General features: G+C 41.2%; 1 protein-coding gene across 7 annotated transcripts; it reads left to right on the top strand.

Annotated features, from left to right (window-relative positions):
* The first annotated feature begins 34,705 nt into the window (after positions 1–34,705).
* Positions 34,706–120,837, top strand: LRRC3B (leucine rich repeat containing 3B). Of its 7 annotated transcripts, none has more exons than XR_007405300.1 (3): positions 34,706–34,887; positions 100,525–100,666; positions 104,088–104,315. XR_007405300.1 is itself a non-coding variant. In XM_025461037.3 (3 exons), exon 3 carries the CDS (start codon positions 119,737–119,739, stop codon positions 120,514–120,516), a length of 780 nt encoding a protein of 259 aa, XP_025316822.1. In that variant the 5' UTR covers positions 34,709–34,887; positions 100,525–100,666; positions 119,573–119,736; the 3' UTR covers positions 120,517–120,837. The 7 variants fall into 7 exon arrangements, 6 of the variants coding, with proteins under 6 accessions (XP_025316821.1, XP_025316822.1, XP_048955914.1 ...); XM_025461037.3 differs by lacking the exon at positions 104,088–104,315 and adding an exon at positions 119,573–120,837 and having other exon boundaries at positions 34,709–34,887; XM_049099957.1 differs by lacking the exon at positions 104,088–104,315 and adding an exon at positions 119,573–120,837 and having other exon boundaries at positions 34,709–34,887; positions 100,525–100,719.
* The last annotated feature ends 23,342 nt before the right edge of the window (positions 120,838–144,179 follow it).

Below are 144,179 nucleotides of genomic sequence, written 5' to 3'. Positions count from 1 at the left end.
TGCTGGACCACTCCCAGGGAATGTGCGGTCCAATGGGGCTGAGTCCCCCATGGAAAGGAACGAGGTGATTGCAGTGTACTGCGGTAATTACAATGTTAGTAGTAGCTAATGTTCATTGAGTGCTTATTATGTGCCAGGCATTTTGCTTATATATGGGATCATGAGTATTCTCCACAATAATAGTACGACGAAGGAAGTACTATTAATGTCACCATTTTGCAGATGACAAAGGTGAGGCATTGAAATGACTTTCTCAAGACCACCAAACTGCAAACAGTACCTAGCCATGCCAGGGAGCAGGGGAGAGAGGTGCTTTTGGGGTTTGTGCTGTTGTTCAAGACATCTAAAGGTGGGCAGCCCGGGTGGCTCAGTGATTAAGCGCCTGCCTTCAGCCCAGGGCATGATCCTGGAGACCCAGGATCGAGCCTCATGTCAGACTCCCTGTGTGGAGCCTGCTTCTTCCTCTGCCTGTGTCTTTGTTTCTCTCTCTCTCTGTGTCTCTCATGAATAAATAAATAAAATCTTAAAAAAAAAAAGACATCTAAAGGTAAATTCACCTGGATGTCACCATCTCTAACATTTCCTAGGACACAGAAGGATGTGAAGGTGATTGGAGACCTTGCCTAAAACAGGAGCCAACAGTGTCCCAAAGTCTTCTCTCTTCTGGTTGTCCCCAGGAAGAAGCTCTGCTGTCCTTGCAGGGGACCTAACAGAGCAGGGCACAAAGTAGTGTTCAAGGGGACCCCTTTAGGGGTCCTCATGTTTCCCTCAGATTCTTAAATAAATAAATGTAGGCCTAAATCTTTGTGACCTTGGATTTAGCAATATATTCTTAGATATGATACTGAAAGCAGCAAAAAGAGAAACATAAATTGTGCTTCATCAAATTTAGAACTTTTGTTATGAAGAAAGTAATGAGACAACCTACCTATTTTTCATGCAGTCTAAAAGCTTGAAGCTTTAAAATAACAGTGGTTTTTCACACACATTATTTCACTTCTGTTCCCATCCACCCTGTGAGGGACACTTTCTTGACCCTATTTTATAGTTAAGAAAACTGAGGCGTAGGCAAGGTAAACTCTTTGTCCAAAGTCATGGGACAGCTCAGTGCCAAGATCTGGGGCATCAATCTGAACCGTTGGTTACAAAACCAGTGCTTCATTGTTTTGTTTTGTTTTGTTTTGTTTAAGTGATACCCTGGCTGCTCTCATAGTGAATAGGTCATAGTTTTATTGTTTGGGATTCACATTACCTCTGAAAGTGACAGGCTAGCTGCCTGGGGGTGATTTCTAGTCCAGAATGGTATAGAGAAAGAACAGATCATTAAAAACAAATCCCAGACTTGATACCTCCATGAACTCCAATTCAGAAACACATGGGCTGTCTGTGGAATGGTTGTGTCCAAACTGGCATCACCATGGGAATTGTCAGTATCGCCCAGAGGAGCCAGAGGGGATTCCTTCCTGGCCTAGCCAGGAAACCCCTCTGCTTCAGAATCCATCATTCTTGGGTCTAAGGTTCAGCTCCTCACAGGTTTCTCTTCTGCTGCTCATTTCACATCATCAAGTTCGGCCTAGACAGCTAGGTCCCTTGCAGTGTCTAGAGGTCAGGCCACCTATTCAGACAGCGATGCAGATCTGAGCATCAGCCATAGGCAAAAGGCTGTTGGAACAGAATGTCACCTGTGTGTGCTACATGGTAGGACACAGAGCCTCTCCCTCTATTCCCCTTTCCCACCGCCTCGCTCTAAAGAAGAGCTTGCATTTTTATTAGGTTGAAAGAACAAATGAACCTCCTTGAAAGTGACCCTAGGTAGCTTTGTGAAGCGCCACATTCCCATGTGTTAGCCACACTGACCTCCTCTCCATATCCCTGGGAAGTTCGTAACTCTCATGCCCTCATAACCTTTGCATTTCTTCATCTGGAATGACTTGTTCTACCTTTTTTACATGTAAAACACTACCCATTTTTGATAATCAAACCAAATACCCAATCTCTGGGGAAGTCCTCACCGTTTTCCCCTCTACTCTTCTCTGGATTTCTAGAACTCCTTGATTTTGATACCACATATCACAGAAGTTACAAGCATTTGCTTTAAATTCGTATAGATCTATGCTCACAACACAGTTCTTCCAATCGCTAATAATAACATCAGAGAACTTATTGATTGCTCTGAATATTTCCTCATTCATTTTAAAATGAGAGTAATAATACTAGTTTCCTCAGGAGGCTGGTTTGAAGCTAAACACGGAATGATACATATATAACATGATACCATAATGTAGACAAAATGCCGTAACCATTAATTTTATTTCTTTTGCTTCAAATAAGGGTTCTCACTCCACACATTGTAGAGCGGTTACTTGTATACAAGTCATACATTGATTGCAGGCTCAGTTTCCCCAATGGGTACGGTCTCTGGGCCTCCCAAAGGGAGAGAGTAGAGAAGGGGAGACAAAATGAGGACATGGAACTTAAAAGCAGCCCATCTTCTACCCCACAGAAAGCTGCTGGAGATGCAACCCAAGCACACTGGTTCCTCCACATTGTGGTCAATTTAGCCAGAGCATCCGTGAGGGTATCTGTACAAAAGTCCCAACCTCAAGGCCTCTAATACTGTGAAGATCTGAGATGCCTGGCTCTTGCCTCTGCTTCTTGCCCAAAAGTTTGCAATTCTGGCTTTTTCTGGTGGATAACCATATAGACTTCTCACCTCATCTCTTCAACCACTCTCAAAACCAGGATCTTGGCCTTTCTCTTTTGTGAGCCATGATTTTATTTCCTATGACCGAGGAATATCACTGGGAGGCATCCCGGTGGAAAATTTTTATTGCTGCCTCTCTCTGTAGACAGAAATAAGTAATACCTACATAGAGTGTGGGGCACTCTCAGTACTTATTTGTGTTTGGTACTCTTTTGAGCACTTCGCAGACATTAACTCATTTGTTTAATTCTCATAATGATCATGGGGAATAATCTCTCATAGTATCCCCATTTTGTGGATGAGGAAACAGGCATCCAGAGAGTCACTTACCTACAGTTCCACAGCTAGTAGGTGACATAACTGGGATCCAAAGCCCATGACTGTAACCTCTAAGCCACGTGCCTGGTGGACAGACAGATAGATGGAAAGTCAGTTATACAAGGCAGTTATGAATTCTATACATATTACACTGCATGCATTTAAAGAATGTTTTAAATTCTCTTTCTGACATTCAGTTCCAGTACCACTTCCTCGTAGAAACTTCGCCATTCTCTCTCCCAAACTGAATTGGGTGCCTTCTTTGTTCTTTCTTCCCTTATCGTTCCAGATCCACTGCAATCCTGACCCTCCAGGATCCTGTGGGCTCTGGTGAACAGAACACTTATTTTACTTATCTTTGCCACACCAGTGTCCCGCACAGTGTCTGACACCACAATATCTGGTTAGTGAATGAATAAGTGATTAAAGATATGTCTATCAAATCTATAGGAATCGATCAATGGCATACTACCTCTGGAAAACAGGGTCTGCACCCCATATATTTTAATATTCCCCCAAATGCTTAGTAGCCATCTCATAGTAAAGGCTACCTACATGTTAGTTGAAAGAGTGGTGAATAACTAACTCTTTTCTAGAACCCCCTGACAAAATCAACCCCTGCCTATGCCCTGAGTCTCTCTTGCCTGATGCTTTAGCCTCCACATGCTTCATCTGTGTAGCTTATTCATGTATAATAATGAAGGTGACACTCTACTATCTTAGAAATGCTCTCCACTCCAACTGCTATTTTTATAAGAGTCAAGTGCTGTTGTGGCTACAGATCTATGCAAGGAGCAGCAGGAGTTTATCATCTGTTGGTGCTGTGGAACATATCCAACATTTATGGCTCATTTCTCCCTGTCTCTCCCCATCAGGATTTCTTAGTTTCTGAGCTAGATTATATCCTGCCATGTTATGAGAAAAACAGCACTAAATCTGATGGGGAATCTGCGTCTAGAAAGACTGGAAAAGTAAACTCCATCCTCTCCTCACTTCACTTTCTGTTTCTCATCAAAAGATGAGTGTGTGCATGTCCTAAGAAGGTTTAACTATCCTCAACATATCTTGTCCAATGTTTTCAAGGCACTGGTAAAGGGTGCAAAAATAACACATTTTTATGTAGTCCTTCTCTTTCTCTTTTTTTCCTGGTCTCTATATTAAAAAGATGGCTGGAAAAGCCTTCCCCTATATTCTCCATGCTGATGTGTAGCTGGTAGGAAGACCGCAAGCCAAGGGGGCTGTTGAGTCCTTTTCAAGTGATAACATCAAATTCTGCTGGGCAATTCAGTCCAGCTTCCAAGGTGGCTCGCCAATGTCCCAATCCCCTGGAATATACACGCTTGTATCGTGCCTTTCACATTCTCCTGGGATTGGTCTCTGTGACCAGTAGCATTTTATGGGAAAAGCGATGACATGTCACTTCTGAGATTAGGTAATATATCTTCTAGGATGTGTATTTGGGTATCATTCTCTCTCAGGTCATTCACTCTGGGAAAGCCAGCTGTCATATTGTAAGCAGCCCTATGCGCAGGCCTACACGTGATGCTTCCCACCAACATCCATGGGAGCAAGTTTGGATCTTCCGATCCAGCGAAGCAATGGGATGACTGCAACCCCAGGCAGCATCTTGGCTGCAGCTTTAAGACAGACCTCAGGGCGGCCGTCCCTGCATGGAGCCTGCTTCTCCCTCTGCCTCTCTCTCTCTCTCTCTCTCTCTGTGTGTGTGTGTGTCTCTCTCTCTCTCTGTCTCTCATGAATAAATAAATAAAATCTTAAAAAAAAAAAGACAGACCTCAACCTGAACCATTCCTCTGAGATGCTCCCTGATTGACACTCAGAAGCTGAGTGAGATCACCAGTGTTTGTTATTTTAAGCTGCTAAATTTGGAAGTAATTTGTTATGCAGAAATAGTTAACTAGTATAGCTTTACAGTTAGATCTGGGAATTGAAATCAAACAGAGGAGGGCGGGCTTTGCCACTTTCTAGCTGTGTGACCTCTGTGGGTTCCTAACATCTCTGAGCCCCCAGTTTCTCATCTAAAAATCGGCAACTTCATTTCCTGCTTCCTACCTTATAGAGATATGATTAAATGGGAAAAAAAATCTTATTTAAAGAAACATCAAATATCAATTTTTTTATATAAAACATACATTTTATCTACATTTGGTGTGCAACTAGTTTCTAATGAAAGAGGTTAGAGGAAACATATTTACCAGTAAGAATCCAATGAGCAGGATGATAAGATGGGCGAGAGGCTGGTAAAAGTGTTGGATGTCTGGTGGTCCTGAAGGGGTCCCGTAGTCTGACTTATTTGCATATTGTTCATTAAATTTTATTTTAATTCCAGTAAAGATACAGTCAGTGTTATATTTGTTTCAGGTGATATATATATTGTATATATAGCAATTCAATAATTCTTTGCATTATTCAGTGCTCATCAAGATAAGTGTACTTTTAATCTCTTAATCCCCTTCACCTATTTCTCCTCCACCCCCCACCAACCGTTTGGTAGTTTGGTCTCTAAAGTTAAGAGTCTTTTTCTTGGTTTGCCTCCCTCACTCTCTTTTTTCTCCTTTCTCCTTGTTTTGTTCCTTAAATTCCACATGAGTGAGATTATAGGGTATTTGTCTCTCTGACGGATTTATGCCTTTTAGCATTATACCCTCTAGTTCCATCTATGTGTTTGCAAATTTGCATATTAATCTAAATCCCCAGAGAGATTTTGGTCTTGCCAGAAGGACCTGGGCATTTTTTGTATGATGGTTTATACCCTGGTGGGTTGTCCTGCACAGGTAGACTCGAACAATATTGCCTCTCCTTTAAGGATGTTGTATGATAAATTTTTAAAACTTGATATTCTCCTGCTACCTTAACTGATCCATAAACAGGCAATGAGCATTTTACCCCCGTGACCAGGCACACTAGTGTGATGAGGCTGGTGCCAATCACAAGTTTCTCTTTTTGTTCCTCCCTGGAGTGTGACCTACTGACATTCAAACACATCAATGAAATTCCTCACACTTTTGGCTTGTGCACTCCACTCTGACCCCCAGTAAAGGCACTGGCCCACCGTCCTCATTCTCTCTTGGCTCACCACCTACTTGGTGGAGCCTGTTCCCTGGGCCCTCCTCCCAGGTGGCCCCCTGCATGGCCTGCCATGCCTCTCTCTCTAGGACTTGTGAGTGTAACAGATCTCTTTCACTCTCATGCCCCTCCCGGCTGCTATTTTGTGTCTGCACTTGACTGATCATCAAAAAAACCCATTTTAAGTAACATGATTATTACTTTCAATGAGATGGTATATCCCCAGGAGAATTTCTATTAGATGAAGAAATGATTTCCCAATTTACAGATAGAAATACTGAAACCCAGAGCATTTACCGCCTTGCCAGAGGTCCTTGGCTAGACGTGCTTGGGATTAGAAGCTTATCTCTTGCTCTCCACCTCTGGGTCTCTTTATCTCTAAGCGGCAAGAACACATCCCAAAATGGGGCACCTGGATGGCTCAGTGGTTGAGCATCTGCTTTGGGCTCAGGTTGTGATCCCCGGGTCCTGGGATCGAGTCCTACATGGAGCTCCCCGCAGGGATCCTGCTTCTCCCTCTGCCTATGTGTCTGCCTCTATGTCTCTCATGAATAAATACATTAAAAAACAAAACAACAACAAAAAAAGAAAAGACAGAAAAAGCCACATCCCAGGGTAAATGAGACATGTTCAGTCCTTTCGTCTTGCTTCAGTGGAAGGAGTGGGACTATGAAGCTGAGCACAGCAACTGAAGCCTAACACCTGGTAAGTACGATTCAGGCTGAAGGTGTTGCCTGGGCCCAGCGCTCTGCTTCTTGTTCTCCGCAGGCCAATGCGGTGCTCCAGCCCCGACAAACACCCTACGTCTAACTGACGCTCAGGTGGTCCGAATGCACTCTTTGGCCAACCTGAGACCAGCTTGGTCACTCTGGGGTCGCTGCTGACCTCCTGGTGTTTCTGTGCCGTCGGGGACCCTCGGTAGCTCCGCGATGCCTAGGAGGCTGCTGAGCTTGCCCTGGTTCTCCAGCGCTGCGGCCGCTGCTGAGCGTCTGCCGTCAGAAGCAATTGGCTGGAACGCAGCTGGCATCCCTGTGCAGAAAGTGTGCAGGAGCCCCCACTTTTCAAAGTTTGCGACATGCCACTTTGCTTTTACAAAAGACCTATGCTAGTACCTGTTTTTGAAAGCCAAGAGAAATCCGGAAAGAGTTTTTTGCTTTTATGAAAAAAAAAAAGGCAAAAAGTGAAAATAGCATTCAGTATTTGTTTTGCAGCGAGAGAGGCAGCATACACCCTAAGTAGTGACAGTGCCCCCCGCCGGTTCCTTCCCTGGGAACTACATTCGGCATCCCAGCATCATCAGGCCAGCGTGGCTTTGTACTGTGTCTCTGAGCATCTGTGCTTTATCTCAATTGATCTTCTGCATCCATTAGCAAGATGTGTCCTAAGGTATCAGAAAAGCCCAAGAGGTTATTTTTGGAGGGGGTCTAGGAATGCTCAAAAACTTTTCCATATAAATTAATGGTAATTGCTTCACTTTATGCCATTTTGGCTTGTGAAAGGGTTCATAGGTCCCTTCTACTTTCTGATAACAAGGGGACCCTGTACTGGGCAGGACTTGCCAACTCTGCACTCACCCTCTGCATAGCGAATGTTCTCTTCTAATTAACAGCTCTAATGGGAGCTGGAGAGTCTGCAGAATTAGCAGGCTTTGCAGAGTGGTTCTCTTGAGCTGCCAGTTTCATGAAAGCTTTATGGGCTATTTTCTCAGGTTTCCTGAACTGGGATTCCAGATAAGAGAAACTATTAGATGGCAAGTAGCTTATGGCGATGATGAAAAAGTTTTCCTCAATTCCCCTAGGGTCCCTGATTGGGTGTGAAAATTGAACTGACACAGATCAATTAGCAAGAGAAAAGCATATTCCATTTCCTTGAATTTTTGCATGCACATGAGAAACTTCACAAGAGAATGTAGACCCAAAGAGGCCAGAGCAAGAAGCTTTATTATTTATTTATTTATTTATTTATTTATTTATTTACTTACTTACTTATTTACTTACTTATTTACTTTTTGAGGGAGGAGAAAGCATGAATGAGCAGGAGGGACAGAAGGAGACAGAGAGAGGGGGGCGGGGAAAGAGAGAGACCCTCAAGCAGAGTCTACACTGAGCACAGAACCCAACACAGGGCTCGATCTCAGGACCCTAAGATCATGACCTGAGTTGAAGCCAAGAGTCAGATGCTTAAGTGACGGTACCACTCAGGTGCCCCAAGCAGGAAGCTTTTTATACCTTTTTAGATAAGTAAAAAATAAATTTATAAAAAATAAACAAGACAGAGGCATTTGGGCCAGGGGTAGTAAATGGTGAAGAAATAACCAGGAAGATAAGAATGAGTTTAACAAGGTTTGTGTAGATTTCTCAGCCCTCAGTTCCCCATCTCTGGTGGTAAGGATGTCTCCCTCTCTCCAGATTCAGGTAGCGTACCTTTTACATGAGGGATTTATCTCCTGCTTACAGGTAAGAAGGGTGAAAATGTTTCACTCCTGTCATTTTTTAAAAAAAGAAAATCCTTCAGCTTCAGATATTTAATATGCCAAGCTGCCATATTTGGGGGTAACATGGCCTGAACCCCATAACTTACAAGAGCATCTAAGGTCACTTTTCTTTTTTCCCAACTGAAGCACACTCTGCTTCTTCTAAAGGATCATAATCATAGAGAGCAAGAGGTTGGTCTGGCCACCAGGGAATTACTTACCAAAGTGTGTTCCTTGGAACCCCAGAGTATCCTACTGCCTTGAGTTATTCCTCTGTGGTCTACACTCTCATTTCTCTAAGTCTTGACCTAGATGTAACCTTCTCAGAGAGATCTCTCCTAGCCACTATATCTAAAAGTGCAGTAATTCCCCCAATACTTCTACCTTTCCTTGCTTTCTTCTTCCCCTTAGGACTTACCACCCTCTAACAAACTAAGTATTTACCTACTTTGGTTGCACTAGGGTATGTGGCAAGAAATTGTTTTCCTTACCCTGTGTCCTCAGAGCCTACAAAATAGTGTGGCACTTCATATGTACTCCATAAATACTTATTAATAAGTATTTATTAAGTAAGTTAATATTGGCAGAATTAAAAGAAGAGACACACAATCCTGCTTTGCAATATTGTAGCGTCCCTAGTACATTACAGCATCTTAATATTTGCAAAGTTTTTCCTACCTTGCTCCGTGATAGTCCTCACCTTAGGTTGATATAGCCAGCACTATTATTATTCTCATTTGTTAAAAGTCAGGCTCAGAGTGGTGAAGCGATTTCCATAAATTCACAGTTAAGTACCATAGCTCTGACTTGCACCAGGCATCCCACTGCAATATGCTTTGGGTTTTCAGTCCTTTCTTCCTACTGATGTGGCTAGTGATTTAGGAGTGACTTAGAGAACAATTCTGAAAGACAAAAACCTTGATGTTTTCTTAAAGCACAAACCGTATTCTTTTTCCCCTTGCTTTGGAAGAACAGTACATTCATCAAATGCCAGCTGTTGGGCTAGGATCAAGGATCAGAAATATGTAAGAAAGCAAATTCTTGTTAAGCAATTTCACATTTTGGAAGACATCCAGGTGAAAGCATGAGGTAGCTTCAGGCTGCATGGTGGCTTGGGGGTTCCCTCCTATCATACCTCATTGTGTTTGTGTCTTTCTCGACCTCATTGGGTTTGTGTCTTTCTCGGCACAAGAGTATAGAGTGGAGTGAGGCAAAGCACCACTGGATGGGGCTCTAGATGACATGTCCAGGCTTGTTCCTTCAGAAAATCAAGTGGGAGGCTGAATGCATGCAAGGACCTCCAGGAGGAATTTTTTTTTTTTTTAAGATTTTATTTATTTATTCATGAGAGACATAGAGCAAGAGAGAGAGGCAGAGACACAGCAGAGGGAGAAGCAGGCTCCATGCAGGGAGCCCAACGTGGACTCGATCCCAGGTCTCCAGGATCACACCCTGGGCCGAAGGCGACGCCAAACCACTGAGCCACCCGGGCTGCCCGGATTTTTGTTAATTAGTAAGTAAAGTGCATTGGCTGCAGATGGACATGGGTTCTGATGTCAGCCTTCTCACTTGCCATCTGTGTGACTTTTGGTAAGTTGACTAACCTCTCTGAGCCTAGATTCCTTATTATGAAAAATGGCATGAATTCTTTTGGCAGGTTGCTGGACCTGATTCCTCTACTAACCAGTCATGTGACCTTGGGAAAGATAATCAATGTTTTATGCCTTGCTTTCCTCATTTATAAATGGAGAAAATATGAGTACCCAGGACATTATGGTCTTGTGAGAATGAAATGAGTTAATTTGTAGAAAACACTTAGAATAATGAATAATCGTCATTATTACTACATCCTGGCCTCCCCAGAAGCAGATCCCTTGGCAGGGCTTTGTCTGGGAGGTGGTCTCATGAGGTACTGTAGCGGGCCAGGAAGTGGGAGGAGGAAGGAAAGGAAGCTTTCAAAGTGCGTGTTAGTGGTCAAGTCACCGCCATGGGCTTGGAGACTCAGCCCTACAGGGATCTTGGGAAACAGGGTGAGACATGCCTGAAAGCTATGTCTCCTAAGAGGTGTGGGACTGGCTGCCATCCATCAAGGGTTGATGGCAATCATTCTGTCTCAGCTCTGAGTTGTCCAGATTGTAGCAGAGAGTGTTCTTGTAGCTGGGAAAGTCTAGCCTTGGTCAGCAGTGGAAGGAATTTGTGGTGAGTGGTCTCGCTGTGCAGGAGTGAGTATTGAGGGGGTAGACAGAGTGAATACAGGGCAAGTGTCAGGCAAAGAACCTGGCTCCTATTACGTTTTCAGCCAAAGCCTCCCTCTCTCCTTTCTTACAAGTTTTCTTTCTTTCTTTTTTTAAAAAAACTGCATTTTTAAAAAAGATTTTATTTACTTATTAATGAGAGATAGGCAGAGACACATGCAGAGAGAGAAGTGGGCTCCATGTAGGGAGCCCAACGTGGGACTCGATCCCGGGTCTCCAGGATCATGCCCTGGGCCAAAGGCAGGGACCAAACTGCTGAGCCACATGGAGATCCCTCTTACAAGCTTTCTTTGCCAGGTTCTACCTAGCTGTGCTGGGTGATTCCCTTGGAAGAAGTGAGAAGAACTTGAAGGCAAGCAGTTTATTTGGGAGGTGACATCAGAAAGCAAGATAGGACAGTGGGGAAGTGGGGCAGTCAGCAGAGAGTGAGTTCTCTACCCGGGTCCTGCTGTGGAAGACTGACCCTTCTGGAACTCTGGAGACAGTGCAGGGCACCTCAGAACCATCTCTGCACAGGGGCACAAATGCTGGGTGGTGTTTATCTGCTGAGCCCCTGTCAGGCACGATGTCTGCTTCTCTGCCCAGTGTGAGGAAGCAATATCGCCAGGATCCCTCTTTGTTGTCATACTTCGGTCCCTGGTTACTAATTATTATAGCTCTGGTTTACCCAGGTTAGGAATTAGAGGCTAATGAATTTTGTCAGCTCTTAGCCATGGATCTTCTGTTATTGCAGAAAGCAGTTTGAACAGGTTCTAAAATAGGACAGTGCCCTCAGGCCATACTATCAGAGACTTGTTTGCCTGACCCTGTCTGACTCAATCCTGACACCCGTGTAACCCAGACAGAGTATCCCCCAGGCTCTCGGGATGAACAACCTGTCCTCTGTTGGTCTCTCTATATGCTGTTGCAAGCAAACATCCATGAGGCAAGCCCATCTCATACACTAGAAGTCCAGTTGCTAATGTCAAACACATTTTCAGGAATGTTTTGGGGCTGAGTCTCACTGGAAGTGACTTTGGTGAGTGAACCCTGGGGCTGACATTTCTGGTGAGCTCAGTATAAAACTGGTGGAAGCAAGATATAGGGGCTGCTCTCTGGCTGGGGCACACTCACTGAGGTGGGAGTGAGTAGCTCATGAGGTCAGCGCAATACCATCACCCACTAGAAACTGATTATTGTGGGCTGGTCCTGACTCAGCAGGTTTGGAAAGAGCTAGGCATGACATCATCTTCTCAGCATTTACTCTTCTTTCTAAAAAGTCTAATAAATTAAATAATAATAATAATTCCTAATCCTAGATATTCCTTTTCTACCCCTGGACCTTGTGCTCAAGCTACTCCAGTTTAGAGGCAACCCACAAAGAGTCACAGCATATCCCCACCATTGGCCTATACCTTCCTCCACCTAGAATACCTTATCCCCAGAGAATGCTAAAGTTTGGTCTACTTCCCAATGGTGGAAATGAAGAAGAATGAGTGGACTTGAACTCTACTTCCAAGTAGACTGAGCAGTACTCACTGACCCTTCACTGCAATTTAGTCCATCAGTGAACCATGTTCTATCCCAACTCCTCCCACCTCATATACACTGCAGCCACAACAGAAGATCTTTCCTTTCTAAACCTTCCATCTTCCGCCCATACCCAACCCTGGATGGTTCCAAGTAGAGCATATCCCTCCTAACTCTCTCAAGACCCTACCCATCCTTCAGGACCAGTCAAATCCTCCTATCTTCTCCCCCAGAGCCCTCCCAAATCCTCCAACAAGAATTTCTTGTTGCCTGTATTCCCTTTGTACTCTATTTATAGTCATCATGACAATCTGCTTTAAATGGGAGATATTAATATGATATTTTTGTCAGCCTAGGTGATAACCTTCAACTGAGTATTTACACTGATGCTGCTTTGTATGCAGTAGGCACTAAATAATTATCATTTACTTTACACTTAATTCAAATAAATGACATGAAGGGTTAAAGTCGTTTTTCACCTGGGGAAACTCTCCCAGAATGATGCTATCCTCATGATGGAGATAATGATGCTGATAAAAGTGACATTAATGACCATATTAATGGTACTGATCAGGGACTCCTGGGTGGCTCAGTATTTGAGTGCCTGTCTTTGGCTCAGGTTGTGATCCCAGGATCCTGGAATCAAGTCCTGAATCTGGCTTCCTGCAGGAACCTGCTTCTCCCTCTCCCTATGTCTCTGCATCTTTCTCTGTGTCTCCCATGAATAAATAAATAAAATTAAAAATCTTAATGGTTGGGATCCCTGGGTGGCGCAGCGGTTTGGCGCCTGCCTTTGGCCCAGGGCGCGATCCTGGAGACCCGGGATCGAATCCCACGTTGGGCTCCCGGTGCATGGAGCCTGCTTCTCCCTCTGCCTGTGTCTCTGCCTCTCTCTCTCTCTCTCTCTGTGTGTGACTATCATAAATAAATAAAAAAAAAAAAAAAAAAATCTTAATGGTTTTGATCACAACTGTCATTCACTGAGTGTATGTAATAATAATAATAATAATAATAAATTAATAATAATATTCTGGACACTTTGCTAAGATTTTATACATTTCATCCTGACACCAGTCCTATGACACAAGATTTATTAGCATTCCCATTTTCTAGATGAGGAAACTGAGGGTAGAAAGGTTAAGTAAGTTACTTCAGATCATATAGATAGGGAAGCAAAGTTAGTACTTAAACTCAGTGCCCTTATTCTTAGAAACCCCTACTCCAAGAATGATCACTATGATGGTTACACAGATAGCAGGTACAGGGAAATGGGACTGGAAGCAAGAGAGAAAGGAAGAAAGAAAGAAAGAAAGAAAGAAAGAAAGAAAGAAAGAAAGAAAGAAAGAAAGAAAGAAAGAAAGAAAGAAAGAGAGAAAGAAAGAGAGAAAGAAAGAAGAGAGAGAAGAGAGAGAGAGAGAAAGGAAGGAAGGAAGGAAGGAAGGAAGGAAGGAAGGAAGGAAGGAAGGAAGGAAGGAAGGAAAGAGAAAGAAAGAAAAAGAAAGAAAGACTCTTGCAAGAGTGCTGGCTAGAGATGATAAGTGTTAACATGTTCTCAATGGAAAAGAGAGGATGAATTTGAGACACATTTTTAAGGTAACGTTGACAGCAGCTGATGACTAATTGAATGTAGCGAGTGAGACAGAAGTAGTTGAAGATCGTGTCAAAGATTTTGTTAAAGGAGGTTGGATAGTTGTTGATGGCATCAACAGACTATGTTCTCTGTAAAGACTTGGCGAAGAAAAATGGTTGGACATATTAAGGTCTGATGTGTTAGCATCAAGATGCCTGTGAGGCATCAGTCTTGCTATAACACTCATTTTGAAGCCTTGACTTTGTTCCAATGATAGTAATATATTAAGGAACAATTTGAGCATAACAAGAATTTTGTGTTTGCTCATGTGTGATTTCATCTCCAAGAAGCACTCTGTGAATGCAGAAAACTGTACCCAGCTGAACCAAGCCACACAGGAATACCAACCCTCCCTGCGCCGCCCCCTGCCCTCCACCTCACTCATCTACCAGGTACTCTGGGTTAAACCATATGTGTCCTGAGTCACACCTATCCGCATCGGGTGTTACAACTTTCTGAATAATCCCACAATCCTCTTTCTACCACTTTGCAATAACTACAAAGTATAGTGGTTCCAAAGTACCTTTTTACAGGCAAACCTCAGACATTTTTCAATATTACTTGTAGTATTTGTGTATTTCTTAACCATTTGACATATGTAAATTGTGACACAATTTTTAGTAAGTTCCTATCTTTTTCTGTGTCACTGAAGAAGTTTTTGTCAGCCCAGATCGAGACCACTACCTTCATTTTTTGGTTTGTAACTATAACATTATTGGAACAGAGCGATGTCAATTTCTTTATATACTGTCTATGGCTGCTTTTGAACCACAGTGGTAGAACTATCTGTGACTGAGACGCACCCCATGGCCCACACAGCCTAATCCATTTACTAGCCAGGCCTTTGAAGGAAAAGTCCGCTGGTGTCTGCCCTAGATCAAAAGGAACATGAAAGTCCAAATGAGGGTGTCTGACCAAGGTTAGGAGAGTAAAGTGAAGTTTTCTAATCCAAGATCAAGGTCAAGATCACAGATTCAAGATCAAGACATTTGTAGGAGGATGAAAAAAATCAGAGTTATCCATACAAGATCCACAGGAAACAAGCTAAATGTGGGGAAAAATATTTTTCCAAAAACGTGATATTAGATGTTTCAAAGAAAGCATCAATATATTCATCGTGGGAAAAATTGGACTTTCTTGGGGTTTTCCTAAATTTCATATTCTTTATCGTTTTAATTTGTTTTTTTTTTTAATTTTTATTTATTTATGACAGTCACACAGAGAGAGAGAGAGAGAGAGGCAGAGACACAGGCAGAGGGAGAAGCAGGCTCCATGCACTGGGAGCCCGACGTGGTATTCGATTCCGGGTCTCCAGGATCGCGCCCTGGGCCAAAGGCAGGCGCTAAACCACTGCGCCACCCAGGGATCACTCGTTTTAATTTGAATTGCATATGGCATGTGGCAGCAACTCTTCCTTGTTTAAGCCCTCTAACATCTTAATTTAAGGAAGAAGTGTGCCTTCGGGATGACTTCAGAGGTAGGTCAACAAAGAGTTGGCAACTTATTGTGGCTCTAGTTCCTGGTGTGTTCTCCTTCTCAAACTACCAACTGTCCTTGTAGATGCTGACCTGGCTCTTCTACTTTCCAACAGACTTCTTCAACATAAATTCCAGTGCCACTATTTTCTCTTCTTTTGGGGAAATTGCTTCACCCTTCTCTTCTACTTCTCATCTAAAAATTGAGTAGATATCCTAGTATCCATTGAAAAGATAATCCATATAAACTTATTAAAATAGTATCTGGTACACATTCAAGCATTCAGAAAAGGTTAGGTATTGTAAGTGTCTATTTAAATTTCCAACATACTCTCCCCAAAGAATTTTCAGTTAAAACTGAAAGAGGGCAAGTGGGAATGACATCTTTTCCAATTAGAAGGAATTAGGGTTTTTTTCTCTCTCAACCTTAGATCTTTGAAGTGCAACCGTATTTTGTGACCTAACTCATATAAAGTGATCCTTTCATTGCTCTTCTACCCATAAAAATCCAATAAACACTTTTAAAAGTATTTTAGTCCAGAAGGAAAGGAAGAGAGCTGTACACACAGTGGTTAATGTGTTGGATTCTGTGCCACACTGTTGTTTTTCATTGAAATTATTATAGCAGTCCCATAAGAGAGGTATTTTTCTCATTTCACATATGATTAAACCACAATTTAGAATAACTTTCTAAGAAATTTGCTTAAGACACATAAGAAATTTGCTTAAGTCTGTGGCCTTGCCATGATTCCATAGATTATCTTGAGTTTCTTTAGCTTTACCTATGGTTCCCAAGTGGGGGCAATTTTGCCCTAAGGAGATATTTGGCAATGTGAGGGGTAGAGATGGATCAGGGATACCACTGACATCCAATAGGTAAAGGACAGGATGTTCATAAACATCCTGAAAAGTACAGAAGAGCCTCAAATTATCTGTTCTAACATGTAAGTAGTGCTAGGATTGAGAACCCTGGACTAGATCATGCTGCTTCAGAGATATGTTTGTTTGTCTGTTTAAGGAAAACAAGTGAGTGGGGCTCCTTGAGTGGCTCTGTCAGTTAAGGGGTCTGCCTTTGACCCAGGTCATGCTCAGGGTCCTGGGATGGAGTCCTATGGCAGGTTTCCTGCTCAGCGGGGAGTCTGCTTTTCCCTCTCCCTCTACCCCCCCCCCCCCCCGCTCATGTGGCTCTCTCTCTCTCTCACAAATAAATAAATAATTTAAAAAAAGAAAAAAAAGTGAAAAGAAAATATATGCAAACAACATTTCTGAAGGACTTGCTGCAATGACTTCAGTTGACTATTACTCAAATTTGCTGATAAAATGAACTCCTTTTTCAAATTTTTAAGTTAGATGTTTTAATGTCTATATTCTTACCCTCATCCACTGTTCTCTGAGAATTATTAATATGGCTCTTTGTAAGATGTTTGGAATATTTCAAGGAGAAAAGGAGATATTTGTTATTCGGCATTGCAAATACCATGTCGGCATTGCCCTACATTAGCAGAGTTCCCTCAGAAGAAACTCAAGATGCCAGACATGAGTCTCAAAGCCACTATGAATAATGCTGTGCCAAGCAGTGATACTTAGAGAAAGTGCTTTGGGGTTTGTTTTTCTTTTTTAAACTGTGATTCATGTCTCTTTCGGACTCTAGCAGACATAAAGCAAATGCTGTTGGTGTCTCATCTAAATCCCCTTCACGGGATAGGAACACCCCACTTGCAGCCTCTGTGATTGTTGGCTACTCAGGGTGCACGGCTGTCCCCTGGGGGGTCATATCCCATCCTACTGAGCAGTCATAGGCCAAGACTGACTAACAAAGGGTTATAAAAAGTGGGTCTCCTTGCCCCATGGTACACTTCATATTCCAGATCTTCCCATGGAATTGGCTGAAAATTATATCCTTGCTTAGATTTCTTCCCTTAGTTTGTTCAGTTTCCTCTACTGTCCTCCTGAGAGGATCCCCCAGTAAATCACTTGCACAGAAATACCCACGGGGGCTCTGGGTCTATGGAACAGGACTCGAAAAACAGGGTGTCAATGATTTCAAATGGCAATGAATGTTACAGGTATTTCCTTCCCCAGGACAGCCTCTTCCTTGCTGTGCTACATCCCTATTGTTCTTTAGCCAGGAGGCTGAGGGAGGCACAGGGAGTTAGTCAGAGCTCAGAAAGATGATCAGGACGGAAGCTGATCAAAGGACTCTCTCTCCAGACTCCTCCTTTTCCCTGAGAGAAGCAGTTTGTTTCCTTGGCCTGAAACTAGGCTTCAGGGCAATCGCAGTTTTGCCAGACGCCTGGCTCCCAACAGAGTTAATGAGGAAGGCTTCTTCACTGTTCTTGTTGAATTTCTATGTTTACGATTGCCAGCACAAAATAACCCATGAAACTTTGCATCCCTTAAGAAGACTATCAATTATATCTTTTTTTTTTAATTTATTTTTTATTGGTGTTCAATTTACTAACATACAGAATAACCCCCAGTGCCCGTGACCCATTCACTCCCACCCCCCACCCTCCTCCCCTTCTACCACCCCTAGTTCCTTTCCCAGAGTTAGGAGTCTTTATGTTCTGTCTCCCTTTCTGATATTTCCCACACATTTCTTCTCCCTTCCCTTATATTCCCTTTCACTATTATTTATATTCCCCAAATGAATGAGAACATATAATGTTTGTCCTTCAATTATATCTTATGTGAATAGATCTTTCTCTATTCTTTTTTCTTCCGTGATTCCTGAAGTTCTTGAGAAATAGCTTGACTTATTTATACTCTCAGTCCACAAAGAGGGATTATGGTGACCAAATAATTAAAACAACAATTAAAATAGTTTCCTAAGTATAATTTTCCAAGCAAACGTTGGTGAATGCAGGGTTCTTTTTTTTCCCTAGTAATATCTGGTTTTTAAAAATATATACAGCTGTCAAATTAAAGGAAAATTGATGATGTTCTCTCACATATCCTTTGGAAATGTGATCACACATTTCCAAAGGATAATTTTCTAGTTAAGTAAAGACATAGATTCATTTATTCATTTCTCAGATATTGTCTATATTCTATGTGCCAGGTACTGTTCTCGGTACTGAAGATACAAAGATAAGCAAAACAGACAACCCCCCCCCCCCGCCCTCTAGGACCTCATTTTCTAAAGGAGAGACAGATAAGAAACAGAATACACTGAAAAATATATATTATATCATGGTGTCAGATATTGATAAATGAAAGGAAGAAACATTGATTAGAATAGAATCTCACCTTAATGAAGAGGATGCTAATTTAGATAAGATGGTGATGTAATGTTTCTCTGATCAGATGACAGTTTAGGTGAGACCAGAATGAAGTGAGAGAACAAGGCAACACATATTTGTAGCAGAGTTTTTGAGGCAGGGAGCAACTCGTCTTCCAATCCCTGAGAATGTACCATGCCTGGCAGTTTCAAGGGACACCAAGCACACAGGCTAGAGCAAAGAGAGCAAGCTGGAGAGCTAGGCAGACAGCGAGGCTACTGCATTGTATCACAAGTGTTAAACAGTCTGGGCAAGTCAGTTCTTCACAATCCTTCCTGTCACAGGACAATACGTTTGCTCTGCCCCCAGGTATTATTATGACAACCCAAAATTGGTCCTACTCATTTCCAACAGCAGGCTGGGATATGGAACTAATCCCACTGGAGACTAAGCTCTATGAAAAGAAGGAACATAGGGACGCCTGGGTGGCTCAGTGGTTGAGTGTCTGCCTTTTGGCTCTAGTCATGGTCCCAGTGCCCTGGGATTGAGTCCCACATTGGACTCCTGGCGGGGAGCCTCCTTCTCCCTCTGCCCGTGTCTCTGCCTCTCCCTGTGTCTCTTGTAAATATATAAATAAGATCTTGAAAAAACAAAAAGAAGAAGGGGCATGATCAGGGTCACTTTGGAAGGTCGCTGTGAGTGCCAAGTAGAAAACAGATTGAACAGGTGGAGAGTTGAAGAGAACCATGCAGAATGTTGCAGTGGTCCAGGAGAAAAAGAATGATGTCCAGGGCTGGGAAGCATCTGTGGATGTGGCCCAAAGCAGCTGTTTTGAGAATATTATTTGATAGAGGAGGAGCTAGCAGGATATGCTGGTTTGGGGAGTGAAATGAGCAAAAGAGAAGTGTTATGGAAAATCTCGAACAGTCATTACTCTTCTCATTTTGCTTATAAACAAGTATCAGATAATGTAGCTATCTTATCTTCTGGTCATTTTTGTGTTTGCACAAAATACATGCATGTGCGTGTATGCAAATATCATTTAAATAATACTTCTTAGCCTTATCACTACTATGCTGGGGAACTGTTTTGTACTCTATAGGCTCTTTAGCAGCATTCCTGGCCCAGACTACTAGGTGTAAGTAGTACCTTTTTCCTACTGTGACAACCAAAATGTATCCAGAAATTGTTCAGTGTCTCTTAGGGACAGCAAAATTACCACCAGTTAAGTACTACTGCTCTAAAAGGGGTAATGAAGCTGTGGTCCTAGTTCTGCCTCTAATTGAGTGACCTTGGGCAAGCCACTAACTGCTCAGGGCTCTACTTCTTGCTGTGCGTTTATCATAAGTATGAGTGAGATGTCTGTTAACCCAAATTGGAAACTCTATAAATTGGTTAACCAACTCTTTTCTGGGGAATTAACTTCCAGTGAATTTCAAATGAACAGTGTCTCAAAAAAATCTTATTAATATAAACATAAAATTAATTTTTCTCCTGGGAGTGAAAAAATGCCCCCAACAATTATAAGACTGATTTTCTCAATCTAGGCCATAATTTGAACAGGCAAAATTTGCTAATAAGCATTCCCAGATTCTGAAATAGCTTCTGCAATTTTCCTATTTGCAAAGTCAATTGAGGACTTAAAACCACAGCTGTCCATGTGTGATTTTCTGTGGGCCTTATTGGGCAATTTGGTCCAATAAAGTTTAGCTTTCAGTCGACAATATTGAATTATGGCCGGCACTGCTAGGGATTACTTTGCTATATCACGTCTGCTCCTTTACCCAATTAGAGCTGTCAATAAATAAATGAAATAGTTGAAACAGAAAAATTCAGTGAAACCTCTTCTAAATTATCTCGTATAACTTCCCTAAATTTTGGGAAACTATTTCCTCTAAATCAGTGTACAGTTTTCTTATCCACTCTACAATTTGAGATTGAGGAGTATTCATAGTCAAAAGGATGGCACTCATTTGAACAAACAGGCTGGGACAGGCTCACCTCTCCTCTTTAACCAGTGCAGAGTTGGGAGCAGATCCTGTCTCTTCACCCTACGTTTTGGGTTTTTCTTACCACACCTACAATGACTGCGGTTTTGCCAGATACTGAGGGAGCAGAAGAGCATGCAGTTATGCGCTGAGCTGTGCAAGTGTGTTTACAAAATCATGAATAAAACAGAAAGTCAAACCACGTTTTTATATATTTATGTATGTGTTGCAAAATGGCTCAAAGCTATTCTCATGTGTGTGTGTCCTCTCTTTGGATGACCTAGATGCAGGGTTTCCACTTTATGAAATCTATGGATACTTTTTATTAAATGAAAAAAGATAAATCAATTTTCTATATTTATCTCCACATTCTAGCTTCTCTAAGCTTGGCCACTGCCAGAGCCTTTTAAGGAAAGCAGAGTCAGCTGAATGAGCCTGCTTCTTTTTTGGCTTTTCCTTGAGTTCTGGATGGCCAGAAACTTCCTTCCTGGCCATATTCAGTGGTCAATAATTGCTGCTAAAAGATGGCTTAATTTGTAGCATTGATGACTTTAAATTCATCAGTGAATGGATAGAGTGGTCCCAACAGGGCCAGATATGATGACTTTTGAGCGGGGCAACCCTGAGATGACTTTCATTATTCCAGCGACAATAAGGCAAGTAAGCTTTGGAAGATGACAAAGATGTGGCCCACCATGAAGAAGACTCAAGATTTATTGAGCATTTTGCCTCCAAAGAGCTCTGTTGAGCAAGGCTTTGCCTGGAAAAATAGTTGAGTAAGAAAACAATACATTTATAGCTCAAGGCAGATCATGAGCATTCCTTTGAGTCTAGCATATCTACCTATTAGAGGTTCTCAAATTCTCATTGGCCAGAGGAATTATAAAAGAAATTATTACTCCTTTTATTCTTTCATTCAACAGATATTTGAATATTTGTTTTTGTGAAGCTTAATGCTGGACAGAAAGGGGAACAGGAAAGTCAGTAGGATGTAGGGCCTACTTTGAAGGAATTTGTGAAGTTTTATGGGTCAGATTGCCACAGATAGTTTTAACTGTACTACATATATGTAGCAAAATAAAATACATACCATGATAGAGGGGTGGGCAAATATGGTGGAATAACAGAAGAAAGTATAATTAATTCTAGTTATCAAGGCAGCTGTATGTAGTGAGTTTATTAAATAGGATACTTCAAAGGGAAAATAACAGAATACTCTTTTAAAAGTAGCCTAACCTGGTGATGAGGATCCTGTTAAAATGCAGATTCTGTTTCAGTTTTTCTGGGATAGTACCAAAGATTTTTCCATTTTAAAGTTCCAGTTTATGTTGATAGAGTTGGTCCACTGACCACCCTTTGAGTAGCAAGAACTTTTATTTTTAATTTTTAAAAAGATTTTATTTATTTATTCATGAGACACACACAGAGAGGCAGAGACATAGGCAGAGGGAGAAGCAGGCTCCATGCAAGGAGCCTGATGTGGGACATGATCACAGGATCCGGGGTTCACGACCTGAGCCAAGGCAGATGCTCAACCCCTGAGCCACCCAGGCGACCCAAGTAGCAAGAACTTTTAAAACAAGGCTTTGTAGTATTTCATATAAAAAAAGTTTGAAGGTAGGTGGTTTCAGGGTGGGTTTAAAAGCTCAAATGACATCAATAAGGAACCAGGTTCTTTCCATTCTTCCCTGATCCTCAACACAATGACTTCTGTCTTCATGTTTTTCTCTCATGGTCTCAAGATGGCTGCCACAGAATGAGGCATCACACATGGGCATGACAGGGTGCATGACCAGTAAAAGAAAGACACTGTTCCTCTTGTGATTCTTTTTACAAAGAGAAAAGCGTTTACTAAAAAAGTCCTGGCAGCAAGCTTCCCCTTGTTTTCTACCGGACTGCAAGTATGTCTGATGCCCACCCTTTACTGCAAATTCTGCTGAGAAAGTAGGTTTTCAGCTTCTAGAGTGAGGTATGGGCTCCACTGTAAGAATGGTGGGGAGAAGGATCATTTGGCTGGGCAGTCGACTGTATTTGTCACAGTGGGGCTGGGAATACCCCACTGAATTAGCACACAGAAAGGGAAATTGGAATCCATCATATAATGTGTCATGTAGATAACACTGGATGCCTTAATTTACCCCAGAATTGTCTTCCTCTGTCAGAACATGTCTCCCCATCTACCCTTCTGTTGTCTTGATTCTAAACACTGATGTTTCTCACCTTGATTATTGTCCTGGAGTCGTACATGCTCTCACTATCCCCACCCCTCTATTTATACCTCCCACCCATCTTGCATATAGCACTCAGACTCCTGGCCTGCAAATGTCACTGTGACATACCTGTTCAAAACTCTTCAGTGGTTCCTGATAAAATATTAATGCCATAATACAGTCTTCAAGTCTGATTATCATTTCCTATCTGTTACTTGCTTTGCTTCACCTGCCCCATTGAAAGTCAGTCTTCAATGCTAAGGAGAATAAGAGAATAATTTTGCTGGGAGTTATGATTAAATTCTATAGGCATAAAGTCATCTACTTAAGAATTCCTTTTAATATATCTACAGATCATGAGAAATGATTAAATTCTATAGGTATAAAGTCATCTACTTAAGAATTCCTTTTAATATCTCTTCAGATTATGAGAAATGATTATGGAGAGTTCCCTGTTTTGGAACATCTACATTTTCTGATACACTTCATATGCTAGATGCTTGATTACCATGGCCATCCCCAAATATGCCAGCAAGCTTTAATAGTGAGAACTCCAGGAGCCTTCCATTCACTGAGAGAGTGGGAGTCATTTGGAGTCAAAGTTCTTATTTCCTTAATAATACCCTTAGTTTGCTTTTCCTTCTATGATTTATTAAATTTTACCCAAGACTCAAGGACTTTCTGGCTTATTGACTTTTCGCTCTGCATGATTTATTATTATTAATATCTCTGCCTATCCTCTCATTATTTTTATCACTCTCTCAGATGTAAGTCATAGGCTGCTTACTTTCCCTTCCTGTCCTATATGTCCCCAAAAGCAAACATGGAGACTGTCATATCTTAAGTGCTTAGAAAATGCTCTTTTCATTCTCATCCTAAGACATTGAGTACCTCTCATCTGGTATGGTGCTAGGGAGTTGAAGATCCACTACGTGGCCTTTAGATGATCACACTTGAATTCACCCTGGAAATGCTATTTTTATTATAGCCATATTAAAAGTATATACATAGAACATTGGAAATGGGAAAGGAGTTGTCCTTAGTAAGTTAGGACAGGCAATTTGAGAGGATGTTGGTGAGAGACACCTAAAAGTTAAGGAGAAGCTGGAAGCAAGGGTTGAGATGCCAAGCAGTATCCCAGCAAGAGGCACAAGAGTGTGGTAAATTTGGGGGAACCATGAACAGCTAAGGTTGGCAGGACCCTAGAAGAGAAAATGCCAGAGGGTGAGGCTGGTGAAATTGGCAGGCAGATTATAGTGAGACATCAGAGCTTGAGTGATGAAGTTCAGGTCTGATTAAGAACCACTGAATTTTGAGCAAGGTGTGTGACTAACACTCTGGAAGGCCAGGGGATCACTCCCACTGCTGACCTGAGAGTGAAGAGAGGTTGGGAGCAGAGCTGAGGACAGGGAGTCCTTTTTGGAGGGTAGTACAGTATCCAGGTGAGAAATGATAGCGCTCTGAATCAAGACAACACTGGTGGGGGGAAGGGGTTTGATAGTGTGGTGTGGACTTTTAGAGAGAGATTTAGGGGATGCACTTAGTTCTATGTGGTGATGTGTAGGGAGGCTGAGGGTGAATATGTGGTAAGTAGAGAAGAATAGGACATTTATTTTCCTTCATTATGAAAAGCTCCTCCACTCCCCTTGCTGAAATTGTTGTTCCTCACATCCAGAGGTGTGTGCCAGATACATCCAACAACCTAAAAACGTCACTCGATCTCGACTCCTGGTAAATGCTAGTCAGCACCTCTCTCCCATATAACTCTTGAGGAATGGGGTGCTGTGGCTCAAAGAACTTTGGCCATGAGTGAATATTGCACTTTTCCTCTTGGGTATGATCTCTAATTTTATTGAACAACTGTCATTAGGCCACGCAGCATTGCCAACAACACACTGAAAATAGAATAAAGGCAATTACCTCAGCAAAGATTAACGCGGAAAGTAAAATTGCACTTATGTAATACTCCTTTTTCCAGGCTCTAAGACCTGCCTTCCATTGGTTTCTCTGTACCAGTTTTGGAACCGTAACAGAATGCCACCATCCCTGTCCATGTTGGAGGGATCCACTGCCTCCATAATGCCCTCTTCCTGTGTTCTCTAAATCTGTTCTCAGAGCAGACACCAGAACAGAGGGCTGCTCCCGGGGATGATTTCCCATCAAGATGCTGCAAACAGATGAGAGATAATATTAGCTAACAACATATCAGCACTCCTCTGGTGTTTGGCAACTACTTGTCAGTAAACTTCAGGAAAATGCTTGCGTTTTAGAGAATGTCAGTGCTAGGAGGAACTAAGAATTACAGAAGACAGGATTTAAGCCAATCCTCTCATTTTATAAAGGAGACACCGAAGGCTGGGGAATTAAATGGCTTGTCCCAGGCTTCCTTTGTCCCTTAAATTTAGAGAAGGGATTGCAGCCCCAGCCTCCACTCCAAACAAGGGCATTTCCCCTACGCCCTTGGCTTCTTACAATGAAACAGGGACCATAGGGAAAGCTTCCTTGTCAAATCTCTAACACCCCCAGTGGGTGGAGACAACTTGAATACAAAAGAAGAAAATCAACCCCATAATTAGATACAAAACTGACTCCAGACCAGCCAGCAGAAATATTGTGCTGGCTTCCATGAGTGCTACTGAAGGAGGCAAGGAAAGCCTGCCTCAGCAACTTGAGGCTTACATGTGGGTCTGATGGAATGATACCATTTCACGAAACACAAATAACAACAAAAATAGCTATGATGGGAGGCAAAAGAAACAAGAACCGCTAATTGCTAAGGAGGGCAACTTGGGCATCAATTGTTAGTGTCACCCAGCTTCTCCCCTGCCCACCCCTGCCCCAAATCTCTGGCATGGCAAACTGAGTTGGCTCATTATACATGTTATGTTGTAGTCATAAGAACGTGAACCTTTGACCACACTTTGTCAGCCCAAACCTCGTATCTGAAAAGTAATTGGGAGATTGGAGGATAAGGGAGATCTTGGGGGCATGGGGGTAGGAAATGGGATGCCTGAGATACATTGACGATTCTGCTTTATGCACCCAGGTCTTGATTTTAGTTAGAAAGAGAGAGAGGGGGACAGCTGGGTGGCTCAACGGTTGAGCTTAGGCCTTTGGCTCAGATTGTAATCACTGGGTCCTGGGATGGAGTCCCGCATCAGGTTTCCTGTAGGGAGCCTGCTTTTCCCTCTGCCTATGTCTCTGCCTCTCTCTGTGTCTCTCGCGAATAAATAAATAAAATATTTTTAAAAAGAGAGAGAGAGAGAGAGAGAGAGGTTATTTGCCAGATATAGTATTATACATGCTTTCTCGATTTATGAGATGAGTATTATAGTACGACGGAACACTCCCTTAAGGAAGGGAAGCTGAGTCAGAGAAGTTTTGAACCTTTCTAAGTTAGGACCTTCCCAAGTTTAGATCCAATTTTAAAAACTGTTTATTTTAAAATAGTTTTACATTTATAGAAGAGTTACCAAGATAGTACAAAGCATTCTCATATATATACCTTTAACCCATCCTCCCCTTATGTTAGTGTTTTGCATCATGGTGTGAACCTAACTTCGAAAGTTTCGTTGAGACATAATTCAAATACCAAATAATTCACCTATTTAAAGTGTACCTTTCGATGGCTCTTAGTATATTAAGAGATATGGGCAGCCATCAATCCGGCCAATTTTATTTATTTATTTATTTATTTATTTATTTTTAAGATTTTATTTATTTATTCATGAGAGAGAGTGAGAGAGAGCCTGATATGGGACTCTGTCCCGGGACTCCAGGATCAGGCCCTGGGCCGAAGGCAAGCGCTAAACCGCTGAGCCATCCAGGGATTCCCCCATCTGGCCAATTTTAGGACATTCTTACTACCTCAAAAAGAAACCCTGCACCGGTTCAGCTGTCTCCTCCTTTCCCCACTCCCCTCCACACACTCTAGCCCTAAGCAACCACTAATCCATGTTATGTCTCTGCAGAGCTCCTAGTCATTATCTATGAATGGAATCATGTGACATGCGATATTTTGTGACTGTATTCTTTTACTTACCGTCATGTTCTCAAGACCCATCTATGTTGTAGCATATATCAATATTTCATGCCTTTTAATGGCCAAATAATTATCCATTGCATGAATATAACCTATTTTGTCTGTCCATTCATCAATTGATGTTTATTTGGGTTGTTTCTACATGCTGGCTTTTATGAATCATGTGAATCTAATCTTGTTAGAATCAAAATGTCCACTACATTGCTGATTGGAGAGCATGATTTTTAGATCTGTAAGGACCTGGGGTGTGTCCTATACATTACTCCTGAATTAAACTGACTTATCCATCCAGTTACTAACTGAAGACCTTCCCATGAAGGCAAACCTTTAAGCCCATGGCAAAGGGTAGTCCAAATATGCATGTCCTATGAACTTGCCCTCCTGGAAATAGTTGAAGTAATAGTGATCAGTTTCTTTCAGACTCATCTGTCACGTAATTTGACCCTCTCCCTTCGGGATGAGGATGACGGGGCCAGAGAGATGACTTAGCTCTGGTTAGCCCAGAATCAGACCCTTGAGATAAAGGTGAGAGTTTGAATAGTTTATTTGGAAAGATTTGGGAGAGGTCTAAGGAAATGAGACACAGGAGGGGAGAAAATCAATAAAGGGTTTATTTTTGAGCCAATTAGTGTTTTGAGTAATTGGGGCACAATCCCACCAAGGACCTCTTGGAGACAGTGTAGAACATGCCATAGAGTCAAACAAATAGAGGAGTAGTGTATAGGGTATTTATCGGTCAATACCCTCCAGTCTTAGGGGTAAGAACTAAGTCCCCTAGGACAATTCCAGGGTTCCCCTTCAAGGGACCAGGCATAGAGTAGCAGGTGTTTGCAATAGGAAGTTGTAAGATTAGGAACGGTGATGCCAAAGGGATGCAGTGGAGCACCAATAGCTATCAGGGACTCCTAGTGTAATGAAGTTCCCTTATGGGAAGATAAGGGGATTAAGAGGGGAGCCTACATCTTGATAATGAGACTTTCTAAGGAGATATTGACTGGTGAGTACTGGAAGCAATGCTGTCAACCTGCACTCACTTGTCTGTAAAATAAGGATTAATTCTGTGTTCACTAAATCCTTGATAATGAGAGTTGGAATTATATATAAGGCAGCATTCAAGTCCAACCCTAGCCCCTTCTAGTTTATTGCTCCAGAAGAAATCTCCGCCCCGTATGTTAATACGTCAATGCGGTATATTAGAGAGAGCACGCATTTTGGAGACTGATGTCCTGAGTTCAAATCCTGACCTTCAACATATAAAGTCTGCATGCAAGCTGAACAAACTGTTTAACCTCAGAACAGGTTCTCTTAATCCATAGGCCTCCCCCAACTCCACTACAAGGTCTGGTAATAAACTAAATGACAAGTCTGATGACACTGAACACAGTAGTTGGTCAATTAAGTAGACATTTTTCATATCTCTACTAGGAGTAAGGAAGAGATGCAACAAATAAATGCATTAACTTGTTCAACAAATATTTATTAAACCCCTACTATGTACAGAATTCTATTGTATTCATGAGTGTACAGTTGTTAAGAATCCAAATTTCTACCCTCAGGAAGCCTACATTCTAGTAAATCATAAACACTGGGATCCTGCTTTTACATGTAAGATCCTATATTTATTATCTGGGAAAACAGGGTTCCATTTATATTATTCACTGAGCTTTTAACTTCTTAAAATATAAGCCTCATCTCAAAGTATTCCCAATTACTCTCTCTCCAACCTTTAATCAAACATATTCTGAGAAGCATTTCTCAAATCTTTCTTTGATGTTGCATTCATTGGAATTTTTTTGGTCCCAAGCGAAGGAAACTAAATTTGAACTAGTTTAAGTCAAAAAGGTGATTTCTTGAAAAGAGAGGATGAATTAAAGCAGGGAAAAGCAGAGACATACTGAACTTCCAAATGGCTGGACCTAGGGAAGTAGACCCTGCAAGAGAATCACTCTGCCTCTAACATCTTTCCCCTTGTGGCAGCTTTATTATTCACGCTGCAGTGTGGCCTTCTCCACATGGCAGATATCATGCCTGCTCATGGCTCTGATGGTTTACATCTTGTAGCTTTAGCCGTCAGAGAGATGAGCCCAGTCTTCCCAGTTTTCTTGTCCAAAATTCCAGGAAAAGACTAATAGTCCCAGCTGATAGGAATTCTCTACTGGATCACTCAGTTTTGTAGTTACATTTCCTACAGAAATTATACGGCCGGGGACTAAGAGTACAATCCTAGAATCTCATAACTACCTATCCTACATGTCAAGACATGGAACCTCTAGAAGGCTGATTGTCATATCATGGGTACCTTTCTAGCAGGAGGCATGTATAATAACAGCTCTGAAAGCTAGAGAAATGAACAAACAATAGAGCCAGAAGAGGCCACATCTTATTCAGTCCACACAAAGTGTCCATTAGTAGAAATGAGCCAACAATACATTACCTCTTGCAAATTTGTTGAGTGTATTCAAAACAAATACATTAAAGTGGATTATTCACCATTTATGTGTCAGGGAAGTAATAATAATGTCTTTATTGCACATATTAATGTTCTTGAGTGCTTCCAAAGTACTGTGGAACTTCAAAACATTTTCCAGTTTCAGAGAATTAATTAGCTCCCCTGTGGAGCAGCTCACGAGCAATATTGCCATTTTGGAGATAGAATGATTGAATTGGAAAGGCAAGGGGTGTTGAATTATTCATCTTTTCATAAGCATGTATATGCACCCACTCCTTGCATGGCTAGGCTGACAGGAGTGGGGGCATAAACTGGAATAAAATCTCTGCTCTCAAGGAACTTTAGTCTCCTACTATAAGTCTACTAGGAGAGGTGAACTTGTCAATAGCTAGACCAAATGTGAATTAACACAAGGTCCAGATAAGATGGATAAACATGAGAAGCTAGGGGAAGTTATAAGATGGAGCTAGAAAGAAAGTTAAATTGCAAAGGCCCATGAAAACCATCATAGGGAATTTGGTCTTTATTATGTGGAACCATCATTAAACTATATGCATATCTCCATAGGCACACACAGAAATTATTATGAATTTATAAATAGCTGTTGCTCCAATTCCTTTATTTTTATTAAACAATAAACCCATTTCTACCATTTCCCCCAACCCCACCTCTGACAACCACCAACCTGTTCAATGTATCTAAGAGTTTTTGTTTTTTTTCTTTTTTGTTTTCTTTCTCTAGATTCCATATAGAAGTGAAATCATACAATGTTTGTCTTTCTCTGTCTGGTGTATTTTACCTAGCATAATGCTCTCAAGGTCCATCTATGTTGTCACAAATGACAGGATTTCCTTCTTTTTTAAGGCTCAATAATATTCGTGTGTGTGTGTGTGTGTGTGTTTCTTTATCCATTCATCCATCAATAAGACACTTAGATTGTTTCCACGTCTTGCCTATCATAAATAACGCTGCACTGAACATGAGGGTATAGATATATTTTTGAGATAGTGATTTTGTTTCCTTTGGGTAAATACCGAGAAGTAAAATTGGTGGATCATACAAGAGTTCTATCTTTAATTTCCTGATTAATCTCTATATTGTTTCCCATTGTGGGTGCACTAATGCACATTCCAAATGATCTTAGTAAATGGAAGAAGAATGGATCTATTTACCTAAATAATCCAAAGGATGAGTTAGTTTCACTGGTTCACTTTGCCCAGTGAATTCTGGATTAATATTTATAATATTGTATGAAGACTAGAATGTTTGTACGATAAACAACACTTAACTGTTCAGGTTTTCATTATTCAGACAAGGTCTGATTCCTATCGGGGCTGTCTTTGTGAACCTAAAAGCCACGAAGCAAGAAAATCTATGAGAAACTATGGCGAAGTGCACATGGAGACACCATGTGGAAACTGAGGTCCTTGACTCTCAGCCCTTCTGAACACCGATAGCTAGCAGAGACTGCCAAGCATGTGAGTGAGTCTTTTGGGAAGTGAATCCTCTAGTTCTGAATCCAGTGGCCCTAAGCTGACACCAAGAGGGCCACAAGTGAGCTCTGTCCCTGAGCTTTGTCCAAATTCCAGATTCAGGCCAAGAAAAGATTGTTGATATTTTAAGCCAAGAAATTCTAGGGTAGTTTGTTATGAAGAATAGTTAACTGGAACATGTTCCACAAAGGATTCATGATATTAACATCCTCTTGCCTTGATCTCATGCATTTAAGGTACCCCAACTATTCAGATTTCAGAAAATCAACTCAGGGGCTCAGAGAGATGCATTTTCATTTCTCTAGAGAGTTTCAGATGGAGAATACAATTCAAAATTCAAGGGATTTCCTTAATATGCAAAATTACTGGAATATATTGATTTTAAAACAATGCTTACCCTATTTGTAAAGATAGCTAAACTGAAAACACGAGAAAATGATATTTTCCTTCACATTTCTGTAACACTTACGACACACACAATAAATTTTACAAAGCTCCACCTCTGGCCCAGAGGGGCCACTGCTGTAGATGTGAAGGTCATTGAATCCCATGGCCCTTCAATGCTAGGCTTCCTTCTTAATTAACTAATCGAGTTGCAAACATAGCTTCTGATACCTCCTCTCTTCTCTTCTTCTTCTTCTTCTTCTTTTTTTTTTTTTTTTTAATAGGCTGTCAAGACAAGTCAGGGGAAGCAACCAATCAGCTCCTGGTATTAAACAGCATATTTTGCTGAGCTGGATTTGACTCCTGGTTGCTACAAAACAAATCTAAGTTTATATCAGAGGTGACAAACTCCATGCTCTGTCATTTATCCTTTTTATAGCATGGGCGACACCAATGGTCAGCAAGTCTTGTTGATGATCATGTGAATCAACTACAGCAGAAAGCATCCAAGTCTAGAGTTTTCCTGTGTCAATAGTTAGAAATCATTCTTTTTAATTAAAAGAAACTAAATTAAAAACAAATTCTTCTGCTTTTGATTGCCCTATATTTTAAAAAAAAGATACTCACAATTCCTGTATTTACAGGGATAGCCATTATTAATACTAGAATGTATATAACTCTAGACATGAGCCTTAATATAGTCAGGTATTCACATTTATACACTTAGTGATTGCCAAGAGAAAAAGGCATTAAGATTTTACCATGAAGTAGGCACTGTACTGTTTCACAAATACTACTTCATTTAAAACACGCTATGAAGTAAATGATCCCAACCAATTACATAGTTGAGGAATTGGAAGTTCAAGTCTAAGATCACATAGCTATCAAGTAGAAATGTCTAGCTCCAAACCTGCATCTGTTGACTACAGATATTAATTTTTATTACTGTATCTCTCATCTTGTGCATCTGATTTTTTTTACATCTAAAATTGTAATTGTCATTGTTGAAATATTCACTTATTTACTTATAACCATGGTTTAATGTCTAACCAATATTCCATTTACAGAGTTCCAAAATATTCACCATTCCTATCTCATTAGACATTTCAATTTGGTTTTGTTTATTTTCGATTTTTTATGAGAATAAACAACATTGCAATGAATATCCTTGTAGATAAATCTTACCGTACATCCTTATTTATTCCTAATGATGAATTTCTAGGAGTACAGTGCCATGCAAAAATTTTGTGCTTTCAAGAGTAACATCATGTTTCCCTTCAGAAAAATTACGCCAAATTACATATCTTCCATCCATACGTACCTCTGTCTGGGTCCTAAAACTTCACTTAAAAAGCAAAACAAACCAAAACAAAACAAATAAACAAAACTTAAATCACAGAAAAACACAACTTTTCCAATCACCGTATCATCTCAGAGACAGAAGATACCTTAGCAGTCATTTTTCTAATGTCCTACACATTATGGACCTCTTTGATAGAGCGTCCCTGATCTAGGGTATCTGTCCTACAATGCTTAGAAAGTGGCACAGAAAATAAAGAACAATTTTAAATACCCCTAAACTTCACAGCACATTTTTCACCTCTCTGCAATGAAATGCTGTTCAAACTACTTTAAAATGTATCCACATGGAGAACCTCATTGGAATTGAGGAGACTTTGACAGGCTTTCAACATACTTAACACAGGTCATGAGATGATAAAGATTTTTTGGTCATTCTCCACCTGGAATGAGTTTGCTCTAGGCGTTGGCAGCTGAGTATGTATCTCTTGTTCTATGCAGTTGTCCAACAGCATGGTTTCCCTTGTTTCTGGGAACTCAGCAAGCAGAGGTAGGCTGGTCAGTGGGAGAAGAAAATTGTCTAGAAACACAAATGAATTACATCCTTTTACATTTCTAGGTCAAGGGGGCTGTGAGTAGAACTATATATGTGTCCTCCTCTGCCACAAACTTAAAATTCATCACACAAGTTCTTTTAATTCTGGAGACACTGAGATTTAGCTGTGTTTAAAGGAGAAAACAACCTGCAACTGGCTAAGCTTTCCTCGAGTACCCATTAGCTACAAAACAAGGCAGGATGTCGCAGTGGAATCCTAAAAGGGGGTTGGAGGGGTAGGAGGTAATACAGGTGAGTGAGTAAAGCAGCAGAAATCTATAAAAAAAAATCTCTAAATATGTGAACTCTGCAAGCAATTGGCAAGTATGATGGTGGCAGCAAAGAGAAAGGGAAAAGTAATTCTGCCTGGAGTGAGGGGTTAGGTAAAAAGAAGGTGGCATTTGTAGATGCTGGAAGGCTTGTTCATCTGACCCAAATTGCTTGTTTGTTTGTGTATTCAATTATCTAGTTAGGTGCGGGTCTGATGAATAATTTAAATCATGACATAAGAACTACTAAAAGCAGTAATTTGCTTTAATCTTGACAAACACACGCACACACACACACACACACACACATACTTTCTTAGGGTCTCTATACACCATACACTCCATTTTGGCTGTACATCCCAAGTTCTCCCTGCAATGGGAAGGCAAATCCGATTCTCCTAACACCTTCTGCTTTAGGAAACTGGGCTGGTTGGGGGTGGGGATCAGGGGCCCCCGACTCATCCCCCAAACTCTGGGCTTCAGGAACTGCAGGGGATCGTTCTGATATTCGATCAGGGGGGATACCTCACTTTATTCATCCTACCCCCAACAGCCTAGTAGTGCTTGGCACCCGACCGGCAATCATTCGTCGAGTAGATTTTAGGCATCGGCCTTTGCCCCCTTAGAGGACAGGCAACCCATCACCAGGTCACGCTTCCTCTGCCAGTTTTATTCAGCTCGGATCTCAGTAGTTAGAAAAACAGGAGAAAGAATGGGGCCGTAGCTTCCCGAGAGCGGAGCCGACCCCCGCGGGGCGGGGCGGGGCGGGGCGGGGCGCGGCGGGGGAGCTCGGAAGGCCGGCCGGGGAGGCGGCGGAGCCCGTGCTCCCGCCCCAGCTCCTCTCCCGCAGCAGCCGTGCCGCCCCCGCCCCCCCGGTCTCGGACCCTGCACGCGGGTGGCGAGGGGGCAGCGCGGGCGCGGCGGCGGCCGGGCTCCCAAGTCACGTTCGTTCGCTGCTGCTTTCCCATCCCCTGCCTCCTCGCCCCTCCTCCCCTCCTCCCTCACCCCAGCCGGCTCCGGAGGCGATTCCCCTCTAGTGACTGAGACGATCGCATCTGGGCGAGCGGCGCTTCGCCTCGCTCGCGTCTTTGTCTCCTCCTCCTCCTCCTCCTGCGAGGCTCTGGGGCCGCGCGCAGGGTCTGCAGCAGCCGCCGCAGCCGCCGGAGCCCAGCGGGGCTCTGCACGGCCGCCCGGGGCCGCACCCTCGCTCGGCGGAGGCGCCGGAGGACGCCGGCGAGCCCCGCGAGCCCCCGCGAGCCCCCGCGAGCCAGCCCCGCACCGCCCGCGTCCCGCGCTCCGCCGCCGCCGCGACCCGGCACGAGCCCTCCCGGCCGGGGCTTGGGGTGGGCGGCCCGGCCCGGCCAGCCGCGGGGTGGGGAGCGCGGCCGCCGCAGTTCTGGCAGCTGCACACCCCCAGGCAGACGCATCCAACGCCTCCTCCCTGCGCCAGGAGGATGGAGCAGCCGCCCCGGCCCGGGACTGGCGCAAGGTAAGGTGCAGCCGCCTGTTGCTTTTCGCAAAGCGCGGTGTCGTCCCTCTGCCCGGGTGCCTAGGCCGCCCCTTCCGTAACAAGTAGAGGGGAACTCCTATCACCCCAGGTCAGAGCCGTGCCCACACCCCCGGGCCCCTGGGCGCAGACCCTGGAAGAGACCTCTCCTGGCGAGTGGGAGTCGACCCCTCCGTTCGCGTGCAGCCGGCTGCCATGCAATAGTCTGCAAACTTTTGTGCCCCCCTCCCTGCGCGGTGCTCACCTCGTGCCGAGCAAGTTGCACGTCTAGTTCTCGCGTGCGCCCTTCCCCCAGTCTACCCCACTACCACCCCCTGACGTTTGCATCTGCCCATCTCTCTCTCGGGTGTTCTTGCCAGTCGACTTTTCCACTCCCTGCAGCTCCCGCTGGAGACGCGAGGCTTTGGGACCCAGCAATGCTTATCCTGCCCGTGGGGGTTGGAGAGGAGCGGAGAGAATGAAATAGGAGGGGTGGGAGGTGGGACGTTTTGGGGTGGGGAGGCTGCGGCTAGCCTTGGGGCTCTGTCTAGCACGGCGGGAGTCGGTCCATCCTTGCGAATGCCACCCCCAACTCGGTAATGAAACCCTTGGAGTGGCTTGCGGCTGTGTGCCGCGGGAACGGCAAGTGCAGATCCGGGTGGGTGAAGTAAGTCATTCGGGGAGGGAAATGTTGCTGGAGGGGTGGGGGAGGAAAGCGAGGGTCGGGGGTACACCTGGTTGAAAGGGTACCATTGGGCTCTGCTTTTAAAGTGGGCGAGGGGCCAACCCTGAGCCGTCACCTGACGAGGAGGAAAAGGGATTTGAGCCCCGGGGGCTCCGGCCCGGGTGTGTAAATACAGACGGGGGAGGGGCTGGGCACCTGGGGAGGCGCAGGGAGGCAGCATGGAGCCCAGGAATGCCAGCGCCCGAGGGGGACTGGGGAAGGCCGGCTTCTGGGTGCCTGGGATGGGGCGATCTTCCTTCCTCTCCAGGAGAAACAAACCTCCCGGCGAGATTCCGAATGCGTTAGCATCTTAGGCGGTGACTGAGTGGTCGCATCCTGGACCAGGGATGCCTTCCCTGGCTCTAAGAGGACCTTAGTCCCCTCTCTCGCCCGCACCCACTTATGCACCCTTCGATCTCCGCAGCCGGGTCCGTAGACCCACGCCCACCTTCCCTGCCGGGCGCTCGAGAATCAAAGAGGTCTGCACAGCCGCAGGGTGGGAAGGGGATTCCTGGCCCCCAGGGGAGGCGTGCGCTGGTAGGGGGGAGTCCCCAGCGCCCCGCGAGTAGGCAGGGGTTCGAACCGTTTGGAGGAGAGCACCGGGGCGGAGGCTGCCGCGGGAGCCACCTTCCTCCCCCACCCCCCGCCCCTCCGCCAATCGCACCTGGGCGGAGCGAGGGAGTGGGGGAGCCCCACGCTGCTCCCGCAGGCTCCAGGAGCGCAGAGCCGGCGGGCGTGCGGAGCAGGGCGAGGGGGTGTGGGCATCGGGTGAGGGGACACTTGGCTTCAAGGCCCGGGCCCCCTGGGCAGCGGTGGGTCTGTCCGCGTTCTGCCCCTAGATAGATCCTTCTGGTTGTTCCAGACGCTTTGCGGGAAGCGCAGGAAGGCGAGGAAGGCGAGGTTCTTTGCCCCTTTGCACCCCAGCAATCCGGAAGGCAAGACCGCCTGCGGGAGGGGGCCTAGACTGCTGTGGCAAAGAACGGGCGGCCCCCGGGCTCCGGCGTCCAGGTGGGGAGCACACGGGGCTACCGAAGGCCCGGAAGCACCTCTTTTAACCCTTCCCTCTCCGAAGAGGTGCACGCCCCTCTCCCAGCAGCGCCTTTGGCTGGGAGTCCGGTCCCGCTTCCCACTGGCCCACAGGAGAATTTGGAGGTTGCGTGGGTCTGGAGCTGTTTCAACCCCCTGGCCCTGCCTGCTCCGGCCTCCCACGTGCAGGCTTTTTGGGGCACAGCCGTCTCTGCGGGTTGCCCTGTATAAGTCTGCTGCTCCTCCGTAACCAGCTGGCAGAAAGCAGAGCTCAGCGCAGTCCCCTTTCCTGGGCCCCACGCCTGGGCCAGACCCTTGCGGAAGAGACCGTGGACTCTTCAGGGCCCCGGGGAGGAATCCTGAGGTCGGTCCCTCCCATCCTGGGGCACCCCTGGAGCAGCGAGCTCCCAGAGCCCCAAGGAGCGGGAACGGGGATTCCCTCAGCGCAGACTCCGGGTGCAGCTCCTGAGCACAAAGGCCACACCCTCACAGGCCAGGCGACGTGGGGATAGAGCGTGGGCTTCTGCCGAACTACCCGGACACCTGAGGTAGGATCCCAGAATTAAGTCCCTCACCCCGGGAAGAGTTAGCTTCCAACACCCTTGGGCCCATTTCCTTCTGGATGCTTATTACCTAGGTTTGTGCTCAGGCCACTTCCCTTTGCATGTAGAAACAGGTTGGAACATGTCCCTGGGGAACTCTTGAAGGAAGACTTCAAATCCACACCAGAGTTTCCCTCCCACCATTGCTGAGCTCTCGGGGGAAACAGGTAGTAATGACAATCAGCGCTAGTATTTATTGAACTCTTACTCTGTGCCAGGCAAGCACTCTTCTTGATATTTCGAGTGAACTGTTTTAGTTATACTCTTCACAACCACCTTGGACGACTAAGTTATTTTTTTCCCCATTTTATGGGTAAGAAAACTAAGCCATGGGGAAATGAAGTTATTGGCTCTTTGTCATCCAGCAGTAAGTGGTGAAGCTAGTTAGTTCTTGTGGGTGGAGAACACTGGGTGTGCTCCCTGCCCCCAGCCCTATTTGGCGCTAGAGACCTTTTGTCCACAAGAAAGTATGGGTGAGGGTGAGGTGAGGTGAGGTGAGCCCTTTACTCCAAATCCTAGAAACATACTATATACGTGCCAGTCCTTGCTATGGTCCTGGGAAACTGAAGGTGCATATCCCCCCTCTGAGAAGTCTGTTGAGGTGCATCTGGGTAGGATGAGATCTTGGTTTTGGAATTAAATTTAGGAAACTGGCTGCTGTCAATGGACTTCTTTTCTGGACCTTTTGGTAGACATTCCTTTTTTAAATATGAGGAGAAATGGCAAGGAGGGAATTCAAAGGTGAGCAGAGATTCTATAGTCACAAACTACACAAGCTGTATTTTGCAAATGAGTCCCTTCCTAGTGATTGAATCACAGAATATTAGAGCTAAAGGGATCTCAGCACTGGTCCCAATCCAGAGGCAGGGAAGATACTGGGCCATGCGCTCTAGGCTCAATGTGAGGTTCCTAGCATAGCTAGTACTAGAAGCACTGTCTTCTGACTCTTAGTCAAAAGAAAGTATGTTAGTGCATAAATAGATTATGTCGTCTGCTATTGTTTTACAGCCTCTTAAAATCAATTAGGGAAAAACTGTTTATCAAAAAACTTCAGTTTTTCATAAATGCCTCAATCGGCATAACTAGGAAAAGTATCCTATGACGGATAAATCAGCACAAATGTGCCTCACTTGCAAAAAATTGCAACCCAGTACTTATACACCTTCAGATCAACAAGATCTAACTAACCATGCAGACCTTTAGATGACTCTAAATAAAATTAAATGGGTTTTCAATCATTTTAGCGGTCTTTTTGTCAAGTTGAGTAGCTCTGTCTGGCTTCACCCCCAAGTATTCGGGAAGATAAGAGAAATCCTCTTGAATACAGTGAAATGATTTGATATTATTTCTTCTGGATTTCTGACCCTTGGGTCCAACCTAGCTGATGCAAATCTGAGGCAAAACAGTATATTTCCCGTCCACATACTTGGGACTTATGAAGGGGAAAATAGTTATTTGCCACTTTCTCACCCACTGATCCCCTATAACAAAGGGACCTTCTCCAGCAGGTTAGGGATTCCATATACCCCTAGGCATTCTTGTAGGACAGAATTCTGGTTTCTAAGAACATCCCATGTCTTTTATCTGAAGCTATAGTATCAGGATGTCCTGCCCCCAGAGACAAATCAAGAAAAAGTCAGCTGGAGTAAACAGAGAGGGGGACTGGGAAAAGCCTGTTTCTTAGAATCACATGAGGGGTAAGAATTATAGGCAGACAGATGGTAGAAACTTGGTGCCTTTTATGTTGCCTGGAGTAGGATTTCCATCCCTGATGTTGTGACAAGCCAGGACAGAAGCCCTCAGGCAGTAACTGGGGGTGGAGGAAGAAAAGATGAGGGTGGGGGAACAGTGCTATCAAGAACCTGGGGTAGGGATCCATGGAGGCTTGGCTGAGAAAGGGCTTAGGGGTGACAATGGAATGGCCATGGTTAGCCTACACTAAGAGATACTCTTCCCCCTTCCCTGCCTCCCCACCACCTCAGTTTGGCCATATGTGTTGGGTTGACTGATCTAAACCCCAGAGTCCCCAGTTATCTCAAGGGAAGCATTCACTTTCTAGAGAATTTATTAGAAATGAATATTGTTTTATGTAAGTCAGGAAAAAAAATACACAGTTACCCTAATCTTCAGGGAGAACTATGAAAAAATCAAATTATCCCAGAAGAGTAACCTTCTGAAGGTAAGGATGCTGGTTTAGTTAGATTATAGCAATGTGAGAGCAAAAAAAGATGTAACACTGAAATCAAGTATGACAAAATCCAAAAGAAAGAGTCTCTCCTTGAGGGACCACAGAAAGAAGAATCCTTTTTGATCTGGGCAGACATCCTGGTTCCCAACTCCTAGCTTTTCAGGGACAATGGGAGACTTACCTGGAGCCTCACCCTGTTTATGTGGTGGGCACGGTGGGCATCCTGTCTACCTATTTTGCTGTGGCTCCTAGGTGGTATAGTGTTAAAGGGCCCACACAGCATTTCTGCTGGGACAATTCTTTTTGCATGTATTTATCTTAAACCATATAAACTGATATCAGTTTGTTGGCAGAATAATGATTCCTGTTAAACAGCATGTTCTGGGGAAAAGGTTGTGAAAAAAATGAAGCCCTTTGTTCAGAATACAATGAGTAAACGCATTTATGCAATACATAGCATGAATTAAACTTCTCAGTTTGGGTTAGATATTTTGGTTAGAAAACAAAAACATAAGCAAGGACCAGAGCATCTGAACTTGACCTACTTTTAGTAGCAAGAGAAGCCACATAAGTTTCTGTGGAGTTTGAAGAAGGTTGGCAGGGGGAAAAAAAGAATCAATAGAACCTGAGAAGCTTTACTAACCTCACCAATTTTGTTTTAAATAAATATCTAATATCTTAATTTATGTTTAAATTTGAATACTCCATATGATCAATAATATTTAATATTTAATAATATTTAATTTAATATTTTAACTGCAGATTGTGACTTTGATGAGCTTTATTCTACAAGTGGCTGGGAACCATGATGGAAGCTCTTATAGTCTGACATACATATTAGTATATAATTATACATGTTACATAAAAAGCCAGTGAATTAATACCTTGCAACATGACCTATGAAATGGCCATTGTATGTGAGAATGAAGTCTGAGGTCTTCTCAAGAGCTAGCAGGCTTGGAATGCATTATTTTCTCAAAGGAGATGAATTTATCATAAAGGCTATATAATTCATTTAAAATAAACAAACGAACAAATATTGAAAAAGAACCACCCAGATCAGTGAGATTTATAAAATTTGTGGTTTCAATTTATCCTGAGTTCTCTGAGCTGATTTTTATGTTAACTATCCAATGCAAGTATCACTATACTTTCAGACAGCTTTTTTTTTTTTTTTAAAGACCTGTGCCTTTTCTTAGAAGTCAGAAACAAATACAAAAAAATAAAATATTGTGAGCCATGATCAGACACAGAATAATACCTGACAAGGCTAAGTTTGTTTTCAAATGCAGATTAGTTTCTTTGTTTCTCTCTCTTTTCTTTCACTCTTCCCTTTTTTCCTTTCTTCCTTTCTCTTGTAGGCCATTGATATAATTTTCAGTCTACATGTGAGTATTTAATACCTTGCTGGGAGAGTTGTCTATTTCAGGACAAATATTTCCCCTGGTGAGGGCAGAGAGGAGGTACAGTGCACTTGTATGTTTGTCCAAAGCTAAAGCACAAAGGTCAGGAAGTCACACCAGCTTTCCCTCTAGTGTAACCTTTCCGATTTAGAAAAAGCAATGCTGGTATAGGCCTGCTTACAGAGGGCTCACCTTGTTAGCAGTGACACAGCAGTATACTTTCCTTTTGCTACTTTGGGAATTTATGCACTGAGAAGAATCCTGGTCCAGTCCTCTGACCTTCCCTAGGCATCTCTGGACATCAGGGATTATCAAGCAGGAATGCTTTCTGTCCTCCTACAAATTATATTTTAAGCTTGGGTTGGCAAAGGTGGGTACCCTCCTACCATGGAATGTTTGTTATCATTGTTCAGGTGGTTAGTCTGTTTTTTGGTTACTTCTTAGAAACACGTCCTGTAGACAAAATTAATTCCCTTCCCTAATGCAAGGTATAGGGTTAAACCCTGGTGCCCAAAGCATCTATTGCAAAACCCAAGAAAGGACGATGACTGATAGCCACCCAGGTCAAGAGGGCTGAGAGAGAGGTAGTCGAGCTGCAGCAGAAGGAGGCGTAGGAGAGAGGGGGGGTAAAAGAGGCAGGCCAAGAGGGTAAACAGACCACCTGAAGGAAGAGAACCCAGCCATCAGTACAGAAAGATTAAATGAGATTGATAGCAAACCAGACCTGAAGGATAAGATTAAAAAGGCATAAAAATAAGAAGATAAAGTTAATGGAAGTGTTAAAGAGCTGAAGAAGTACACAAGGAAAAATAATACACCCAAATAATTCCTCAAGGTCTAGGTCAACACAAAGGCAGGCTAGCATCTCAGCCAGCGGGCATGCCTCATACTCACATCCCCCTGTTCCTTGTTAATGTGGCTCCTCAATCACCAGGCTGAGGGTGCTTCATCTCATTGATGCCTTACGGCTCTTTGGCAGTCTGCCAAGCTTAGGGCCCCCAGAATTATGTATTTAATGCTTAAAATGTAACACAGATGATTATAACACTACACGCATACACACACACACACACACCATTGTGACATACTAATGTACGTGTAACCCCAAGATCTATTGGTAGGACGGATGGATGGCTACCATCTCTCCTAAGTAGGGATCAGCAGCAATGCTGCTTTGAGATAACAGCTCCAGCTGTGTCCTGATAGGAGAATATCTGATTTATATCAGTGGCAAGATTGCTCGGACTGCTACTACATGTCAGGTTTGCAGCCTGCATTCATAATGGAATGAAATACTAAATGGCTGTTCAACGTTAGTAAACAAAGTTGTGGCTTTTTTTCCTATTGATAAATGCCCTAGGCGTCTGTGACCCCAAGGACCCTGAACCCATATACTTTAGTATCTGCAACTAACACTGCAGCTGTGCATTGGAACAGATGTGGGCAAATTGTAAGAGGGTCCTCCGAACTGCTTTTATCTCTCTGGGACCTCTCTCTCTGTCTCTCTCTCTCTCTGGACCAATTTTCACTTTTCTGGCCCAAGGAACTGGCTTTACCCCACCTATTCCTAGGGATTATGGTTGTAGAGATGGGTGGGCATCGGCAAATAAAGAAGACCTTTATTGGAAAGAGAGTCATATGTCAGGGGCATGGGCAGGCTATGGGATGCCTTTGTAAGAACTAGAAAATGGGCTTCCTTGGAGCAGCAGCAGCCTCTGGCTCCTGGCTAGATGAATACTGGCCTGTATTTCGGTCCGGATGGCTGCCTTGGCTACATGCCCTGTAGGTTTCAGGCTAGTTCACCTGAAGTAAGGTTGAATTATCAGACTACATTGCATTTCAGCCTGAAAGTTTTAAGTTCCTCCTCCAATGATTTTTTTCCTCCTAAAGTAGAGCTGCCACAATGGCTTTGAAAGTTTCACTTCCTTTCCCTACCCACTTCTGGTTTTCAGGAAATGGCTTTAGTGCAGGCAGGTGGATGGAGAGTCATGGGACAGGGTCCAGATCTGGAGAATTCTTAAGCTGAATAATAAGGCTGTGAGTGATAGAGAGGGGACTGTGGTCGTATAGGGTTTTCTAAATAGATGGTTCATATTGTCCTATGTTGTGAGGTGACAGGATGTCCCTGATCTTGGAGATCACCATGTTTCTGCTTGTTCTCTTTGGTGAAATAGAACCTGCTTAGTAGAAAAAGCTCTCCTAAGAAAACCTTTGACTTTTCAGCAGGGAGGCAGTATTTCAGAAAACATCCTTTTTATATGCAGGTAGAGTATTCTCCTGGGAACCAGGCAACCTCATTCTACTTCTAGCGTGGCCTTAACCAGCTTGGTATCTTTGGGCTGGGTAAGTTCACTGTCCTCTGCTCTATTTCCCCAGTAAACAGGAGGCTTTCTAGAGCTCCTACCAGCTCTGTGGTCCATAATGTCAAGGGTGCATCTGGCATTTGTTTTATTTACACTCCATATGATGACTTTCCTATTCAGGTGGTTCAAGCTCACTTATTTGCTTAGGCCTTCCACCCCTGACATACCCCAGAACCAGTACTGATAGGGAGGCACTCTACAGTCCCGGGGGTCTGCTGACACCCAGAGCACTTCCAGGAGCCCAGAATAAGGGGATGGTGGTGATTGTCAGGAGTAGTGGTAGAGGGAAGTATAGCAGCGTAAAAGGATAGAGTTGGAAAAGGGTAGAAGCATTGATAAGTTTCCTTGCAGCAATAACTGTCACTCAGGAAAGTTGTAGGAAAGATGAAGGAGGGTTCCTGAAGTTTTGAGTATGTGCCAATCTTTGTAACCATATGCTGTATCACTTCCTGCTAAAAACTTTCAAATTACCCCTTGTTGCATTGAGGAAGTTACTTCCTTAGTATGGTTTGAGAGCTCCCTCCTCACCTGGTCCTGCCTGTCTCTTCCTCAGTCACTTTCCTGGGCACATCCTGTGCCCTGGTGTGTTCTAGCTGAGGTGGTAATACTGGGTAGTACCGCCAATTGGTCACATTTCCTCTTTCCAGCTCTGCGTTCAATGATAGTGGTATCATGCTGGTAGCTAAAATTCCCTATGGTAGGACTACTGACACCAGAGCAACTCACAGACACTACAAAGCAGCGTTTTTCATCCCCAGGGAATCTGTTGTTAAAATTTACCAGCACATACCACTGCCCCTACCCCCACTCCACCAGCAGCCTTGCAGTTCCTGCCACAGAACATGCCATTGCCTATTCTTGACAGTTCACCTGACTGATTCTCCCTCCTTTCCCTCTCTCTTTCCTTTCTTCCATCTCTCCTTTCCTTCTGTCTTTCCACCCACCCATCTATCCGGAGGTAGCCAGACTTGGTTCTAATTCCCCTTCTGCAACTTCATAGCAGACCAAGAAAATTTCCTAACCTTTAACATGCCTCCATTTTCTCTATGGGAACTGTTGTGAGGGTTCAATGACTTTGTATGTATGAGGTGCTTGGAACAGTGTCTGGCACGTGATAAGTACTATTTAATTCTTTGTTTTTAGTATTGATCAAAACATTGTTCATTGCCTCCTGTGTGCCCAACACTGAATATGAACAAATGAAAACAGGTTTAATAAAATAAACATAAAATATTCTAGAGCCGGTTAGTTTTTCCAGGAATACCAAGAGCTGACTTCATGGAGCCAGGGGCATTCGAAATGAATCCTGAAAGATTGATCCCATACACCCACCAAACTGGCAAGACAGACTGAGGCATTGCAGAGGAAGGAAGTCACGTGAGCATGGGCACGGAAGGGAGAACAGCATGACCTGCTAGGATTTTGTGTAGCTGAGCATGAACCCATGGAGGGAGAAGGAGTCTTTGATCATGTTTGGGTTATAGGTGATCCACAGGGAATTGAGCTACAGTCTCCTCTTAGCTCTGTTCTTTTGCCTTTGTGTGAGGATGGATCTGAGCTTTGTTTGGTTTTCCCCCAAAAAAAAGTCAAGAATCCAGATTTTTTATGTGAAAGCTCCTGACGTTTAATGGTTGAACTAATTCAATTAAAAACAGAACAAAACAAAACACAGAACACATCCGCAGGCTCTACCCAGCCTCCTGCAGAAGAATGGAGATCTAGTTCCCAAGCTGGTATGAAGATGATAAAATCTGCACTTGGAATTCCTGATTTTGAATAGGGTTCTGTCATTAGCTGTGTGACCAAAGGTGAGAGTCCCTTCCACTCTCTGAGCCCCTGGTGCCTGCCAAATGGCTGTCATATTTCTTGTCCTATGTAACTTGCTGTGAGGAGCCTTTTGGACTATGGAAATAAAAGCCCCTGCAAAGAACCAGACCCGCATTAGACATATTCCCAGACCCTCTGTGCTGTGGCAAAGCCATACACAATTCGGTACAGCCCCAAGAGTGAGTCAAGTCACCCAAAGGTACCTGAATGTCCTTACCTGCCTTTTCAATTTTGACACTAGATGGGGGAAGAGAAATGTAGGAGTGTTTTATTCCCTTCGTTCTATGAAAAACGTGAGGGAGCTTGACATTCCATTTTGGAAGTGTGTATGTCAGAGATACAGCTAAAAGTTATTGATTGCTTCTGCATGGATTCCGGACCATGGGGAAAGGCGCGTTCCACCTCTGTGCTATGTGCTGGTTGTTTCTTTGAGGTAGCAGAGGCTTGTCTGGAAGGAAGTCAGCTGCACACAATTTTCATCAGAGGATTTCTGGAATTTCTTCTCATCGATCCCTGTCCATTCCAGGCTGGCTTTGAACAAGCTTTTAAGGAAATGATCAAACCTTGGAAGAGTCAAATCCTTTCCTGTTGAGGGATGGGGCTGAATGGATGTTGGCTTTCCCACAGCAGAGGAGCCAACATGCAGCTAGCCTACTTCCTCAGGCCTGGTTAGGAGTACTCTGTGAATGCAGCTTTTTGAAAGCCTCAGGCCTGGTATAATACATTGAATCTTGCTGTTATTCTGATTTTGTGTTATTTTTATTTGTTTTGCTGTGTTGGCTGATTGAACTTGATCATAAGATGCTTCGAAGAGGCAGGCAGGCTTTGAAGTAAGGACACCTGATTTTTAAAAGCATAACATTTCTGGATTTTGATTTCACTGTAGAGATTTTAATGATTTCTGCTTTAGATGCTGACCTGAGCCTCAAAACTTATTTTACTCTCCTCTAAACCCCAAACCACCTGGGTCCTCAGGACTGAGGTGTATGATGTTACTGTGGTTCTCACCCTCTGTTGGTGTCTGGGGTCCCTGCAGAGGCCAAATCACGGAGGAACCAAAGTCGTATTCTTCTGAGATGGATTTGAAACCATCTGATGGATTTGAAACCATCAACCATTTGAAACTTAGGGCTATTGAATCAACATTATAGGTGACACAGCACATTTGATATTAAAGCAGTATTGAAGCCCCGACCCCTAATGTGACTGTGCTTGGAGATAGGGGCTCTGGGAGGTAATTTGGTTTAGGTGAGGTCAGGAAGGTGGGCCCTTCATCATGGGATCAGTGCCCTTGTAAGAAGAGATCCCAGAGAGTTTGCCTCTTCTCTTTCCATCCACATCCCCTGAAGAATGGTCTCATAAGGATACAGCAAGAACAAGGCCATCTACAACCCAAGGAGAGATCTCTCACAAGATATTGGCCATGCTGGCACCTTGCCTGTGGTATTTTGTTACTGCAGCCCAAGATGCTTAATATGGGAGGTTACTATAGGTTAGTCTGGGCACCTAGCCACCTTGTGAAACATTTCTTTGAGCAAAGACGTGCCTGTGTTTATACCACTGTCTGTAATGTTCACCACCAGCCTGGCACATAGTAGGCATTCATTAACAACTTGTCAAATGAACGAACACTAATGAACAGACTGACAAAACATCCCATTTATAAACATTTGGAAAACAATTCACTTGAGTATTGGGGATTTTCTGCAGTCACGGTTTGAGATGAAGGAAAAATAAATTCTTTTAGAGTATACAGTGTGTGTGGGGCGTGTGTGTATGTATATACCAAGCTGTTAACAGCTTGCACTTTTTTACTAGCCCACCCCATGGAGACATAATGATAGTAAAATAAATACAGTCAGCATGCTTTCCTATTTACCCAGCATGCAAGCAAGTGACTATTTCCAAGCATTTGCAATTTCATCAGGGTCTCCTAGAACCATTCCCCATAAAGAGATGCGGAGTTGGGCTGCTGACCTACCAAAACCTAATTATCTGAAATTTAGTAAAATAAAAAAAAAGTCCTCTCTTTATAAGAAAGTCACAGAACCTCAATATTGAAAAGGATTTCTGATGTCCCTTTGGACTTCAGATTCCCCAATGGGCAAGTAGCCATGGAAGGATGTGATCTTCCTGACAAAATGGTGGCTTCAGGGTTCTTTCTTTCTTGTTCCTCTGAGAAATCCCTCAGGTACCGTGGGATGTTTGCTCCATAGCTTTTGCCATTTGAGAATGGAGAAGCTATTTCCTCAAGATGCTATTCATCTTTATTCATATCTGGGTGCAGATGAGTTCAGAATGTGTGGGTGTGGGATTTGAAGAGTGAAGTGCTTAGGTAACAGTTGGCGTGCCAGTTGTGTAATGAAGAAAATGTATTGACAATATTAAATTGTGGGCTGAATCTGGCTTTTGGTGTTAAAAAAAAGAGAACAAAATTTCCCCAAGTGACAGCATTGTTTTTATGCCAGGGGTGTTTCTAAATGTTGGGACAACAGCGTTGAGAAACATGGGTCTTCACTGAGTGTCGCTTTCTTCTGCCGTGCCTGATTTTAGCCTAGAAGCCCCACATAGCTTTCTTTGAAACTGGAAGGTGTTGCAGTGTTTCTAAATATACATTCATATTGTACTTAACTGAGGGAAATAGATTCAGTAATAACAGGCAAGATTTTAATTCACTTTGCATATTGCAGGTGGAAGAGCCAACCAATTTCTAGAAAAATTAATGGTAATTTATTGAGTCACTCACTAAGAAGTTACAGTTTGCTTCCCAATCTCCAAAACCTCTAACTCATCATCAACCTCTAGGTCTTTAACAGGTGAAAGTGTGCACTTTTGCTTCTTATTAAAAAGTCATGTTCTTTATCTTTTCTTGATGCCGATCACAGTAGAGTCTAATACAGAGAAATCTTTCTCCTTGGTTAAGGGTAGAGTTGAAGAGGTGACTGAACATGACTGTGACCAGTTAACATTTGTGCATTCCATCTGTAACAGATGTTTCTAGCAAATGCACATGGATGTTCAGGGTCCTGGCAATGCCTAGTTCAGGGGTTTTTAACCATTTTTCTCATTATATATCCTTTTGGAAGTCTGGTAAAACCTATGTGCTCTTTCTTACTTTCTAATGTAAAATTAACATTTTTAGTTTGTCTAGATTAAATCTAAAAATATTTTAAATATAAAAAATAAATAAGATTACCAAGAACCACCACCACAGCAAAAATACCCATGAAACGTGTGGATTCTCAGGGATTCTTGGAATCTCTGTCACACTGTATTTAGAGTATAATGCATGACCTATATCACTGCCTGATCTGTCATCAGTATTTAAAAAAAAACATTTCAAATAATACTCTTCAATAGTTAGCTTTACCATCAGATGTGTTTGAACTTGCCTGCTGTAGACTTGCAGCCCACACCTGTCAAATTTCAAAAGACAGTGCTAATTTATGGAGAATTAAACATTCTCATTTAGAATGTCCACTTTTGCAAAACTATAACAAATAATTTAAATGGTTGACTTCTATTTATCCGTGAAGAATAAATAAGTGTAGATAGGGACGGCCATTAAGTAACCCAGATATCTGGATCACTGGGTGAGAAGACGCACCTTTTCCCTATTGTGGCTGAATGACTACCAGGTGAGAAGTTGACCAATAATTGTCTCTCTCTATTAGGAATGGCTATGCTCAGGAGGAATTAACTATTATGACTTTAAAGTTGTGCCATGCAAGGATGTCTGGGTGGCTCAGTGGTTAAGTGTCTGCCTTCAGCTCAAGATGTGAGCCTGGGGTCCTGGGATAGAGTCACACATCGGGCTCTCTGTGGGGAGCCTGCTTCTCCCTCTGCCTATGTCTCTGACTCTCTATGTCTGTCATGAATAATAAATAAAATTTTAAAAATAAAGTTGTGATATGCACAAATGATATTTCAGGATTTCTGAACAATTGTATTGCCATATATATATAGCTGTGATTTTTATTGGTGTTGCCACAGATACTAATGGCAGTAGTGTAGTCTGTTGCTTGTCTATAAAATTGAAGAAAATAAAATCGAAGAAAATGCCAAATTTCAGTTGTTGATCAGTGGGGACAAAAAAAAGGCAGAAAAGACCTTCTACAGTTATGGATTCCCTGCTTTGTGGTCTTGGCTTCTCAGTGGGGACCGTGGACCCCAAGTCAAAAACCTCTGTCTCAAGGGGTGAGTCAATGCCTGATAACATGAAAAATAACCATGAAAGCAGTTTTCAGACAGAAAACCCACAGTAGGGGTTAGGAAAGAATATCACCACCTGGTAATTTATTTAACCAACATGCCAGAATTTGACATGGTTGGCTTAGTAACTAGTCTCTTTGGAGAGAGATGCTGTAGCCTTTATTCAGTAGAGTATTGGGTCTTCTTTGAGAGCCAGTGGCATAATGTGTATGGTCTCATTAGTGTGAATTATTAAACTGTTTAAGGGTGGGTCTGGAGTTTTGAAGTAAGCCAAAGTCACTTGAAGTAAGGCTGCTGAATGTAGAGGGTGATCGGGTATGTAAACACCAGACTGGCAGTTGAAAATTTGGAGGCTTCTTTTCAGAAGAGACTCATCATCTATTCTGGAAGCTGCTCCATCGTGGTAGAGGCAAGATAGGGATGAGATCTGGAAAAGATTGAATTTCCAAAATGATAGCATCCTAGGAATCAGCCTTCAGTCCCCAGGGTGACTAATTTATAGAGGAAAGCTCTTTTCCCTCTATAAAGTAATGTACCAAGATGGTTTCAAAATATTTAATGACAACATTCAATAGTCACATTCTGTACCATCTTGAATGGAACTGTGCTCTCCAATAGAAATATAATGCTAGCCACTTACAGAATTTAAAATTTTCCAGTAGCCACATTAAATGTGTAAAAAGAGAAAGGTGAAATTAAGTTTAATAATGTTTTTCACTTAACCCAGTATATCCAAGATTGCTATTTTAACTTGTGATTAAGTTAAAATTTATTGATTTTTTTTTCATTCCAAGCCTATGAAATCTAATGTGTATTTTATACAGCAAATTGCACTTTGGACACTGAATTTTCACCAGAAATCTGACCTATGTTCAGATTTCAAAAAACTGACAATTGAAAAAGCAGGTTCACATATCCATGTTGTTTCAAATACACTTAAATGTTTTCTAATAACTGGTGTATTGGGTTTTAAATTTAATCACAAATAAAATGAAAAATTTAGTTCCTCAATCATGGGAGCCACATTTCAGGTCCTCAGTAGCCACTGGTAACTAGTGATCACTGTATCCGGTTGTGTGAGTCTAGATTATATGGGGAAATAATGGGAGCAGGATCCATAGACACAGTGTGGACATTTAAACTCTTGGGAGATGCTCATCCTTCCAGTTTTTCTTACCTTTCTGTGTATAAAATAGTTATTTTGGTCTTTTAGTTAATCTAGTATTTTCCCCAAATCTCCCCATCTTCTCCTTAGAATCCATTTATATGACCCTCCAAAGGGCCTTTTCTTTTTTTTTTTTTTTTTTTTTTTCAAAGAGCCTTTCCTTATGAGTATTTACCATTTACATCCGAGAGAGCCATATGGTCTCTGCTTCATAGATGGGAGGTTTGGGGATGAGTGGAGATGATTGGATGAAGACAAGAAGCTAATACCCCCACTCCAGGTTCTTATAACAAAGCACTTAGCCACAGGAGCAAAGTTTCCTGACTCTTGCCCCCCCCCCCCCCCAATGCATCTCCAGTTCTGATTCTGAAGACTTGGGGTGGAGCTCGGGAAACTGCATTTTCATTATCTTCCTTGCTGTCCATACAATCCCCTCCCAGGTGATTCAGCCCAGCCTAATCTAGTAACTACTGCCCTGAGCACCCCTGCACTGTATTATTTTTGCTAGTGGTTCATAAAGTGTGTTTTGAGGACCCCCTTCATCAGAATAGCCTGTGTTTTGTTGAACTGAAGAGTTCTAAGCCCTGCCCCAAACCAGCAAAGTCAGAATAGCTGCATCTGTGGTGCTAAGAATCTGCAGTTTTAACAAGCTCCTTGACTAATTCTTGTGCCTAGTGACTTTAAAAGGCAGTGCTTTAGGGATCCCTGGGTGGCGCAGTGGTTTAGCGCCTGCCTTTGGCCCAGGGCGTGATCCTGGAGACAAAGGATCGAATCCCATGTCGGGCTCCCGGTGCATGGAGCCTGCTTCTCCCTCTGCCTATGTCTCTGCCTCTCTCTCTCTGTGTGACTATCATAAATAAAAAAAAATAGAAGGCAGTGCTTTATGCAGACACCTCCTCAATTTGGACATATGAGATTCTTTGATCCCACCTTTTCTCATTCATTCTTTTCCCCCATGTCTGATTTTTAGAACTCCACTGTCACATTTATCCCACCTCCCCTGTGTTCAGGTCATTTAACAAATATGCATTTGTTCCAGGGACTGGGGATGCAAAGATATAGATTGTGAGATTCTGTCTGAGAGCTGTGGACAGAAGAGGGAGAAACAGACCTGTGGAAGCCTGAGCTCATGAAGTGATGAGCTGCCCCTGAGGAACTGAAGTTGTAGATGAACCTTCTGGTTTGCCACCAACTAGCAGTGTGACCTTGGACAACCCACCCAGCATCTCTGGGCCTCAGTCTCCTTCGGGCAAACATAGAGGGATATGAAACATCAAGAATTCTGTGATCCAATATACATATCTTACAGGCCACAAAGAGTGATCTTCTGGAGGACACGTTGATTCCTCTCAGCAGTGTCAAGAGTTTGCCTGAGTAGCATTTTCCTGAGCCTGTTTTCAATCTTGCCTACTGAGGGCCTGGGAAATGAATAGAGAAGCAATCAATCTGGTGTCAGGGGACTGGAGATAGCAGCTGTGCCTCTCAGGCATTGCAGGTCTTGTCATTTGTTTGGAAGTTGTCCCTGGCTTGGCCCGACAACCGTGATACTTTTCTTGTTTCCTTAGTTCTTAAGAAGGCCTTTTATGCCAGCTCTGTCTACACGCATGCACGACACACACACAGCAGTATGACCATCTCTATTCAGTATTTCCCCAAGAAGCCCACTGTGGTATGGGAGATAGTTTTAGATGTGCATACATTTGTTTGGGGTATTTTTGTGTGCTTTGATAGGTATTAGAAAAATACAGTAAGCATAGCAAAACTCTTTTTATGGATGCTATTTCTTAGGATAATCGTTTAAATAAATCAATTGAATTGAAGTAAAAGATTGCATAAATGCTAACACAGACAGAACCTGGATTAACAGAATTCTTGAAGGTAGTATGTGATCGACTAGTATGTGGGCAGTGCTAACTTGATGGCGCTGATGAGACTTAACAAATTGAGGAGAGTCTCCTACCAGGTGAGACCTCAAACACGGAAGTGTTCTTATTCTTCACTGGTTTGGTATTTCAGCCTAAATATTATTCCTTGTGGGAACATTGATGTTGGTCATGTTAGGTACTTAGAATGAGAGACTTTAACCTGCAGGTAAATTAAAATGAAAGGAAATTCCGTAAAGCAGCTGGCCCAGTACTCTACAAAAATGTCAGTGTCATAAAGGGCCAAAAATAAACAAATAAACATGGCTGGGGGACCATTCTAGATTAAAGGAGACTCAACAAAGATGACCACAAAATATAATGCGTGATACTTGATTAGACCCTGGATCAAAAATAAGATGTTATAAAGGACATTTGGGGACATTTAAGGGATTTGAAACTAACTGCTTATTAGAAAACTGTAGAGTTATAAATTTTACATTTCCTGAGTGTGATAATTGCAGTATAGGCAGCTATTCTTGGTCTAAGGAGATTTATGCTGAAGTATTTAGGAATGAAATATATTAATGTCTGCAATTAACTCTCAAATAATTTAAGCCAAATATACATACTCAGTTGTTTACCTAATGCCCATATATACATATACATACATACATAGACATACACCACACACATGCCTGTGCATACACGTAGCCACGCATGCACACATTCACATATGTACAAGAAGAGGGGAAACAAATGTGACAGAATATTTATGTTTTAAAAAGATTTTTTTTATTTATTTGAGAGACAGAGAGAGAGCATGGAATGGGTGGAGGGAGAGGGAGGGAATCTGAAGCATACTCCCTTGCTGAGCATTGAACCTGTTGTGGGGTTCAGTCTCCCGACCCTGAGATCATGACCTAAGCTGAAATCAAGAGTCTGATGCTTAACCCACTGAACCACCCCAGTGCCCTGTGACAGCATATTTACAGCTGGTCAGACTACAGTGTTCACTGTGCAATTCTTGCACCTTTCTGGAGGCTTACACCTTAGAAATTTTCAAAATAAAAAGCTGCCAAAAAAGATTAGACTTGCTGAGGTAGAGAAATCTCAAGATGATGTACAATTTTCATTGTGCCGATCAAGAAGTGGGTGTTGGAGGGTTGGATAACATTTTTCCCGAGCTTCCTAAGGAGTGTGCCTACCTTGCTGTGGAGAACCAAAATCGCCCTGCAACTATTCCACTGCTAAGGTTCCCTCCACCAAGGAACCATAAGACATACAGTCAATCTCTCATCAGCAGACGGTTCATGATGACTGCATGGATTCTTGCTTGCATAAGCTTCGCTGTTACAGCTGATAAAACAGCACTCTTGGACACAGAATAGCCTCTGCTCCTGTAGAATGAGATTTTTGTGAAGTCAAAAGTCTTTCAGATAATGTTTCTTGAGTGCCTACTATGCTCCAGGCCTTGTTCCCAGGGGCTGGTGGAGAGTGGTTAAAATTCTGCTTCTCATGGATATCATGTTCTGGGATGGGTGGGGGGTAGCCAGGCGAGTAGTGCAAACAAATTGGGGGATTTCAAAAATTGTTTCATCTTATCAAGAAAAAGAAAATTATGAGAGTAACATGACAGGGAGTGATGAAGCCGGGTGAGGTAGAATGGTCGTGAAAGGCTTCTCTGAAGAGGTGGCCCATCATTGGGATCATGACAGGGAGTATTTTATGTCATACATCTGTGCCATTTATTCCTCATTCTTGCAGCCTCTGAGTTTGATGTTGAGGTCAAGGGTCTTCTGAAACCTGACTCTTCTTCTGGGTTGCCACAAGGTCAGTGTCTCTGGCTCTGGTCCCTGCCAAGTGGCCAGAATGAAGCCAACCCTTGCCTGTGCTCTTGCTTGTGGGTGTCCTCATTCCCTTATTGGTGAGTGCAGGTGTCCTCTGTACACTTTTCATCTGTATAGTGGGCTTTTTAAAAGGTTGACTCCAAAAGCCACAGAAAGCCCATCATCTGGTCATAGTGACACATGGTGATGAAAGTGACTTATTGTCCCCAAATAATCCTGCAGAGGAAGCCTTCCAGCCAGCAGTTTTCAATAATGCCACATTGGCACCCCTCTGAATTACTGTCTTCTTTTGCTAATTCAATATGACAGGTTTCTAAAGTAATTTGAGCACATGTAAAAGCAGTGTCAGAGAGAGTATTCAAACTTGCTTGAAGGAAGGTGGTGGAAAGAACTTACATTGCATTCTCCTTGAAACACTAATCAAGATCCATTTGGATTCATTTCCTAGAGGCATTAAATATGCTTAAGTTTTGTCTTTTCTTTTCCAGTCACCTTTTTAGTTTCATCTGATAACCATATTCTGTCTTCAGTGCTTGAATTTGCCTCAGAGTGTAGAGACAGTCAGCTGATTCTTTAGACCAGAGGCCGCCAAAGATAGGAAGTGAAGACAATATTCCTTTGCATTTAGAGAAATTGTAATGTTTAAAATTCCGGCCAAAATTATGCCCCTCGTTGGAAGTCACTCAGGACACAGGCCAGCAGGTAAAAAGGATCCTGTGTGGGATTCAGCATATCATTTTTCCTTCTCTTTCCCATTTCCACCTGGGTGAACCAAAGCTGGCCTTCCAGATGGCAGGGTGTGGGCCAGGCAGCATGGCATAGTATAAGACATACAGGATTTGGACTCCGAGAACCTGGTGTAAGCCCCAGCCCCCACCACTTATGACTGGGAACTTGGCTCAAAGCCTGGCCCATTGTAAACACTCAACAAATATGAGCCCCGTTTCCTCCTCCTCCCCTTCCTCCTCTTCTGCATGGTCATCTGCTTCCAAGTAGGGAGGCCCTTCCTACCTCTCCAACTCCAACCCATCTCTTACCATCCTTTCCAAAGCTCCCCTCATTTGAGCTGGCCTTTTTGCCATTTGTAGGACATGCTTCAAGGTTGCTGAACGGCACTTCCATCTGCTTGACATGCCCCTCCCTCAGACCACCCCATTGCTTGCTATTCACTTCTTTCAGTTCTCAGCTTGCGGAGTGTCACCCCTAAAAGCAGCCTCCTTGTTTCTAAGATATCACCCCAGGGGATTTTCTTCATGGCTTCTCGCACTATCTTATCTAGAAGATTCATTTGTGTTTGATGTTTATTGCCTGTGTCTCGCTCTGAGCCCTGAGCTCCATGGGAGCAGATGCCTTGACTGTTGTGGGCATAGCAGCACCTGGTACATACTGGTCACTCAGTATATAGTTACTGCATGAAAGTCAGTGAGGACTCCCTGAGAACTGGAGCAGCCTCACAGGGCTATTCTGAAGATCAGATGCTACAGGTTTCTGAGAATCCTTGAGAAATTTGACACCATGCACATAAACTTATTATTATTAAGCCTTCTCCACCTAATCCTTGAAGTACCCCTTCCACTGCCCCAGCTGGAAGTGTCCTTTTCATATTCTAACAGCCTTTCTGTAAAGATCTGGTGTTTGTGACATCGGCAAGAGTTTCACATGAAACCTAGAGGAATTCAAAGCAAGAGGGAAAAAAAAAATTCCTCCAGCTTGGAAATTGGTACTCAGTGAACAGTTTACAGGTGTAAGCTTCAATCCTTTAGAGTGCGCAGAGCGTGCAGCATTCAAACAATGGCCAGCAGCAGAGGGAGACAGTATTAAGAATTCAAGTTACAGCTTCCCTGGGCTGAGTTTAGCTTAAAGCAAATGGCATCATATGCCTGGTTTTGGGGAGGCAGGAAATAAATGCAGAGATTTCAGCTTGGAGGAAAGCTCAGTGGCGCCATGGCCCCTCTTTGTTCCTTGCATTCTTTTAAGACATCAGCCATCAGCGCAGTGATGAGGAGGACAGTGTTGATAATGAGCTGCAGAGTACATCTTGCCTGTGTATGGTATAAGGTTTTTTTTTTTTTTTTTTTTTTCCATCTATCTACCTTTGTGGAAAATTTTCAACCTTTACTATTTATAACCTTTTCAGGCTTCAATCAAGATGTAGTATGTTGGCTTTGAAAGAGCTTGATTTAAATTGTGGAAGGAAAGGAAGGGGCTTCAGAAATCTCAATCCATTATTCATGATGTTTAGAAAGATGGGTTTTTGAAAGTGTGAAAACCATCCTGATAGAGACTGAATCAGGAAGTGAACAATGTTGATTTCACAGCGAAATCCCCTCTCTCTGCCACTTTGTAGACACAATATACAGGGATGCTTGCCTTTTCCCCTCCCGACACTCTTTCCATTAAACATTCCATTAGGACATTAAAAGGGCTTCTTTAAGGTTTTTTTTTTTTTTTTTTTTTAAGATTTTTATTTACTTATTCATGAGAGTCAGAGAAGGAGGCAGAGACATAGGCAGAGGAAGAGGCAGGCTCTCTGTGAAGAGCCCGATGTGGGACTCGATCCCAGGACTCCACGATCACACCCTGAGCTGAAGGCAGACGTTCAACTGCTGAGTCACTCAGGCATCCCAAAAGGGCTTCTTTAAGTTTCAGTGGAAATTGAAATCTCCAGTTTAAGAAACTGAAACTAAATCTTGAATACTGTTGGGAAAAAAATACTTCACCTGTGCCTGTTCTCCCTGTTTCTCAAAGTGTGAGGATTTTGGTAAGCTAAGTCAGAATAGGAGATGGAATATCTAGTTTGTTTCCTCCTTTCCCTTCCCTTCCCCAGAAGATCAGAATCCTACCCTCACCTCCTAGGATGTGGGGTCTTATTCTCCCAAGAGAAACCCTCACCCAAATGCTCATATCAACTGGATACATATATCAAGGACTTTGATGCTTGATGAAAAATATTTCAATTATGTTATTTTTAATTTGAATGACTTGAAGAATGGACACAAAATTTGTAATATAGACCATGCCTTAAATCAGAAAACTATTTATAAGAAAGACCAATTATAACGACTGCCTAGAATCTCTTAAACTTGCATCTCTCCCTTAAAACAACTCACAAATGAGAGGGAGACATTTTTTTATTTGAAAAGCTGAAGATTTCTTGTAGGGAGCTTTATTTAAAGAGGAGAGGTGAATTAAGTAGCACAAGAGAAATCACAAATTAAGTGCAGCCCTGAAATAGACTCATTCGGAGGATTAATTTTGTTCTTCTTTTTTTTGTGTTTATAATTGAAGCCACTTATGTTTTCAAGAAAAGAATTAGAAATAGAAGGTAGATCTTAGATTTCTAAAGGGTTTCATATTGTATCATCTGACTTAGGGCCGGGCTGTCCTACATGGGGCCAACCACCAGACGTAATTTTATTAGAGTTTCATGCAAGTGGTTCTTTTGTTTGTTTGCTTATGTTTGAGGATGGGAAGCTTCTACTGGCTTTTGTGGAGAGACTAACATTTGAGCTCTCGCACTGAAAGAGAACCCTTCGCCCCTCTGACTTTTCTATATTGTTTCTTTGGGAATATAGCTCAGAATCTTTTGCTTGGAATACTATGTCAACAAAGATAAGGGAATTTGACCTATATCTTCACATTCCCCAAATTAAAATTTAATCCAAACTCTGAATTTTAATTTTGTGATGTTTGACCCTTTGTCTAATGTCATATATTACATTGTGTTTTTCTTTTTTTACATTGTGTTTGAAGGAGAATTTCCTTAAATTCTTTTATGACTTTACACCTGTATCCAAATTTGCTCCTACTCTATCCTCTTCCTTTATCTCAGTCCTTCATACTACTTCATATTACCACTAGATTCATTTTCCCAAAATGCCACTTTGATTTGGTTACCCCCTTGCTTAAAACATTTGGTGACTCGTGGGTGTCAATAAAGTCAAACTTCTTAACCTGTCTTTCACGGTTATGCATAGATAGCACCATTCTCTTTCCCTTAGTATGTGTTCCATGGTGCATCTTAGGGCTCATGTTGGACATGACTATTTAATACTGCATTTTCTACACCCCTGATATAGTCTCCACTGAAGATTTTCTTTCTCCTCTTCCTTTTATTCATCCAATGTCATTGCATCCTTTTTTTTTTTAAAGATTTTATGCTTTTATTTTAGATAGATAGATAGATGATAGATAGATAGATAGATAGATAGATAGATAGATAGATAGATAGATAGAGCAGAGGGGCAGAAGGGCAGGGAGAGGGACAGGCAGACATTGCACTGAGTGCGGGCGCAACGCAGGCTCGTTCTCAGGACCCTGAGACCATGACCTGAGTTGAAATCAAGAGTCAGACTCTCAACTCCCTGAGCTATCCAGGTGCCCCTCATTGCATCTTTTGACGCTTGGGTCAAACACTAAGGCAGATGTTTGCCTTGAGCATCTCTGATTAAAGTAATCCCTCCCTTTTAATAAGCTTCTATCTCTTGAATTGATTTGCTCTATGTTTTTTGCCTTTTATAAGCTGTGTCCAAGTTATGTCTTAAGTCCCAAGATCATGTCTTATAACTTTGTGGACCCCTATTCACTGCCTAGCTTGCCATCTTACACATTATAAATATTCAGTCTAGGGATGCCTGGGTGGCTCAGTGGTTGAGCATCTGCCTTTGGCTCAGGGATCAAGTCCCACATTGGGCTGCCTGTGGGGAGCCTGCTTCTTCCTCTGCCTGTGTCTTGGCCACTCTCTCTGTGTCTCTCATGAATAAATAAATAAAATCTTAAAATAAATAAATAAATATTCAGTCAATATCTGTTATTTACTCTGAAGAGTGAGATCATGCTCTTTCTCATTAACACAAAGGCTGGGTAGCTCCATTTCTATGGGCATCAAATAGGCTTTTCTGCTGAGCCTCAGCAACTGTAGCATGTCACTTTATTTCCAAGATACAGGCTGTTGTATTCCAGGGCCTGTACGGTTCATGAATGAAGAGTGTAAAACATATTTAGAAGGCCACACTTAGATCTGGAAGTGAGGAGAGAGGGGTCACTCAGCTCACCCCACCAGTGGCATGTCTAGGGTGGGACAGAGGGAGTGGCATACCCTGGGATCAGCCAATAAGCAGGTGCACAGAGGATTTAAAACTGTCATAAACCAACTGAGTGCAGGGTGCTTGGGTGGCTCAGTTGATTAAGTGTCTGCCTTGGTCTCAGGTCATGATCTCAGGGTCCTAGGATCCTGGCATAGAGCCTGGCATCAGGCTCTCTGCTCAGCAGGGAGTCTGCTTCTCCCTCTCCCTCTGCCCCTCCCTCCTGCTTGTGCTTAAGCTCTCTCTCTTACTCTGTCTCAAATAAATAAATAAAATCATTTAAAAAAACCCTACTGAGTGGTTTTGATTCTTATTATCACCAAACACTAGCACATCTAAACAACGTCAGTGATAAAATACTCTTTCTTCCCAAAAACACGTGTTCCTGTGCTTACTGTTCAATTTTAATAATATATGTAAAGTGCAAATTAGCATATTATTATTATTATCTTGTAAATGCTGAATTACTCATGGATGTTAATTTGGAGAAGTCCCCAGTATGCTGACTAGCACACATGGCCTCAGGTGTCCACTTAATAAAAATGACTTAACAGATCTGGGATCCTTCCCTTGCTTCAGGCACAGCTTGTGTCCCCAGCCCCTAGGGTATCATGTATTCTTGCATTTAAATAGTAGAATTGGAATTAGCAGTGGAGAAGAATGATCATAAAAGGAATAGATCTTGAGTTACATTAATTCTTTCATCCTATATGATCACTTGTGGTTTTTGTTTGTTGGTTTGTTTTTAGCATTTGGATACTCCAGAGTACATGATTTTGTTTGATCAGTGCATATTGAAGTGCATCTTTACGTGAAATAAATATATTTGTCCCATTTCATAATTATCCCTGAAAATCTTTTTTTCATGCAGAAAAGAAAGAGTACGATAAAAATGATTTAGTCCAAGAGTCCTATATACTGAGAATTCTTATATATGGATCTGTTTGTTTTACTGAAGAATAATTTTCTAGAAGTTCCCCATAGAAGGCTCCACTCAATGTCACCTTATTAGAGAAGCTTCCTCTGAGCAACCATTCGCAATATGAGTCATTCCCCTGCCCCAACTCTCTATCATTCTTACCCCAGATTGTTTTCCTCCATAGCACTCCTCACCCCTTGATACATTATATGTGAGCATATTATGTGGTGTGTGTGTGTGTGTGTGTGTGTGTCTACTCACTTATTTACCATTTGTCTTCTCTGCTACTCTCACTTTCCATAGGGCCAGGAAATTTGCTTTATTAACATTGTATCCTAGACATCAGTAAGATAGTCTGACATACAGTCAGTGCTCAGTAAATATTGGTTAAGTGAATGAATGAGCAAAGTGTCATCATACACCCCCACAGAGACCTTTTATTTATTTTCTTCTCCCTGGAATTCATCTGAGTGGGGAGAATGAGCAGACCTTCAAATGGGTTACAGAAATGCCTTTTTGCCTTTTGAAGTTGATGGAATTCTGCCCCCACCTTTTCTACCCATTGGTTCAACCTGTAGGTCTAACTCAGAAGGAAGTAGGTAAAAAAAAAAAAAAAAAAATACTGTAAATTTACTATAGATAGGCCCTTTAATATGTATTATCTCAATGAATTCTTATTAAAAAAAACTATTTTATAGGGGAGAAAATGATAATATCAGTGTGATCATTTGGACCTGCTCTGTCCCTGGGACAGAGGAGGAAGGAAGGCTGGGCCCTGTGAGGCAGAGCCCAACCGTCACAGGGTCCTTTCCATTTCTCACAATCTCTACTGCTTTGGCACCTGCTCCTGCCGGCATATGCTGCTGGGAAGTGTTAGATGTCACCGCACAGCTGTGAAGTGGGGTGGAAGACAGAAGCAGAAGGAGTAGCACAGAAGAGCTAGGGGACTAAATGCAGGGCTTCAGAGGGTTAGGAGAACAGCATCAGTTCAAATCCTGTGAGAATAAAAGAGATGGGCCTTGGGAGAAAGAATGTGTAGAAATATGTTAGTTCACAGAGTTAAGTGTGCACAAGGAGGATGGGCCAGTTCCCTATGTCCACATACTAAGAATACCGTCACAAAGAGACTATTATTTTCTGCTTCATTCTTTGAATTACCCACCCCTCAACCCCACTTTTTTTTTCCCAAACAATTCAAAAGAGATCTGAAGTCACCTTTTTAAGAAGTGCCTACTTTTTAATTTGAAACTTTAAATTCCTCTTAGAAAATACTGCCATAATAACGTTAGCACATTACTAAGGGAAGTAAACAAAGCACCTTCTGAAATTTCACCATTCTAAAAAATATTTTCAGTTTTTTTTTTCTGGGTTCTTCCCTTTCCAGTTCTTGTCTGTGTCCACATTTTTATTTTGGCATAAGCCTGTATCTGAAATGTGCTGGAATCTGTTTCTGGAGGGAGATGTGGTTTCCACTGTCACTAGTGCAGGACACGGCTGGGGTCAAGGAGGAGGTGAAAGGATGACAACCTCCCTGTAGATTCACACATAGAGAGGCCACCCCAAAACCAGAGGCTGAGCTTGTGAGATTAAAAAAAAAAAAATGAATGAGATGTCAGGGAATAGACCAAGGAAGAGAGAACAAAAATGCCTAAGCGGTGGGAAAAAAAAAAAAAAAAAAAAAAGAACAGATATAGGTAGGAAAGGGGAAAATGAGGTAAGAAGAAAATATTAGTGAGAATTAATGAAAGGAAAATGCCTTGCATCTCCCTGACATTCAGTTCAGTTGATCTGTGTTAGCCATAGCCTATTTCTGGGCAGTTTCTCCGTGAAATCTAGAATTCCTGTCATTTTTCTTCGGGCAGAGTAACAAAGACAGTGGCAAGACTGATTTGAAATATCCTCAACGATGGGCTTGGATATACATATGAATTCAGATGTTGCAGAAATTGGTCTGTCATTAATAATGTTTTAGGAGAAACTGACGTGCCATTTCTCAGTGATTTAAGCCTCTTGGAGGATGAGAGAGATGGAGTATAAAATAAAACATGTAAACTGTCAGAAAGAAGAACTGACAGAGAAGGAAGCAGACAGTGTCCTTTAAACAACAGTAAGATAACCTGAAGTCTAGCAGAGATTTTTGAGAACTCTTGATTCTGGGTATTTCAGACCCTTAAATCATGTATCTGATTACCACTCAGGGCCAGGTGTTAGATTTTCCTATGAATTATATTATAACTCACTTAAAGTCACTCTGAACTGTTTGTTTTTGAGAACAGATTATATCTGTGTACGTGTCATGAAACAGTTATGCATGGCCATACTGAAAGATACTGTATTGGAAACAACGGTTCATCTCACGGGTGCCATTTAGTTTAAGAGGCCAATTAGATCATGTGGATATGGGGGAAAAAGTTTGTAGTGTCCATACTTGGTGGCACCAGATGGCTATTTTTTCCACATCTAATTAAGAACCTAAAATAGCCTGCATGGTACATTTCCTAGATGCAGAAGCAGTCCACAGCCTGGCTGAATTGTGATGCCTTCCTATTCCTCGTGGTCTGTTTCTAATAACTTGCATAATAGTGTCATAGAATCAGACCAAAAATCCATCAGAAATGTAGGGGTCCTGGAATGAGACCAGGGTAGGCTCTAGCAAGCCCAGGCCCAGATCTGTTCAGGATGTTGAAATGGAAGCTTGCCATCCATCTGTACCAAGGTGGGCAAACATAAGAAGCTCACAGTCCAGCATCAGAGGCCTAGAGAAGATTTTAAGTATGTATAGCGATGGTTCTTAAACTTTACCATATGCCAGAATCTTCTGGAGAGCTTCTAAAATCCTCCAGGTTCTAAGCTATACTCTGCACACATTAAATCAGAATTTCTAAGGCTAGGGCTAAGCCACTAGTAGTTTATCTGCCCGTTGGTTCTGATACACAGCTATACAATAACAAATGCTGATAAGAAATGTGAATATACTCTAGATGTGCTTCCGAAGAAAGAGAAATAGCAAAGACTTCCCTGGTAGGGAGTAAGGAGGGTGTTCCAGACAGTGGGAACAGCATAAGCAAACACAGAGATAAGAAAGCCCGTAGTGGAAAAGTACAAAGTGGGTTTTTTGTTTTGTTTTGGGGGGGTGTTTGTTTGTTTGTTTGTTTTGCTTGGCTGTGGCCTGGAGGCACAAGGGAAGAGCAGGCGATAATATAACCTAGTATCATGATATGCTGTAAAGGGAGTTGGCTACCAGGCAGATGAAATCTTATGCGTAGTTTCCTAGGAAAAGGTAACCATTGGAGACAAATGGTTGTTTGTTTGTTTTCATTCATTTTTGGATGCTTTATTTTAGTCTCACCCCATACACGATACCCCACCCCCTGAGAACCACAAGCACTTTAAAGATACCATTTAAATGTTATGATAGCTCTTTGATGTTCGGGTCAGATAAAAGCATCCCATGTTACAGGCGTAATTCTTCAGGTCACATGTTTCTTAAACCATTGAGAAGTGGCATCTGGTTCACAAGACCTCCTATGGCTGGTAGAACTCATTTTTGTTGAAAAATGGGACCATTTGGTTATATTTTAACCTCCCATCAACTATGGAAAAAAAAAAAAGAGGAAAAGAAAACTCTTTCTTTTCTTTTTCAGTCTCCCTGGGCACCTTGTCTCATGCGTATTTGTCTGTGAACCTAATTCCTTCCTGATGAGAGCAGGGTCCTGGGACGGGGTGGGCGTGAGGGGCTGAGGCTGCAGCAGAAGTGAGGACATGGGGATAGATCTGAAGTTTTCATTTGCAACTTGGCTGAGCCAAGCGGTATGTGCACTGCCTTTGCCATCCAGGAAACCATTTTTAGAGAGAAAAGAAAACAACCATAACAACCAAACCTATTGTTTTTAGCCACTTAAAAAATTTGCTCCACATTCAATAAAGCTGGGAAAAAACACATTTTTCTTGGAAAAAGCAGCTGCCATTTCTTGCAGAATGCCTGCCTTCGAAGACGGGCTACTGCATCCTTGGCCTCCAGGGCCAGCAGAGCCAGTGCACTGTGGCCCATGAGCCAGGGTAGATGCAGCTTGCCTTCCAGCCACTGAGTTGCAGCTTTAAAAGAAATGAAAGGGTACACTTCAGGACTCATCTCCAAAAGGCTGCTTCCTAAAACTGCTAATTGTGCATGTTAAACAGAAACCAGAGGCTCCCAGCAGCCTCTCCAACTCCTATTTGCAGATGTTTTCTTCCGTTGTTTTTTAATGAACATAACATCGGTGTGTTCCAAGTGCCTACAGGAAAGCAGAAACCATAACCTTCCACATTTGAGGGCTTATGTTGCTTTTAAGTGGCATTTCCTAACTTTAGTCATTAGCTTACATCTACATGATTTTTGTGTATAATTTCCTACAATTTCTCTTTAAATGGACTTATTTTTTACTTAAATAGATATATAAAGAATATGTATCTATATGTATCTTTATCAATACAGTCTACAGCTCCCTTAATGGAAAGCTAGTAGCACTTTTCATATATAGAAGTTTAACCTTAGGAACCAATACTATACAAATAAAACAAAGGCACTTCTTGATAGATCCTCTCACCTGCTGATGATCCTAATTTGAGGCCTGGCTCTTTGTGGAAAAGGGAAGATTTGCAAGAGATATTAAAGACAGAACAGCACCAGGCAGGGCAATGGCCATGAGTCTGGAGAAGAGGGGATGGAAACGAGACAGCTCAGGGGCAGATGGACTCAGTCTTCAGCCAGTGGCCCTTGCTGGTTCTGCACGGGGGCAATGGGCGTTTTTGTCAGTGTTGCCCCAGAGAGTACACTCACTGTCTGCCATGTGTCAGCTTGAATGCTAAAATTCCTATAAGGGATATGGCTGAGAAACATGGTAAAAATCACAACAATGAATCTTTGAGGATTCCTTCAGATCTAATCATTGCCTTTAACTCTGCCTGCAGAAAAGGCAGTTCCCGATGGTTTGATAATCCCAAGAAGGATATACTTGCTGACAATGTAAATGAATTTAACTGGTAACATATAATGTAACTAGATATACTTGGATTTAGTGATTGTCATTTTTTTAAGATTTGTTTATTTGAGAGAGAGAGAGAGCACATGAGTGGAGAGAGACGCAGAAGGAGAGGGAGAGAGAAAACTCAAGCAGACTTCCTGAGCATAGAGCCCCATGAGAGGCTCAGTCCCACAACCCAGAGATCATGAATAAAGAGCCGGCTGCTTAACTGACTGAGCCACTCAGGACCCCATGATTGTCACTTTTAAAATTCAATACAAAATAAGAGAATAATGAGAATTTGGAATGCCATGGAATTAGAAAATAGCATACTGCATGGCTATAGTTTTATATGGGCACATTTTATTTTCATGAAGGATTGATTAGATTTGAAGCAATGGCAATGCTGTGGTGTCCACTGTGTGTCTGGGTTTTATATTCACTAAGCACAATGGTAAATGGAAGCTTTCCAAAGTAGTTTCAAAATTACTAGGCAAAGAAAGTAATGAGAGAAATAAGCCTGCAGTCATAGAGCAAACATTATGACCCTATCTTTTAAGCCAGTGACCAATGGAGAAGGAAATGTAATTCTTGCTAACCCTCTGGAGTTCTCTTAAAGCCTTTGAGAGGCATGATAATGTCCTTATCTTGAGTTACATGCTGCTTTGTTTATGTAGACTATTAGTAGAATCCAATCTAGAGCCTGCTACAATTGCATGACTAAGGCATTCTGCTGATAAATGGGTCTACTTGACAGGTTGACCTAGGATTATGAGTAAAACCCAGTAGTGCTGGAGACAAATATGCTTCTGTTCATTTCACTAACTCATCTGCCCTGTTTGCATCAGCAGCAACTACCTGTATCTTTTTAATTGTCTTAACTGTCCTTTGTAGCTGTGTCCTCTTTAGAATACCAAATGAAGCAGAGCTCATATCTCGGCTTTTCTATTACTAATTACCCATATCTCCTTCAGCTGTAATTCCAGTTGTGTTGTGGGGGCAGAAAAGCCCAGCAGTGTACATGCTAAATAATAATGCCTGCTGGTTACCAGGTATCTTTCATGTGCCAGGGTCTGTGCCAAGCATATCACTTAAATTCTAACATGGCATAAAATTCCCCATCACATTATTGTTGCTTATCATCACCCTTTGGTAGAAGAGGAAACCAAGAATCAGAAACTAAGGGACCAGCCAAGAGGTTGCATAGCTAATAAATGACAGAGCACGTCCCAGACTGAGGTTTATTCAGAGTTAACCTCATCTGCCTCTCTACACTGCCTCCAAATGGCGATGCTTATTTGCTCATCCCCCCATGTTATTTTGGCTCAATGATTTATGAGCATCCTGAACAATCACTGCAGGGAAGGTTTTGATCGTCTCTGTGAAACCGAGCAAAATTCACATTGCTGCTGCTCCTGCCCCAAATGAGCTGGCATGCAGGGAGGCTGGTTGTATATCATAGCCAAGATAATCTAACTGAACAAATTGACCCAAACATGTCATGACTCAACATAACAAAAGTTTTATTTCTTAATCACATGGTTGTCCACTTTGAAGTTGATGGTAAGGTGGGAGGGAAAGGTGACTTTGCTCCATGGAGTCATTCAGGGACCTCAGCTGACTACAACTCTGTTATCACCAGTACATGGCTTCCATGTTTGCCATTGTTCGCCATTCCAGCCAGCCAGGAGCAAAGAGGTTTAGAGGAGTGTGTGTGGGATACTTTGATAGATCAGGCCTTATGAAAGGAGTACATTCCTTGAACACCTACTATATTGGCCAGAATTCAGTCAATTGGCTACCCCTAATTACAGGAAAGACAGTGAATATAGTCAAGCCAGGTTTCCAAGAAGAGGAAATGAATTGCTGAGAATACTCACATCAAGGGAGCAGAGAAAAGATCCCCAGTCTAGGAATGCAAAGATTGGGTTTTCAGTCCTGATGATCCATTACTAAGAGCCACTTGACAAGTTTTTCATCTGAGAATCAGAATCAATCGCCCCTGCTGCTTTCCACTCCACAGGGTAATTTAAGATCAAAATTAGAGTGAAATAAGGTATGTGGGTATGCTTAGCACTTAGCATGGTATAGTAGACAAAGACCTAGATTGAGCTATAGAATCCAAGTTCACATTTTTTTTTTCTGCCAGTTTCTAGTGATGTAAGCATGACTCACTCATTTGAGCTCTCCGAGCTGTAGAGCCTTTTCTGTTAAGTTAGGAGGAAAAGCACCTCCTTATACCTTCTTTGTAGGATTCCAGAACATATACAAATCAGTAGCCTCTGTGAAAGAGTTTGAAGAACCCTTAAATGTCAAGGAGATAATTTAAGTGCTTAATGTTTTGTTTTTGATAACATTGGGGACTTCTGCTTTTAAGGGCCTATTACCTAGAGAGTGCTTTCTGAACCCCCTGCTCCATGCTTTGCCTTTTCCACCCTCCCTGAAGTAGAACATTTATGTGTAAAAATACTTTTTTCAAAAGACTGAAATAGATGCCCACTGTCAACACACATGAGTAATTGTAAGCTCCTGAGGGAACAGTGTGAATCACCTCCACATTTGAAATCCCCATCATCCAGGTATATAGTTTCCACCTAATTGGTGTTTACTGCATTACATTTAATTTTAAAATATACTTTCTGGCCAAAGACAGAATGACCAAAGGGCTGGTATAATAATAGTGAATGACTACCCTGAGATATAACGTGGACTCCGGCAGCTCTCATTTCTCTCTTTGAGAGTAGTTTATCCTAAGTGATCACATTCCCATGTTCTTATTTGCTAAATCAGTTCTTTGAATTGGTGGCATTAGTCATTTAAACAGACTCAGACTTTCTTTTCTACATCAAGTATCACCACAATTAGAGTGATTCATTAAGTTATTTTCCTTTTCCTCTTTTTTTTAATCATTTTTTTTTTCTTGTTGGAATCTCTTGAAACTTCTAAATTCTGGCCAAGGAGTGCATGACATTAGAGGTTGCTTTCTGAGCTGAGTTTCAGAGGGCTGTTTGGCCTGGGCCTTTCATTCATTCCTGGGCTCACCCGGCTATGCATCGACAAGCAGCGTGGCTCTTCTAACTGTGGAAGTGGGATAACTCACTCTTTTATTTTTCTGAGTTGTGGAGGTGAGGCCGCATCTGCTTTTTGAAGTTTTTTTTTTTTTTAATTTATTTTTTATTGGTGTTCAATTTACTAATAATTAATAACCCCCAGTGCCCGTCACCCATTCACTCCCACCCCCCGCCCTCCTCCCCTTCTACCACCCCTAGTTCGTTTCCCAGAGTTAGCAGTCTTTACGTTCTGTCTCCCTTTCTGATATTTCCCACACATTTCTTCTCCCTTCCCTTATATTCCCTTTCACTATTATTTATATTCCCCAAATGCTTTTTGAAGTTTTAATAAGTAAATAACAAGAGACAGTAGAGCAAATCAGGGACAGACTGGCTGTCTAGTTCTAGAATTGTTGCTGAGGTGGATCCTAGGACTATCAAATTCAGGCAAATTTTGACTTTGCCATTCCTTGAGTAGCCCCTCCAGTGAAAGAGAAAATTGCAAATGAAGTTCTTTTTTTTTTTTTTTTTTTTAAAGATTTTATTTATTCATGATAGTCACAGAGAGAGAGAGAGAGAGGCAGAGACACAGGCAGAGGGAGAAGCAGGCTCCATGCACCGGGAGCCCGACGTGGGATTCGATCCCGGGTCTCCAGGATCGCGCCCTGGGCCAAAGGCAGGCGCCAAACCGCTGCGCCACCCAGGGATCCCTTTTTTTTTTTTTTTTTAAACCAGAGAATGTCTATTTCGTGTCCAATAAGCACAGTTAAGCACAGTTAATGATATATCAAGATAATGAGTATTGGATATTGAAGATATTGAATTCACAGGTTTGAATTCGACATTTTTTTTGTATTTTTTTTTTATTGGAGTTCGTTTTGCCAGCATATAGCATAACACCCAGTGCTCATCCTGTCAATTGGAGGACAAACATATGGTCTCATTCATTTGAGGAATATAAAAAATAGTGAAAGGGAATAAAGGGGAAAGGAGAGAAAATGAGTGGCAAATGAAGTTCTTGCTGAGAGGTAGCCCTGGGCTTCTTAATCTTTCATGTGCATAAGAATTGCCTGAGAACATCTTAAAATGCAGAGTCTGATGCAGTGGATGTGAAGTGGGGCCTTTGGCATTTCTAACAAGGTCCCCAGGGCTGCTTCTGGTCCAGCTACCATTCTTTGAGGAGGAGAGTTGATGAGGCTGAAACCATTCTTACCAGGACTTTTTTTTTTTTTTTTTTTTGAGGAGGGCAGTGAATGAGAAGGAATAGACGTTTACTGAGCATTTTCACTGACTGGCTGTAAGCTAGGAGCATCACATAGCACCTCATTAATACTTAATACATACAGCTATTATTATCTGTATCTTAAACCACTGTCAAATTAAGTTATGATAATTCCAAAAGCAAACTCTAAGTTTCAGCTTTTTCAAAGTATGTTGTTCATGTAGCACATTTCATTAGCTCCGACAGAATGGTTATTTCCTCTGAATGTATTAAAATTTAAAGAGAATAATGGCCATTCATCAGAAATAGCAAGTGACAATGAGCTCTCCAAGGAATTTTTTGTTTCCAACACTCAATTTCTGGGAGTTGAAATTCGGGGTAATTAAGATGGCCAAACTGGTAGGTGCTGCAAGGCCTCATCCTTTGTACAAAATATTTTCAGATGATGTGGTCTTTGCGATAAGGAATAATAACCAGGCTGCAATTGTGAAAATGGATAAAAAGTTGCAATCAGGAGGAAAGTAGGATCTTTTATTTATTTACTCTTTTAAATCTACAATATTTTACAAAGTGCCTCTTCTGGGTCCAAATGAGTTTACATAATTCAGGCAGCTCCAGTTCTAAGATTGTGTCTACACTGGCAGTGAACAGGAAAATAACGGATCCCATTCCATCTGAGCGGTGATATGAGCATGACTACAACCAATTCCCCAACAAAAGAGATGGTGAACTATAAGGGCAGGGGTATATCAGGATCATAGAGAACTAAGGATCCGACTTGGGATAAGATACTAACTTGCTAATGATGTTGCATAGTATGTTGGGAATTTGGAGATATCCAGATATAAATATTGGAGACATAATTTCATGAATACATTCTTAGGTTTAAAAGGTGGCATTAGTCATTTAAACAGACTCAGACTTTCTTTTCTACATTGAGTATCACCACAATTAGAGTGATTCATTAAGTTATTTTCCTTTTCCTCTTTTTTTTAATCATTTTTTTTTCTTGTTGGAATCTCTTGAAACTTCTAAATTCTGGCCAAGGAGTGCATGACATTAGAGGTTGCTTTCTGAGCTGAGTTTCACAGAGGGCTGTTTGGCCTGGGCCTTTCATTCATTCCTGGGTTCACCCAGCTTTGCATCGACAAGCAGCGTGGCTCTTCTAACTGTGGAAGTGGGATGACTCACTCTTATTTTTCTGAGTTGTGGAGGTGAGGCCGCATCTGCTTTTTGAAGTTTTAATAAGTAAATAACAAGAGACAGTAGAGCAAATCAGGGACAGACTGGCTGTCTTTAGTTCTAGAACGGTTGCTGAGATAGATCCTAGGACTGACTATCAAATTCAGGCAAATCTTGACTTTCCCTGCCCACTAAACAGCTAGCAGAGTGCTATCATTAACACAGTTAACACAGTTAATGATAGCAACCATGAGAATGGTGCTTACAGGATTCCAGGTACTTTGCACATATTAACTCATTTTATCCTCACAACAATCCTGTCCTTGTCTCCACTTTATAGATAAGGAAACTGAGTCACAGAGAGATTAAGTATAGTCTCCAATTCAGCAGAGCTCAAATTTTGAATCTGAGCAGGTTGTCTGTCTCTCATCTTGCTTGTCTTGGGCTCACATATGGCAAGAACAGGGGGTTCAAGTTCAGACTCTGCCATTTGCATCTGTCCTTTGATAAGCCCTTTGGTTTCTCTCTGTCAATTTCATCATCTGTGAAATGGGCCTAATTATGTCCTTCAACTTCCCAGGATCGTTGGGAAGTTGAGATAAGATAATGCATTGAATTGTATAGATCATATAAGACAAATTCAAAGATTTGATGGCCAAATTCAATTACCATTGACATATTTTAAATACTAGTGTGTAAAGATGCAGCTTATGTTTCCTGAGTCTCTATTTTTATATTCTTGCTGCTTCCTCAGGAAGAACTAGTTTTGCCTGGACACTTAAACAGAAAACAACAACAACAAAAAATCTTTTTGCATTTGCTTTCTTTAGGTTTTCTGAAAATAGAATATTCTGCAGAGGCGAAAAACCAATAGAAACCCCATCAGCTGATTTCATTCATTCCTATTTTGTGAAGTATTATTCCCTGTAGGTTCATCTCTGAAGTGTCAGCCCATCTGGATTGCAATGATTCTCCAAGGCCTCTAGAGTTAAGCTCTTCATTTGGAAAGGTGTTCTGTGATGAAATCCATTTCACCATAGAATTTTGCACTCAGATTTAGTCCATGATTTTTCTTGTTGCCTTGTCTCGTGCCAGCATATTTCTCATTCTGCAAAAGCCATCACTTAGAGTTTTAATGTTCCAGCTGCACACATTTTTTTCTCCCTCTGAATTTTAGTAAGAGATAATGTAGGGCTCCCCTCATAATTGTATTACTACATCCCTCCTTTCCCCAAGAATTCAGGGGACTTGAGAATACAAATTCTCAGAAGGAGAGATCACAGGGCCTTTGCTTGTGTTGCTGGGGCCAGGATTTCTATGCCTCTGGTTCCTGCATGAGTGTGACGGAGGTGTCTCCTTATTATTAAAGTATAAAGATTACAATTAGAGATTAATTGTCTCTTTTTTTTTTTTTTTTTTTTGTCAGAAAGCCATGGAAGTCAAGCAAGTGAATTTTAAACCAGAATGTTATTCTATTTCATTTAATTTTGTTGGATCACAATGTGTTTCCTTTTTGGCAGCAGGTCATGATAAGTCTTTCAGAGTAAATGTTAGAATTAGATATGATTAGCTCTCTTAAATAAATTAGCAAATTTGAAACAGAACAAAGAAGGAGTGAATTTTATGTGTGCAAGGAGGTAACATTTTAAAGCTGATTTAATCAAGGGAGAGCCATCAGACAATGACATCATCATTTTCCTTTAACTGTAGCTTCTATGATAGGGTTCATTTAGATTTCTGAAGTGGACAGTAGTTCACTTAAGCTTAAGAAGCTTAAGAAGCTCCAGTAGTTAATACGTGTCTGTTCCCCAACATGGCTTGTCTTCTCTGGTATTGTTCTAGAACGAACATTGACAGAGAAAGATGGTCTGTGAGGACTACTGACTTCCAAGGTATCTAGGTGTCTATTTCTGGTGTTAAAAAATGCACACAAGATAGCATAGGTCAAAAATACAGACCTTGATGTCAGAGCACACTCAGTTTGGATCCTGCTCCTTTTTTTTTTTTTTTTTTTTTTTTTTCCATTTATTAGCTCCATCATGACCCTGAGTGAATGACTTGTCTTGCCTAAGCCTCTCCTTCATCCTTCTGTGGAATGATAATAGTTTCTACCTCAGGGGTATGGTGGTGACTTTACCAATGTGTTGTGTGGAAAGCCATATATTTCTTTAAAAAATAATAAAAACTGTCAAGATAAAAGTTAATTTTGAAATGAATTTATCTTTGGCTTGCTATTAATCAATGTGGACCATAATAGCTGCAATAATTTGTCTTAGACATTTGAACAATTTCAAAAATACTCTGAAAGAATTATGGACGCTTTTCAAACCAGTGCATAGAAATGCCCCCCCAGAAATGTGTGTATCCTTAAAGAGAAGCCTCCTCATTACACAACATGCACACATACACTCACACTAACATTGGCCTTTGTTTAGAAGGTCTCCTGAGAAGAGAATACAAATTGTTATAACTTCTAATTTGGAACCCAAGGATAATTCCTCTCAGAAGACCACATTTACTACCTGTAGAATCCATGGAAGTATGTACACTTCATCCAAAGCACATTATTATTATTTTTAATTCATTGTGTTAACAAATGCTTATTTAAAGTAAATTAGGAAAATAATAATAAATGGGAGGGTAAAGAAATGCCACTCAAAATCTCAATCCCCACACCCAAATTTTATTTTATTTTTTTAAAGATTTTATTTATTTATTAATGAAAGACAGAGAGAGAGAGATAGAGAGAGAGAGAGAGAGAGAAAGAGAGGCAGAGACAAAGGTAGAGGGAGAAGCAGGCTCCACGCAGGGGGCCTGATATTAGGACTCGATCCCGGGACTCTGGGATCACTCCCTGGGCTGAAGGCAGGAACTTTAACTGCTGAGCCACCCAAGTGTCCCCCCCGCCCACCCAAATTTTATTAATACTTTGGTGGTTTTTCTGATATTAGGTGTTTTGTTGTTGTTAGTTGGTGTCAAACTGTACAGGTCATTTTATATCCTCCCCTTTCATTATGTTTTTTAAAAAACATCATTAAGTGTCTTTACAAAGGTTGTTTTTTAAAGATTTTATTTATTTATCCATGAGAGACACACACACACACAGGCAGAGACACAGGCAGAGGGAGAAGCAGGCTCCATGCAGGGAGCCCGATGCGGGACTCCATCCTGGGATCCTGGGATCATGACCTGAGCCGGAGGCAGATGCTCAACCACTGAGCCCCCCAGGCGTCCCTATGAAGGTTATTTTAATGGCTACGTACCATCACCTTGAATGTATGTGCTGTCGATCGTCCAGCCACCATTGTAGGGTAAAGCACTTATGCTTTCCCAGTTCTTTGCTTTCATCCTGACACTGCAGCATTTGTGACAATGGTCATGTGCGTCCTGCACATGCCAGATCCGTCAAGTTATTAGAGTTGGAACCTGGTTCACACAGCTGCCATCGATCCCCCATGCTGTATCTCCTGATGTTCTTAGATTCCTCCAGCTCAAGATCAAAGCCCAAAGTCAGCCTCTGATGTTTCTGTGTCTTTTAAGGCTAGAAGGTCAGGAAAGTGCAGAAAGGTCTGGAATCGAGAGAGGTTGCTCATCTTGCTCAGACAACCATATTCTTGGGGTTACAGGTTGTGATCCCTGTGACCCCTCAGAAACTTTTAGTAATTTTCTGAGGATCCTGACACTCTTCTGAGAAATGCTGCTGTCCTGGCAGCCCCAGTGGCTCAGCGTTTAGCGACTGGCTTCAGCCCAGGGTGTGATCCTGGAGCCCTGGATCGAGTCCCACGTCGGGCTCCCCGCATGGAGCCTTCTTCTCCCTCTGCCTGTGTCTCTGCCTCTCTCTCTGTGTCTGTCATGAATAAATAAATAAAATCTTAAAAAAAAGAAAAGAAGAATAAATGCTGCTGTCCTTAACTTATCACCCCAGCATTCTGTTACCTGTCCCAGAAAAGCAGTTATGTGAACTTCACCTTTACAGGAATATGAATTTCAGATCTTCTAGCTAAATCCCTTCTTTTTCTTTCTCTTGAGTTAGATAATTTAAGTCATTTCTTCTAGCCATTAAAGCTAGCCTGCCTTATCTTTTTTCCCCTTGATCATTATAGTCAATTTAATTAATTACTGTCCTTAAGTTCTCTGCCATGCCCTACCTATGCTCCACATTTTGGGATTTAGAGAGTTTAATACAAGAAAAATGTTCTTGTTTGCTAGGACTGATATTCATCTGATCCACGTGGTACCAGCACATCCGTCATTGAAATATTGAATGCATTAGTACTGAGTAATAAATAGTTTCTACCGCTCTGTCCCCTTAAAGGGCCACCTCTCACTCTTTAACTTTCTCCAACTCCCTCTCTATCCTGACAGCCCCAGCCCCTCCACTGAAGTCTCTGTGCCATGTAGCTTCTCGACTCTCCTGTAGCTATGGCAGTGTCCATACTGACTGATTTCTGCTTATGTTCTAAGACAGACAGATGCCTTTGCTTTAGTCAGTCTGAGATTGGAATCTTTAAATTTCTGAGAAAGAATGCAGCTACTTTGGTGGTAGGGATAGCATTTGATTCCCATCACTGTCTCTTGCTTTCACCGACCCAGAGCACTTCTTTAAAAGAAGTTTTTCTCAGATTGATGGTGGGATGATGAGGCCAACTGGCATCTCCATTATTTCTAGTAAAGCCTGAAACCAATCTTTCCTATTGCTATTTCTTTCATTTTGCATACCAAGGAGTTGAAGTCAATGGGTGCCAACAAGAAGGAGAGATGTGAATCCGTGCATCTCTATTACCCAGGGGGCCTTCCTAAGAGACTGGACACTTAGAACGGGAGCTGAGTTCTTGCACTGGCTTTGCCATTCTGTCACTATTGCTCCCAATGTACCACGTGCAAGAGGATGCAGCCAGGTTGGGTTACACTGTAGGCCCTCCTGGGTACAATGGCATCAGTAAAAACCTCTTCCATGTCAGTTCTGCAAACTCCTCCCTTCTTGCAGGCAGAAAGCTCTGGCTTTGAGAGAACGGAGACATCTAATGGTAATATTTATGTACCAAAATTAGGTGTTGTGTGTGCTTCTGTCCAAGTAGTAATTTGTGGAATTCATTTTGCAGGTTGCCTTGCTGATAGCAAACATTAATTGTGTTTTTGCTCCCTGCACACCAACACTCACACATGCATCTGCATTTTGTTTATTCTTTAGGAAACTTTTGCATGGATCTATGTCTAATTCTCTCCAGACTTCAAATTTTATTAATTACTTAAGAAATACTGGATAATTTCATAAACTTTCCATTTAAGTAATCATGCCTAAATTGCATTTAACTGAAAGGGCTTGTGTATTAATTGTGCCTAGTGTTTTTGTTGATGAGGCAATTCTGTATCTGTGCTAATCAGAGCTGCCTTGCGTCTGTCTGCGCTGATGAAGTTTTCCATCAACTGTGTTGATTTAGAATCTTAGTCGTTATCTAGCTTTCCCAAGGTAGGGGAGCAGTTCTCAGCATGACTGTTTTAGTCCTCACTCTGAACTGACAAAATGGAAATGATTATGACTCTAAGCTAATTGCATCATTTAAGGCAGAAACCTGGATTTGTCCTTGCCTAGCTCCTCCCCGTCATTCAGTACAACATTTATATAGTCAAAATCTTGCCAATTTCACCCCCTAAATATTTCCTGGGTTACATATCCTCCTCCAGCTCAGGCCCCTGGTAGGTCTCACTTGGACTATTCCCTACAGTCTTTGACTTGGTCTCCCTGATGTTGGAATAGGCCCTCTTATTCAGCCAGAAGGATCTCTCTATGCACTTCTTCTTCTTTTTTTTTTTTTTCCTCTATGCACTTCTGAACAAGTTGCTCTCATGCTTAAAAGCTATCAGCAGACACCCCATCATCTACAGCAAAAGGCCATGCTACTTCGCAAGGCCTGGAAGTCTTCCTGTGCTTCAGTACTTTTTCCTTTTTTTTTTTTTCAGCTTCATCACCTGCCCCTTTCCAATCTGAACTCGACACCACACGACCACCAAATCATGTACTTTTTTTCTCTCTTGCTCGGGTTCATGTCTCAGTCCATGGTTTGGGCTGGAATATTTTGTTCACATTCCATATCCTGACTCACAAATCCTCATCCACACTCAGCAGCTAGCTTGGCCTATTGCCTCTTTCAGGAATTTTGGGGGAAAGTGTTTTCCTAGCACAGATGAGAATTTCAGTATTGAACTATTGACAATATCCATTCATGTGTCTGCTGCCCACCACTACTGTCGCTACACCTAAGTTCTCTGAGGACAGAAAGAACCCCATTCATCTTGTTATCCCCAGCCCCTAGCATAGTGCCTGGAGTCTAGTTACAATCGATAATGTCATGCCGGAGTTCCGGGCTATGACAATGAAGTTGAATTTTTTCTTTTCACTATAGGATATATTTTTGTATAGTTCCCTAGAATCAGACTCTGAGCTGAAGGATCATGTGAAAATGATTTATTAGGAACTAGTCCCTAGAAAAAAAAAAAAAACTGAGTAAAGGAGTAGGGCAGTGAGGCAGGGAAGTAAAGAGAAGGAGGCCAAATATGGGAGTGCTATCAAGAGAGTCTCACAGAGAGTAATTTTCTCTCCATTCTACAGGAGAGCTCTAGAGACAGTTTGGGTCCTGCCTCTGATTTGTCCTTACCAGGGGTGGGGTATCTGGTGTGTTGGATACACTCACATCTATCAACATTGGCTATAGATTGCTTCTCCCTCAAAATATAAAATCCTAGTCACTTGGCTTTCAATATATATGAATAGGTCAGTGGAACTGACACATGTGTCAGAATCCCCTGGAGGGCTTATTAAAATACAGATTGTGGAGCCATATCCCCAGAGTTGCTGATTCAGTGCATCTTCAGCTGGGCTTAAGAACTTGCAGTTCCAACAAGTTTGCAGGTGATGCTGATGCTCTGATTTGCAGATCATACTTTGAGAAGCACTGATTTAAGCAAAGTGGGTTACAGTAGCCTGAGGGTCATCCTACAATAAAGGCATGAGTACAGGCTGCTAGGAATGAAAATACACCAGAATCATCAAGGGATCCAAGGGAATAAGGATAGAGCATCAGTAGCATCTGCTTCCAGGGCCCTGACTAATGCCTGAGAAGACCTGAGCTGTCCAGAACAGTGTTTCTGGCCACATTTCTATTCCAAAGCCAGGTTCCAATTTGAAGGATTGGCTAATGTGAATATTTAACTTTTAAATCAAATTTCACTTTGCTGTACTGGAAGATCACACTAAACTATTTCTTCTTATCATATTTGGTTCTCTTCTTGTCCTCCTCATTAAGTTCTGCTTCTTGGTAGTACCATTGGACATTGTCTTGTTGACATGTCTTTCTTCCTAGCCGACTTCTTTGTGTAGTCCGTTTTATTATAATTTACCAAAACAAACTTCAAAATGTTGTTATCTAACCAGAAAAAGTAAAGTAATATAGAAAATAGTTGATGCAACAAACTAAAAATACACTGTAATAAAAAAGTATTGTATAAGAAATAAATAACCAGACACTAAAATAGGCTAAATGAGCAAAAAAGGACTTAGAATTTAAAAAAAAATAGAAATTGGTTTGTTGATTTTCCAAATGCTCTTTGTAAATAAGTGGAATCTTGGCAATTTTGGGAATTTTGGTCAAAATTAGGTATGATTTTATTTTACTTAAAGAGGATTTCCTTCACTGTTTTTATCCTGATTGTTTGAAAGAGTTCATGGAGTTCCCAGAGGCATCTGATATTCACAGAGTAGCTCATTATGTACTGGAAAATCTGTCTAACTTGGTGCTTTGAAATAAATATGAGAGAGCTAAAAGTTTAGTGTTGTAATTAAATCTGACATCATGCTGGAATCTTTGCAAAGGTAATAAATCACTCAGGAATCATGAAATGGTCCCTTCACTATACTCCTTGTTTATTAATTTAAGTCAATTTAACAGAAACATACTGAGAACCTACTCTGTGTAGAACCTGGGAAGGGAGAGGAGGAGGGAGAACCATGAGGAAGGAGGACCTATGCCCCTTAGTAGGAAGCTTTGTGAAAGCACTTAGTATGATTTGGATCCTAAGTTCAGTCATATGTGTAAAACTTAGAAAGACCACAAAGAAAAAAAGACTTCAAGGAAGGAAGAAGTATAAGAGGAAAAGCCAATGACAAATAGGTAATTGGTGATGAAGGAAAGGATAGAAAAACATAACCATCTTCAAAGTTATGTAAGTTTATGATAAGAGAATAATTTTTTCAGGTATGCCAAGTCAGAAAAAGTGTATGTCAAAAAATTTGTCTAATAATTAAAGAGTTGATGGGATTTTAAGGGTTTGTATGGAAGGAAGGATATTACTACTTTTTGGATCCCTTCTACAAGTCCATGATTTTATACCTATTATCACAACCAATCTACCAGACTATTGACAATATAGTGCCCTTTTTATAGTAAATTTTTAACCTTTATAATGATTTTAGATGCACAAAAAAGTAATGATAAAACAGAGTTCCTGTATGCATACCCTCATCCACTTTCCCCTTTTGTTCACATCTTCTGTTAGTGTACTTTGTCACAATGAAAACTTCAGTATGAGCATATCACTATCAAACTCCAGACTTGAGTTGGATGTCACCACAGTGCTTTTCTTTTCCAGGATCCAATCCAGGATCCACACTACCCTTATCAACTGCTCTGGCCCATGCCAGTTTCTCAATCCTTCATTGTTTTTCATGATATTGGAAGTTTTCAAGAGTACTGGTTAGGTGTTTTGTAAAATTGAAATTGCTATTGTTTTTTAAAAAAGATTTATTTATTTATTTATTTATTTATTTATTTATTTATTTATTGAGAGAGAGAGAGAGAGAGACAGGCAGAGGGAGAAGCAGGCTCCATGCCGGGAGCCCAACGCGGGACTCCATCCCGGGACTCCAGGATCGCGCCCTGGGCCAAAGGCAGGCGCTAAACCTACTGAGCCACCCAGGAATCCCCGAAATTGCTATTTTTAATAGAAATGTATCAACTGTAACATTTTCATCAAAGATAAAGATTTGGGCTGAAAAGAAAGGTATCAGTAATATCTTTTGCCAGCAAGAACATTGAAAACTAAGAAGGAACTGTTTTGTAGCAATGCCTGGGCTCTTTGAATTCCAGAAATGCTCCTTCTGTGATTTTTTTCACTGTTACTAAGTCTTCCCTTTCAAGAAAAAGAAATACACCTTAGTTTAGACCAGTATACCCAATTCTATATCTGTATGGGAGATTTGATGAGGATGCTAACCTTCTAAGTAAATTCTTAGGGATCACTAACACTTTAACACTTGATATTCAACTAACTATAGTGAATTATTAAGTTTATTAAGGGCTCTAATTCTGCATTCTGCTAAAATGTCTGGTTGTTGTACAAAGCTTCATTTATCTTTTAATATTAGGTTGGTTTGTATGCACAGAGATTTAAAAGAAATGGCTAGTGAATATAGAGACTTAAAGAAGGTAAACATTTATTATTTTTTCACCTAGAAATAATTCAGAGTAGACAATCCAGAACTGGAATTGTAGAAATTATTCACTCAGGGACATAGGCCTCCTTCAGCTGCCTGTTCTGTCATCCCTAAAGTGTGGTCCCATTCTTCTGGTCCAGAAGGACTGGTAAACTCTGTTCATCACATCTATATTGCATGAATAGGATGGAGCAAAAAAAAAAAAAAAGCTGTGCCTTCTCCTTTATAAGATTTCTAGAAATATATCACAACGATTTCTCTTTATATCTCCTTGACCAAAACTTAGCTGCATGAATACTCTTAACTACAAAGGAGGCTGGGTATATGATTATTATTGTAGGTGGTCATATACCTAGCAAAAATCGAATATCTCTGGAAATTGGAAGATAAATAGTGGTCAGCACCACACTTAAAATGTACAATTCCTCCTGCATATGAAAACACAGATCATTCAGTGTAGCATCAATGTTTGAGGTTTTAGATTCAATATTGGACCTATCATTAATTTTTGCCTAAATTCTGTTTTGGCCCTATAATTTTCTGGTAACTAGATGATGGGGATGTATCTAGATTGTGGTTAAATCCTAAATAAAGTGGATTTGTAGTCTTGGTAATCTACCTTGGGACTGCATAGAATAGTGGAACTGTCTTTTCTCCTCCATAAATGAATCAGAGAGCTTTTGTTCCAGAGGATGTATCCTGGGAAATGACTAGACTCTTTCAAGAAATAGCAAGCAAGATGGCTCTGAAAGGCCATGACCCACTGAGCCAGAGTTGGTTACTCAACTGGGGGCAGGATCAGAAAGCTCTGAGGGCTTTGAAATTTTCCTCCAGGTCAATGGGGGACCAATGAAGGATGTAAGTAGAAGCATGGCAGGATTATTTTTGTGCTGAAGATGAAGTTCTTGACAGAAACCCAGTTTTTGTGGAATATGTTGTGGTAGTAAAATGCACTCTTACATTCTCATAGTTTCCCACATTGCTTTGCAGGAATGGGTCCCCAGGAGCAAATAGGAGCAGTCATTAGGAATGTTTTCCAAGAATCTGGGTTTTTAAGTTTACAGAGGACTGCTAGGGTTTTCCTAATATCATGGCATGGGGACCTTTTTTTGAGTTTTGGTTGGATGTTTTTGATGTTTGTTTTTACTACAAAAGGGATAAATAATTACTGTTGAAAATTTGAAAAATACAGAAAAGCAAATAAACCTCCCTAAACTATTGTAGCCAGCAATGAATACTGTTACCATTTTAGTGTATGGTACTCTGGCTCTTTCTCAACACAGATAGACTGCAAATTTTTGCAGGATAACATGCTGGAATGCCTTCTAAAAGTCTATTTTTAGTCCATGGAGTCTTTAGTAGAAGAGAAAGGGTTTAGTAGTTCCCATCTGGCAGCTGAAGAATCCCGGGGAGCCACGAATTACTCATAAGGGTCCTCAAATCTGCACACTTATCAAGCATTATCTGTAGGTGGAACAAATTAATATGTCACACACACACATATGTTCAACCATTGGGTAAACATACAAAGATGCTCTTCATTGAGATTAATAAATGCAAATTCATTCAAAAGCACTACTGAATTTAGTGTAGCTTACTGCCATTAGTTATTTTTTCAGTCAAAGAATATTAAATAAATTCAGTGATTGTATAGAGGGCACATAGATGTACTGATGTTCCAAAGGAGTCCTTGTGCTTGTGATGAGGGATGAGTGACTTGTGTAGCTATCACTGTTTCCATGCCAGTCAGAGGCTTCCAGAACACCTCCTTTGTCTTTGCTTTTCTTACTGCTTCTTTCATTGAGAAGAAGCAAATCACTCTCAGAGTTGGAAGGTCCTTCTTCCATAGTTGTATTACCAAACTTGTACTGGCTTAGGTAGAAAATGAAGATTTCACTATTGAAGCAAAAATACTATCTAAATGTACCAACATTTGTAAAATAAGGAGACGATCTTTGCCATTTTATCTCTGATGACCCCAAGAGTACTGATCCCCAATTTTCACTAATTGCTTGATTCTTACTATTTAGGATTTACTCTCTTAGTGAAATCTACTCTCTTTGAAATAAGCAACCAGTAATTTGGAAAATAAAGGAGGTTTCTTATTTGCCATTCTGAAGAATAAAATGATTTCACACTTCATTACTTTTCTCTCCCCAAAGTTCAGTCTTAACTTAAAGTTATACGGTTGCTGGTGAAAGATGATTTCTTGGATTTTCCATAAGCAGGATGTGTTAACCGATGCCCTTTCCAAACCAATTATTTTAGTTTAGTTTCATTTGTTTGGGTTCAGTTCTGCTATTTGGGGGTGCACACTGGCTCCCAGGCTAAAGGTCAAGTCTTCCTCATCCACTCCAGTGCATTCCAAATGTGATCACATACTCCCAAGCTTAATATAATACTTTTTCCCCCTCTCCACCCTACTTAGCCTTCTCTTTTTAGGTGATTTGAATTAATATTCCTGTTCTTTCTGCACCTGATGGAGTTCGCCGTCAGGTTAGCACCTCATTCTAATCATTTCTCTCCTTTGTCCTGTTCATTTTTATCCTGTGGGTGCTGTTAATTAATCTATTTCTTTCATCACAGGAGAAGTGAGGGTGGTTTAAGAAAGGAGGTACAAAAAAAAAAAAGAAAGGAGGTACATTTCCTGGTGGATGCTCCGTTCTGAAGAAAAATCATTTCATCACTTTGCCTTTCACAAGCGAGAGATGTGAGGCAGTCTTCTAGAATATGGACAGACACATTAGTGCTGTGCTTCCCAAAATAACTGAAGGGTTTTAGTTTGGCCTCCTGTCCCTTCCCTCCTACCCCATTGCTTGATAGAAGGTCATGGTGGGCGATACAGGGAATGTTCATTGTGTTATTATTTTGAAAGCTTGGATTCTTGGTCACTATTAAGATCCTTGCGCAAATTTTTTCTTCTTTCTGAGCTTTGGGTCTTTTAATCCATCAAATAAAGCTCCTGATACTCGAAGGTTTTCTGGGAATCCCATGAAACACCACAGGTGCTATAATAATATCAGGAATCAAAGGTTTTATCAACAAGCTGAAAAGTCATTTGTTTCTTGTTTCTTTATTGCATCCAAAGAGATAACCAGCTTGGGTATGAATTTCCAGTCCCTACTAATGTGTCACCTTGAGCAAATTATTTGACCACTTTGTGTCTTAGTTTTCCCAAGCATAAAATGGAGTTAATCATAACTACTACCTCATCAGATTAGGCAAGTGGAAAGCCATAATTCACATGAAGAGCTCAATGTGATGCTAGAAACATAATAAAAGCTCAGTAACCATTAATGTCTTTATCAGCACATACAAGGAACTAGCAAGGAAAATTCTGATATTTCAGTTCTTTCATTCATGGGATGTTCATTTTATCCTATGCCAAGTGCATCATAGTGGGCTCTGGGTGGGAAGAGGTGAACAGAGGCCTTTTCTCATGTATCTTACAAAAAAAAAAAACCTCTATTTAAAGAACCAAAACTAGATCCATTTTACTGATAAAGGAAACTGAGGCTCAAGGATGTGAAGCAGATTATTTTAACTGGGACCATTTTTTAGGTCTTCAGATTATGTCCTAGAATTCTTTCTTCTGTATTTGCAAACTTGAGCTTGACATCCTTCCCTAACAGAAAACTCACCCAGAAAGGCCAAGATATAAATGTTGCAGATTTTAAACACAATGTCTGTTTTGTCCCCAGAAGATTGAAAAGCCACTACAGTAACAGTGACTCATTGTTAAACTCATTTTATAGACTTTTCAAACACATGGTATTTTGTGCACACCCCTTCCCCCCGCCCCAGCTCTAAGCTTCAACTAGTTGAAATAAATTACTGTCCAGTTGGGATCCCTGGGTGGCGCAGCGGTTTAGTGCCTACCTTTGGCCCAGGGCGCGATCCTGGAGACCTGGGATCGAATCCCACGTCGGACTCCTGGTGCATGGAGCCTGCTTCTCCCTCTGCCTGAGTCTCTGCCTCTCTCTCTCTCACTGTGTGCCTATCATAAATAAATAAAAAATTTAAAAAAAAAATTACTGTCCAGTAACCAAGACGTCCATCCCCTGATAAAAACCTTTGCTTTCTGGTTACGTAACTATGTCACTCTGTACATATTTTTGGATTTACAGGAAAAATATTAAATAGAAATATATATATATATATATATATATATACACATATACACACACACATTGGTATGGCAATGTCAGTCTTTTTAAATGGATTCCTTAAATTTAAATTTAAGTAAGTTTTTTGGAAGACAAAATGCATTTTGAAAAGAATATTCTTGATTTTTTTCAAAGGGCAAAGCCGAAGATATACCAGGGAAGAAGAAACACAGCTTTTAATTATATGATATCCTGGCAATCACAGTCAGTAATTTTGAGGGAAAGAGGTGGTGATGAGTCTGTTGCAACATACCATGTAGCTGTCAGCCTGGTTTCTTGTCATTGTCTAGTTGCTAGGTCAGTTCTTAACTGTTCAATGAAAGCTAGTTGTGATACAAGCGTGTGGGAATATCTTCCTGTAATGTCCAGTTAATTGTAAAGATGAAGAAGAAGAAGGAGAAGGAGAAGAGAAGGAGAAGGAGAAGGAGAAGAAGAAGAAGAAAAAGAAGAAGAAGAAGAAGACCACCACCCTTCACTTGGGTGGTTATTCAGGAAGACCACCTGCCTTTCGAAAAAGAACATTAGATTTAGCATGCATTTCCTGGATTGGCAGCTCATTGAGCCTCCACTCCCAACCTCCAACCTGATCAGCCTGTTGGTATTAACATTTTCATTATGAGACATAAAATCTCAAATCGATTATCCCATTTCCATCAAAGACTAAAACGTCAGCCCCAAATCTATTGCTCAAATTATAGCAGCACAGTAGTTACTGAAGTTAGTTAAGCTAGTAGCTACTTAAGATTTTTGCATTCAGCATATTTGATATTTTCTCCTTTTCATGTCGTTGAAATCAATCCATTTTGAACAGAATACATCCAAGTCTTTTTTGAACATCCTAATTCAGAAACAACTTCACAGCATACTATTTTTAGGGGCCACTCTTTGGAAAGTTAACAATATTCCTTATCATTTGTCACCAAAGTGACTGTAAAGGATGACTGTGAGAACAGCAAAGCTGCACATGAGATGAGGATGCTGGGCGGCAGGCTAGGTTTACTCACTGTTTTAAAGCTTCACACTACTTGCCCCGCTTTGTAGCATTTGGAATCCCAGTTCTAGCTTCAGCAAATGTAAACCTTGCCACATGAAATGAATCTTAAGAGATCACTCCTGAATAGCCCAAGAGAAGGTCTGCTACAGTGGTGAGTGGTATTTTTTGCACAAATGTCAAATCAAGAAAAAGTGTTCATAGATTGCCTCCCCTTTTTTTATGGAAATCATATCCTTAAAAAATGAGGACATGAAGTATCTAAAACTGAGCTTATGTGGTCTTTTATTTCTTTTGCACTAAGGTTTTCCTTTCAAGTAGGAACTATAGTGCTGCATCTCTATATATACTTTGTGTGAGATGAAAATCCAAAGATATTGAAGGGGTTATTGCAAAATATGGAGATAAGAAGAAAAAATGGCACCAGAGTTGAGCCACAGTAAATGAAAATGTGACTCTATTAAAGTTCTCTCAGTTGTGTAGGGAAATTTTGAGGGACAGTCTTAGAAGATGGGACAGTGTGATGAGGATACAGACACTTACTAGTGAGTGCTTGCCTGTTCCACGCCTATTCCCAGCCTATAATACAGACAGAAGAGAAGCCCAGTGGAGCTAGTTCCCTGGCACAGGATGGGGTAAAAGCTATGCTCTCAATCTTGCTTCCTGGCTCAAGTCTCTCTGGCTGTTTTGCCAGACTGTATCGATGGCATAGAAGATACTGGCATAGGTAGATAGACATCATACAGGTAGGAATTTGAGCCATTTTAATAAAATAAAATAGAGACACTCAGGTATAGCACATCCCTGGAAATGAACCCTGAATTGTGCGCCAGAATGGAAAGCTGGCAGGCTGTAGGAGACCGAATCTCATCTTCTGGCCTTGTGGAGATTGTAAATAACAAATAATAATAAATAAGTAACAAAGAAATAAATAGGTTTGCTGCTGATGAGATTTTGGACAAAATCAATTCCGTGATTTAATAGAAGTCATTGAATTTTTGAAGCAAGCATACTCTGCATTTTACAGGAGAGATCTTTGGGAGTAGTTTGTGGATTTATGATGGAGCACTATCAGAAATGCGGCTCTGGGGTGCCTGGGTAGCTCAGTCAGTTAAGCATCTGGCTCTTGATTTCAGCTCAGGTCATGATCTCATGGTCATTGGATCAAGCCATGCTCAGCAGTCTGCTTGAGATTCTCTCTCTTCCTTTTTCTCTTCTCCTCTTCTCTCTCTCCTTTTCTCCCCCGCTTGCTCTCTAAATAAATAAATAAATAAATAAATAAGTAAATAAGTAAGTAAGTAAGTAAGTAAATAAATAAATAAACAGGGGATCCCTGGGTGGCGCAGCGGTTTAGCGCCTGCCTTTGGCCCAGGGCGCGATCCTGGAGACCCGGGATCGAATCCCACGTCAGGCTCCCAGTGCATGGAGCCTGCTTCTCTCTCTGCCTGTGTCTCTGCCTCTCTCTCTCTCTCACTGTGTGCCTATCATAAATAAAAAAAATAAAAAAAAAAATTAAATAAATAAACAAATAAAATCTTAAAAAGAAAGAAACAAATGTGGCTGTAACTTTCACCATCTCCCAAAGTTAATTCATGGAGATATTTTGAAGCCTGTGGGAGGTAGCACTATCCAATTCCATAAGTTTATTATGAATATTTGGTAAATATATTTTGTCATACTGTCATAGGACAAAAGCAAATACATTTATTCATGAATGTGAAAAATATTAGGATGAAATTAAATGGACTGAAATAAAATGTAGGCTTTTGACTAAGTTAGCCAGATCAAAATAACAAAAGTAAAATTTTGGAATCATGCAAATGTCACAGCACTTGACTTCTATTCCTGCGTTCTTATTAAAAAGAAGAAGACGAAGATGGGGTGCTTGGCTGGCTCAGTTGGTAAAGTGTGTGACTCCTAATCTTGGGATTATGATTTTGAGCCCCACATTGGGTGTAGAGATTACTTAAAAAAAAGATCACTTTAAAATTTCCAAATGAATTACATATATATTTAAGAACAAGTTTTCTCAGAGTAAAAGCATTTTATCAGTAACTTCAGAAATCATTACTATTAAAATATAGATTCTCTGTGGAAGCAGGGCATATGTTCTTGTTTTAGAACCTAGAGCAGTGTTTGGCAGTCATTCATCGCGCAGTTGACCCTTGAACAACATGTATTTGAACTACACGGGTCCATTGATACATGGATTTTTCCCCCCACAAACACAATACAGTACTGTAAACATACTTTTTCTTCCTTATGATTTTCTTTGCATTTTTTTCTCTAGCTTGCTTTATTACAAAAATACAATATATAATACATATATAAAATATATGCTAATCAACTGTTTATGTTCTCAGTGAGGATCTGGTCAATAATAGGATATTCATAAAGCTTTTGAGGAGTTAGTTACACACAGATTTTCAACGTCGGGGGTTTGCACACCTAGCCCCTGTGCTGTTCAAGGATCACCTGTATATAATAAAATGTTTTAAATGATTAAATGGATTATAAATTACCTATGAGACCTCACAACCTGAAAGTCCCACAGGTACATCAAACTAAGCATTCCTCTAACAGAGCTTAAGCTTTCCCCTTGCTTATCTGCTCCAACCTACAACATAACTCCTCTCATATTTTCTTTCTCAGTGAAGAGTCACCAGGTTTGACCTGAGTGTCAGCATGTTTCAAATCCGATTCATCATCACTCCTCATTGTCTCTCAAATAGCATGTGCTGAAATATAATCTAAAATGGATTTAACATCATTGTATATTGGGCTATTGTGTTGACATTCCATGACTTGACTTGAAGTAATTAGAAACACCCTGAGGTGTCACAAGCAGAAAGGCCAAGAAATCCTTCTCTTGATGTTTTCTAGTCTTTAACATATGTTTTCTCTGTACTTTTGTAGAATGTCTTCCCAATGGGGTCTGCCCATCTAATTTCTATTGCATATAGGAAGATACCTGTGTAGGTAGATAACCATACAGTAGGAACTTACATCATTTTCTTAAAGTAAAATGGAGATGTTCAGGTATAGCATGTAAACACAGCCAGTGATTCTTAAAATCAGATCTGCAATGCAAGGGCCTACAATACCCTAGTCAGATGATTTGCAACAGGCAGGGTTGAGAGTCAGGCCTATGGGTGTTAGCAGTGGCTGTAGGTGCCACAGCCTCCTTCCTACAGTGCTTGTTACTTTCAGCTAGATGCACACCCTGTCAACTACCCACTGTCTTTTTGGAGTTCCAGGGGGAGAGACAGTCAGAAAAGCAGCTAGTGGCATAGAAACAATTCATTCTATCAGTTTGCCCAGAATATTCCAAGTTTTATGAAGAAGCCCTAGTGAGTGTCATTTCCATTTTTACTAAATAATAGTATGTGAAACTGGGGTTTTGATAATACTGATAGAAATGAAGTTAATTGAAATAACTGTTTTTCCTTGCAGTGTTGAATATATCTAGAGAGAGACACCCTTGGATTGACAAACTGTGTCAATTAATAATTACATATGGAGTATAGTTAAAGAAACTTGTTTTCATTTCTCTGCATTTTAGATTTGAAAATATAATTATATTTTTTAAAATAGACTAGTATAAAACAGTTTAATGATTGTTTCTTAGGAAAGACTAGTTCATGTTCTAAAATGTTTTCCTTTCTATTTTTGTGGTGAAGCTGTCACTCTTTTATGAAATAATGGTGGTAGCTGGCAAGATAAAATATGGCAGCACTATATAAATTCTTAGTTTATTTCATGTTTGTGTTTTGCATGTCCATGAACACTGGTCGAGAAGATGGTTTTGGAAGGTGGGAATCTCGGATTTAGTGCAGGCACTGACTGAAGGGGTGTGTAGAATGGAGATGTTTGTGCTTCAAAATCACAGCCAAAAATAGGACTTGGGTGGGGTGTCTTGGTGGGATTGAAAGGGCACTCGTCTAGGGGTCAGAGAAGAGCTAGCTCCATCAGTCTAGCTCCATCACTGACTAGTCATGAAGATGAGTCATTAATCTCATTTGCAAATTGAAAATACAAACTATGTCTACTTTACTCACAGGGATGTTGGACAATCAAAGAAAATAATGTGCATGAACGACTTTGAAAACTGTAGAGGATCATACAAAAATAAGACATCATACAAGGAAGCCATATTTTCCTCTGAGGAAGTAGGAAATGCATAGGTTGATTTTGAGACTAACTCCCAATACTGTGTTCTGCAGAGACTGTACTTCACATAAAGCTTCCACATAAATGCAAATATAAGGGAGGTTTTGAAGGTGATGGGCAATGGTCACAATGATGTGGGATGGCTAGTGTTGGGTAATAGGCCTATCATGAAGCTAGCACTACTGCCAGGAGATAGGCTCCTCCACCATGGTCCTGGCCCACTCTGAAGGAGTAGTGGGCTTGAATGTGAAGGAAGGATGGTCTGTGTAAGTCAAAGCAGATTGGCTCGTGGGCCAGTTGATTGAGGGACACTAGAAGCACCCCTGTGCTAATGCCATAAAAATGTGAAGGTTATTTAGAGCACATAAAGACAATAATACTATAATTCCAGAGAAACACAGGTACACATGTAACACATTCTCATTGTTAGCCAAAATTGAGCTACCAAAATGATAAATGGCCAGATTAGGATTATTAAAGGTTGTTTGAGGTACATACAAAAGCAAAGGCTTCTGATGAAACTTGTGAATGTCTGGCAGAGGTAGAGATTGTTGGCCAGTGTTGGTGTCTGAGGAAACAGATTTTGCAGCTAAGAGCCAGAGGACCCTCAAAGCCACATGCTAATCATGATGCTGATTCTTGAAGCTCATTCTGGAAGAAAGGTTCGAAAAGCACTATAGTCAGAGAACATAAAGTCATAGATTCATAGAAGCAGAGATAAAAATGACTTTGAAGGTCAACTGATACCCAATTCACATTCTGTTGAAGGTTACAATGAAAGTCTTTGAGATAAGGACCTTTCTGCTAGGAATTTCTTTATTAAGTTCTGCCTATGAGTGAAATGTGTATTTTCCACAGTCTCCCATTAGAAACAAAAAAGAAATCTAGAATTCTCTAAAAAGCTCAGATCTTCCAGGAATATTTGGGTGGGCTTTCTTCTGAGAATATGTCTGTTATCCTATAGCAAATCAAAGTAGATATGGTGAGGAAAGATCTTTCTGAATATGGCATAGCATAGGATTATTTGCTTTCGGTAGCCCAAATCTGGGCAGTCAGAACCTTTCACTCACTCATTCATTCAGTTTTTGACCCAATCATCAAATATTTGAACAAGAGGTATAAAACCCTTTGGGGTGGGCAATCTGTGGCATTGTAGGCGCTTCTGCAGGAGAGGTGATGGCCAATGGCCTTGGTATTATCACAACCAGCCAGAGTAATCTTTTTGATGTATAAACCAGACAGTCTTGCTTCTATGCTCACAATCCTCCAGTGACTTCTTATCAGGCTTGAAACAAAACAGTCCTCCTGGTCCCGCCACCACCCCCTGTCCCCACCTTTGGATTTCAGGTGATGTGGCATCCTGAGCAGTAAAAGGCAAAAGGGAGAACCTAAGGAAGGTGTGAATCGACTTCTCACCCAGGATAGTTAAGGTAAATTCCCCTGAATGAGCTCCCAAGGATCTCTCACCATGCTATTTTTTATTCTTAAGAAAGTTAGTAAAGGTCAAGGAAATTATAAAATAACAAAACCCAGACTATCTCGAATTCTAGGATTTCTTGACTCTATTTATTTAAAAAATAATAATAAACTATGCTTTCCCAGGTGTTGTTTTGCATTTCAAGGGGGGGGGGGGAGCTCTTTTGCTTGTCCTAGGTCCTCCTCCTCCATCCTTCCAAATTGTATAATTTCAGTTTCCATGTGTCTCATCTTTACTGAAGAGTCAAGATAACAAAAGAGCTTTTTAGTTCTTTAATGCATTTTGATATTAATTTATAAAGTTATTTATCCCTTTTACTCTGTTTCTACTGATTATGGAAATGATGCCATAACTGTGACAGTTTGGTTATGCATTTGGTACCGTGCTAGCATGACTAGATAATTTCTGGAACAGTTCAGAGTCCTGGGGTAGGCAGTGAAATGTGACAGTGAGTGATCTCTACGAAATGACGACCCTGTGCTAGATAGTGTTAGGGATCCTATATCTATAGTGTTAAACATCCTGTATTGGTAGTCCTGAAGACTTTCTTATCAGAACAAGAAAGTAGCTTCTCTCTGCATTTCATTTATAATTAACCAGAAGAGAGAGACTAAAGAAGATATACCAGAGACCATAATGGTTTTGCTTTCATTTGAAAATTAAAATTAATTCACAGAATGTTAGAAAGGTTAAGTCAGCTGCCCAGAATCACACTGCCGAGACTGGACTCAAACTCTTCCTCCCCATGGCGTCTGTGGTCCCTAAAACTGAAACATAGGAACTCATGGTTGAATAGGGAAGGAGGTGGTGTCCATGTCACTTGCTGCTTGCATGGTGTCTGTAGAACTTGTGAAGTCAGAGGCTCATTCTGTTGTCTTTATTGCTGCACCCATGACTCTTTAATCAATGCCTGGGACATAACAGGCCCCCTGGTAAATAAATGGCTATTGAATGACTGAATGTCATTACCATTTGCTAAGATGAGCATTGCATTTTGTGGAAAATTGTCTGGACTCCCAGGTTGCAGTGACATCTGTACTAATGAGAGAATGAATGTTTCCCTTGTCATCTTCTTTCCCTCCAGAAGGGTTTTACATCCTCCTTGTCCTCTACGGGGTTCTCTTCTCCACTCCTAACTCAAGAGGCTCAAAGTTGTGCCTGGCATCCTCAGTCAGGACTCCATATTTGAAATCTCTGGCCCTTCCTTGACCGCTAACCCTCTCCAGCCAGATATGTGGAAGAGAAACAAGGTATACTTTATGGATGATTGAGAAACTGGAATTTAGAAACCAGACACCAGTTTACCACCTACCCATCACAATCTAGCGGGAAAGTCCATACTCATATAATTTGAAAGATATATTATTAGATTAGTACAGATAATGACCATGTTATATTTGGCAGTCTGCAGAAAAGAACAGCTGCCCTAGAAATCCATTTCATTGCAACTTGTTTATTTATTTTTTTTAATTCTGGGAAGTGAGTGTTCTGAGCACTACCTTTGCAAGAGTAGCAAAGGTTACTTGGCCAACATGAGATTCTCTTCCATTTCACCTACAGGCTTTGATCACCTGTTCTTATTACTCTTATTACCTAAGAGTCAAATGGAGAGTAGTAGAATAAGACTCTGGAAGCTAAAGCTAAAGCAGTTCATAGATAAGGAAACTGAGTTACAGAGAGGTTAAAGTAACTTTCTGAAAATCACAGTTGATAACTAGCAGATTCAAGCATCAGCTGACAACTTTGTTTTTATAGAAGAAATGTCAAATGTGTTTGATATTTAAGCCTATTTTTTTCTTTTTTATTGAGAAATGAATGCACAGAGCTTTAGAATTAACTGAAATTGATAGGAGATCCTTGGGAAAATTTCCATAAAAAGCTGAATCTCCTGCTTCTTGCCATATCAAAGATTTTTCTTCTTATATTAATCTAAAGGTGTCAATAAAATGTGATGATTGTCCCAAAGTTTCAAGAACTTTTCCAGTCAAAAATATTCTCTGAGGGAGAAAAATATATATATGATAAATTCTCTTGAAGTTTCTATGTTAAGGAATCCTGCTAAATTGCACTTTTGAAATATATGCCTTGTTAATCTACTTAGGACTGGACCATGTCTTTCTTTCACAAATGAAATAAAAGAAGATTCTGATAGGATTTCCCCTGGATGAAGTCTAATGCCATGGGCAGAGACTGTGAATTTCCCAATGCCAAGAAAATAGGATTTTATATCTTATCCATTTGCTGGAAGATTATCCCAGAAATGTCACACATAAGGCACTTCTGTAGCTCCCTGAGGCTTCCATGTCACCCCAACTCATGAATGTGCAGTTCCTACCCTGCAGCCCAGAATTGCTTAAACAATTGACTTCTCACACCTTCAAATGGAATGCAGAGAGCCTGTGGGTAATATGCAAAAATTGTTTGGGCATTGGGATTGGCAGAGGAAACTGTAGCTGGCTTCTCCCTCTTGGGCTCAACATCTTTTGTTTCATTGTGGTTAAAAGAATCCAGGTATAGTCCAGCCCAGAGAGGGGATCTATCTTGGTATATCTGAAAACAGATCTCCAAATATTTCAGACAAGTATCCTAATACAGAAAGATGGCTTTATCTTTCTTATTTCATTATTAATCATAGGATTTTCTTTTGTAGCCTAAAACCCAAAGGTATCATTGGGCAGAGAAAAGAAAAACTGTTGTTTTTTCTCCCAAATGTGTATTTTTGTCACATACATACTACAAAAGACAATTTATTTTTTTACTTATTTTTTTATTAATTTTTTTTTTTTTGGGATCCCTGGGTGGCGCAGCGGTTTGGCGCCTGCCTTTGGCCCAGGGCGCGATCCTGGAGACCCGGGATCGAATCCCACGTCGGGCTCCCGGTGCATGGAGCCTGCTTCTCCCTCTGCCTGTGTCTCTGCCTCTCTCTCTCTCTCTCTCTCTCTGTGACTATCATAAATACATAAAAAAATAAATAAAAAAAAAATAAAAAAATAAATAAATAAAAAAAAAATTTTTTTTTTTTACACAAGACAATTTAAATACTGTGGTCTGGGTCAGGCTTTAAAAAAAAAAAAAGCTTTTGAGGGAGCAAGAAAGCAGTCAGGAAAGGTTGGAAAGTGAAATAATTAATATATAGTTTCTGTTCTCATTGGCATTTACTTGCCCTTTTCTGGTTGTTGTCCTTTTGTGTTCATGGAAGTTCTTTTAGCCCCAGGTACTCTAACATCAACCCTTTCGGATCCCACTAAACTGTGTTAAGAAACACAATTATAGGTGTTGATTTTATGGTTAATAAAAGGGTAATATTGAATATGTAGTTGTAGCAGGGAACTTATTTGAAAACTAAAGCCCAGTTAAATATATGAGAACATACTTGTAGCACATGAAACTCTTCCTCACAGTCTAGTAGGAAGGAATAGATGTAAACTCCATCAGTTATGCCCAGCAAGAGATGAAATCCTTTAATGTTTATAAGCTCAGACTTAAATTGGCAGATCTGGATCAAAATCCAGACTGTGCACCTGACTCAAGCAAGTTTCTCTGAGCCTCGATTTTCTCATCTGTAAAAGGGAACCATAGCAGCTCATACAATCCCAGGTATCTCTGCATGTGGAATAGGATGAGATGCTGTGTATAAAGCATATAGTCCAATGTGAAGGCTAACTAAATGTCAGCCACTACAATTATAATCGTCATTCTTATCATCATAATTTCATTAATGTCAATCACTGTCTGGCACGAGAGTTGCAACCAGATGGTTGATGAATTTGGTATGAGCAAAAGTATTTCTGAAATGGGCAAAGGCTCTTGAACTGAAAACTTATAAACAAAACAATTCATTTAATAAATCATTATGTGCAGGGTGTTTACCAGATTTAGCCATTAACCAGAGCCATTTTGCAATATAGCTGATTCACACAGTGAACCCCAAGCCCTTCTCACTCAGGCAAGGGTGGTATAGCTAGCATTTTCCCTTTGTCCAACCCTTTTATTTCACACCTACTTTGTTCTTTTTGCACATTGCCTAGGATTGAGACCCCTCTACACATAAGACATGTGTGTCTTGTCACCTTTCTCTGGCAAACTCGCAAAGTCACTCCTCTCTTTCCCCTTTTCTCCAAACCCTCCAAGCACACACATTGGTCACCTGAAGAAGAGAAGTTCTTTGCTTGCTCTCTTGTCCTCTGGTTTGTTCCTATACTACATTTCATTTTCATTCGTTCCTGGTGGGAAGAGCTATTTATTTACCCCCAGGAAGTCCTGTCACGGAGATGGAAAAACATGTTTCTTGGCCAAGTGCCACGGGAAAGACAGTCCCCAGCCTAGAGAAAAATCAGACATTCCTTTTGGTGGTGACATTGTTCACTTTAAAAGCACCACTGGACCTCTGTGCAGCCCCACATCGGGACTCTTGCTCCAGGGGTATTATTACCCTGGTGGGATGGTATTTCCCCTTCCCCTTGCGCAGTGCCTGTGGCATTCATGCACAGAACATTAGCATCAAAAGATTGCTGTTTTTCCTTCTTCTACATCAATTAGCTCTGTATTCCCTCTTTCACTTTCCCATTGTGTTTACCCAAAACAATGCAACATCTGAGATTTCCTAATTTACACCCTGTATTTCTCTGCACAGGCATTCTGCAGCATGTATTAAGAATGACACGCAAAAACAATTCTGTCTGCATTTTTTTTAAACCAGTTAAACCCAAGCAACTCCATTCTGGAGTCTTTTATTATTCTAATTATGCTTTGTTCCCAGGCGTGCAGGAATTTCAGAAGCACCTTGTGGGTATGGGATGAGGGTAAGAAAGTCAGGATCCAGGGAAGTGAAGCTAAAGTAGCTGGGGGCTTCCCTCACCCCATCTGGGAAGGGGACAGCAGTTCAAATCACCCTTCTGGGGGCATGGTAAAAACTGGCTTGATAGAGGATGCATCAACACCCAGCTGGAATCTCCAAATGTTGGCAGAGCCAGATTTGAGCAGTACAGTATTATAGTTCCTGGGGTCCCATTGGTTTTGACTAAGCAGACGCTGTAGCCAAGTCTAGAGAAATAAAGAAGGGCTTGGCCAGGATATGCATGGAGTTGGATCCCCCAGACACAGAGAGGTTCATGGTGGAGCCCCACCAGGGACTGTATGATGCAGATCAGAAAGGAAAGCTCATCAGCTTTCAAAGGCCTGATCCCCTGTGGAAGGGCAGGGACTATGCAGACCCACACGTGGGTGAGACTCAGCAGTGAAACTAATCCCAGATTCCTTCCCTCAACTACTGCCTACTCAATGCAGGACAGCTTCCACTAGCCGTCAAATCCAGAAGTTACTTGTTCTTCTGGCTCAAGAGGGCAGCCTCTCCACATTTCCATGTTCTGTATCCCTCTGCTTGTCTGTGCAGAGCTGGGATGCCTACTTTTCCTGAGATACTCATGGCAGGATTTCTTGTGAGTAAACCTCTTCTTAATTTACAGCACTTTGCCAGGCAAAGTGTGGCACCAGCTCTTTGGACTCTTTCCTGAGTATAAGGCATAGTGATGTCTGACAGGAGCTGACCCATAGTCTACAGGGCTTGTTCTACTCAGTATTTCTTCAAGATCCTTCTGGCTCAAGTGTCTACTGTGGCCTTGTCTCGTTTCTGCTGGTGAATCCGCCAATTTAGATGGTTTGCTTATTATTCGGTCAGGATCATGGCTGGATGAACAAGTCCCTTGGAAGCCCCCCTCCACTTTTTATTTATTTATGTTTTAAAAAGATTTATTTATTAATTCATGACAGACACAGACTGAGAGAAAGAGAGGCAGAGATGTAGACAGAGGGAGAAGCAGGCTCCTCCCAGGGAGCGTGATACGGGACTTGATCCTGGATCCCGGGATCACGACTTGAGCCAAAGGCAGGCACCCAACCGCTGAGACACCCAGGGGTCCCTCTCCTCCTATTTTTAAAACAAAGACAGGAAAGTTCCAACACTCTATGAAGGTTTTACATTTTCTGATGGCAGCAGAGGAACCAAAGGTGAAAACCAGTTGCATGGAACTGGTCAGTCCAGCTGGTTCCCAGGAAATCAAGTCAGAATTTCAGTCTACATGGCATTGGAAGGACCATACAGTGTCAAGAACAGGGCAGGTTGTAGGAAAATCTTGATGATGTCTTGGCCTTGATGATAGTATAAACCCCATCTATGCTCACACTTTTCTCTCTTTCCTCTGACAGCTTCTGGTCCTTTGTTGTAGCTCTCTTGCTGACTTCCTGTAAACAGATCTAAGAAGTTCAGAATGAACTCATTGGGGCAGCCCAGGTGGCTCAGCAGTTTAGCACCGCCTTCAGCCCATGGCGTGATTCTGGGGACCCAGGATTGAGTCCCACGTTGGGCCTGCTTCTTTCTCTGCCCGTGTCTCTGCCGCACTCTCTTTCTCTCTGTGTGTCTCTCATTAATAAGTAAATAATTAATAAATAAATAAAATATTTTTTTAAAAATAAACTCATTATTCACTTAGCATTCAGAACTCTGATTTTTTACTTTTATTCAGGTCAGAAGCTCTCCATTGGGAAAAAAAATGGAATACTTGAAATTGTTGCAATTGTTCAAATATACTTTTTTTACCTTCTTGACTTTGCTAAAGTTGCTCTTCCTTTCTGAAATAATACTGCATCTCACTCTCTGCCTATCAAAGTGCTTCACATCTTACTAGTATGTGACTGTGGACAAGGTATGAGGCTTCTTTGAACCTTAGTTTCTTTATCTGCAGAAAGAGGAAAGCAACGGTATCAACCCATAGCTCAGGGGGGTAAAAGGACACAAGTTTATTTCTCATTCACATCACGTGTCTAGCATAGGTCAGTGAGGGGTCTGTTTTTCCTAGTTACTCACAACCCAGAAGACAGAGGTGGGAGGCAGGAGAGCCTTAAAACTCACCTAACTTCTGCTCAGAATTCACTAAAGTGATCACATGGCCACAGCTCACCTCAGAAAGGGTGGAAAAGTGCAATCTTACCATCCTCCAGAAGAAGGAGGCCTGAAAATTTTGTAAAGCATGAAATGGCAGCCACATCTCTGTACAGTGCATGATCAACCCAGAAAGATGGTATCACTATAGTTACTCTTGACAAGATCCAGCTTCAATTTGGTGATGCAAGAGAGAGATTTTTAAAATTAACCTCTATATGTTCTTTATTTATGCAGACAGGATAAATGAGAGAATGCGCAACATAAAGGTTAACATAGATTTTTATTCAAATCCTGGTTTTATCCATTACTAACTCTGTGAGCTTGGGCAAATTAATTAACTTTGCTGTTTTTCAACTTCATCACCTGGCAAATGGGGACAATAATTGTATATGATAAGATGAGCACTGAGTGTTACACTAGATGTTAGCAAATTGAATTTAGATAAATATATTAAAAATAAAAAATAATTGTACATTCCTCAAAAAGTGTTATGCATGCTGAGATAATAATCGTGAAATTAGCAGATGTAGTACCTGATGCCGTAGAAGTATTTGCTGATTCAAATGGAGTTATACCACTTCACACACTGTTCTGTAACTAGCTTTTAAAAAAATATTAAGACACGTAAGACTTTGTGTGTGTGCCTGTGTGCATGTATGTGTATGTGTGTATCCATCTTGTTTTTAAAAATAGTTACATATTGTTTTTTGTTTTTTTTTTTTTTGTTTTTTTTTTTGGCTGTATCTTACTTTTCTCAAGCAGTTCAAGTGATGAAAAATTCCCATAAGACAATTCGGGAAGACCTTCGTTTCATGAATCTCCAGCCATTGAGCTGTTTCCTGCTTTTTTACTGTCAGATGTAGGGTCCAAAAACTGTGTCTAATACCATTCAGTGGGGAAGTGTATTCATATCTCTCAGTCATTTAGTCCAGACTCTGTTATGATCTTATCTGGTGGCAAGCATTCTCTGAGACTGTATTGCCAATAATTCTCCCAAATAAAAGGTACCATATTCTTAGGCTTAACATAAAAGCAAAAACAAAACAAAGCCCAAAAAGCAAACAAAACAAACAAACAAACATTACTTTCCCATGGATGGACTCAGCTACAGGACTCATGCAGACTCTGCCTCTTGCCTGTTTATGCTGTCCCCATCCCTGTTCTCTCCCCAGTATTGGACCTGGTATGGGTGCCATCCACATTTCTTAAATGATGTAGTTGTGACTTCTTCATGCCCAATATTTTGTAGGGTTATTTCAAAACTTCTTCCTAAACATCGAATTCAAAGCCTAGTCTTTTTATTCTACTCCCATTTGGTGTACTCCCATTTGGTGCACTCATAATCTTGCTCTCTCCTACTTCCCCTACCTCTCCAACCTGGGTTTCTTCTTTGATGTGTTTCATAACTTCTCTTCCTATATATGCCAATCTCAGACATAAAAGTAATTCTTTAGCTCAGAGAAAGTGATCAGCTATACCTACCAGGAAGGATGAGGAAAAAATGGCGACCACTGATGTTGAGCTGCTAGGGTAGATGTCTCCGGAGATGAGACTCTATATGGGAGAAGTTCATTAAGAAGTACCTTTGGGATCCACATTTATGGGTGGGCTGGGATGGACTGGAGAGAGACAGAGAGTTGAGCTGTAATGCACACCCAGTGGCAACCTCAGCCAACCCCTCAGGCAGCTCTGAGGCTAGGCCGGGCCTTCAGAGCTGCCCGGTTAGAGCTGACAAAGGCCAGACCTTTGTCCTCCTACATTAGTCTTTGGACAGGGCTGTCCCTGGAGGGCAAAGTGACGAGCCCCAAAGGGGCTGACAGCAGGAAGTTCTCTGCCACCAGCACTCCCAGCAGCTGGGACAAGCCCTTCATTAGAGGGACATCTGGGTGGCACATGTCAGTGCCCACCACAGAGGAGGACAGGACATTGGTAACTATAGTCCTACTCCTTCCTATTCCAGAAGCTTGTAGAGGAGGGCATTTTCTTCTGCAACACAGTTCCATCCTCCCCATGCCATCCTATTTGTCCTGGGGATAGTGGGTTTAAAGATCTTGTTTGTTTTGCTTCCCTTTCAATATCTAGCAAGCTTTTGATACAGCCCTTGCTGGTTTCTGCCTTTGCTGTCCTTGGCATAATCTTTCAAGAATACTTTCTCGTTTTCTTTTTGCTGCTATGACAATCAGTGCATCCTCTGCATTATAATTGCTCTAAATATGGTCTCAGCATCCCTTTCCTTCCAGTTCTGAGGGGATAAGATGCTTCCAAACATGAGTTTGTTTAATAAAATTTGGGCTACTCTGTGTGGCATGCTGCCACTGAACATATAATTCCTTTCCCTTTTATTCGAAGAAGCTCCTGTTGGAGGCAGCTTCCCCCTCCCTTCTCTTCTTTCATCCCACAGATCATTTCCATACAGCCCACTCGATATTGCCTGGCAGCACGAGGGACCAGAATAGCATGGAGAATTGAAACCCACAGAAGAGCTACAGCCTCCTCCCCCTTGGACACTGGCAAGCTAAGCTGCTAACAAGTGGCAGGATCGATTCATTTGAATTTCATCTCCCTTCATTTCCTCTGCCTTCCCTCTGGTGCTGGTGATAATGAGCCGTAAAAATGACCCAGGACCCAGGAGGCAGATGCAAGTGGGGGGGTGGAATCCAGGGGTTGAGATAATCCATAGCTTGAAGACTCAAGAATTAGCTTTGGTTCCTTCTCCTCCCACAGCTTTATCTCAGGTGGCCACTGAACAAGGAGCCGCTCCCGCAAGTGGTCTCTGGAAAGATTTCTGTCTAAGTCTTCTTTTTGTTGACACTACAAAGACACCTCGTCGGAGCTGTCATCTCGGTCATCTCAGAAAGAGGCTCAGGTACCCCCCAAGTACACTTGGGAAGACATAACACAGAAGTTTTGCGATCACAAGTTAATAAAAAAGGGATGACCCTTCAAAAATCAGTCCACAGCCCTTTGCAGATACCTGACCATCTGCCCTCCTCTGGTCAGCACATAAGAGTAGTGCGCTGTCCTTTAGGGGAATACAGGGAGAAAAAAGAGGACTTGCTGCTGCTCTGTACCGGGGCGGGCAGGGGCGGGTGACGGGGAAGCTCAGCCTAGTAGGGGTGTATATGTGGGCACCAGCCTTGGATAATGCCAGGCCCCATCCCTCCCGCACAATTCCTACCTGGAGTAAACTTTTCAACCACTCCGTCTTAGTTCTGGCTATAGCAGGGCAAGAATGGCCTCTGCCATACACAGGCATACCTTTGGCAATACGCAGGTTCAAATCCAGACCACTGCAATAAAGTGAGTCCCAATAAATCTTTTGGGGTCCCAGTGCATATAAAAGTTATGTTCGCACTGTACTGTAGTCTATTAACTGTGCAGTAGCATTTTGTCTAAGAAACAATGTACATGCCTTAATTTAAAAATATTTTATTGCTAAAAAATGCTAACCATCATCTGAGCTTTCAGCGGGTTGTTATCACTGATCACAGTTCACTGTAACAGATATGATAATATAATTATATGTAATATAACATATTATATAATAATATAATAATAAAGAAAAGGTTTGAAATATTGAGAATTACCAAAATGCGACACAGAGGCACGAGATGAGTAAATGCTGTTGCAAAAATGGCACCAGTAGATTTTCTTGATTCAGGGTGGCCACAAACCATCAATCTGTTAAAAAACAAAATGCAATATCAGGAAAGTATAACAAAGTGAAGTGCAATTAAGCAAGGTATGCCTGTATCATTGTTGGTTGGCTGGATCTCCAAAATGACAAGAATCTAGAGTGTGGCTAGTACAAGAATCAGCCTGTCATGTGACCAGGGCCTCAGTTTCTCCATCATCAGAGGAGGGTCAGCTGTTTCTGCAGCTGCACAGAGCTCAGTGTCTGTAGCTCTACCATGTTTTCCTGGACTCCAGAGAGCTCTCAGCAGCTGCACACAAGCAGGTCTTATAGATGCTCGAATTCTCCATCTCCCTTAGGGGTGATGATGATGGCTTATCTTCCAGAGCTGAGACAAAGTAGAGGCAAAGAGGGAAATGCTACACGTTAAAGTGAGAAATGCAGTTAGTACAGATTCGTTAGTCTCTTTCTGCCACTCACACCCCAGAGATATTTTACCCTCATGTTTTGACTATGTGTTTCTCAAAATCATGGGCCAGGCCAGTGTCACAGACCCGAAGCATGCCTGGGACACCAGGATCCATCCCCATATGGTAAACAGTGGCGAGCCCTCCCAGAGCCTGACACTTCCTGTGACCATAGTTATCTCTGGGTACCTTGTGGGGGGGGCGCACAGAGGTGCCACCCTCCCTTATCTTGCTAGATGTCAGATTTCATGAATTGGATGCTGCCTTCTCCAGGTCCCCAGCGTGAGAAGCTCTGTTTTTATTCTGAACCTGATTGCGTAGGAAGCAGCTCATAATTAAGTGGCTCTTTCTCTCCTCTAACATTTCCACATGGACTGCCACACAGATGAGAGGTGAAAAAGTCTGCCCTGCTAAGGGGAAGGTGGCTCATCCTCAGGACTCCAGCACACCCTTCACCTGCCATCCTGTAGTCCCCTCCCCACGCCCCCTGGTGCCCAGGGCTTAGGTTCTTGAGAAGCTTCTATGTGTTTTCAGCCCTCTGGCCCCCCCCTTTTTTTTAATTTATTTTTTATTGGTGTTCAATTTGCCAACATATAGAATAACACCCAGTGCTCATCCCATCAAGTGCCCCCCTCAGTGCCTGTCACCCAGTCACCCCCACCCCCCACCAACCTCCCTTTCTACCGCCCCTTGTTCGTTTCCCAGAGTTAGGAGTCTCTCATGTTCTGTCTCCCTCTCTGATATTTCCCACTCATTTTCTCTCCTTTCCCCTTTATTCCCTTTCACTATTTTTTATATTCTCCAAATGAATGAGACCATATAATGTTTGTGCTTCTCCAATTGACTTATTTCACTCAGCATAATACCCTCCAGTTCCATCCACATTGAAGCAAATGGTGGGTATTTGTCATTTCTAATGGCTGAGGAATATTCCATTGTATACATAAACCACATCTTCTTTATCCATTCATCTTTCGATGAACACTGAGGCTCCTTCCACAGTTTGGCTATTGTGGACATTGCTGCTAGAAACATCGGGGTGCAAGTGTCCTGCCGTTTCACTACATCTGTATCTTTGGGGTAAATCCCCAGCAGTGCAATTGCTTGGTCCTAGGGCAGGTCTATTTTTAACTCTTTGAGGAACTTCCTCTGGCCCTTCACTGAACAAACATGTCCCGAGCACCTCCTCTGTCATTGGCCTAAGACAGCTCTGGGGATGCCCACAGCTGAGACACTCAGATGGTCCAGAGGCCTATCACATATGGGAGTGTGGCTCTGCTCCATCTAGCCCTTTCATCTGTGACTATAGGAATTGCCTAAGTGGAAAGAAAGAAAAGGAAAAGAAAGCCTGGGTGTGGGGTGGTGGTGAAGGGACCATGTACTTGTGTTTAGACCAAGTATTACTAAATCAGGGAATCAGGGCGACCAGTCGGCCTCACCACCCCTCCTGTTATCACCTCCTGAGATTCTGTGCAAAGCAAAAAAAAAAAAAAAAACAACAGGTTGAGTAAAAATAACACATTCTCTCCTGACCAAAATTTTTTGAGCTAAACATGTATAGGAATTGATTAATACAATAGCCTTTCAGTCACAATTCCTGAAACCATCCTGTAGACAATGAAATTTGTAAAAATATGTCAATATTGTGTTGGCCTATTTTTTTTTAATTGTGCAAGCATTTAGAGGAGACAATATGGGATTTTATATTATCTTTTTCTGGGAATGGCTGTCTCTTTTCTATTTAACTTTATTAGCTTTACCTGGATTGATTCTTACCTTATTTATTTATTTATTTACTTTTTACTTATCTTAACGTGGCTGGTTGGTTCACTGAGATGGAATAAATGCTAAGATGGAGAATACCAATTCAGTTTTACTTAAACTGACATATAATGTCTGAGCCAGGAGATAAGGGAAGCCTTACTGCATCCTGCAGACAATTAAATGAGTTTGGAAAGTTTTATTTGGTTAGTTGTTGACAAGAGCTAAGTCCCTGGGTAGCTGTTAATTTTTCCGGGTGATTCCCAAAAGAAAAACAAGCCAACTCAAGGCTACACATTTCTCTGTGCAATTTCAATGAACTACACAGTATGGAAAAGATAAAACCATAGATCTCAGTTCTGATTCCTTTTTTTTTTTTTTTGCTTTGTTTTGTGTGTTTTTTTTTTTTTTTTTACTATGAAAAGAAAGTGTTTTGTTTTGTTTTGTTTTGTTTTCACATTTGAGAAAAGCCTATGTTTACCTGGAAAGATAAAGGGCGCAGGTGGAGAACAGGAAGAGGCAAGAACATTTCTAGACGAGATGCAACCCATTGATCTGACCTGGGCTGCCTCTTTCATCCACCGGCATAATTAGGTAAACAGGAGACAGCCTACCTGATGATCCTCCTGTTAGAATTATTGCCATCGACAGTATCCAGGCAAGTTCTTTGTATGACTTTGTTGTTCTATGAATACTGGTTTGTTTTTCCATTCTGTCATCTTCTTTAGGGAAAACTTAAATGGTTGATGTTTTTGGTTTTCTTAAAAAATACATATCACAGGATAAAATAAATGAGGAAATTTGTATCTTCGCTGATCCCCAGGCGGTCTGAGAAGATGAAATTTGAAACTGTACATTAGAGAGCCTCACAAAATGAAGAATCTAAATCTGAAATCAAGGGCAAATTAAATGAAGATTGGGATGATTTATACATCACTTAGTTTCTGCTAACAGATCAGAGGGGCAGCAGTTCTACTTGCTTTGATAAGACAGCAGTTCTAGAAAGGAACATCTAAGGTTCTAGAAGGAAGGATAAGTACAAATAAATTCTCTATTCACCTTTAATTGAAATCAGAGCCCAGTGTTAGCCTCAGATCATCAGCCTAGATTATTTGGTGAGAATGTCTGAGGTTCCAGGTCTGGGCAGGCTCATTAAGGGGTTAATGGGCAAAATGGAAGGGAAGCCTCTGGGTTCTGCCCTTCAGGACAGTGTATAGGAGAGTGGGTTCCATTGGTTGGAAATCTTTTGCAGACCAAACAACAGGTGCGAACCTCAGAGTGTCTGCATGCCGGTTCTAGCTCCTGAATTAATAAAATGTTATTTATTTCAGTTCTGTTTCATCACAATTGCTAAGACATGACATTTCAATTCTTCACTGAACCTCTAGAAACTTTGCTTCCTTTGTAGTTGTTTCTTTGATGTTTACCTTTGTGTTTTCCGGATAGCTTCTGAGAGCCTGAGAGATCTAGCAAGTACTAGAATGGCTACTCACATATGCCCAGAACTACCACACAGGCTCTGTGTCCAGGATATGTTTAAAACAAAAAAATCAGTCAACAAAGAGAAATAACTGACATCTGTTGTGCACCAACTATGTGCCATGTAGGTAGTTCACTAAATAATATCACTTTATCCTTATTGAAAATAGAAGCAGTAAATACTTTTGTTAACTTCATTTGCAGAGTGGGAAACAGAGGCAAGGAAACTGGGGTTCAGACTGAGCCCTTGCTCCTAACCACTGGCTGCACTAATAGAGCACTGACTTCATGCTGGCCATTGTGATAGGCACTAGGAATATATAAGCCAACAATATTAAAATGTGTTATTCACATTTGACCTAGGAATTGAATGGATATCTTCCATCTATGTATCAGTTTTTCTGGATTGCTTGGAGGTTACCATAACAATATCGAATATCATTGGCTATTATAGTTAGCAAATATAATTACATAATTTGATTTCTATTGATAATGTAACTGCTGGTATTCTTTAGCTTTGAGTAATTATAACATTCTTGAATGATGTCACTATGATACTTTTATTAAGAAGCATACTCTTCTATTAGTTAGTATATATATATATATATACATTAAGCAAATATCAATCAGTTGTCATAAGAAACATGTATATTAACTTTTTAATTATTAAAATAGTCATATGTATCAGCTGACTTTTAGCTAACAAGCACCCCCAAACTCTATGTCATTTGTGTTACTTACAAATTCATGGGAAGCTGAATGGTTTTCCTGGTCTTAGCTGGGTTCTTCTATGAGTCTGTGGTCAGCTGCAGGTCAGAGAAGTTGACTCTGTTGATCTAGGATGGAAGTGTGGACAGGTGTAGGCTATAGTGACCCAACTAGGACAACTGCCCCTCCCCTTCTTTATCCGATTGCTTATCATCCAGCAGACTAGGAAAGGATTGTTCACATGGTGGCTTGAGGTGGTGGAGGGTTCCAAGAGCAAAAGAAGGAGCATGCATGGCTTTTTGGAGAGACATAGGCTTGGAACTGGCATAATGTCACTTTTGGCTTATCTGTGGTCAAAAGAAGTTCTGAGGCTAGCCTAGATTCAAGGAGGGGGGAAATAGATTTCATTTTTATTTTATCTTATTTTATTTTACATAGAGAGAGAGAGAGAGAGAGAGTGTGTATTAGGAGGAGGGAAGGGAGAGAGAGAATCTCAAGCAGACTCTGCACTGAGTGCAAAGCCCAACATTGGGCTCAGTCTCACAACCCTGAGATCATGACCCGAGCCAAAATCAAGAGTTAGAGGCTTAACCAACTAAGCTGCCGAGGTGCTCCTAGACTCCACTTCTTGATGGGAGTAATTTAAGGTTATCTTGCAAAAGGACATGGATAATACAGGATGGGGAATAATGGAAATTGTTTTTGAAAACAGCCTACCACAGCATATGAAATTAAGTATTATAATGCACATTTTATAGATGAAAAAAATTGAGGCCCAGTGTTAAGTAATATGCCCTAAAAAAACAAACTGATAAATAGTAAGTTGCTAGCACTAATTCATAACTAGTAAGTGGTTGAATGACAAAATTAGGCAAACTTAGGCATATATAACTCCACAGCCCTTTCTTTGACCATGCCATTAGGTTTTCAAGGTCTTCAAGGATCACGATATTAAATGATCTTATCAAAAATGAAAATGGCACCTGAGGATAAGGAAATAGAGTATACAATTCAAAGATAATAATAACCCATTCATTTTCATTTACTTAAAGACATGAATAGTTTTAATCAAGGGGAATTTCTTTAATTAACTAAAACCATCCTAGTGATAGTTATGGATTATTAATTTTTATTAGCTGGCATTGACTCTTTCTCTGTAGTAATATTATACAGCCTGAGACAGATCAAGTGCAAATGCAATTCTTGTTTGCACAACTTGTCACCACATACCCCTCCAAATATTCAGGGTATGAACCCTCCTAGGGCAAAATTTCTCTCCATCATCAAAGTAAAGTGTTTTGTCCAGTGCTTTGCACATAGTCGATGTCCAAGAAATGTTAGCCACCATCGGAGTTATTCCCTTATTACATTAAGGATAGGGTCACACTTTGGCCCTACACTCTCCTAGCAGAGAGAAGACAAATTGTAAGATGGTGATGGTGATGATAGTAACAAAAATAGTTGTCGTAGAAAGGACAGTAATAGTAAACTCGCATGGAGACTTTATCACATAACAGAAGCTTTTCTAAGTGTTTTATATGTGTTAATCCTTATGAAACTCCTTTGAGAGAGAGCCTATAACCCCATGTTCAACTGACAAGACTGTGGCATAAAGAAGGTACATAATTTGTAAGTGGCTAAGCCATGATCTCTGTGCAACCTAATTAAAACCAGGTCCACACTACAGGTATCATCTGCTGGTGTGCCAGTCCTCTGGTAGTCTTGGGGTACATGAAATACAATTTTAAAGAATTGTTTCTCATTTCACCTTGGGTTTCTATTTTGTGTCACTGAAAGGAGTTAAGCCATACTCTAATGAGTATCCCTAAATCTCTCCTGTTTTATCAGGAAGGGCTTTCTTTTCTCTTGAAGTTCTTTTGTTATTGTTTATTTTAGAAGTATAGAATCTCCTGTCCAAATTTTCATTTGAGAAGCTGGAAATTTTCTTGCAAGTTGAAAGATTGGAACACTTTTATATTCATCACTTTCCATTTGCCAGTTGTTAAACTTTTGCCACTTTGTCTCTATCTTTCCACATAAAAACATAGTTTTATTTTCCCTGGGTATTTTGAAAGTTGCAGTTGTCATGACACTTTACCCCCAAATACTTCAGTATGTGCCTCTTAAGAACAAGGAGTCTCCCCTTCCTACTTACATTATAAAAAGCCTAAGAAATTTTTATTTGATACAATAATATCAAATATAGAGTTCGTATTCAAAATTTTTCCCTAATTATCCCAATAATCTCTTTCCTAGCATTTTTTTCACAGTGTTTTGCATTCCTTTAGTTGTCATATGTCTTTTTTATTTAATCAGTGATAGTTCTACAGACTATTTTTGGGTTTGTTTTTTTTTGTGTGTGTGTGTGTGTGTATGTGTTTTTGTTGTTGTTGTTTTGATTCCTTTCAGTGACTGAAAAGTTCTCATCAGTCACCTTGCCAAAGTATCTCAAGTTCTGGATTGGTCAAATCTTTCCCTCTTGATTAGATGCAGGTTAAATATATTTTGACATAAATACTCTTATAGGTTATGTGAGAATCATATCCTAGTCTGTTATGCTTAGGAAAAAGACATGGATGTCTCTGGAAAAAGAATGATCTGATATTTTAGGAAAACAGCCAAATACTGAAACCCACAATAGAGTGTAATCTTTAGATGGCTATTGATAGTTCTGAAGCACATTTCAAATATTTTATTTTGTCCTCATAACTATGAGACCAATGAGGTGGATGTTATTGATTATTCTAGGACAATATAGGCTTAGAAGTATGTGTGATTTGCTAAATTCCCAGAATTCATTCCTCAGAAGCTGAGCTTTGAATCCAGTTTCTAGATCTTGGTTTGGATCTCCATCCTGTACTTTTCCCACCAAGTCAATGGATAAGGTTAAGCAAAACAAGGTTTTTTAAAAAATGGTTAACAGTCACCCATCCTATTCAGAAATGCAACTGAATTCACCATAAGTTAGTGTTTTCTAAAAGCAGCTTTCAGGTTGGCTCAGGACCCTGGTGAGTTTTAGGGAGCCTACATTTATGTAGATTATGTGTTAAGAGCTTGCAAAGCACTCACTGTTAAATGTCATAGGCACTTGCTGAGAAGTAATAATAGAGAATCGGAAAGAAACTGAGATGGATGGGTTCCCACTCAATCTCCCTATAAACTTGCAGCATGTTGAATAATAAATAGAGATGTTTGCAAAGACATAGTCTCATCTTTCTTTATTCTGTGTTTAGTCCCACAGAGAAAGAGATACTAGGTCCAAGAAAAAAAAAAAAAAAAAAAAAAAGAAGTGGTTTTTGTTTGTGTATTTCTTTGTTTTTCTCTGTTTTTCCAATGGGTTTAAAGATAGGAAGAATTTTTTAAATCCAACCTGGAGATCCATGGGCATTAGATCATGTAGAAAGGAGGCAATGTGTTCATAAGAGTTGGCACTTTTTCTCCTTTTCCCCAATAAATTGAGGGTTTGCTTAAAGAAATTATTTTGTGAAAGAAATTCAAAAGAAGAAAAGCAGTGCCTGAACTACCGAGATCTGGGACAGATGGATATCATATCATTTTGATAAAAGTTTTGTATGAGTAGCCTTTAAGAGATTCTTAGAGGAAAAGAAATTTCTCTTCTTGTTCTTGACTTTCCCAGAGTTTGTAGGAAGCTGTTAACAGAGGACTGATTTGGCATTTAAAACTCAGTACTTGTGTTTACAGACTCTCCAGATCAAAATGGGGCTGGCGAGTAGAGGAGATATAGAAACCAATGAGTGTTGACTGGGATCTACTATGCAGGCCATCTAGGATCCAAGTTCTGTCCTTCTGCTAACCAGCTGTGTCTCCATTCGTTGAGTTCCTCAATTGTGCTAAAATAGGACCAATGATGTTTATCATGTGTATCCAAAAGGGCTACTTAGAGTTAATTACATGAGAACATATCCATGGACTTGCCCCACAAGCATCTAATGTAATAGAGTTCACACATGCAAGGCAAATATAATTTTAGAGCTTTTGGTTTAGAATTATGGGGGGGGGGGTTCTCAATGCTTCTAGGTTCATTTGGCTGGTCTGTTAATTAAATTGACAGAAGACAAATTAATAGGAGAAAACCAAATTTAATTACATACAGCAAGCCCCACAAAGACAATGAGAGACCCCCTAACAGGCAGTGGAGGTGTGTGTGCCATTCTGAGCTAAAATGAAGGGGATGGGGGTCTGAGGCTTCTAAGGGAAGGAAGACCATTCACAGAAAGATGGGAAGAATGAATGTTTAGTAAACCTAATTTGTGGTGCCATGCAGAGACAATGGGACAAAGGAAGGAAGTTGAACAAACAGGCCCTGTCCATCTCCACGAATCATCATTCTTTTTCCAGAGACATCCATGTCTTTTTCCTAAGCATAACAGACTAGGATATGATTCTCACATAACCTATAAGAGTATTTAATTCAATACTCAAAATATATTTAACCTGCATCTAATCAAGAGGGAAAGATTTGACCAATCCAGAACTTGAGATACTTTGGCAAGGTGACTGATCAGAACTTTTCAGTCACTGAAAGGAATCAAAACAACAACAACAAAAAGTACCCTTTGTACTTACCTCTGGTGGTAGCTCTCTTCCTAAACCAGGCCCTGGTAGCTCTCTTCCTAAACCTGGCCCATCTGAACTCTTAGAGGCAGTTGAGAGGGAAGTATAAAGCTCTTTCTGAGTCTTTTAGGACTGGATTGTCTTCAGCTCAAAATAATCATCATGCCAGAGTGGTGCTCTCTGGGGAGACTTGTTCTGAACCCCTTCAGAACGATATGTCAGCTTCTCTCCATCCCTCCTCTCATCCTGCTAGTCTTCCTTTTCAGTAATACTTCCCCAGTGTAAAATGCATTGTGGTCCTTGCTTCTCATCTTCATGGAATCAGTTGAGAAGGAGGGGAAAAAGTATGGTAGTTTATCTGTAAAGAGGTGTGTGGTGCCATGTTTGACTACATGAGCTCTGAAGGCCAAAGGACTTGAGTTCAGACTGTGCCTCTTCTACTCAACATCTATAACAAGTAGTCAAGTTACATCACCTCTTTATGTTTCAACTTGCTCATCTGGGCAAGGGTTGTAATTGCTACCTGTCATGATGGTACTGAGGATTATATAAGGTGACATATGAATAAAATGCAACTCACTTTCTGCTTCCAACCATTCGTTTAATCTCTGTTTGGTACTGAGGATTATACAAGGTGACATATGAATAAAATGCAACTCACTTTCTGCTTCCAACCCTTCGTTTAATCTCTGTTTGTGCAGGTGACCATCTTCCTCTAGTCTCTCAAGAACACATCAGTCAGCCCCATGATTTTGTCCAATCTCAGATAATAGTCACAAACTCAATTAACTTAAATCAAAGTAAAAATTAAATATGAGAATGTAAATGTCTAGTTCAAGAGATTAGCCAATACTCTGAATTTCCTTTAATATTCAGCCATTCTCCCCTTTTCTGTGTTTCAGGCATACAGGAAAGGGAAAGAGTATGGTGGGTAGCTGGATTTCTCCTCTCTGCCCCTCTCCCCCACCCCTTTCCCAGGCCTTCAGCAGAACTGGGTTTCAGCTGCTCTTCTCAGAGGCTCACTAGAAGGTAGAGTGAGGCAAACCTGGTGCTTCTCTCTAAGGGCTCTTTCATGCCCCCTCCCCAACCATATGGCTCCCCTGACCCCTGTGGTGGATATATTCCAGATGATCACTCCCTGCAAATCTAAGCATCTACCTTTCAGTTTCTTGTTGCTTAGGTCCCCCTGCCCTACCAAGGAATCCCATGGGACCATGAACAGGAACCTGAGATGCTTTTCACTGGGGATCTCCTTCCTCAGGTGGCCATATCTGACTCATAGGAAATAGTTTTCTATCCCTTTTCTGGCAAACTCTGGGAGTGCAGGTTCACCCTCACATCAAAATATCACTTTGCCACCAAATAATGGGTCAACCTTGTTCTTATTCTAGTACATTCTGCACTATACCCCAGTTCCAGGAATCCTGTAATAACTCTCTCCTCTCTTTGGGGCAGTGATAGGATAGGTGCCTCCTGATGATAGGTGCCTTCTGATGCCTTTTACCCTCAAAGTGGGCAAAGACATACATGTTAGACTCACAGAACATTGTCAGCTAATCTCCACATGGCAACTTGACCCCTCACTTTGGAATTCTATGTCCATTTAATCAGGGATCTGGTCAGAACTTCAATTTTATCATCTATTATTCATGCTAGATGAGTTCATCTTTTAATAAATACCTGGCATGTAATAAATGCTGAGTAAACAATAGCTATTGTATGATGTAATGAGAATGGATCCTAATTATTTCAATAAATATTTATTAAATTCTACCCATGGGCAATAAGAGAATATAAAAATGGGTGAGACATTGATCCTACCCTCTGAAAACTCCTGGGCTGGTAGCAAAGATAAACAGATCTCTTTAATTACAAAAGCAATAGTTTCAGGATTTCAGGAGCTCCTGACTTTAAAAATTATGGGTCTGCAAGCAGATTAAACTCCTTCTAAATATAAGGATCCTCAGTTCCTCCTATATCCATCAGCCTTATCAGTTCATATCCTTAACTAAAGGATGATAGCACCTAAATGACTCCTGGGCCAGATCTTCATTGGCAGGAAAGCGATTCCAAGCTATAGAGGTCTTTAGCTGGGACCCCTTCTGATAAATCTCATATTTGTTGAACAAAGTGCTGTTCATCATCAACTTTGCAATTACTGATCCCTGTTTATTGAGCTCAGGTTTCTGTGCCTGTGTGAGGAAGTGCAGTGGGACAAAGGATTGGGAAAGGGGATTGTTATAAACAACAGGGGGTCATTAGAGCTTTTCAAGCAGTGGAAATCCATGGTCTGATGGTTACTTTAACCTGGCTTTGAAAGGAGGATAGAAGCCACACATGGGCAGTCCAGAAAGGATGCTTTTGCTTCCTTTTGGAGCAAGAGGCTGGAAGTTTGAACAGGAAAGAGGCAGTGGGGACCCAAAACACGAGAGCGGGGGAAGGAAGATGGAAATGGAAACTATTCTCAACAAATCAGGAGGGAACAGGTGGTTTATAGGAGAGGAGGAAGGTAGTTGGGTGGGGATGAAGGGTGAAAATGATTTTACTTTTAGGCATGCCCAGTTTGAAGCCTGGGTGGACTTTTTGTGGCAAGAGGTGGTTGTGAATGCAAAGGTAGAACAAAAGTTCATGAAGAACTCCATGCTAAACAGGCGAATTAAGATGTTGTCTCCATGAGCATGATTTCAAAGAGCAGCAGTAGAGAAAAGTGTCTATACAGTTCATTCACCTAAATTATTCAGATCCCAATGGCCTCTAATTTTTTTGGCCTGGAATTATACTCATGGATGTCTTATACAACCCATACTTAGTCTTTGGAAAACCTGGCAGATAAAGAAATCCTTATATCATTTCTATAATAGGTTATAAAGCTAATTTTAGGAATATTCCATTGAGAATATCATACAGTCAAACTGTAGTCTTTGCGGAAGTAAATGGAAATCCAAATGAGAACAAGCAAAGGCCATGTTCTCCAAGCTTTCTATAGTAAGGGAGCCAGCCACCATCCCTTGCATTTGGCAGAGGAGACTCACAGACAGGGGAGTGGAAAAGCTTGATGGTGGGGAAAATGAAAGGCTTCGGAAGTGCTGATTGGTGGCTCTTGGCTGGCTTGGGGAAAGCTGGAGTCAGGCTAGCTAGAGCCAGAGCATCATATGTGATTACTGAGGGAAGCAGATATGGCTTTCCCTGGTTAGTCCTAAATGGAAATTAGGAATGAAAATTAGGGAAGCTGGCAGTTATTGATCTGAGTTGGGACAATTGCCACAGAGGTTGTAGTTTGGCTCCCTGGACTGGTTGCAGCAAGTTGTGACTTTGAGTTCTATTTCAAGTTATATGGTCTCACTGTTGTCCCTCTACATATTGAGTCTCTCCAGTTGAAACACGTTCCACTTTTTAAAATGTATTGTCTTGTTATTTGCACAACCTTCTTGGCCACCATGGTCCAAATATCTTGTGCACTCAAAAGTTACCTTCTGGGACATTATGTTCAGATTGGTTTGTCGGTTAATCCCTGGTCCTCCTGTATTAACTTTTTAAAAAATGTTTATGTAAGCAAAAACACACAAAACACCTTTATACAATAGAAAGTTAAATTCATCAGAAGGGTATAAAATCAAAAGACAGTTTCTTCTCTCCCCCTATCAGCCCCCCAGTTCTGGTCCTTAGTTAACCACTATTAATAGTTTCTTATACATTTTCTTCCATATAGATCTTTTCAAAAGTGATCTATACAGGGCACCTGGGTGACTGAGTCAGTTAAGCATTTGCCTTCAGTTCAGGTCATGATCCTGGAGTCCCAGGATCGAGCCCCATGTCAGGCTCCCTGCCCCGTGGGGAGTCTACTTTTCCCTCTCCCTTTGCCCCTCTCTCTGCTCCTTCTCCCTCTCTCTCTTTCTTTCAAATAAGTAAAATCTAAAAAAAAAAAAAAAAATGATCCATGCATATGTAAACATATAAATGCTATACCTGTACTTGCACATTTACTTCCCCCTTTTCAAAATTTTACACAAATAGGATAATGCTAGAAGAACTTCTTTTTCCAAGCTGCTTTTTGAGGTCATCTTTGGAGATCTTCACATCAGTATAATTCAGTCTCACTTATTCTTGTATTTTAAAATTTGAATAGATACTCCTAAATTGCTCATACAAAAAGAGTGCCCTAAGTATCTCCTCATCGGGTGTTTGAGAGTGCTTTGTTTTTATGCCTTCACTGAAAGTAGATATTCTTCCTCATTTTAACCAAGATGTTAGGTACTTTAACTTGAATCTATTTTACTGCCAGTGAGATCAAGGACCTTTTCATATGATTTATTGGTCATTTGTCTACATTATTTTTCTGTCCATTTTTCTGTTAGATCAGTTTCTTATCCCTTTGCAAGAATTTCTTGTATATTAAAGAAATCAATCCTTTATTTTATCATCAGTCCTTTTATTTTGTGTATTGTCTTACTTTTTTGCCATATGGAAGTTTTAATTTCAAGTCCTTAAAATTTATGAGGTTTGGTATTTTTCTCAGTGATTTGAATTTTACTTCCCAAATCGAAAGGCCTGTGTTGCAATGTTGTGCTTTTTAATCAAATCCTTTTTGGGAACAGAGTTGCATGGAATGGAATGAGGACAAATCGGTGTATCTGGTATTTCTTCCTGAGTTGGTGGACTCACTTATCTCAGAAGAGTTAATGAAAGCTTTGGGTTAGAAGCCCTGAGTGTCCCTGAGTGGCCCCTACTGATGAGAAGAAAGGAACAGGAAGCAAAGATAGAGTTGTTAATCAACCACTGAAAGATCTGTCTTCTCAGGCAGTCCACTGAATGCACTTTTTTTTTTCTTTTGGAAAACAGCACTTGATAGTTGCCACCCAATCCAGGCATTAATTGCTATAACTCAGATACCTGTATAACAGGGAAATGTGAGCAAGTCATGGGTCTGGGGATAAAGTGACCCTCTTTGGGAGCACATCTCGTACCAAATACCACAACTCAAATACTGTAGCTTCCTGCCCCAGACATATTTGAATGGAAGGAGGGAAAGAGGATAGGGTAGTGTAAGAGTTGAGAAGTACAGAGCGGGGAGTCAAGAGATAGAAAAAAGTGCTGTTTAATTTGCTTTGTCCCTTTTCTGGTATGGTTCCTTATTGGGAGGACAGGCAGTGGATGCTGCTTTTATTCTTACCATCACCAGTGTGATCCAGCCCTTCTTTGTGTTCTACATACCCTTTTGGAAGTTAGAAAGGAGGCACTTGATTTTTCCAACAGGATAGTTTGTTCACTACTTTGCATTTGTGGGCAGACCTGACTGAAACAGAACAGGAGGGAGTTTGGGGTTTAGAATGTTTGTTTCAGAGTTAGGTGCTATTTAGCTTTATACTATGCTGGGTGGTAACTGATGTCAGAAGAATACCACCATTTATCCTATGAGGCACGTCTCCTCATGTCTTTCTTTTCCAAGAACCTGTGTTGACCTAGCCCGCAGTTTTTTGTTTTTTGGCTTTTTTTTTTTTTTTTAGATTTTATTTATTTATTCATGAAAGACAGAGAAAGAGAGAGGCAGAGACACAGGCAGAGGGAGAAACAGGCTCCATGCAGGGAGCCTGACATGGGACTCAATCCTGGGTCTCCAGGATCAACCGTGGGCCAAAGGTGGCACTAAACCGCTAAACCACCCGGGCTCCCCTATCCCACAATTTAAGACAATATCAAGCTGGTAATCCCTTTGGAAAATAGTATTTCAGCATAATAGGGTGGAGAGGCAGTCCTTCCATCCTCCCAGCTGCAGATGACCTTGACTCAATAACTTTGGTTCTTGCTGTCTGCTTCCTAGACATCCAAGGGCTCAGTTCTCTACTTCTTGCATCTCTTCTTACTTCGTCCTGGCTGAGTATGGAGGCTCTGGAGGCTGAGTCATAGCAGCCCAATCATCTAGCCAGTCCCAGAGCTTTTATTTCTCTTTTAATCAAATACCATAGAAAGAAAATGATATGCTTAGTTTGAGTCCAACTTCTCTGAATGCAAGATATTTTGCATTTGTGTTCCTAACAGGCATTCTCCTCAGTGTATAGGTGGATCATTTGGGCATGAAGGATCCCATCTCAAAAAGAGAACTCAAGATGTATCCTAATCATTTCTTGGCTTGAGCCAAATCCATGACCATGGACTGATCATTCTGGAGAAACCAAGGTTATGTCTATGTCTCAAGGAGCCTACCAAAGAAAAGTTCCATTCTTTCTTCCATCAACTAAGAGCCTACCTTCATTATTTTTTCCAAAGACCACATGTCAACATGTAAAACCAATGAACATTGGATGAGCCAATGTTTATATTAAAAATAAAAATAATCACCATAGGGAAGAAAAAGCACAGCTAGATTCTTCAATATTTTATTAAGTCATTCATACAATAGATATTTATTTAGCCCTTACTACATGCCAAGAACTATGGTTTAAAAATTTTAAAATGCATTTAAAATTTAAATGCATTTAAAAATGCATCTAGTATAATAATAATAACTGAAGCCAACAAGTATTGAACTCTTACTACGTTTTAGGCATTGGAATAAATGCTTTATGTGGATCATCTCATATAATTTTCAAATCAACTCTGTAATTGGGTTCTTTTATAATTTCTATACAAAGATAAGGAAAAGGAGGTTCAGAGAGGTTAAATGACTTGCCCAGGAGCCTATTACTAACAAGGATTAAAGCTGGGAGGCAAAACAGTGTACTTTTCACTTTTTAATTGTTTGCTGTTGTTTCTACATGAGGCAGAAGCAAGACCCTGCCCTCTTGAAACTTGTAGTCTAAATTGGTGAACACTTTTCATCAGATAGACTCTGAATCCATCTCTGGAGGAATGTGGAGTATCCTCCAGAGAAGGCTTACCACTTTTCAGAAGGATCTAGGCTGGTGGTACATACCCAATTGATGGGAGTTGATTGATTACATAGACTCTTTATTTTCTCCAATTATATCCATGTCTCCCATTTCCTGTGTCCTTCTCGTGTTCTCATCCTAGCATCCTTTGCCTTATCCTTCTGCCACCCTCTTTCTTCAGTGTCTTCACCTCCACACCTGTTTATTTTTCCTCTCTTCCATCTAGACAGTCACTAGAGTCCCCAAATGTCATGCAATGCAGTTTTGAAGGAAAACATGGAAGGGAGGGAAACTCACTGCAAATGAAATGAGCTATTGATGCATGACTTAAGAAGCCTAGGGGTCCTTCTTTAGCATTCTCTGGCATTTAAGGGACTCAGGATTCCAAAAGCACATCCACTCCATTCTGCTGGTGCTAATCTCATTTTTTCCATGATTAACAACCCCGTTCATTATGTTTTCAGCTCACATTAATCTTCTCTTCTGTGAGTTTGGTAACATTTGGAGTCATTTCCCTCTGTATTTATCCATCTGGGATCTTTAGAAAAGATAAGTTTGCAGAGAGTCATTTGTTGCTCATGCAGAAAGTCATTTGTTGCTCACTGAAATGAGAGGAAGGTACATTCTCCTTGTTTCTCAAATCCTGAGAGAGGACCCTCTGAAGTCAGACATGGAGCCCCATTGAAGTCCATAGGGTACTCCATTTGGGTTTGAGCTGCAATGTAACAGCATCAGAAATCACAACAAGCAATGCTTCCTGGATTCTGACTGACTGTTCTCACAGAGCGGATGATATGGGGAGAGATCTGTGGGGGTAGTGGAGAGAATTAGGAGATTAATAAATCAGAACAAAGCCTTTGACCTGAATCCTGTCTCTACACTTACAAGCTATTTGACCTCAGACGAATGACATAATCTGTTCAAAATCTACTCACTTCCTCAGTGAACTGGTCCTAATTTTTGCCATTTTGGAAGCTCTGTCCAACAATATATTATATATATTTATAATTATGTAAATTATAAATAATTTACTATTTATATATACGATTGGAGAGAAAAAAATAGGCTATTGGGAAGGTCTTAGAGGCCAATATATTTAAGTTCTTATATCTTATAAAGTCTTGAAGGGGTGCCTGAGTGGCTCAGTCAGTTCAGCATCAGACTCTTCCTTTCAGCAGTCATGGTCTCAAGGTTGTGAGATCAAGTCCCATGTTGGGCTCTGTGCTCAGCACAGTCTTCTTGGTATTCTCTTCCTTTTCCTCCCCCTTCCTCTCTGCTCCTCTTCCCTCTTGCTCTCTCTCTTTCTCTCAAATAAAAGATTTTATCTCAATATTTCAAAAAATCTCAAATATCATATTTATTTATTTTACAGAGATAGAGAGAGAGAGAGCACATGAGCACCAGAGAACACAAGCAAGGGGAACAGCAGAAGGAGAGGGAGAGGGAGAAGCAGACTCCCCACTGAGCAGGAAGCTGATGTGGGGCTTGATCCCAGGACCCTGAGACTATGACCTGAGCTGAAGGCAGATGTTTAACCAACTGAGCCACCCAGGCACCCCTAAATAAAATCTTAAAAATGAATAAATAAATGAGTAAAAATAAAAAGTCCTGGAGGTGTGTATCATATCTAAAGATCTACTGGGGAGAATATAGTTTGTTTAGAAAACAGAGAATCAGGGAGACAGCTCTTTTGGAGATTCTGTTCTCTCAGTCCCTAACAATAGTCTGTTGTGAAAGTTGGAATGCATTTATTCATTTCTTAATTCAAGTAAGATGTTTCTTTAGAGAAAATATTCCAACTGGACATCCATTCAAAAGCCATGACAATTATTGCTATCTATGGTCATTAACCATGAAATATTGGTGTTATTTCTCATTGCTGCTCAAGAGCAGGTCTAAATTGCATTAATGCATCTGTTACTGTAGAAAGAAGGGAAGGTCTAATTAGACTTTATTGCTGTCTAATTTAGAAGGGGTTCAGGATGTTGAAAGGACCAGTAGAGATGAGAGAAATCTGGACTGTTTGCTGTAATTCTGTACAACTAAAACCAAGGCAACATAATTCGGAAATGTTGTCATATACTGACAGTCCTTTTGCCCAACACCTGGGATTTGAGCATGAGACTCCCATTATGCAGATAACTCCCAGTGCTGTTGGTGAAAATTAACTACACAACCAACTCTCCTACCCACGTAGAATGCCAGATGCCTGAGAGCACTTTTAATTGCAATGTACCTCCCTCTGCAAAAGAGCTAATTGCATCTGTTTCCCTTTCCTTTAGGTACCCAAGCAAGGACAGGAATAATGAAGAGACACGTGTGTTAGTTGCAACCTTCTGAACCAAGCAAGAAGGAAATCAACAGTGTGGACAGGGCTGGAACCGTTGGCACGCTTGCTTGTTGGAGTGAATGAGGAATGGGCTTGTGATTATGCTGACATTCCAGCATGAATCTGGTAGACCTGTGGTTAACCCGTTCCCTCTCCATGTGTCTCCTCCTACAAAGTTTTGTTCTTATGATACTGTGCTTTCATTCTGCCAGTATGTGTCCCAAGGGCTGTCTCTGTTCTTCCTCTGGGGGTTTAAATGTCACCTGTAGCAATGCAAATCTCAAGGAAATACCTAGAGATCTTCCTCCTGAAACAGTCTTATTGTATCTGGACTCCAATCAGATCACATCTATCCCCAATGAGATTTTTAAGGACCTCCATCAACTAAGAGTTCTCAACTTGTCCAAAAATGGCATTGAGTTTATCGATGAGCATGCCTTCAAAGGAGTAGCTGAAACCTTGCAGACTCTGGACTTGTCTGACAACCGGATTCAAAGCGTGCACAAAAATGCCTTCAATAACCTGAAGGCCAGGGCCAGAATTGCCAACAATCCCTGGCACTGCGACTGTACTCTCCAGCAAGTTCTGAGGAGCATGGCATCCAACCATGAGACAGCCCATAATGTGATCTGTAAGACTTCTGTGTTGGATGAACACGCCGGGAGACCATTCCTCAATGCTGCCAATGATGCTGACCTTTGTAACCTCCCGAAAAAGACTACCGATTATGCCATGCTGGTCACCATGTTTGGCTGGTTCACCATGGTGATCTCCTATGTGGTGTATTATGTGAGGCAAAACCAGGAGGATGCCCGGAGACACCTTGAATACTTGAAATCCCTGCCAAGCAGGCAGAAGAAAGCGGATGAGCCCGATGACATTAGCACTGTGGTATAGCGTCTGGACAGACTGACACCGAGAAACAGATTCGTTTGCCGTTGCAATAGAATAAGTGGTTTACTTCTCCCATCCATTGTAAACATTTAAAACTTTGTATCTCCATTTCTTTTGAATTATGCCACTGTTGAACTTTTAACAAACATGATGACGTAACAACTCATTTTAGTTTAGGTGACCCACCCCTGAAATGTACCCCCAGTGGTATAACCTGAGTAAGCTACTATCTGAACATAAGTTAGATCCATCTCACTATTTAATAATGAAATTTATTTTTTTAATTTAAAACCAAATAAAAGCTTAACTTTGAACCATGAAAAACAGAGTGACTCATTGGTTCAGAAAACGGTACGGCCATTCCATTGCTTTCGAGAGAAATAGGCAACCTTTATGAACCTAAAGAACTATCATAATGAAAGATGTGTTATTAAGCCCTACTGTACACTGGGGAGCCATAGCTGAATTATCAACCAAGGAAAGTATCTATCAGACTTTAAAGTACTGAGCCTTAGCAAACCTGAGCAATAATACACAGTGTGGCATCCTGCAGAGGCTTCAGTTGAGATGCTGCTAGGTGTTTGCTGTCCAAAAGTTGGTGTGTTTAGCTATTGTGTTATAAATACTTAAATATAAATATATTTATAAGATAACAGCAAAGCACACTACTTTTATTCTACACTGGAAAAATGGAAAAAAAAACCCAAAACATATTCTATCCTCAAGGTTGCCTTTTGGTGGGCAGGGGTATGTGGCGAACATAGAAATAGTTATGCTGAAAAAGAAGGTCCTAACAGTAGTGTAGCATCAACTGTGTGGAAGGCATTTTATAAAATTATTATGTCTTTCAACCCTCACTATGAAAGGAGAACGTGACAACTGGCCGATTTAGAGGAAACTACAGGTGGAAGGAGTTCAATGGCCTACCAAGTAGAAAGTACTAGAACTTGAATTTGAACCAAGACTTTCTTTCTCCGAAGGCTGAGATCTTCTCATTATGTACCTACTGGGTTGGTCTATAGAGGTATGATTTAGATGCTAAAAAATGTCACCATGTTAAGTGTACAGTTTCATAAGTTTTGACAAATGTATATACCTATATATCAAGATATCGTGTCCCTGCTACTGTTCGGAGATAGGAGAAAGCTCATTTCGTTCTTGGAGTAAGGAATTGTGGGGTTTTTGTTTGTTTGTTTGTTTTTGAGGTGACATTACAGATAACCCTTGGAACTTGGATGAGATCTCATCAGAGAGTGATATAGGCAAGGAAGGTAGATGGAGCAAAGACGGAAAAGCATAGGGTGGTATGTAGGATGATTCTATAGAAGTTTGTGTAGAGGAGCAATGAGAGACCAAGCTGGAGCCATATTAAGGGGAATCTCAATTCTTGGGAGTAAAGATAATTAATAGAATTTATAGAGCACTCACAAAACACCAAGTATTTTCTTTGGGTTGTATTAATAAATACACCTATTAATTAATAATTAATTATTAGTGAATGAGGGATCAGAGACACAGGAATTTCAGTAATTAATTCAGGATCCTAGACCATATAAAGGAGTACAGTAGGTACTGAAATCCAGTCGGTCAATTTTAGAACTTACGCAACTCTTAACCACTATACAGCACTGCTTTACAATCAAATACTTTAATACAAAAGTTGCTAGTTCCCAGACCAGGAGGTTTTCAGATTCCTAAGTGATGGTCTCTAACAACGTAACAGCAAAAGTAGTCCTTTGCAGGGCTTAAGTAGGAAGGATGGGTCCTTCGCAATTTTGACCCACAGAGCCTTCTCCAACCCGTGTTGGGTTGTCTTTCGGCCTCCAGGAATCATATTTCTGCCCTTGGAAAGCACAATGGTATCCATCCATATCAATGGTCTCTTAAAAGGTTATTGGCATGGACCATGAGGGTCGGCCAATCCAAGACCTGCAGTAGAACATTCAGCAACGTGGCCAGCCTACACTTGGCAAATACCCCAGGGCAACGGGATTGGCCTCGTCAGCAAGTCAGAGATGTGAAATTCAGAATATGGGCTCTAGCACTTCTGCATCCCAGTGAGAAAGAAGCCAGACTGTCTGATTTTGCTAACTGGGTTTGAACGCCTTCCAGAGAAATTGGAGCTTTGCTGAAGATTTAACGCCCCCTGGAGGACAACATTTTAATATATCTCTGTAAGTATTGCCACAGAGAGATGCCTAACTGAATGTATCTTTTTATTCGCCTAAAGAATAGGAAAGTCCAGGCATTGCTAAAATAATCCTTTAAAAAATCAATTGCGTTTATTTCAGTGTATGAGTCATATTCATTCTAGAAAAGCGTTCGCAAATCACATAATCCATTTCAGGTTGCTTCTTCCAAAGTAGCCTTTATATTCATACTAATAAGAGTTGTTTTTGTTTTTGTTTTTGTTTTCCTAATGGCCAATTGCATTAGTCAAGTGAAAGCACCTATAAAAAAATCTCTGAAGAGTGTTGTGTTATGGTCACATACTGGTTCAGAGGTGGCAATGTCAATTTCCCATTTTTGAGTTTGTAACTCTCTGCATACAAAGAGGTAAGAAGTGCATCCTAGGGTAATAATCATTCTCCTGCCTACATTCTATGTGTAGATTTTCTGTTAATAGTGCTGTGAGTGCGAGTGCTTTAAAAAAACAACAACTTGGGCAGCCCCGGTGGCCCAGTGGTTTAGAGCAGCCTTCGGCCAGGGGTGTGATCCTGGAGACTCGGGATCGAGTCTCGCATCGGGCTCCCTGCATGGAGCCTGTTTCTCCCTCTGCCTGTGTCTCTGCCTCTCTCTCTCTCTCTCTCTCTCTCTGTGTGTGTGTGTCTGTCATGAATAAATAAATAAAATCTTAAAAAAAAAACAACCCGACAACTTTAAGTTAGGTTGCCATGAATTGGAGTGGTTAGGCCATTGGAGGAGAAAATTAATTCTTTAACAAACAAACAAATAACAGCCTATCAGGCTCCTTCATGACCAGAAGTGGAAGGAAACACACTTCTCATCAGCTTGTAGGGATGTTCTGCCTACTGGACCAACAGCACACAATGCCAAGAAGTGGCTTCCTAAGGCCCACAGCTGGCTATTCAGAAAAAGCCCCAAAATACCCACAGTGGTTTTGATCCAGTATGCTATTTAAGTTTCTGACCCTGCTACGTATCTATATACTTGGAGAGCCACCTATTTTGGAACTGTAAGATTTTTTAGATTCACTATCATCCTATTATCCGAGGCGTGTATGTGCCATTTTGCCTTTTAAATATTTTAAATAACAGCTTCTCTGTTCAACCCCCTCCTTTGGCATCCCTCTGCCAACCTCAGCCTCTTCCGTTCAAAAACACCTGGGAAATTTGGTCTAATCATTGACAATGTGCTTATCTCTGAAACAAGACAAATCATAAAACATGCCAGCCCAACTGGAACATTTTTAAGAAAGTGATAAAAAGTTATGTAATGGAAGCTTTGACTTTCAAGAACACTTTGGCAGATCGTAATGCACTGACATACAAATTCTGCTAGGTACGTGTTGTTCTTTTTTACGTCCTTTGATGATTACCCACAATGATTCTTGTTCTGACATCAACAAGCATAAGGCAGTATGAGATGTGGGTAGGTTTTCCTTATTGGCTCGAGACTCAATTCATTCAGTAAGTTCTCTCATCTATCTGGCACAGCTAGAGAATGGAAAATTCTGCCTAATGAAATGTCCAGGTTACTAGAAATAGGCGAACTCCTAAAATCTCGGGGCTGGAAGAGTCCTAGAGATGATCTCACCCATTGATTTCACAGGTGCTGAAATGGAAACCTGTCAGCCCTGGACATTTGCGTGCATGTGCCCATATTCTCCACCCAACGTCCTTCACAGGACGCCACCTGCCTCTCCTGCTGCGTTGTTCCCCGGTCTTCAAAGAAACAGGCAGTGTAACAATAGATGCCATGAAAATGTCCCGGCTATCAGCAGCAGTGTCTTTGAGGATTCAGAAGGCACTTGAGGTTCTTACGTTGTCACAGAGTTGTCATGAAGAATATCTGTGATTCTAAAAAGCTTCTTGCTCCCTCAATATAGGATGAGATCATCTGTTTTCCTTTCACAAACAGCCCCCAGATAACATGCTCAACACTCTGCAAGATCTGGCTTCTCAGGGGAAAGATGGAGAAAATGATTTGGTGCAGCTTCCTAGGGAGGGAAGGTTGATTAGCATATTTCCTTGAGTAACAGCATAACCCCCCAAGAGCAGTCAAGTGCAGACCTGCTGTCAGGAGCATAAGTCTTTACCTTTACCTGATATTCTTCTCCAATTCCAGAGCTCTCATCAACCTGACTTCCCAAAGTGATGTCATTGATTCCTCAGGTTGGTTGATCTGACCCAGACAAAGCAGACTAAAGGCAAACTCATTTACCACACATTTGTAAACACCTTCCCCAACCCTTTTCCAAATCCAAATAGGTGAATCAGGACTTAGGAAAAAGGAAGACCTGAATTTATCATTTGCCCACACACTCTTATGGATGGTCCCAGATGCACCAAATGAATTAGTGGGTCATGTGGATCTGGCAGGCAGCAATTCTTAAAGTCTAGGACTTCTTTCTACCAGCTCAGGGAAATCATTATCTTGAGGCCACAAAACAGACATAGAGTCTAACAGTATCACGGGGGGGGGGGGGGATACAGTAAAAGAAAACCCACCCCTACTTTATGCTTCTAACTTATTTAACATTAAAAGAACCAGAAGCTAAAATGAATTATTTAAGTGTGTGTGTGTGTGTGTGTGTGTGCGCGTGCGTGCGCACATCCATGTGTGCATTGAGATAATATGGTGGGGAACTGGGTCTTGAAAGCATCAGGAAAACAGGTAGTGAGAGCACTAAAAACGAAATCTTTCAGTAATCTAATCTAGTAATGCCCAAGGTTTGGGATTTCCAGAGAAATTATCAGATGTATTTTGAAGGCTGTCCCCAGGTCCAGAGAAAACATGCACACTTGTCACTAATGGCAACTGAGTTGATCAGGTTTGAGAGCTGTGCTCAAATGTTCTGCATTTTGCTCACTATTTTCAAAAAAGAATCAATGTATTTACTTTCTTTGCCTGTAGATATATGATCAACTAACTGACCAAAGTTTGCCGAATCTGACCTTAAAAGCTAGGCCTGAATACACTGTGGGTCGGTCTGGGTTGGGACCAAAATTCTTTTTTTTTTTTCCTCTTATATTACATTTACTTTTTTCTTCCAAGAAGAGTTTGCAAAATGGAAGGCAATTTAAAATCTGGCTGTTGGTCTAAAGATTAACAAGCCATCTGTTGAGCTAATGGCATTGATTGTTGAAGAGATTTTAAAATAAAATGGCCCACAGGGACTGGGATGGGGCCAGGCTAATTTACACAAATCCAGCTTCCTTGGGCTTGTCCACATTCCTTCTGGAAGAAAGATATATGAAAGATGCTGGTTGCTCTCAAAGTCTTTCATCCTCACAGACTGTCTTGCCAATTCCCTGGCTGCAGTGACAAGGGGAGAATGTAAAATGAAGAACGAAAGAGAAAAACCAGGGAGAGCACTACCTGAATGAAGGACCTGGGGGAGCAAACAGAACTGACCTAAACTGACATTCTCAGCACTTAGCCATTCACAAGACCTCCTAGCTTCCCCTTAAAACCTGAACTGAAGAATCCCTGCACACATAAGTCACAGATAAAGAGCCTTTTATCAAATAAACCCCCTTTCCCTAACAACAGTTATCATTTACCTGGCATGGGACCAGGCTTCATTTCTACCTTCCCTTCGTCTTACGACAGCCCTGCCAAGTAGGTATTATCATTGTTCCCATTTTACTGATGAAGAAACTGAGATTCTGAATGTATTCCTCCCAAATCCCCACAGCAAACACCCAGTATCAAGCAAGGTCCAGCTATCTGCAAAGTCCTTCGCTTCACCTAAGCCACACCACCTGGTTACGTATCATCCTTTAGTTTTATGAAGTCTTGTCTTAAGCCCCATGGTACTACATGAGGAAAAGAGAGGGCAAGTCATTTTTCTTAATTTGCACAGGAGAGAAAGGCGCCAAAGAAGCGGCAGGCCTTAGCTCACTCAGCCAGGTAGCAGCAGCGGCTAGTGTCTGGGGACTGCAATGGCTTGTCACCATTTTCCACCCATCCCTCTGTGCCAGCTCTGAAATCCCGTGTATGTGTAAAGTAAGCCATGCTCCTGGGCAGGGCAGATGTGACTATAGCTCTGGGTCATGGGGATGGTGACCAGTTCCACAGTTGCTACCAGGAGGGTAATGAGGTCAGTGTCTCAGGCATTGCTTTGTGGCCACTATATTTGACCTCAATCCTACCATATTTGTGTCCATCCACCAAATTTCGACTGGCACTTCCTGCATGCAGTTATGTGAGGGTTTACCTTGGCTACCACAGCACACAGCCACTCATATAGAAAGTTGGGGATACCAGGGAGTCGCCACCCTCAACCCATGACTAATGGGCACTTGATGCAGAAACACCCAACTCCCTTGCTCTTGGAAGCATGTGTCCCACTCCGTGCCCAGGAGGATGAAGAAGCTCCACTGGCCCACTGTGCCAACGGGCTTCATGACACACTTCCTTTGCTATTGTTCCTCCCTTGTCTTATTTCTCCACTACCCTGTTTGAATTTCCTTCATCTTCTAAATAAACACTTTGTACTCAAAACCTTGTCTCACTGTCTGCTCACTGGGAAAACCTTAACTGAGATCCCCGAGTATACCCTACACCAATGCTTTCCAAACCCAGCTAATGATCGGATGGATTGACACAGCTTTTGAACAATATAAATAACTGCCTTACTCAGACCTGCTGAGCTGGAATCCTTGAAGGATGGGCTCTGGCCTCTGAATTTTTTGGTGGCTCCTCTGTTCCTGAGATCTAGGGTGACCTGTCAGGTAACTCCAACATAGAGAACATTTTGCTCTGGAAATTTCTTCTCAGATGTTATGCTTGGCAAAACTTTGCTGCCATACAAAAGTGAACAGCTGTCCCCTCACGGATAATGAATGTCATCTGAACCCTTAAAAGTTGCTGTCTTTTGCCTCACATGCCAGAAAATTAAGGAAAAACAAAAAAGGCTGAACTTTTAATTTAGTAACCGTATCTGATGTCCTGGTCCATCCAGCTGCAGTTTAATTCCCCTGCTTTTCACCTGTTGTCACATGTAAGTAATCGGTTATTCTGATTGTTTCAAATGCATTATTTTCATGCTTCTATTTTACTATAAGCATTTCTTCAAGACCCCTCAAACGCTTCATACAATGGCACAAGGAAAACGGTTATGTTTATTTGCTGCCTTTTACATTCTCCTCAAATTTAGAAATTGCTTCTGACTCATTACCCATTCAGTACTGTTGAAGTTCTTATTTTTTTTCTTAAATAATTTGTTTCTCCTTGCTTTTGTGTGCCCAAAATGTTTGATACCCAATTATCTTTTGCTATGGAACTGATGCCTTAATCAATAAGATTCAGGATCAAATGCAAGGTCAAGCCTCAGAATCCCATAGCCCCCAAGTGGCTTTTACTCATGTGACCCCATCACCCACCACAGAAAGAAAGAATGTGGGATGCATGATAGAGAGCATCATTTTCCAAATATGGGTACCAGGACCCAGAGATGCTAAGTGACCGGCCAGGCATCTCTGTGTAATAACTGAAAGAGCTCAGACTTGCAAGAAGTTCTCTTGACACCAAAGCCCGTGCTCTATCCATTTCTCATTTATGAGGCATGAACACTTTTGGAGAGAGGTCTTGGATAATTTTAAGAAAAAGGGTAATTATCTGGTTCCAGGGGACATTTGTTTTTTTTAGAGTTAAAAAAATCCCATATTCATCTGTACTCAAAGTTGGCAGATAATATTATCACTATTGCTGACATTATAAAACCACAAGCAGTATTTTAGTGCTTTATTTTTTTTCTCCATTTACTCTTTTCAATTGATGCCATATGCTATTGGCTGAATATGTCCACCTCAAAAATTGTATGTTGAAGTCCTAATCCTGATATCTTAGAAGGTGACTGTGTTGGAGGTAGGGACTTTAAAGAAATAATTAAGTGAACATGAGGCCTTTAGAGTGGGTCCTAATCCAATCTGACTGGTGTTCTTATAAGAAGAGATTAGGACACAGAGAGACACCAGAGCTGCATGTGTCCAGGGGAAAGGCCATGTGAGGACACAGCAACAAGGTGGCCATCTGCAAGCCAAGGGGAGGGGCCTCAGAAGAAGCCAAACCTGATGACGCCTTGATCTTGGACGTCCAAAACTGAGAGAAAATACATTTCTGTTGTTTAAGATATCCAGTCTCTGGACTGGTGTTATGGTGTCCCTAGATGTCTAATACATTAAATTAACCCTTGACTTCTAGGAAGCATTTTGGAAGGTTTCCTTTGGAGGCAATGTAAGAAAATTTTAGAAAATGCCATTAATTAATGTCACCCCATATCTGGATCTTTCTGTATTGCCTTCAGTGTTTGGGGACACTTTTGCTTTTGAAAGGGACTTATGTACCTCTTTGCTCTGGAAATGCCCCATGCTGAAAAGTCAGTGTAATAACTGAGAAATGAGGACTTTTCAATGTAGATATATGAGAACAAAAGAGACAAAATGAATAAATGATCAGACAGTGCTTCATTTCCAACTATTTTAAAGAGCAAATTGGCCATAGGTAATAAAACATCTTAATTGGAAGAGTGATATAATTATTTGGGTGCCCTGTATGTAATAACAGCCCAATCCCTACTCCATCTCCTGCCCCAGCTTCCTGAGGAATTTCCTCAGAGCCACAATCTCAATTGCTCTATTACATTATTGTCCTTAAGAATGGGTCCTAAAAATGGGAAGCTTTATCAATTTCTTTCCAGTAATTTCACAGTAGATGAGCTCAGTTTACAATCCAATGATCACTTCTCTGATTAGGGGCACTGAAAACTCTGACCAGCCCGGTAAATGAGGACTCTTGCCTCTCACCTTTCAGAGAGCAATAAAAACACTGTAATTAGAATGGGCTTGCCATTTGGTAGCTGCTGCACACAGCTGGCTCCCCTCAGCCAGCAGGAAGGGGTTTAGCTAGTAAGAGGCTCAAAAGACTTCTGTAGGCAAGAAACTTCGAAGCCACCGACTGTGGGAGGCCTATTAGGAAACAGTTTGTGGTTCTACAGATTCAGCTACTGTGAGCAAGAGCCTACCATGTAGAGAGGCCCAATTAACCCAGGGTTTTAATTGACCTTGAGATGAGGTTGGAAAAAAAAGCAAAAACAAAAACAAAAACAAAAAACAAGACTTGCTTTATTTTGCTTGCAAGATAAAAATAATATCGATGTTTAAAAACTTGGGAATACAGAATCATGTAGAAAATGAGTAATTTAAATGACATGAAGAAGAAATATATAAATTCCTCCAAATCTCACCACTTAGAAGTTATGGCTCAACATTTTGACCTTTCTTCTGGACATCTCTCTCTCTGCACATACACATACAAAATTCCACATAAAAGGGACATTGTATGCATTTCGTTCAGACACATTTAATAGCTCCCTATTTCCCCCCCTCTATAATGCCTTGACCAATCCTGTCCAGTTTTCCAGAATGATCTCTTGCTCCCTACCCCCCACCTTCTCCTGACCCCTGACTCCACTAGGTTCCCACCTATCCTATCATGAATACTTGAAAACTTCCCCTGCCTCTTATGAGATTCTTTGAAGAGTTCCAAGCTGGTATGAGACCCTTGCATTTCTGAGAGCTGATTGGCCGATGAGGTCAGGAGAAGCTGCAGTGGGGCCAAGGGATGATCAGAGATGAGGAACTCAAGTATTTGTTGCACTAAATTCATGTGGAGAAAGCTAGTGGCCTGGACAGGGATTGGGGCAGTTGAACCAGAAAGAGGTGGATTTGAGAGATGTTTGGGAGATGTGTTCAGGTATGTACTACATGCTGTTCTCCTCATCATCATACTTTTCTTCCTCCTCTTCCTTCTCCTCCTCCTCCTCATCCTCACCACTGTCAAGGTAGCTGTTAATCGCTTTTGTTCTCTGTGCCTAACGTTTAAGGATTATATATGAAAATAATGGACTCAATGAAAATACATGGAATTAACGAAGCTTCAAAAAACCTAGCCAAATTGTTCTGGCCGGGCCACATGGTTTCACTGTGGGTTGAACGTGTTGTAGCCCAAAATAGGTTTGCTTTCAACTGCATCACAGATTAAGTGATCTCATATCTTTTCTTCTGGTAGTCAGAAAAGGATGAATTTCATTTTATTTGAAGACCTCTTTTAATGACAGCTTTAAATCAAAAACTGCAACCGCTTATCAACCTTGCAGGGAAATAACTCAGTTCACGTTAATGTGGCTTATTAAATTTCTTGTCTAATCCTTGACCTGAAAAGTAATCACCTGGTATCTCTCTGTTCTTCTAGCTCCTCCCACATCTCTGCATATGTGGAGAACTGTTTTGTAGGAGGCTGGGCAATCTCTCACTTTTATTCAGGAGATTAGGGCATGAGGTGCTTGTGCCTTGAGCTCACAAAAGGAGATATTCTTTCAGGGTGGATGGAAACAACTGGAATATGCTTTCCCATGCCACTCAAATGTCACATCATGAAGTCCAAAAGGTCAATCAAAAATGTTATATTATTAAAGACTTATTGTCTAGTTGTCAAAAATAAGATGAAGTATATTGTCTTTAAGACTCAGTGGCACAAAATATTCTCTGGGACCCTTTTGTGTTGCAGAAACTTAACACATAATACCACAAAATAATGAAAACAATCACTTCAGCTGATAACATGTATTTTTTAAAGATTTTATTTATTTATTCATGAGAGACATAGAGACATAGGCAGAGGGAGAAGCAGGCTCCCTGTAGGGAGCCTGATGTGGACTCTATCCCAGGACCCTGGGATCATGACCTGAGACGAAACCAGATGCTCAACCGCCGAGCCACCCAGGTGCCCTGATAACATGTATTGAGCGATTACTATGTGCCTGGGATCATACTTAAGCACCTATCATGACTTCATTGGTTACTCTTCAGAGTGATTTTCTGAAGTAGATACAGTTATGATTCATGTACAAATGAGTGAACTGAAATAAGGAGGGACAATAACTCACATGAGGTCATGCCTTCTCCGATGTACAGCAGGGATGTCAGTGCAAGCAATCCCACACCAGAGGCCACATAGCCACGAGGTAGCTTCACAATGCTGCTCTATGCCAGGAGGACACGGTCCATGTGTTTCCATCATCATGATAATTAACACTTGGCTTACTTCATCTAATCCTGAGAACATTATGTATCATTATTATCTTCATTCTACAAGTCAGAATGTATGCCAAAAGAACCTTCAGTGAGTGACCAGGGTCCCTGAGTCAGTAAGACAGAACAGAGACCATGACTTCAGTATGCATCAATATCCCATATCCCATTCCAAGCCATAAGTGCCATCATGCCTGATGTTAGCTTCCACCCGGCATGGGAAAGTGAAGCTGGAATTTTTTTAAATTAAGGGACATTGAATTTTAAACGTAGATTTTTCTTCCTCAGGCTGTCACTTATTTCCCTTAATCTATCCTCATGATCTTTTAATTGTTTGTCTCTTCTTTCCTCAGTTTCCCTCTTTGCCATCAACTTGTCTTCTATGTCACTCACTCGTTCTTCCACCTCGTTAACCCTCGTTGTTAGGACATCTAGTTTGGAGTGCATCTCATTCAATTGATTTTTAATTTCTGCCTGATTGAATTTTATCAAAGTTAAACATTTGTATGTCTTAACCTAGCTGCCATGATTTAATAACTCATGTTCATCATAAGTAACAGACTATGCAATTTAATAGTTACATGAATGTCTGGTTTTCACCTAGATTACAGTACTTTGCCAGTACTGAAAATCTACCAACCATTTTAAGCGTTAATAGCTATAGGGGTGCCTGGGTGGCTCAGTAGGATAAACATCTGCCTTTGGTTAAGGTCATAATTTCAGGGTCCTGCATAGGGCTCCCTCCTCAGTGGGGAGTCTGCTTCTCCATCTCCCCCTGCCATCTCCCGGTTCATTTCCTCTCTCTCTCTCTGTCTCAAATAAATAAATAAAATATTTTTAAAAAGTTAATAGCTACAGTCAAGGTAAATGGCCTTATTTAAGACAATAAATTATAATGTATCACATCACATAATGGGTAGATGTTGAATCCAATTCATGAATGTTCCAGTTTCATTCATTTCTATGACAGGTTGGACACTTTAGCCATAACATACACTCTTTTCTTTGAGAAAAAAGTATGCAGTAAATTTTTCCTAAACATGGGAGATGTCTCCCAAACACAATTTTGTGATTCATCTGAAAAAGAAAAATCAAAAGTAAGAAAAGTAGCAGCTTTGGGAATGAAGTAATCCTGTATTATTTTAGTCTTTTTTCTCCCCCTAGAGCTTTAGCCCTACCTAAATCAAATGACATATATATATAATGAATTAAAGGCATAATTTCAAAAGTCAATAGGGGAACAACAAATACTCTTATAACAAGGGCACCTGGGTGGCTTGGCAGTTGAGCATCTGGCTTCGTCTCAGGTCATGATCCCAGGGTCCCCTGTAGGGAGCCTGCTTCTCCTTCTGCCTATGTCTCTACCTCTTTCTCTCTCTCTCTGTGTCTTCCATGAATAAATAAATAAAATATTTTTTTAAAAAAATCAAGTGCTCCTGTAATAGACTGAACCATGCTCCCATCACATCTTATCTAGTGCCAAAGGACTTTCATACCTCTTTCTGGACAGAAGTAGCAGAGCCCAGGCCTCAAAGAGGCATCTACTGCTTCCACTCACCCTCCTATGCTTCTGCTACCTGCCATAAGAAAAACATATCTCAGCTACTGGGCTAAGGATCATGCTAGACCCATGAAATGGATTTCTGGAACTTCCTCAAACAGATTATCTGGTAGCTTGAAGCAGAGTCACCCCTGTTGACTTTCAGAACTGTGAGCCAGAAAAATAAGAATGTTTCCTCCTAGTCTCAGTCTATTCGGGCTGCTATAACAAAAATATCACAGAATGGTTGGCTTAAACAACAAATATTTCTCACAGTCCTGGAGTCTGAGAAGTCCAAGATCAGGGCACCAACAGATTGGATGTCTGGTAAGAGCCCACTTCCTGGTTCACAGATAGCCAGCTTCTGGTTGTATCCTCACATAGCAGAAAGCAAGAAGTACATTCTTTCAGGATTCTCATAATAGCACCAATCGCATCCATGAGGACTTTCCCTCATGACCTCATCTAATCTTAATTACCTCCCCCAAAGTCCTACCTCCCCAAACCAACACAGTGTGGGGAGAAGTGGACAGACTCTCAACACATGGATTTTAAGGAGACACAATTCAATCCATAGCACTCCTTTAAGCCACTGAGATGTTTAGTTTGTTCAGTATACAGTATGATGGCAGCCATAGCGACCATTACATTCCATAAGCAATAGCCTTAAAGTACATCTACAGGTAAAAGGATAAGCAAAAAAGTGCCCTCAAGGATTCTGCTGACTACTATAAGTGAATGGCCCTCAACAGTGATGGGGAGAAACAGACTAGGCCTACTGTGTTCTAAGCCTGGAGATCAGACTTTATTTTAAAAGGAAATGCACTATGTGTGTGATGTGCATAGAAACAATCCACACCTTTCCACTGTAAAAATTCTTTGATCAAACCCTTCATTGATAACAAAACACCATCCTCATGTGTCAATTTGATTCTCACATAAAAGCAAATGACTGTAGGCATGAGTATCAGTAAACATTTTGTTTAGCTCCCCAAATCACTGTATATAATATTGATTAGAACCATGCCAAATCATGTGTCTATATTTTATTATAAAGTATCTTCCCAAGATTGGCTTGAGCAATTCATAAAACTCAAAGGACATATAATCCATGGGGAATGAAATGTGTTGAGATTTTTGCAAGATAATTAGCACTTTGCTGAAGAACGAAGGTACTCACTGTACCCTAGAGCTTCCCATCAGTGGAGCTGCAGCTCATTGAGAGATAAGTATGTGGCAAGAGAATCAAGAATTTCCATCTCACTTTCTTATTCACATCCTGGTGTTAAAATTCATTGTTAATTGGATGTATGGCCTATTATGGTTTGCAAAGTGTCCCTCACAAGGTGAATCACTGCATATGCCACAGCTGTAGAGTAAGATAGAACCAGCTTTGAATCCTGGATTTTCCATTTCCTAGGAATCACCTAGAGTGACTTAAATACTATGATCTTCATTCTTTGGCTCTAAAGTGAGAAATAATAATAACTACCTCCTGGATGAAATGAGATCTATTGTGTCAAGTGCATGATATGATATCTAGATATAAGACCTAAGATTAAGGTTCAATATTGTGTCCTGCTTCGACATCTGGTAAAATGAGGAAGGATACAAATGGCCTGAGTACTAGTTCCCCTCCCTAACACTCTGCTCCCATGGGCAAGATCACCTAGCCAACAAGGCTTCTTATCCTCCCCTAGAGCTTAACATTGGTCTAGGGGACCAGTTATAGTCCTTTCTTACCCTGAATAGTGAGCTACAGTTTTTTGCTGGCCCTCAGAATTATTCAAGCAAGCCATCACTTCCTCCCATGGGACTGAGGGGCACTTCAACCTCTTGATACTTCAAAACTTGCCTCCCACAGCTGCTGGTGTTTTGCCCTGTCCCTAAACACAACCCTGTGTAACCTTGCATGGCATGCAGTGTCCTCTTCCCCTAGGTGTGAGTATATGCAATTAGTAAGCGACTGTTAACCCTACCTGTTCAGTGTTGGCTGTCTCGTGTTTGGTCGACAATTTAGAAATGGCCATAATAATGCCTAGTCCAGGAATCTCTCTTAGCAATGTGGTGAAGACATCATCAAAACAAATACCTAACACAATGCAAATCACAAATGGTAAATGATAGCATAATTTTCAAGAAAAATAAATCTTAACATTGTTCTCCAGCCTCTTAGAATCTCCTTGAATTTGTTTTTCCTCCAAGGAGAAAGGGGATCATCCTTTGTCTTTTATTACTCAGAGCTGACATTTGGACACTGAGACCAAGAGAGAGGAATGAGCACCACAGCTGGAAAGAAACCAAGGAGCCTTTGGCCTGTATGATTCCTGCTCAGTGTGGCCCATAAAATAAAGAAAACAGGAATGGAAAGTCAGGTTCCATAGTCACTATAATTCTCTCAACATTTCTAGGGTGTCTGGCCCCTCTGTGAACTCAGTGGGATGACGCACAGACTTACCCTAGGTGTTTGCCGTGTCTTGGAACCCTGGGAGCTTCCTGGACAGTGAGGAGCCTGAACACTCACATCTGGTGGGCGAGGAGAAGCTTGAATGCCAGAGAAGACTTCTGAGAGCTCTTAGGAAGCCAGAGATGAAGATCTCACATCCTCAGTTGCTGGCTACCACTGCTTCCTAAGAAACATTTCACCAGAGTGCTCTTCCATTTCACTAAATAAGATAGAGTGACTATTGTTCCTTGTTGCCTTCATAGCACTTGGTGTGATGCCTCACAGGTAGAGGGCTCACAACAAACATGAGTTAAATGAATTATGGATTGAATGAACGAATGTCAAAGTCGAATGAAGTTACTATGCACCTAGCACACGGTAATAGTGTAAGGGATTATAAAGTAATCAATACGGTCCCTAAGCTTAAGGAGACTATGGTATATTTCAGGAGACAAAATCCAGAATCAAAGAGCAAGAAGGAACTCAATGTGGGAGGAAAGAGTTGGTGATGGCTCCGTGAAGGTGGGGGGGGGGGGGAGGGGGCGTGGGGGATAAGAGGAGTCTGAAAAGAGACTGGGACAAAAATAAGGAGTCAGCTGGGAGCAGAGGGGGGTGAACAGATGCCTGTGCTTTCTCTCTGTAGAATACCTTCCATGTTTCTTGCAACTTATTTTCAGAAGAAGCAAGTAAAAATGTAAATGAATAAGCACATGTTGTCCTACAGGAAATGCTTGTGAGCTTTTATGACAAATGGTCATACTCAAGTATGCAAATTCAATCAAAGGATTTCTTGTGAAAAGAGAGAGCAATTTTATCTCATTTAGCTTTCTTTTGAAGGGCAACATTATCAGTTTTGCACATTCTCGTCTGTGAAATTTAGTGTACTCAGTGTGATACTAAAATATCATTGATACAATGGAAATGAAGCCCTACCTCAGGATAAACTCATGAAAAGTGTCAGTTTTCCCTTGACATTCTTTTTCATTATGTGCAGAATAAAAAGGAAGCCATGGTGTAATGAAGACTTGACAAAGCAATGTTGAGGTGACAAATATCTGAGGCACAGAAGTTGAAATGTGACATAAAATATGATCACTAAACGAAAATAATGGTACCTTTCAAACTGGCAAAAAAAAATCACATTATAGAAATAGGAAACCAAGAGTCATGCTTTTAGGAAAAGATTTGAAGCCAAATTCTTTCTCTCTTACTCTGGGGTGTGGTTTTATGTCAAAATATTAGAATTAGAAGTTGAAATGTAGTCTGAGAAGCCTGGATTAATGGACAAAATCACTTTAGCAACCTAAAAAGAGTCACTAACCTTCAGAATAAAATAAATTTTTATATTTTGGTGAAATTGTCCCCACTGCATTGTAGATAGGAAAGATACAAGCCACACATTGATATTTTTAAAATGTTTTATTATTGATGTAAATAGCTTCTGAGTACCAATTTTTTTTAATGACTTTTTTTTTAATTTTTATTTATTTATGATAGTCACAGAGAGAGAAAGAGAGAGAGGCAGAGACATAGGCAGAGGGAGAAGCAGGCTCCATGCACCGGGAGCCCGATGTGGGATTCGATCCCAGGTCTCCAGGATCGCGCCCTGGGCCAAAGGCAGGCGCCAAACCGCTGCGCCACCCAGGGATCCCCTGAGTACCAATTTTTAACCTACATATACACAGACACACACACACACACACTGTTCCCTAGTTTTAATTTGAAATAGAGGCTTCATTTTTAAGCCAAACTGACAATATCTGTTTATGTGTGATGAATTTGCCTCAGTATCTCATAATTTTCAAATAGTCTGAAGTGTAAAATTCCTTTCTTCAGTGAAAAAAAACAAAATGACTAATATCGTGTGGCATTGACTGAGCCTTTTCAGGGTTTAGGGATTTGTGATTTGGGTTTAGAAAGTCTCATTGTCATGGTAATGTGAGATGATTTTATATATATATATATATAAAACTCAGGGAAAGCATTGAGTTTCTTGTCAGTCATTATAAAGCCAAGTTGTTAGTTTATAAAAAAGAAAGTAAAAGTGAAATTGATATGAAAAATAGGTTTTTTTCAAGTTGTCCATATTTGAGAATCCAAGAAGGAAATTCAACTTTGCAGTATTGCGACAGGTTTGGACTTGGATGTGTCTGGAGAGAACCATCCATTTCTTGGAATAAAACTCTCTCATCCTTCCCTTCCAGACTTCTCCATTTCCCCACCCTGAGTGCCTGGGAGCCAAGCTCGGCCCACTCCCTGCCAGGGCCTTGGACGCCAAAACCAGAGCAATGGCAACTAGGCAGAGGATAGAAAACATTATCAACTGATACCCGAGAACGTGAGCTGTACAGGACATGGGGAGAGACAGATGGAGACTCAGATTTGATTATACTCTTGGTAAATCTGGTGGTTCCCAAAAGAAAAAAAACATGGACAGTGGAGACACTTGAATGAAATAGTGTTAATGGGGAAAACTGGGAAGTGGGAAGAAAATTAAAATAAGTCACGAGAAGGTCCATCACTGGCACCTCCTTTCAGAGATGTACAGGGTATTTATTACCTGATCCATGTACATTACCTACAAGTGGCTGCAGGGCAGGCTGCCAAACACTCATCCTCCTACTTCAGTCTTCTACTTCTTTGGGGTAATCCCTCAAACCCCTTTAGTTTGGGACTTTTTAAGCCCTCCATTGAATGAAGAAGGTATTTCCTTCCTTCCTGATCATAGATGGGCAGAAATAGCATCCTCAACACCAGCACCGGGCAGGGAGGAGCTTCTATCTGAGGCCAAGTATCCAATGAAAACACAGGAATGTTGACTTCCTCCAACCTGCCAATGTCTCTTCCCACAAATCATAGTTAGAGGGCCAACCTGTGAGCAGAGAAAGGAGGAGGAAGGAGTTTCTTCTGTGGTTAATATTCCAGTTATGTTTTCAGTTACAGAACTGACTGGATCAATGTGAAAAAGTAAATAGAGGAAATTGGTTTGGGCCTGGAATGTAGGATGACCAATAAGTCAAGTTGCAAATGGAAAACCTTGTCCAAGCAATCAATGCCTTTAGCCAGGCCCCAGGAGTCTGAGGCCTAAACAACGGATGCTCATCTTACTCTAAAGGGAGAAAAGTCTTTGTACCAGGTCTGCCTTGTCAGCATCTAGAGAAATTCCATGGAAAGGAGGTGGGTAAGAGGGAGGAAGGGAAGAGGGACTCAGGCAAACTGTCCTGGGCTTGGTGGCCTTTAGAAAGTCCAGGGAGTCTGGATCTTGGCTGCATGTTAGAATCACCTGAAGGAACTTTAGAAGTCTTGATGATTATGCAACATCCCGGACCAGACAACTCAACACTTTAATGGGTGGGACCCAGGCATCAGACCAGGTGATTCCAGTGTGAAATCAAGGCTGTGAACCACAGCACAGGTTCATTGTCATGTCAGGAAGCTCCTAGGAAGTGCAGATTCATTCCTTAGAAACTTGAGAGTTTGGGGGCAGCCCTGTGTCACACACAGAGTTAAGAAACTACACTATTGATGGCAATGATTCTCAAACTGAGCTACAGTCAGAATCACCTGGGACTTTTTTTTTTTTTCATCCCACCACTCAGATCACAGATCAGACTAATTAAATCAGAATGTTATAGGGATGGTATTTTTGAAGTTTCTTGTGTTATTACAAGTCTTATTCCTATAGCTGAAGAGCTTCTCACAGCTTATTATGCAGAAAACTCACCTGTAGATGCTGATAAAATGCAGACTCCAGCTCAGTCAGTCTGGGCTAGGGCTCATGATTCTGTGTTTCTAACAGGCTCCCAGGTAATGTTGATGCTGCCGGCCCACGGACAATACTCAAGAGTAGCAAGGCTTTCACACGCACATGAGAAAATGCTCTGCATCACTTGCCATCAGGGAAATACAAATCAAAACCACAATGAGATACCACCTCACACCAGTGAGAATGGGGAAAATTAACAAGGCAGGAAACCACAAATGTTGGAGAGGATGCGGAGAAAAGGGAACCCTCTTACACTGTTGGTGGGAATGTGAACTGGTGCAGCCACTCTGGAAAACTGTGTGGAGGTTCCTCAAAGAGTTAAAAATAGACCTGCCCTACGACCCAGCAATTGCACTGTTGGGGATTTACCCCAAAGATACAGATGCAATGAAACGCCGGGACACCTGCACCCCGATGTTTATAGCAGCAATGTCCACAATAGCCAAACTGTGGAAGGAGCCTTGGTGTCCATCGAAAGATGAATGGATAAAGAAGATGTGGTCTATGTATACAATGGAATATTCCTCAGCCATTAAAAACGACAAATACCCACCATTTGCTTCGACGTGGATGGAACTGGAGGATATTATGCTGAGTGAAATAAATCAATCGGAGAAGGACAAACATTATATGGTCTCATTCATTTGGGAAATATAAATAATAGTGAAAGGGAATAGAAAGGAAGGGAGAAGAAATGGGTAGGAAATATCAGAAAGGGAGACAGAACATAAAAACTCCTAACTCTGGGAAACGAACTAGGGGTGGTGGAAGGGGAGGAGGGCGGGGGGTGGGGGTGAATGGGTGATGGGCACTGAGGGGGGCACTTGATGGGATGAGCACTGGGTGTTATTCTGTCTGTATGTTGGCAAATTGAACACCAATAAAAAATAAATTTATTATTAAAAAAAAAAAAGAGTAGCAAGGCTTTCATCTATTTTCTTGTCAGAAAGCCACCAGGGGGCATATATACTAGTCAGTAACTGCTTTAGAAATTTTGGAGAAGACCCTGTGCTCTTGCAGATGATGACAGAGAATGAAAGAGAGAGAGAGAGAGAAACAAAAACAAAAACTCACCATTTCACAATATATACATTATCAAATCATTATGTTGTGTCCTTTATTACAAAGTCATGTGTCAATTATAGCTCAATGAAACTGGAAAGAAAAAAAAAACTGTGCCCCTCTCAATACCACACTCTTTCTTTTCTTTTTAAAGATTTTATTTATTTATTCATGAGAGACACAGAAAGAGAGAGGCAGAGACATAGGCAGAGGGAGAAGCAGGCTCCGTGCAGGAAACCCAATGTAGAACTCGATCCTGGAACTCCAGGATCACGCCCTGAGCCAAAGGCAGATGCTCAACTGCTGAACCACCTAGGCGTCTCTCCCTCTCCCCTTATAATTTCCCCTGCTTGTTTTTTCTCTCTCGCGCTTTCTTTCTGTCGAATAAACAGATAAAATCTTTTAAAAACCCTCTAATATAATAAATAAAATATTCCACACCTTAGGTCCAAGAAAACTAATTGTGCAAGTTTAGGTTAGGGGAATTTGTTATAATAGGAGTAATAAATGTAAAACATTACATATCTTAGCTGAATGCAAATGCAAATTAAGTCAATAGGGTGCCATTGCTGCCATTTATTCATAATATTATTAAAAAAAACTTAGGTCAAGTCCAGTGCTAGACTCTATGCATACAGAAAATCAGACAGGGTCTCTGGCCTTAATGAATTTATAATCTAGCCTTGAGGAAGTTATAACTAATGTAATCAGCTACAAAACAAAATATAGACTCCAGAGCCAAAGCCATATTTGTCTACTTCTCCTTCACTGCTTGGTTTTCATCTGGAGCCTGTTCATCTCTGGGACAAAGTTCTCAAGAGGAACATTAACAAAACACAGATATTTAGGAGGGTGCCATTAGAACAAGTCTATAAATAAGATTAAATTTGAAAAAGAGGAGAACCTAGGGGAAACTGTGCTGTGATTTTCAAATATGGGCAGAGCGTTTATTCAGAAATGGATTGGAATTAATTTTGTAAAGCTGTGGTAAGATGGCTCAGGGCCATTGGGTGTCACTCATCAGGAGGCAGGTCTGGCTCAGAAAAGAGCAGCCCCAAAGGGGAATGCATTGCTCAGAAAACACCATAGTGCACACATTTTGAGAGTTCATTATATCTATTGAGTCCCTCACCTGCTAGAGACCTTCAGGTCAGTGCTAGATGACACTTTGTGAGGAAGGCTATAGGGAGGATCATGGCTATGAGTAGGAGCATGGAAAGATGCTCAGCAGAATACATAATTTTAAGATGAATTCAAGTTTCATAGATCCTCTTTTAGCTATAAACCTACACATCTAAAAAAAAAAAAAAGCAGGGTCTAAATGGGCCCAAGGTCCCACCTAGACAGTGGGCTACAGTTGGTAGGAGTCACCAAGAGCCTTGGAAGTAGAACATCCCAGAGGACAGCTGGAGTAATTGACAGGCAGATACCGCAATCAGGTTTGAAGAATGACAGGTAAAACTAAAGGGAAAAAAATGAGACTGAGAAATAAAATATAAGAGGCAAAATAAAGCCTTGGAAACCTGGGTCATTTGACTGGGAGATAATGGCGTGTAGAAGACAGTTCAGGGTTAAAAATATTGGAATAGACCGTGGAATATCCTAGGGCTTCATAAGCTTCAGCATGTGCTGTGTGAGTGAAGCCACACAATCATTCTGGAAAATCAGCTGTATCACCTTACCCCAGACGATGGTACTACCTGGTGGGCCTCAGGACCATGAGATAGGGGTTGGAGTGAACTGCCTTTCCTGCTCTGCCGCCAGCAGAAAGGTGAGGGCACAGCTTGTGGAATGTGCCCCTTTCAGTTAATGACAGCCCTCATGGATCTCAACCAGATAACTAGAGCTGAACCTCCACCCTCAACCCAATGGGCTCCAGAGTGGACTAGGGTTTGTGCTGGCCTGGATGAGCAGGAGGAGCCAAGTCTTCTCAAATTTATGAAATATCTCATCTTATAAATAGCATCTTAGCTAAATCAAAAGGGAAAGGATTTTAAACTGAACATCCTTCTTGTCATTTTCATACTTCACTCATTCCATGCAAGGGAAGCTCAGGTTCAGTTTCTTAATGAGATCCTATTTCGTTTTATTTCTCATTATTATCACATGTGAGTTCCTAGTGATGCTAAGAACCATTTGTAAAAAGTTACTTTCCTTGAAATCACTGTCAGACAATTCTGGAAACAGTACCGTTTGCACTGGAATTAACAGTGAACCCTTCACCCAATCACCAGCCTTAAAAAAAAAAATTCTTACTGAAGCCCAGACTTGAGTCCAAGTCATTGAATTTTTCTCCTTTAAATCAACATTCAACAAATTCTACTTGAACGTTGTAGGGTTTGTGTTTAAACATTTTGTTTAAAAAAAATCAGGCTAGAAGAAGAAACCATTCCTAGGCTCAGCAAGTTGATCTGGCTAATCCAACTGCAAATCCTCCTGTTAGGAGCAGATTTGCAAAACCTCAATCAACACAAAAGGAACCTTTCATAAAAGCTTTTCTCTGTCACATAATGTTTTGCTGCCTTATTCTCAAAAAGCAGCTCTTTCCATCAAGATGCCTAACATGCTACACGATTAAAATCTTTTTAGCCTGTTTAAAAATGTTGCTGCACGAAAAAATAAGATCAAGGAAGAGTAGCCATCATTATAATAGTACATACAATTTGAAAAAAAATGTTTTATGCCTCTAATTGCCTATTTTACCCTATTACTTCCTTTCAGTATGTGTATCATTATCATTTTCTATTTTCAGCCTCCCGCTCTGTTATCTTTTACCAGCTATCTTTCCTTTTTCCCTTTTGCTTCTCTGCAAAGCCACCCTAGCACATATTCCATATGAAATTTCTAGAGAAATGTGTTCTCCTTTTTTTCTGAATTTTCAAAGAGACAGCTTCTTCTCATGCAATACTATCTCCTTTGCAATGGCATGTGGCATTGGGTTATAGGATGCTTCAAGACCTCTCAGCTTCTTTGGATCTGGAGATGAAGGGGGAGAATGGAAACCAGTGACTGGTGGGAATTTTCTATTTTTTTTCTGTGAAAGTTCTAGATGATTTTCATCACTTTAAAACTTTAGGGAGGACAAAGATTGATCCACTTTCTTTCGAAAGAAAAATATCTACGGCAATTATGATAATCTTGTAGAAATAATGCCCTCTCAGGGACAAATTGCTTTCATTTGAGAGGTTTCTGAAATTCTATTCTACAGCATTCTTCTGACAGGATGGCTAGGTGGTCAAAGGATAGAGATTGGTATAACTTAGCTGGAGGTCATCCACCAGGAAAAATAAGTGGTCAGCTCCAAAAAGATCCATCATGATGGAATTTGACACCCATAATCAACTTCCACCAAAAGTTATAGTTCAATTCAGGGTCAGTTACAGCCAATATCCCTCTATACCAAACCATTTTGGAAGGAATTATTCTTGTCAACTAAATATGTTGATTGTGTTACTCTAAATCCTCTTATTAATTTTATACCAGCACTTATCACATTGTACTGTCTCACTCTATGTTTTTTTCTCTCCTTTAAATCGCTGTTCATTATTTGAAGTCAAAGACTATTTTATGTTT

This window comes from Canis lupus, chromosome 23 (assembly GCF_003254725.2).
Source record: "Canis lupus dingo isolate Sandy chromosome 23, ASM325472v2, whole genome shotgun sequence".
Lineage (NCBI taxonomy): Eukaryota > Metazoa > Chordata > Mammalia > Carnivora > Canidae > Canis > Canis lupus.
The sequence above is the reverse complement of the archived record's forward strand: the minus strand, read 5'-3'. Positions and strand labels throughout refer to the sequence as shown.

Bases quoted from the DNA above. Each gene is read 5' to 3' on its own strand.
- LRRC3B (XM_025461036.3), top strand. From the start codon at position 119,737: ATGAATCTGGTAGACCTGTGGTTAACCCGTTCCCTCTCCATGTGTCTC.